The sequence below is a fragment of the Camellia sinensis genome, chromosome 11 (assembly GCF_055761805.1).
Source record: "Camellia sinensis isolate YWXY chromosome 11, ASM5576180v1, whole genome shotgun sequence".
NCBI lineage: Eukaryota > Viridiplantae > Streptophyta > Magnoliopsida > Ericales > Theaceae > Camellia > Camellia sinensis.
In genome coordinates this window covers 78,361,628-78,505,806 of record NC_138971.1, presented here as the reverse complement: position 1 = coordinate 78,505,806, position 144,179 = coordinate 78,361,628, and the positions used below count along the sequence as shown (strand labels likewise).

The window sequence follows — 144,179 nt, the reverse complement described above, 5'->3', positions numbered from 1 at the left end:
GGAAGCCCTTAGTGCCAGGGGACTATAATGCAACTGCACCCTTGTTTTGAAAGTTCTTAGTGTCAGGGGACTATAATGCGACTGCACTCTTGTTTTGACACTGACGGTTTTCCGCGTGGGTTTGTTTGTATGGAATGTCATCCCTTGTATTATATTGATGCTAGTAAGCATCCATTGAAGCTTTGAAATATTTGATAGATGAACTTGGTTCATCTATCAATTTTGTACAAGTTACGATATGTATTGTTTTGATAAAAATCTTGATTATCAGTCATGTAAACCTTTATTCCTAATATCATTCACTGATTATCCAAGTTCACCCTCTCCTTATATATATAGAGGTGACGAGCAAGAAGGCGGTGACGCCTAGATGTGTTTTACATGATGTTTTGGATTCATACTTTTGTAGCATCTTGAAGATTACGCTTCTTGGCTTGGTCATTGTAGTTCATTTTGTATATGTCAGCTTGAGAAGACTTTTGATCAAGATGTAATATGTACTTTATTTTAATTGTATCCAAGTTGTAAACCATGTTAAGATGTATGACATTTCATTTGATCTATGCACAGCTCTTATGGACTATTTAGATTTAAATTTGCTTCTGCATATGTAGGCCCTATATATTTATTCTCCGATTGGGTGTGAATCTTTGTAAGTTGGCCTTTGGTAATCTCGGATTACTGGCCATCACGGCACCATTCTACTAAGGACAGAATAGGGTCGTGACACACTCTCTCTCTCTCTCTCTCTGTATATATATATATATATATATATTACTCTTTTCTGGCAAATTGTATATCAAAATATGAGTAGCTCCCTTCTATTAACATATATATAGGTTATATTAGCTTAACTTAATTAAGTTAGCTTAAGGCTAAATAATCCCACTCAATTCTAATTGATTAATTCAAATTAATTTTAATCTGAATCAAATTTTCATTAAACTTCTCAAAAAGTTCTAAATATTCAAATTAGTCTATTCAACTTGTCAATTTCAGTTTTTGATTTCGTTTAAGCCTTCAATTTCTGATTCAAGTCATGTATTTTAACAGATATTTCATAATCAAATAGGTATAAACAAAATTAAGTACATAAACATTCAAATTCACATAATAATATAAATGCAATAATGATATGCATGTTGGAGTCATCACAGTAAAGTAGTTAAATGAATGAAGTTCAATCATAATCTTAGAAACACATATCTTATTTACAATGTATATCCTTTATCATAAACGAATTCCATTCTCAAAACATGATACATTAGATCGGCAAAACAAACGACCATTAGGTCGGCAAAACAAAACGAACAACCTCAAAGGTTGGCAAAGCAGAGATCTTTGATAATCAAATGGCCATGGCACATATACGTCCCCCAATGGCTGGGACTCACTAAAGGATGCCACGCATACATTTAACACAACGAATCCTTTACGAAAGTTTGACATACATACGCACATATACAAACATTGATACGAATTCTCACTTTTCTTTTCTAATTGATTAACTTATGTTGGTTCCTAACTTAATTACCTCTTAATTAGATTTGATTCAGGCCTAAAGATGTTTGGAAAAAAAGAAAAAGAAAAAAGGAAATAAAATTTAAACAAAAAGATATACTTCAAAACATGTTGAACAGGGCAATCTGCTCAAGTGGTCTTTTCACCACTTGAGTGCTGAACGTAAGTTCTCAAAAGTTCAAGTCTGCAAAATAAATTCTAGTTTTTTCGATTGTTCGCACGAGCAGTATGTGAAAATTTTGTTTTTGAAATTTGTCAAAAATGGCTTCCAAAATGCAAATTCAAAACTTGGGGTCTTACGTGGCTTGTCCAAAAACTTGTAAATACACTAGAAATCATAAAGACATGATGAATTTCAAATCATTTGCTCAAAACTTCTTCAATTTCCCAAAACTTAAATCAAAACTCCATGCATGCTATGTTTTTCAACTATTCTCCTCTTTGGTTTTGAAAACATGGAATTGAAAGTATGAACTCATGAAGTTTCTGAAAATTGCAAGTTATGAACTCTCATGCATGTGAAAATGAACTCAATTCGTGTAAGATAACAAAAATAAAACCCTAAATGATCAAATTTCCAAATTAACTCCATATTTCATGATCCTAGCTCAAATTCATCATCTTTTTCTTTCATTCATTCATAAATACATGCAATTGTTCATAATCTCTTCTTGAATTCAAGTGTGAAGTGAATTATTAACATGAATTGAACTAAAAATTTACCTCAACTTGTTGAATTCTTGACTCTCCTCTCTTCTCTTCACTTCTTCTTCTCCCTAGTCTTCTAAGTCATGAACTCTACCTCACAAGCTCTCAATTTCCAACACAAGAATTGAGCTCTCTCACCCTTGCACTACAACAAATAAGAGTTTTAAAGACCAAATATTTTGGTCTCTAAAAGTAAAAATTTTGTTGCAAAAGACATTTAGGGACCAATTTATATCATCATGAGGATAGTCGCTAAAAGGTTGTCATGATCCGAACCCGGCCCTATGGGTTAAGGACATAACCAGCCAGTAATCAAGGGATTACCTACGACCTCAAACCAAACAAGACATATCTCATCAGAGTAAAGGGGCCAAACAGAAGCAAATTTAAAACTTTTGTCCATAGAGCTGTGCTTATATGGCACACCATAACAATCCATATATATATATATATATGTTAATAACTCACATCAAAGGAATAATAACACAAGGTTCTGTACATACAGGATCATTTAAGTCTAATTCAGTCAAACCCAAAGTTTATATACAGTAGTAATCCGATGTTTTCGCCAATATAACGAAACTATATCAGAAGAACAAAAGAGGCGAAGACAAGTCTCATGCGTGAGACGTTGGGGCTGACTCTTCAAAACCTTGACTGTTTCTCACATATTTCACCGATGCTGGGTTTGGACATCCCTTGGCTCACCTACATACACACGAATGAGCGTGAGTGAAAGTCCAATGAATAATATCGAATAAGGAAGATACATGAACAATCTTTGAAACAGTTACATCAGACAACCTTGGGTCCAATTCATGTTTCTATTTAATGTATCAATCGACTAAAGTTCTAAACGTATCAAACGACCTCGGGCCCAATTAACTCATACCCGACGGCCTTTGGCCCATCCATCATGTCTAACGGCCTTTGGCCCAATCGTTCATATCCGACGGCCTTTGGCCTAATCATTCATATCCGACGGCCTTTGGCCCAATCGTTCATGTTCAACGACCTTCGGCCCAATAGTTCATGTCAAACAGCCTTCGGCCCAATCGTTCGTGTCAAACGGCCTTCAGCCCAATCATTCATGTCAAACGGCCTTCAGCCCAATCATTCATGTCAAACGGCCTTCGGCCCAATCATTCATGTGTGTCAAACGGCCTTCGGCCCAGTCAATTGTATCCAACTGCCTTTGGCCCAATCATATGGCATAACAAATATTTGTCCCCAATTGAATATAACAAACTTATAAGACTTATATGGAAGCAAGCAATTGGACAAATAACATACTTCAGATATCTTTATTAAAATATTACTCATAATGTTCTTCCGGTGGATTTTTCCTGGAGCTCGACCCTACACATTACACAACACATATGGGTCACAATTGATTCAATCCGTTCTTAATTCATGCATCCCTCTAAGGCTTCTTTATTATTCTTTTAATTCATTCATAATGCTCAATGCATGCCCAAGAGCACTTAGAAGTGAAAGAGAACGGAAAATGAAACACAGAACACCTTTACAAATTTTCTGAAACAGAGATCCCCGCTCGAGCGTGGGTTCCTCCGCTCAGGCGGACCCCGTGGGTCTGCAAAAATACTGGTTGCCTCATTTTTATGCTCGAGCGTGAATTCGGACGTTCAAGCTGAAAGTCACACAACATGGCTCCTCGCTCGAGCGTGAATATCCCCGCTCGAGCGGACATCCATGTCTGCAAAAGTGCTGGGAACTAGCATTTCACGCTCGAGCGGCGACTCCTCCGCTCAAGCGGACATGCCGGATTCTGGGCTTTCCAGAACTGTTCTTAAAGCTCTAACTCGACCTCCAAAGGTCCAAAACTCATGATTTTGGTTCAAAACATGCAAATACATTATACCACATGAGAATATAAGTGTATGGGACCGAATTGTTCAAAATCACAATCTAATTCTCAAATAAATCCTCATTTCTTTTGTATGATCAAACCCATGCATTCAAACTTCATCCAAAATTCATATCTCTACCAATTCAACATGCATGTTAGTCTTTGACCCCAATTCCATTTCAAATAGCACCAATGATGCTCATAACCATGAAACTCAACAAAACCATGCTTGCATGTATGATTAAATGCTCAACTTCTCATAATTAACATGCTAAATGTTAGATTATGCAAATTCATGGTAATTATACACATGCATGTACATACAAGCTCCAAATTCAACAAATTCAATTCAAGTTATGTTCTTGATCACAATTAAACCTTGAATTTACAAAATTACAAACTCAAACTTAAGAATCCACTCACCTAGGAGCTTCAAACACCCAAATTCTAGCTAATTCTTTGAGTTTAACCTCTAATTCTCAAGCCTTTAGTTTAATCTTCAATTTGAGCTCCCTCTCTCTCTCTCTCTCTAAGTTTGGTTCTCTCTCTCTCTAGAGAGCAAAATCTAATTTGAGCTCAAAAACAAATGAATGAGAGTGTAAATTAGCCCTTTCTAAAAGCTCTCTTAATCACATTTCATTAATACGAGCACTTTATCATCAATTTAATCTATTTAATCTGATCCGAATCATTTTTCAATTAAATTTCACCGTAAGCTCTAAAAATTACGCTAATCACAATGGCGTAGTCAATTTTGACTTCTGTGGCCGATAAGGCCTTCAATTTAAATTCTAGAGCAGCGAATCAAACATATTTTTCTATAATGAATAGATAGAAATTCAAAGCCACATATATTCATTTAAATGACACTCAAAATCATATCAAACACATAATCACATTCATAATAAAGATCAATTAGCATAATGCGGAACAGGGTTATTACAAAGGTTGTCCTGAAAAGTCGAAAATAAGGCTTTTAGCGACAAAATTTTAAAAATATCACCAATAAATAGACTTTCAGAGACAAAATAATTTGGTCTCAAAATGATTTTTTTCTTTAGATAAAAAATTTGGTCCCAAAAGGATAATAACTCATCACTAATATTTTATTTTTGTTGCTAAAAATATAATAACTACACTTTTCGCAACAACAATATTTAGTCCCTAAAAAATAATTTTGTCCCTAAATTTTGATATCTAAAACCTTAATTTTTTGTAGTGTTCTCTTAAGTTTTCTCCGGCAAAATGCATATAACGAACTCAACTTCTCACATCTTAACTTATATATTGAATAGAATTAGATTAGGATTAATTTAAGGCTCTAATCATGTATTAGCTTAATTAATCACTACTTAATCATGATTAACAATTAACTTGATTAACCTATTAATCACAATTTAATCATTCTTAATTAATACTAATCTCACTTAAATTTTTGATTGAGTTCCTATTAGTTTCTTCACACTAAACTGAATCAATTAAGCTTATCACGCAAAGGTTTCTGAGTCATATGGGTTATCAATTCCTGATTCAAATCAAAATCACCTATCAAATAAATCACATACGAATCACACCACATACAATGCAAAAAAAAAAAAAAAAAAAAATTAAAATTTTCTATAATTAAATTAATGCAAAATGATGTGCAAGGTGTGGTTATCACACTTGAAGGCTTAAATGTAACCATTCAAACACATACCAATATACATTCATATTAATACTTTATTATAGTACTATTCACCATGTTTTAACTCACCCATTTCCCTTATGTGTATGTAGGTGAAAAAGACTTGAAATGGAAGGTTTTGCCGCTTGAAGTTATATGTATATGTTAGTGAAGAAGAAGTAGTATTTACTATGCTCATGAAGTTGTACTTAGCTTTGGAAAAGATGCCCTCGTAGAAAATATATACTTCTTGTAAGAAAATTAATTAATGTAATAAAAAATGTTGCACGTTTTGTTTCATACAGGCATGCACTGCCCTTGATGGATGTTTTAGATAAGCAAACGGCTTCCACAATTTAAAACAAATCTTGCCCCAATTATTACAAGAGTCTAACTTGTTTTTTTTAGTTAGGCCTTCGGTAGTCTGTGACTACTGGCCGATTACCACAATATCCCATTTGGGAGTGGGATGGGGTCATGACATGGCTATGATATGTAACCTATTTATTCTTTAAAATGGGTTTCATTTGACAACTCAAGTAAGAAAACTTTATAAGATTTGTTAGTTTTTAAGGTGTTACATTGTTTAGTTAATTTTTTTGTTCAAAAAGTTGCCTTTCCAGGAGATGTCATGTTGTGAGCAAAGCTACGTAGTGCTATAACTGCTTGTTGCAACAATGTGATTGGTGCATATTAATGGAGCCTGGTACTTTACGTTAATGTTTATCCCAAGGAGTATGTTTTTATTAGTATAAAATATAGCTCCAAAACATCAAATATTTTTTCTCTTTCTACATGCATAATGAGTTGCATATGAGGGATTGTGCTACATAAATTAAAATACAATACTGTGTGTATTCTCTTTTTGCATAAACGTTTTATAGAATTGGTGATCTAACAAAGCTAGCAAATTCAAAGCTATACATAGAAAGTGTTATCCATTAAAAGCTTTACTATGTTGATCAATACTCCAAATATACCGCCAAAATCAAGCTTTACTATATTGATTGATAGTCAATATTCACCAAAAGCATTCAATCTTAACTTCTCATGTGACCTTTGTATGTGTTTAGAAGTGAGTGGAAAAATTGTTGCATTGTTTCTCCTTTTTTGTGACCAAGACGTACGTTTTTCTTGATTAACATTTAGGGGTGACTCAGCTAGTCAATAAGAACCAAAAGACTAATGTTAACTTCATTGGTATGATTTTATAAAGCTTGGAGGAGGATGAAGCAAAACTTTCAAGAGGTAAAAAAATAAAGACAAATCTATTGTCTCAAGTGTCCCAACCCATGCCTCAATACTGGTTTGTCCTATTTAGCATATTGTGTTCTCCTTTATGGTATAAAAATGTTATATATATATATATATATATTATTGAAAACACTAGACGTTTAAGAGAACAACCAAGCAATGGACAGATTAAAAGGATCGCTCCTTCCACAATATCAGATACTTTTTGTCCATTCTGAAATTTATTTCAACGGAAAGCATATTTTTTTTGATCAGCAAAACGAAAGACTTTATTGATGAAAAACCATACAAAGTATGAAAAGATACATCAATAAAGAGGAGGTTGGAGCTAAACAAAGCTCCAACCTCCTAGTTGGTGAGAGACCAACAAAGAAGATAAAACCAGCAAAACCAGAGGAAAAGGGACCAAAACAAAACTACAATTTAAATCAAAGAGGCAGCACAACCCCAGCAGTGCAAGGGCAGAGGAAAACCCCAACAGTGCATAGCAGAACCCCATCAGTTCAACAGCAGCAAGAGAGTGAACTTGTGGAAGGCAGCTCAACCCCATCAACATAAACAAAAAACATCCACATAACAGCAGCAGCCTGCAGAGAATTTTGCTTCATCAGATTATTTCCCACCAGCAGCAGATCGTCATTTCAGCAACAAAACCAAATCATCACTTGTTGATGATCTCTACTCTAAAAACCAGCAGAACCAATCACCCCAAAACTCCCACACAAAACTGCAAAGCATTCAGACTAATCTGGCACAGACCATGATCATAGCATTCGCCAAGAACACACCATTTACACAGACCAGCAGCACAGCATCAGCAAGACAGCAACACAGAGTAGAACACACAGATACAGAACAACACCCAGATACAGAACACACACAAATACAGAACATCTATTGTCAACAGTTTACGAGTTTGCTCACATTGATAAGAGAAAAGCTACAACTGAAATTTACAATGCATGGAATATGACTTCAATTCCATGCTTTGGGCGAATAGTAAGCATTTGCATTGGTGAGTGAACATAAGTTGGCGAGAGGGTGAATGTATAGCGTTGCAGAATCATTGAGAGTGCTATCTTGGTTTCAGCTGCTGCAAAGTTCAAACCCACACACATTCGAGGTCCTAAACCAAATGGAATGAATGCTGTTGTGTTGTTATTAGTTGCTTTAGCCACCCCTTCGGCAAATCTCTCTGGCTTGAAAAGGTGAGCATCTTTTCCCCATATATTAGGGTCATGGTGGAGTGCTAGAGATGGAATATAGACATCCATATTGGCTGGAAGAACAAGCTTTCCCAATCTGACTTCCCTCTCAACTTTTCTCCACATATTGGCTGCTGGACTATACAACCTTAGAGTTTCATTTAGGATCATGCTCATCTACAAGAAAAAAATAAATGATTAGAAACTTAATCTTATTTCGCATTGTCAGATTTACGACCCAACTGTACCTAAAAAAATGTTTTTCTATATCCCAACCCAACAACAGTCTCACGAATTTCTCCCTTTAGGATCCAGGCCCAAAAAGAGCCTATAAGATAGACTCATTTTGCGTCATCTTATAAGTCCATTATGGACATCATCTTTATCCAATATGGGACATCCCCATCTTGGCATAGGAATGACCTAACTATGATAACATGTAAAACGCATGACCAATTTCTACGTAGAAGACTAACCACTCTAGGCTAGTCCAGCAATTGACTTCACGAGTTTTGTCAGGTGCCTCTAAGATAGAAGTGTTTTGTGTTTTCTTAGAAGTTTAGTATTGATATCGTCTGCATTTGATATGAAATGATAATATGCATACATTAATGGATGATGATTAGAGAGTTGAAATTGCTTACACTCTTCAATCTTGCGATGCCTTCTGGACTTGGGTTTTGTTGGCCAAACAATTCAAGCACCTCCTTCCTTGCTTTCTCTTGCCAATCTGAATGGATTGCTAGGAGAAAAATGCTCCAAGCTAGTAAGCCATTAGTGGTTTCTTGTCCAGCAATGTAGAATATCTTGCATTCGTCTATCACAGTGTCAATTGAAATATTACTGTTATCATCAGCATCATGGTAAAACTTTATAAGTGATCCAAGAAAGTCACTCCCGTAGTTGTCCGATTTTCCTTGCACCACTTTCTCTTCTCTTTTTTGTATCATCGTTATGATTAAGTCTCGAATTACATGTTCTATTCTATCTGACTCAGTATCATCGTTTGATTTCACAAATTTCCTGCAAATTGGAAATTGATTAGTTGGCATGTCTGATGCCAAGTAGTTGTTAGCAAGGGTGCCCCAAAGATCCTAGACCATGTAAACTAGTTAGGACTTTTGATATCAACTCAATGTCATCATTTGACTTCACAAATTTTCAGCAAATTTGGAATTGATTAATTGACACGTAAAAGAGACATGTTTGATGCCATCCCTACAACAAATTAAGGTTTTAGAAACAGACTTTTTATGAATAAAATATTATAGTTGCTGGCAGTGTCGTTTTTATATTTTTAGTGATGAAATTAGACATTTAGTGATGAATTATTGTTCTTTTGTGACCGAAATTTTAGAAAGAAAGAAAGAAAAAAAAAAGTAATCATTTTCACACTAAAGTATTTTGTTCCTAAAAGTATACTTACTAGCGACATTTTCAAAATTTTGTTGCAAAAGGTTTTTTTTTAACTTTTTGGGATGATCTTTTAAGCTTCGTTTGTTTAGACAAAAATGTTTTCCAGAAAAATATTTTCCGCATTTTTTGTTGTATGGTACAATAGAAAACAAAAGTCAACGGAAAATATTTTCTATGATCAATGGAAAAATAATCATATTTGGATATAAAATATTTTTCACTTTTAAAAGACAAAAACGTTTTCCAAACTTAAATTTTATTATTGCCACCACATTACCACTATTACCATTACCTCCACCACCATCAGTATAGTCACCGCCACAACCCCCACTGTCCCATAGCCACCACCACTACCATCTCTACCACATTACTACCACCACACTACTACTGCCACTGCCGCCACCACCGCTGCATCACTACCACCACCACTATCTCCAACACCTCCACTTTTACCTCCACCTTACTGCCGCCACTACCACCACCACTAATGTAACAACTAGTACATTAATTTCAAGAACGCAACCAAACATTAAAAAAAGTTTTTATGTGGAAAGCATTTTCCGAAAGAGTTTTCTATAGAAAATGTTTTTTGAAATTTTTTTTGTAGAAAATCTTTTCTGCCAAAATAAATGAAGCGTTAGTGACGACTCTCATGATGACAATAATTTGTCTTCTAAAGTTTTTTTTTACCAAGATTTTCACTTTTCAAAACAAAAAAGTTCGGTACCTAAAACTCCTATATATTATAGTGCAAGTAAATGCTACTAGGGAAACCCCAAGGATGGTAGATCACGTAAACTAGTTAGGACTCTTGATACTCTCATGCTTTCTTATGCTTTGAGCCTTAACTTATTAATCCTACTAAATAGAGAGGATTGAAATTCAAGAAGAGGAGCGTACCCGATGCCAGGAAAGCGAATCTTGAATTCATTCCTTGATATGATTGTGCTCAACTTAATCAACATGTCAAATATATTCTTCCCTTCCAAGTAACTACTTCCAAAAGCTGTTCGTGAAATAATTTCTGATGTTAGCAACTTGAACTCTTCGTATACTTCAATTGCCTTTCCTTCACGATGTCTCCATCTTTGTAGCATGGTTTCCACACTTGCTGTCATTGCTGGGACCATTTCCTGCACACACACGAGCCCTTCTCTGAAATTGTTGGTACAATATCTACAGCATACCTCATAACTAATCATCCTTCACGAACAGAAAATTCGATGATGTAAAAAGAAGAATTACCTTCAAGTTCTCCGCATGGAAAGCATAGTTGGAGATTTTACGTAACTTGGACCATTTTTCACCTCGAGTTACTACAATCCCATCTCCAATTAGCTTCTTACCGTAACTACTAGGCTTCGTTTTAACAAAGGCTCCATCTTTGTTGTTCAATATCTCCTTAATCAGCTGAGTTTCAGTGACAACTAATTGAGGTTGAGGACCACGCCATTGAAGATAATTTTCACCTGCTCCAAATATAACCAAAATTAAAATAAAAGTAACGAACTTGATTATTGATAAGTATTACCAAAGATATTATAACTTGTCGAAGCTCTAAAGCTAGCAGGGACTCTTATGGTTAAGTCCAGTAGCGTTGGTCTCCCCCTCCTATACTTCTTTATCGAAGATAAAAAGAAAAAAGAAAGTTCTGCGACGGAAAATACTAACAGAAGTTTTACCATATAGCTGGATCCATGCATCAATGTGAGGCATAATTCTTGGGAATATATGATGTGATAAGTCCATTGCAGTGGCGAAGGATTCCTTTCTCATGTTCATGATCTGCTTGGTGCTTCCATGAAGGAAGCTATAAGCAGGGCCTTTGATTCCCTGCAAACCCATCATATATTGTACCCGGATCGGAGTCCACCATACCTTGTGCAGGAACTTTATTATGAATATAGATAAAGGGAAGAAAACGCACAGACTAGTTAAAAGGAAGGCTACCATGGCTACCTCCACAATCACAGCCTTATGTTCATTCCCCCCAACACTCAACTGACGATTTCAAGGTCGGTGTTTATATATATAAATGCATTGGTAATCATTAAGTTGATGTAGATACAAAAACTAAGTTGTTTTGTGAAACATATTGTATGTTTTTACTTTTCAAAAAATACTTTTTAAAGATGTTACTTTTTTATTTTTTGTATTTTTTTATTTTTATTAAATTTTTTTAATATTTTAAATAATTTTTTTACTTTTTAGACACACTTAACATAAATACATCTAAAAAGTAAAAATATTATAAAAAAATATTTTAAAAATTCACTAAATACCAAAAATATAAAAATACAAAAAAAATTGCAAGAATTCACTACATTTTTTGTATTTTTATGTACTTATTAATTTTTTTAAATATTTTTTCATAATTTTTTTACTTTTTAGATACATCTAAGTAAGATGTATCTAAAAAAGTAAAAAAAAAATGTTTAAAATTTTAAAAATATTCACTAAAAATAAAAAAACATAAAAACTAAAAAAATCAATTTTCAAAAAATTTAATCCAAAAATTCAAACCAAACACACTGCTTGGCTTCATTTTAGTTGGCCTGCAGGCATATTTGACATAAATGCATTGGGAATCATTAAGTTGACATAGATGAAAAACTAAGGTTGTGTTTGGTAAAGTTTTGTAAATATGATTTGAGCGTATAAGTTATATTTTAAGTTTGTGAGTTGTGAAATTATAATTTGAGTGTAGAAAATTTGTTTGGTTATGATTTTTAAGTAGATTGTTGAATTGAGTTTTGAATTGAGTGTGAAATTGAGTTTTGAAAGTTTGATTTGACATGTGAAGTAAGAAAATTTGTTTGGTTATGAGTTTTGGAAAGAGTTTTCAAAACTTAATTCAAATTGTTATAATTCATAACAAAACACACTACTTTCACGCTATTGAAAATTGTGATCAACACTCACATAACCAAACTCTTTTTAAAATTCGATTAAAAAAATTTATTATTAACAAAAAATAATATTAATCAATTTTTTAATTGAAAATACTACAAAGGAAATAATTTTTTTTCAAAATAAATATTCAAAAAATTTAAGTCATAAATATTTAAATAATTTAAATAATCTAGAAAATTTAATAAGTAAAAAATTTAAATAAATATTCAAAAAATTTAAATAATTTAAAATGTTAATATTTTAAATTTAAAAACAATTCTACACTCAAATCGTAACCAAACACATAAAACAAAACTCAATTAAGAAATTATTTTTAAAACTCATAACCAAACACATAATTCAAAACTTCATACTACTTTCACAACTCTACACTCAAATCGTAACCAAATACATAACAAAAAAATTAAAATATTTAAAAATATTTTTATAAAATAGAGTTTGAATTTATTTTTATAAAATATTTTAAAATTTAAAAAATTAAAATCGTAATATTTTGAATTAAAATATTTAAAAATATTCAAAAAATTAAAAAATTAAAAAAAATTGTAACATATTTAAATATTAAAATATTTAAAATCTTAACAAAATTAAAATATTTTAAAAATATTTAAATATTGAAAATATTAAAATATTAATTTGAATTGAGTTTTGAATTATTTGTTTGGTTATGAGTTTTGAAGATTAATGATTATATTTTGAATTTCAACTGCTTACCAAACGGTGCATAAGTTGTCTGTGAAACACATTGGCTTCATTTGTTTAGTTTACCTGCAGGCACTATTTGATTTGGTCAATCATACACGCCAGCGTAGTTTAAGGCTAAGTTTGGTATCTTTAAAAAAAGTTAAAAAATTAAAAAATTACTATTCTATTTAAGTCACATTACCTCTCTTTCACATCACTTTAAACCCAATTCATATTTTACAAAAAGTCAAAAAAATGTACTTATTTAGAACATTTTAAACAACCCCTAAGAAGCAAAAGATCACGCAAGGCTCTTTGGTTGACTTTTAAAATATATTTTCTCAAAATAAATCTAACAACTTGTCGGGTGAAAAATTTTAAATAAAAAAAAAAACAAATATTTTCTTACATGCTTGATATTATTTTTTAAAAATTTTAAAATATCTTCTTTTGTGTTTATTTTTATCAAATTAATTTCTATTTTAAAAAAAACTATGATTGGGATCCCCACTTGCCTCCCACCCCCACCATCCCCACACCACGTGGAGTTGGTTATTGGAAGGAAATAAAATAAAATAAAATAAAATAAATTATTGCTGGCCAATCAGACCCCATTAAGAGTCCTGGAGTGCCCCAGTGGGAGTCTAAAACAATTCCGTTAAAAAAATTCAAAAAGTAAATTATGAAAGCTCAATGAGCCCTAATATTAAAAAATAATGGTTACACCTATTATTTGATGTCTCCTACTCTATGGTGACACCTAAGTACGCAAAATAATAGAAAGATAATAAGGGCTGGTTTGGCTTATCCTAAATAAGTCAAAAAGTCAAAAAGTTACTCCAAAATCCAAAAAGATATCACTATTCATCAAAAAAAAAATTAAAAAATCAATTTTCTTCAAAAAAAAGTACACACCGAATTGATGTGTGTGCAGCTGCTGTGTGCGGCAGTGGAGAAAAAAGAAATGATTGGGTGTGGTTTTTACACACACCGTTGTTCGTCCTATGGGGGTCATCACGGGTCCCGTTTTGATAATCTGAACCGTTCAATGTGTAGAAATCGTTGAGTAATATATGTCTGCAAAAAATCACATTGATCGGATATCGATAACTATATGATCAAATCAGTTATGTACAACAAATGGATGGTGTTATAATTAATGATTGAAAAATAAATAGATCTGATCAGATAGCTATCGATATCCGATTAACGTGATTTTCTATAAGTACATAGTGTTCGACGAGTTATACACATTGAACGGTTCAGATTATTAAAATGGGACCCGTGATAACCCCCACGGGCCAAACAAAACCGTCCAATGCTTTATACAAAAATTAGCCAATAATTTCCAACTCCAATTGACTCTGCCGGTTGTACGGCTGGGACCCACCCCTCTCTAATCATCTCTTACACACTTTTTTTATACAATTTTTTAATACACATTTTTCCATAAAAAGTCAAAAAGTTAACCCAAACCTCCATATTTTTTTCTTAACTTTTTTAGTCTAAAAAGACAAAAAATACACTTTTTTAGGACACCCCAAACCAACCCTTGCCGACCTATGTGCCATTTAATATAGTTTAATATTTTTTAAATATCAAATTTGGCTGGCCCACTTCATTTACTTATTTTTCTACTTGATGGTTCCACCTACTTAATGGTTACACCTATCAGTAGGCAAGATAATAGAAAGATAATAAGTTTGCCTACCTATGTGTCATTCAATATAGTTTTATATTTTTTAAATACCAAATTTGGCCCACTTCATTTACTTAGTTTTATACTTGATGGTTACACATATCCCGTCACAAGGTATCCAAATTTGGCCCACTTCATTTGCTTATTTATTATCTAATTAAGTTTTTTATTCATATAAAATTTTCACAAATTAAACTAACAATTTCTTTCCTAATCCAACCATGTACCAATTTTAAAATATTTATTTAATTATTTCAACAAAAAAAAAATTAACATTGTGAATTTTTTTCTACTTAGAGGTTTCGACACTCACACCTACTCTTCTTATGTTTATCTTTGTTTAAACATTAATATATATTTAAAAATTTTATTTTAACCTCCTTATTATATGAGCTCAAAACACTTCACCTCCCCCAATGTCTAAAAAATACCTAGGCACATTTTGCGTTTTACATCTCTATTGTTACTAATTCTAACAAAATTGACAAAATTTATGCCACGCGCACTTAAGTTGAGAGTTGACATTAAAAGATAAATAAATAAGTCTAAATCAAAATACAATGCCAAATGATAAACATACCCCTAACTTCTTTTTCTTTCCCAAATCAATGTAAAAACCTAATCCGAAAATCCCTAACTCTGGCCCTTCCTCCACTAACCACCTCACACAACCTTTCCTTCTCCCCTGGTCCATCTCCCTCGCCACCCACCACTACTTCCCCATTTCTCCATCTCCCCCGCTACCTTCAGCCATTTGCCTGCTATCCGTTATCGTTTGTCATCACTCTCTCTCAACTCTTCCATCATGATGCACTAATGTTGGGTGGTGTTTGTTTGGAAGGATTGGAGATGTGGTGTTCGTTTGGAAGGATTGGAGAGAGGGGGGGGGGGGGGGATTGGACTCCATATCTAATCTACTATGGAGTTCATTATTTAGTTGAGAATTTTTAGGTCGGATTAGAAGTCCCACCAAACTATGAATTCCATATATGTTCGACTATTGTGTTTTAGGGAGATGTGGGATAAAAATGATGGGATTGGAATCTCATGGGATTAAGTTATAAAATGACAAATTTGCCCTCCAAGTATTTAATTTTATTATCTATTGTATTTAGTAAAATAAAATATAGAAATCTCAATTAAAAAATAAAATAAAATAAATTTATTTAATTTGTATTGATGCCTGTTTATTTAATTTTTTAAATAGATTTTGGTAGATGTTTTATTGGTGTTTTATTGTAAATTTTTCTTTGTATTTTATTTAATTGATATTTTATTCAATTTCATTATTTAATTTTTATAGATTTTTTATGTAATCTAGTAAAAAAAAATATGAAAGACAAATTTAGTATTACTATTATTTAGTAAACAATTGAAATTAGAGTATAAACAGGGCAAGAACAAGGTCGAACTCACAGGGATTTGATGGTTAAAAATAATCAATTAATCTTAAAATAAATGACTTAATCTAGATGAACAAATTCTTGATTTTTAATAGAATAAAAAAATATAAAAAATTGTAAATACTAAAAAGAATTTAATCAAATAAATAAAATACTAGGGCAGTGGAATCCATCACATACATCGTATTCATATTAATTAATTCTTCAAAAAAAATTTTCAAAATAAATTGGTAATCAAACTCTTTTATTGCGGATGATATAATTATGAAAATTATTTTTTTATTTATTTCATAAAGTATATTTTTCTTTCGCCAAACAAAAGTTAAAAATCAAAACATTCTTTGAATCCATCAAAACATAATTATATCCGCATTTAACAAATCATAAATTGAATCCAACAAAACATAATGAAAATCCAATCTTAATTATTTTCAGTTAAAAATAAACGAGTGAACAGGAAAAATATTTAGGGTAAATTATTTATAAGTCTTATTTGGAAGATTTATACAAGATATGGTCCTATAAAAAAACTTATCAAATCCTAACACATTTCACGCAAAAGGAGGAAATGTGGTGTAACTAATAGGCATACCTAACCGTATCTCGTAAGGAGAGGGAGAAGGTTTTAACCGAGTAAACTTGAAATCTTAACACGTTTCAAGAGAAATGAGAAAAGGTGATGTAACTAACAGGCGTACCTAATCGTATTTCATACGAAAATAGGGAATGTTTTAACCGGGTAAACTTCCTAACACGTTTCATGTGAAAGGAGATGAGGTGGTGTAACCAACATGCGTTCCTGACTATATCTCATACGGAGAGGAGAAAAGTTTTAACCGCGTAAACTTGAAATCCTAACACGTTTCACTTGAGAGGAGAAAATGTAGTGTAACCAACAAGCATACCTAGCTGTGTGTCAGACGGAGAAGGGGGAAGGTTTTAACTGAGTGAGCTTCAAAGCCTAACACATTTCACGTGAAAGGAGAAAAGGTAGTGTAATCAATAGACATACCTAACAGCATCTCATACGGAGAGGGGGAAGGTTTTAACCGTATTTAAGTGATGCACAAATACATTAGTATATATACAACATACAATAGTATACTACACATAGAAAATATATACAGACATATACATATACATACAAAATATACATGCATATGTATATACAGATACATATACATACCTATACATATACAAATACAAATACAAATACATAGAGATACCTATACATATTCAGACAGACATACAAATACACACATACATACAGACACATGCATATGTACATATACATAACATATAGATGCACATACATATATACAATATACGATATACATATATACACAATATATACATACGGTATACGTATACATAATATACATATTTCTCTCTCTCCTCTGTTATAGTTTCTCTCTCTCCCAATCATCTTCTTTGATTGTTGTGTCTGGCACACAATTTCAACAATCACGGCGCCTGACCGACAGAGCTAGACCTACCCTTATCTTTAACGATTGCCTCGATCTCTCCATTGTCTTGTTCTTCGCTTTTGTCTTCTTCTTAACCCCAGCTTGCAAGGGAGACAGAGCAGAAGGCTACTAAACAAAACTTTCTCTGCCATTACTCTGCCACTTCTCCCTTTGGCATTACTCTTCTCTGACATGGTCTCTTCTTACCATACTCTTTCCCTTGTTCCAAACCTTAATGAATCCCTGATAGAGATTACTGACGCCAACTCCTCTGAGCCTCGATAGAGTGCCCTTGCCCTTGTACCTATCCTAGCCCTTGTTTTTAGTTTTCCTGCCCTGTTAGTTGAGCAATTTATGGCAGCGTAATTTGACAATGATGCTAACTCTTATACATTAAAATCCTATGTGGAGACCGTAACTGTGGTCTCCAATTTTTCTCGCCGGCTGCATAGCAGGACAAATGAGGTGCAACAATTTAAAGCACAACTTTCTATTTTCCACAACATGTTTCAAGACGCCTGAAAGGAGATTAACCAATTGAAAAAGTGAAATACAGAGTTGAAACGACAAACAAGCTCTGCAGCTCGATTCAGAGCTCCTTGGTGCTCCTCATTTGATGGACGGCAAGGAGTCATCTCTTTTGGAAGCTCTGCAAATGTTGAAGCAAAGTCCTTAAGAGCTTCCAAGGAGTGAAGATGTGGTGAGGCAACTGACGGAGAGTCCAGTAATGAAGCCATCTTCAAATGACATCGGTTTGAAGCTGCCACCAGTGATCCAAGAACATTTCTCTATCTTTATTTTTTATTTTATTTTTTTTGGTTTTTTTTTTTTTTTGGCTTGGTAGTGGGCACTTATAGCTTCATCTCTCTTCTGTACCACTTTGATCGGGGTTTGATCCCTGACATTTAATAGAAAGAGTTTTGTTTTGCAAATCCGAATGGAATGAATGGCTGTTGAGCATGAAAACTATTTTGTTTTGAATTTTGAAATTGAAAATAGTTACATTTCAATGAGTTCTGAATTAAATATTGAGCCTATCTCTGACCAAATCAAAAAAATAATTCAAGGAAAGGAAAACAAAACAAAAACCATCCTAAACACACCCTTTTATGCTTGTCGGAATAATATGGAAACAAAACAAAACATCAACAACTGACCACTCAGTAGACCACCCGACTATAGGACCTTATCGGAGACAAATACTGTGCATTTTTCAGCGAGTGCTCGACTTAAAGAAAAAGTTCAAGTTAATGTGACCTTGGTAACGAGGACTCGAGAGTGTAGGGAAAAGATAGGAAACCTAACTTGAATGTGCCCCTAGTTAATCACTTTGCCCTTTTTTTTTCTTTTTTTTTTTCTACTAAAAAGATTTTAATTAACATGAAAGTTTGCTTAGCATGCTTGTTCCGCTTCTCCATTTTGAAATCATGTAAGTCAGGCTGCGAGTATTGAGAATTTTTCCTTTTTGGTTTAAAGAATGGTCCAAGCTTCGCAAAAATAGAATATTTATTGAGAAAATCAATCAACTTCATTAAAAATCCTCAAAATCTATTTTTGAAAATGACCACTACCCGACCAACATGAAATGAACCCTTGAGTTGCACAACTGAATCTGTCTTGCAACGGAACCCGTCATGAAGGAGAAATAGGACAAGTGAATTGAATGAGATGAGTCAATCAAACACAGATAGGATAGCTGAGTCAAATAAAGATACACCAATCAAACATGGACGAGGATGAGTGAGTTGATAAATGATTAGGGCCGATCTTCAATATGAAGTTGCCTATGTATCCCACAGATATGAATCAGGCCATACATAGTTCTGGCTAAGGTTTACTCAAGTATTAACTGTCACGACCCAAACCTGCCCCTTAAGGTTTAGGCCATGATCGGCCAGAAATCTTAGATTACCTCCGGGATCACAAACAAATATGATAATTAATATAAGTAAAGGGGCACTGCAGAACTAATATTAAAATACAAGCATGTCTATTGGATGGTGCATTCATGAAAATCATTCAAAATTAAGACTCTAATTCTTTCATAGATACGGATCCAAAAATACATCATAGCATCTTAACATAATACAACTTGTACATCCAATCAAGTTCCAAACAAAAGGAAGTAAACAAAGAAACAAAAGAACTAAAACACATTCCATGGTTCACAAAGAAGACACACATTTGGCTCCTCATGAGACCAAGTTCGCCCCATCACAGAGGCACTCCAAAACGGCTGACAAAAGGGTGGACTCCCAAGGTTGCCTTATGCTTGATACTCCATTTGCTCACCTACATATATATAGGGGAAAGGGGTGAGCTAAAGCCCAGTGAGTAGTACAAGTATCAAGAGGTTAAATGAATGATGTCTATCATTGTACAAAACCATATCACATGAGTTCGAATCATATCATAAATGATTGCTCATCATATCAAAGTTCACAAATCATATTCATATGTGGTACATCCAATAGTGTACAATGGGACCATATAGGTTAAACACACATAAGGACCCCTTGGGTCTTCTTCAGAGATCTTTGTCACAATGGGCCACGATATTGTATCCCCCAGGTAAGGGCTATATAATATAGGCCGCGATATTATTTCCCTCGGGGGAGGGCTATAGGCTGCGGTATTGTTTTACCCGGGCGAGTGCCATCGGCCAAGGTATTGTTTTCCTTAGACGAGGGTCGTGGGCCATGGTATTGGTACCCCTAGGTGAGGGCTATACTAAGGATGCCACAATTACATTTTGAAAGGGACAATCATTCAATGTAACAAAATAACATTTCAAAATAATGAACTTGCGGTACATCAAAGCATAATTTTACAACATATCTTTATATAAGTACTACTCACAATGGACGGGTACTGATGGTAGACCTCGGTTAACCATCTAAACAAACACATAACATGAGTACAAATTGAAGTACACATCCAAAACAAGTAATGTGTCTTAATTCATATCCTTTACGCGTCTTTCTAGGTTGGTTCTAGGTTGTTCCTCTATTATGGATGTTCAAATGAGGCCTAAGAATGCCTAAATGAGCATGAGAATGCAACAATGGACTTAAATGTGTTGGGCAAATTTTGTTGAAAATAGGTTATTCGCTCAAGCACACACTAGGTTGCTCAAGCTGTCCAACAGTAAGCAAAGGGTTCGCTCGAGCGTACACTTAGTTGCTCGAGCTGTCTGCAAAGACTGAAAAACTATTGTTTATTTTATTTTTATGCTCAATGATCGCTCGATAGTCGCTCGAGCCAAGTAGCAAAAGTGGGTTCACTCGAGTGCACACTTTGTTGCTTGAGCCAATAGCCAAATGTTTGAAAAATTACTAGATGCCTTTGAAGTTCGCTCGAGCCATGGTTCCTTCACTCAAGCGAATTGTGCGAATTCTGGGTTTTTCAAATTTGAGTTTGAAGTCCAAAAATAATGCTTTCATGATCAAAACTCTTATGGTTGGTCTCGAACACTTGGAAACACTTTATAAAACCTGTACCTTTGGAAAGTATGAAACCATAACTTCAAATTCTCTTTCAATTCTTCAAAAGAAATCTCAAAACATCATGTTCTTGACATACATGGAATTAACTCAACTCTTTTCTTTCAAAAACCATGAATATATGGAATGTTGAGTGCAAAACTTGAAGAATTCTAAGAAATAAGTTGAGTGAGTCCTATTCATGTGTGAATTTGACAAAATCAAGTTCAAAAGATGAAAGATTATGCATGCATGTACACATTTCATTGAAATTCACTAAACTCTTGATGATTCATGCTCATATCTTTCATGTACATGCAGTTGGCCCTACAAAGTGGTGATTTCATCTTCCTACATGGATTAACTTATTAACTTAAGGATAAGAATCTTACCTAGAGCTTGAATTGGCCTTGACTAAGCTTATTCTCTACAATCTCTCTTGGCTTGTCTTGAATTCTTCTCCTATCTCTCTACAATGTTGAATTCTCTCTCTAACTCTTAATTCTCAGCACAATTTCATGTCCAAATATGAAGCTTAAGTATGTTTAACATTTATATATAGGGTGATTAGGCTTAGCTAATTAATCTTGATTAAGTCTAATCAATTGAACTTACTTCTAAACAATTACAATTAATTTATTCCAATTATGCTGATCCGAATAAAATTTTAATTAAACTTACCATATGGTTTTAAAAATTCCAACTAGTCTATTCAAGTAATCAATTTCTGTTTCTGAACCTGTTCGGGCTTTCAATTTTTTATTACACACTGACATTTAAACAAATATTTCACCAAAAAACAGATAAACATCAAATAAACACATAATCAAGCATATGTGCTCAATAAAATATTATGGAAAAATAGTACGAAGGCCAGGGTTGTTATAGTCTTTCCCCTTAATAAGTTTGGTCCTCCAAACTTAAGTTACCTCCATTCGGAAATTGATACGGGTACCGTTTGTAGACACCCCATTTTTGACCGCCCTTAAGACTTGGGGGCCTCAGGTTGATTGCTTGAGGATGAAGACTATGTTATGCAAAGGTTCGATTTCTTCGGCAAGAAGAGCTCCAAATCCCAACCTTACACCCCATTTTTGGACCAAAGCTATTTTTTACCAAAATTATTTTAGACCTTAAAACCCTCTCTTTCAAAATATTTTTTCCAAATATCTCTACGATGTTTCGAGGCTCGTATTTCGTTAAAGGTTGCGCTTTTCGGTAAACCGAGCAAGGACAAAGTCAAAATAAATGAAAGAGAGGTGAACTCTTTGAAAAATCTTTCAAAACACCTTATTTATAGATTTGGAGTTGAAGAAAATAGGAGAGGAGGGAAGAAAACTAATTTCAGAGAAGTTAGGCATCAATCTGGTTAGGACCAAAACTGAGCAGTCTTCACTAAAATAGGCATATCTTTTTGCACACTTGGAATTTTGATGTGAGGCTTCCACCATTTGAAAGTAGACTTCCGGGACTTCAATTTAGACTAAGAATGACCTGCAAAGGAGTGCAGATGAAGGAGATATTCCCATTTGAAGTCGGGCCCAAAAAGTAGATTTTCTAGCCAGCCACTAAATGAGGTTTTCCGGCCATGTGCCCACCATGGGGAAGGTTTTCCGGCCATGTGACAGCCATTGATGAGGTTTTCCGGCCATGGATGAGTTTTTCCGGCCATTGGTGTTAAAAATCAAATTTCTTGCAGATATTTACCTCCAACTATCTCCAGTCTGCTCCAGCTGTCCATTTGTTGATGTTTTCTACCTGAAGCCATGTATTTCTATATATAGAGGACATTCTCTATAGTTTTCAATGTTAGAAAAATTTTGGGAGTCTCTCTCTCTACATTTCTCTCTCTCTCTCTCTCTCTCTCTCTCTCTCTCTCTCTCTCTTACAAGTTTGTGCAAATTAGCCTACATACACTTCAAGTTTGCCTGTCAACCCTTAACCAAAGTTGCTTATCTTTGGGCTGAGGTTATTGGGGACCCTCTTTGAGCTCTAGAAGGTGGTCTTGGCTTGATTTATTGCCTTAATTGTGTCTTGGCTTCAAGAGGTATAACACTCTCCTTTTAAGCTTGTGTTTGCACAATTGTTTTCCTATCTCTTTCCACTATTTTGGGGCTATTTTTGGCCTGTAAAAAATGCTGTTTTTGTGGCTTAAAAGTGGTGGTTTGAGGCCATTTTCAGTTAAGGATTGGTTCATCCTTCTTGCTTCTTTGCTTGTAAAGCTTTTGTGCCCGTGTTCACCACTTTCAAATCAACTTTTTTGGCTCTCTTAACTACCAAATTTCAGAAATTTTTTAGTGGCAAAAATCTCATTTTGAAGTCCAAATTAGATGGGTTAGCCTCCCCTCCTTGTGTCTTGTTTGGATGCGTAGTTAGCCTTACATGTTAGCATATTTTTCTAGCTTAACTTAGCTTAAGTCCAGCATGTTTTAGCCTCTGAAATAGCCTGCTTTAGCTCTGTTTTGGGCTGTTTGGTTCATTTGAACTTTGTTTTGTGTAGTTGTAGTGTAAATCCTTGCACTAGCTTGTTGTTTTAAGGCTTTAAACATCATTGGTATGATTTGGCTACATGTTTTTAGTGCTTTTATCACTCAATTTCAGCACCTAAATCTCTGCAACCTCCATTTTTGCTTCACTCTTTCATTTTGCTTTTGAGGGTTGTTTCAAACTTGGGATCCTTTAAGCCTGAGATTGAGGCCATGCTCAATGGTTTAATCCTCTTTGAGGGTTCATTATCAAAGGCATGATCTCTCTCTTGCCTTACACTATCCCTTGGTTGACACTTCCTTCACCTCAGAGGATACTCACCAATGGATAATTTGATTAAAGAATGATTTGGTAATTAAAATGTGTAAACAAAGTTGTTACCCAAAAGACAACCTAAGAGGGGGGTGAATTAGGTTTTTATAATTAAAATTAATAATACCCTAACAAAAATTATGACTAGCACAATAGATAAATATAATTAATGAAGTAAAAATAATTAAAACAAGTGTCTTAACAACTATGTTAGTTAATGATTTTAGCACAGTAAAAATGTGAAATATAGCTATGGCAATTTAAAATAAAATAAAGAGATAAGGGAGAGAGAGGCAAACAAATTTATAGTGGTTCGGCTTCAACTCGGCCTACGTGCACTCCTCAAGCTTTACTTGAGATTTTCCACTATACTCTAGCTTTCACAGGGTGCTAGCAACCTTTTCACAGATGGAACAATCCTCCATAGATTTTACACTGACTTTCTAAGTCAAGAACACTGAGTGTACTACACTCTTACAAGGTTGAAAAGAAAGTGTTTTTGCTTTCACAAAAAGCTACAAGAATTATCTCCCAAAGATAGATATAAAAATAAAGCTCTGGTTTTTCTATAAACCTCACACAGGAAAGATGGGCTTAAAGCTATAAGGCTCGGTGTATAATTTCTGAGAATAGATGTGAGTGATTATAGATCAAAGAATATTTTCAAGTTTTTTTTTTTGTAACTTGTTTATATTAGAGGCTTTGGTATATATAATCAAAATTATAGCCGTTTATAGCTGTTGTAGCCATTTGAATTTATAGCCGTTTATAGCAATTGTACTTCATCATTACTAATTTGAATTTCTTCCTCTCCATAATTACAAATTTGAATATCTTCCACTTGAACCTTTTGAACCTTTTGGCCTGCTGCTGTGCCTGTTTGAATCTTTGTTTTGGGTTGTTTGAACTCCTGATTTAATCAAATATTAAATACATTTTAATAACATTTAGGATAAAGGTTTAGGTGAGAAATAATGGGACAAAATAAAATTTGATTTTATTAAAACATAAAATCATCAAAATAAATGTTGATTCTATTTTTCTCTTTCAAATAAATTATCAAAATAAATTTTGATTCTATTTTTCTCTTCCAAATAAATTAAAACATAATTAAATAAATCATCAAAATAAATAATTCTAACAATCTCCCCCTTTTTAATGATGGCACACAATGATGTTTTGATTTGATTTGGGAGTAAGAAAGGCTCCCCCTCAAGTCATGCTCTCTGAATTCATTTCTAAATAATACATAACGTCATATAATTTCTCCCCCTATAACATTATCAAAAGGAAATCATGGGTCAGAATCTAGAGGATGAGGAAAATGATAGTGATAAATGACATCAAAAATAGATAATCAAAACATATATATACATATATATATATATATATGAATCGTCTGCGCCTCTCTTTTTTGTTGAAAATTGCGTCGAACACGCGGCCTTGCTTTTGTGTCAGCCAACCGACAAAAGCAGCTCTCCTCGATTGGCGCTCGCCTCGGCTATCTCTCCTTCCTTGTCTTCTTCTCTTCAGCCTTCTTCTTAATCACACTCATCTGCTTCTTCTTCTTCACCTCACTCTCTTCTATCTCTTCTTCACCACTCTCTTCTGTTCTTCTTCCTCATCGAGAGACAAAAAAAACTAAACGGAGGAGGCCAAACCTCAGTCTGTTCTCTTCTATTTCTCTGCAATTCATTTCTTTTACACCTCTCACCTCTAAACCATGGCTTCCTCATCCCGTCCCCTCACTCTATTTTTGGACCTGAACGATCCCATAAGCTCTGCTGGACCAAGTGCCCCTACTCCTACTCTTCCTGTCATTCCTCTTCCTAACCTTCATATAATGTCGATTGAGCAAATCATGGCAGCTCAATCTGACATAGAAGCCAATCATTTCACACTGACATCTTGTATGGAGACGGTGGCGACAGTCACAAAATTGGCTCACCAATTGCAGAACAGGACGAGTGAGCTCCATTAGGTCAACGCCCAACTCTCTCTGCTCCAGCGCATGCATAAGAATGCGCGAGCAGAAATAGGCACACTGAAGGCTGAAAATAAAGAGCTTAAACGGAAGACCACCTCCATGGCCCGATTTGGAGCAACGTCGTTCTTGGCCTTTGATAGTCAGTGGGGAGTCGTTGCTCTCGACGAAAGCACAAGGGCATGGGTGTCAAGGGTCGCCCAAGTTGATAAAAAGAAGAAGAAAACGATGGAAGAGGCGTGTAAGTAAGATCGACATATGCTAGAAAAAAATAAAGGGTTTTTTTTTTTTGTATGTTTATTTTGATCGGCGTGTGGCCGTAAAAAATATGAAGGGTGTTTTTTTTTTTAATGTAAATATTTGTATTTTGATTTGTTTTAGTTTTATGTTTAAGTACTGAAAAATGAAATTAAAAAGCAGAATGAGAAAAAAAATAAAAATAAAAGAAATTAAGCCTAATAGCAAAATAAAAAAAAATTAAAAAAATTAAAATAAAATAATGCCAGCAGAAATTAAACTTAATGGGATGTTAGTGTTACTAGAATGGTAATGAAAAAAAAATACCATGAGGGTTTAAAAAAAAATTAATGTATGCAAAGTTAACTTTACCTTAAGATATAGAACCAAAAAAAATTACAAAATTAAGAATAGTAAACTGTTAAGAAGAATAAATGTATGACGGACTTGAAAATATTCAACTGGTATAAATGTTTTCATGTCAATGTAGCAATACACATATATCATTTTAACAAAAATTCAAGTTTCACAGTCATAACAAAACTTTTTAAGTAGAAATCGACATTACAAGCTCGCCCCGAATAAAATTGAAGCGATCCTTGCTTAGGGGTTTTGTGAAAATATCCACCAATTGCTTGTCGTTGTTTACAAATTCAAGTACAATATCCCCTTTTTGAACTTGATCTCTTAAAAAATGATGTCAAATTTCAATATGTTTTGTTCGTGAGTGTTGAACCGGATTTTTGCTTAAATTGGTGGCACTAGTATTATCACATTTAATAGGGATATGATCATAATGAAAATCGAAGTCCTCCAATTGTTGTTTCACCCAAAGTATTTGGGCACAACAACTTCCGGAAGCTATATATTCAGCTTCGACCGTTGATAAAGCAACAAAATTTTGCTTTTTGCTAAACCAAGATACTAATGAGTTACCAAGAGAGTGACAAGTGCCACTGGTGCTTTTTCTATCAAGTTTGCAACCGGCAAAGTTGGCATCCGAGTAACTAATTTAATCAAATGCAACATCTCTAGGATAAAACAGTCCCAAATTTTGAGTACCAACAAGATATCTAAAAATTCTTTTAACAGCACTGAGATGTGATTCCTTAGGATTTGATTGATATCTAGCACACATATAAACACCAAACATAATATCGGGTCTACTTGAAGTTAAATAAAGAAGTGAGCCGATCATACCTCGATATTTTGTTTGATCAATGGACTTACCTTTTTTATCCTTGTCTAGCTTAATGGATGTGCTCATAGGTGTTCCAACTATTTTTGAGTCATACATACCAAACTTTTTGAGTAGTTCTTTTGTATGCTTAGCTTGGTTGATAAAAATTCATTCCTTGCATTGTTTGATTTGAAGTTCAAGGAAATAATTTAGCTCCCCCATCATGCTCATCTCAAACTCACCTTGCATACACTTAGCAAATTCCTTACATAAGGTTTCATTAGTAGCACCAAATATAATGTCATCCACATGTATTTGCACAATAAGTAAATCATCATTTTTAGTTTTAACAAAAAGTGTTGTGTCAATCGTTCCTCTAGAAAAATTATTTTCAATCAAAAATTTACTTAATCGTTCATACCATGCACGAGGTGCTTGTTTCAAACCAAATAAAGCTTTTGATAGTTTAACATAAACTTCCTCATTTATAAAACCATTAAGAAAGGCACTTTTTACTTCCATTTGATAAAGTTTGAAATCTCTAAAACATGCAAATGCAAGTAACATACGAATGGCTTCTAATCTAGCAACCGGGGCAAAGGTTTTATCGAAATCAATACCTTCTTCTTGATTGTATCCTTGTGCAACAATTCTAGCCTTGTTTCTTATAATTGTGCCCGATTCATCAAGCTTGTTTCGAAAGATCCATTTGCTACCGATAATGGTATGATCTTTAGGTTTTGGCACAAATTCCCATACTTTGTTTCTCTCAAATTGGTTAAGCTCTTCATGCATAGCTATCATCCAATGTTCATCGAATTCGGCTTCTTAAAAGTTTTTAGGCGCAATCTGTGAGAGAAAAGCCAAGTTACTACAAATGTTTCTAAGTGAAGAGTGAGTTTCAATACCTTTTGTAGAGTCACCTAGGATTAAATCCTTAGGGCGATCATGAACAAACTTCCATTCTCTTGGCAAATCAGAGGTCACCGATGTGAGTGATTATAGATCAAAGAATATTTTCAAGTTTTTTTTTGTAACTTGTTTACATTAAAGGCTTTGGTATATATAATGAAAATTATAGCCGTTTATAACCGTTGTAGCCATTTGAATTTATAGTCGTTTATAGCCGTTGTACTCCATCATTAGAAATTTGAATATCTTCTACTTGAACCTTTTGAACCTTTTGGCTTGTTGCTGTGCTGGACTATTTGAACCTTTGTTTTGGGCTGTTTGAACTCGTGATTTAATCAAATATTAAATACATTCTAACAACATTTAGGATAAATGTTTAGGTGAGAAATAATGGGACAAAATAAATTTTGATTTTATTAAAACATAAAATCATCAAAGTAAATGTTGATTCTATTTTTCTCTTTCAAATAAATCATCAAAATAAATTTTGATTCTATTTTTCTCTTCCAAACAAATTAAAACATAATTAAATAAATCATCAAAATAAATAAGTCTAACAAAAGTTGACAAGCAAAAGTGACAAGATAAGCATGTCTTTGTGTTGCATTGCATGTGTTCAAATCGAACGTTAATTTGAACACAAGGAAAATGCGACATTTCATACTCAATAGTGATGAAATGTGCCACTTTCCTAGGTCTCCATTGCCCTTGATCATGCATGATAGGGTGGTGGTCTTGTTGGTCATGTTTGTGCATTTATCAAAATTGTACAACTTGGATCTTTGGCCATCATGCAATTAAGTTGCTTGATTGGTGGTTTTGGATCCAAATGTGTTACTCCTTTGAGATTTTGAGATGATAAGGAGGGATACAGTACAAACAAATCGTTGGAAAAATCCCCTTTTTGCTCTGTTTGTGCATTGTTACAGCATAGTGAGCCAATGCATCAGTGGCTGGCAGTGTATCATTTCTGGCCGACAGTACACCTTTTTGGCCGGCAGATGGCCAGCAATATCCATCCATGGCCGACAAGCCACTGATGTAAATCTTAGCAAAGATTTGGTAAGATAGAGCAAAAAGGTTCTGGAAATGCTCAACCCTGCAAACAAAGGCTTTCGACAACAAGACAGAGGTCTTTTCGAGGTGAAAACCGAGCATGTGCATCTTCCACTTCCCGAGGCAGAGTAGTGGAAACATAGATTAATGTCTTACATGCTTAGTTCGTGCTTAGTTTGTGTTGTAAATTAATTAATTAGTTTGCTAGTTAGTTAAAGTGTTGTAATAATTAGTAATTAGCTTAACTAGTTATTCATTTGATTTGTAATAATTAGTTTACTTAGCATAATTAGACTAGCTTAGCTTAGATTAGCTTAGCTCTTATTCATTTGGACCCTCCTGCGCGAGGGAGTAATGTTGTAATAAGTGTGTGTGCGTGTGTGTATTTCTTCCAACCCCACGTCTTTCTCCCTTTTATTTAATCGCTTTTGATGGTTAGATTAGGGACATGTTTCAATTAGCATGCCTTATGCTTGCATCCATTCATCTTGTATTGCATGCACCGAGGCTCGGCACATCATTCAAACTGCATTGTTATTTCAATACTTCTTTAAATCCATGTTTAATCGCATGTTGTTCAAATCAATCATATGCCATATTAGTAGCCAAGCCTATTAATTGCATATTGCATGTGTTGCATTAAACACTTAACATAGTTAGGATCATGCATCTTTCTAACTAGTTTCTGTTTTGGCTTGGAGTACTAGGTGTGTTTTTAAGCTTTAGCATACTTGCATGGGTGTGATTGCTATGTTGCCATGTCTAGCATGCTTGCCATGAGGCTATGTGCTTATATGCTAAACTGCATGAATGCCTGTGGATGAAAGCTTGTTGTTTGAATTGGAATGATTCAATGAATGCGTGTTTTAAGCCCACTTTGTTGAGTGGCAAATCACGTTTTAAGCCCACTATGTTTGGTGGCAAATCATCAATCTTTTAAGCCCACTTGAGGTGGCAAATTCAAACCATTTTTGCAAACAAACATGAGTTCAATTGTTCCAACTTAAGCAAACTAGTCTATATTTGCTTGTGTGCATCACATAGTAAAGCTAGTTTAATAACCGGGACAAAAGCATATAATGTTTATAAAAGATCATATCACGATTAGTAGAAGCCAATCTTTGATCGGGCATGCGGGGGTGCTCAATTCAAGACCTTCCCCTCTCGTACCTAAGTTCCTGAGTTGAGGAAACTTTGGTGATGACAGACACGTGGCCTTTGGCATGAGTGAGGGTTTCCTAAATTTTCCCAAAACAAAAAATATTTAGGTGACGACTCTGTATCTGGAAAAGCAGTCCAATTTTGGCATTATTTGATTTAAAATTGATTTTTCAAAAAGATTTGCCGGATTTTGACTCTTTGGTGTTTATCAATTTCACATTGCACTTGTGAGACTAGATTCAAAACTGTGGGAGTCTGAACTGTGAGGCCTTCATTTCAAACCTTCTGAAAGGGGGCACGAAAAAAGGCGAGTCACAGTGTTTGCCATCTGTTATTCCTGAACGGTTTGCCGGAGGCTTGCTTGGAAAAGCTTGCCAAAAGGCTGACCGGTTGCGGGCTCTGCTACGATGGGAACACAACCCTTGGATCTGGACTACTGCTGTACCGTTTGATCCTCATTTCACTTCTCGGTGTTAGGTGTGAAGGTATATTAGGTAGTCTTGCTGAGGTACCCTTTTTTTGACCAATCGGCCTAATTGCATATCGAAAACCATAGAGACTGTTCCAAACTAGGACATGATGCTTACCCGAGTACAGGATTGTGCGAAACACCTTGTTTGCATAGTGAAAACCCTAGCTCTTGACGAAACTAGGACAGGGTAACTATAATGACCCGACCCTCTTATATGCTTTACATCCCTAGTTCTGTGAAAAATTACATGTTTAATGTGAAAATTTCATGCAAAGTTATGTTTACATGTGTGAATTGTTTAATCATGTTTTCTATCTGTTGATTATTAGAACACATCTGTTAAAATTAAAATGTTAACTTGAAAGCTAAAAGCCGTAGAGGCACGATAAACTGAAATTGAGCATGTGCATTTGCTAGTGGGAATTTTTAAAGATACTTGGCAGGTTTAATTGAAAATTTATTTTTTCTGATTCGCTAGGGCTTGTTTGGCAAGTCTAGAAATTAACGACTTACTTATGTGTTATATAAACCCCTCTTTGAACTCATCTCTTTATATACATATATATGTTAAGTAGAAAATCTTGAGAACCTTGAAGAAGAGAGAAAGGAAAAAGGAGAAGGGGAGAGTCAATAAGATTTGGAGGTTGAAGAACTTGCTAGGAACAATTGAAGAATCCAACTTAAGGTGAGTACAGATCATTAGTAAACTCTTAATTCCTCTTCAGTTGGTTGGAATTAAGTTTTGACTTGAAGTATTCTTCCTCCATGAAAGCTAGGGTTATGATTGAGAATAATTGAATCTCATAAATGACCATGTATCTCTTGAACATGTATGATGGGAAACTTAGTCACTTGATTTCTCTATGTTTTGCTTACTCTAGCTCTTTTGAGTGTTTGAATTCACATAAATGGAAAGGTAGACACTGTACATGTATATTTTCAAAGTGTGAGTGAGGGAATCATGAAACTTTTGAGGTGTAAAGGCCAAAGGGCTAGAATTCCGTGTTTATATGTTTATATGCTATGATTTTAGTGTAAATCTACCTTGCTATTGGCTATGAGACTACCCCTTGTGAACTTGGAATTGTTGAAGTTTCGGACTGAAAAATAGAGGAAATGACAGCATGTTCGGGGGCCCATGGCCGTGTGGGAGGCACGACCACACGTGCGGGGCGCATGGCCACACGTGCGGGGATCATAGCCACACGTGCAGAAAACAAGGGAGAATGGTCGAACTACACTGCTAAAAAGGCATATGCGGCCCAAGTTTGAAAATTCTGTAATTTTCTTTCGCTCTTCTCGACTCTCTGAACATGTTATTATGTCCGTTTGATGCTCCTATAATGCCTTTAATTACGAAACATAGCGAATCGAATAATGAGAAATAAAAGGCAATTATGAAAAGGTAATGTACTTACGATTAATGTGCTGTGTAGGGCATCCATAGGAGGGACCCAACGTTCACCCACATAACAATGAGTGGTAGTAGCGTAGTATGATGCTCTATTCATGCTTTGTGCATATATATGTTACCCGAAACATTCTTCACTTTTGTGAGCACTTTATGTTATATACGGTAGGTTTGATGTATGTTTGAACCTTGACATGTGAAATGTGGACCCGAGGTCATTCAATTTGCTACCTTATTGGGCCTAAGGCCATTCTGCATTATGATGGGCCTAAGGTCGTTCTGTATTCTATTGGGCCTAAGGCCGTTCTACATTATGATGGGCCTAAGGCCGTTCTATATTTTGTTGGGCCTAAGGCCGTTCTACATTCTGTTGGGCCTAAGGCTGTTTCGTAATATGATGGGCCTAAGGCTGTTTTGTCTTATGTGGGCTCGAGGTCGTTCAGGAAAGGAAAAATGAGAAAGATTATGATTTGTGAATATGCATTGTTAACCATGTTCGTACTTTTGATTTATTTGTATTACTACCATTCACTGAGCCTTGCTCACTCTACTTTCCTAAATGTTTTGCAGGTAACCAGCTTGCGGGTCAACCCTAGGTCAGCCCAGAAGCCTGTAGCTGAAACCGTTTTGATGAGCCACCTGAAGTGACTCTTTTGTTATAATTTTGAGGATCCCTATGATGGCATATGTAGACACCCCATTTTTGACCGACCTTAAGACTCAGACATCACCGATTGAGCGCTCGGTGACGTTGCATATCGTGCTCGTTCAGAAGTTTCAGAGTCACGGCCGTGAGCCCTGCCTCCGGACTTCCGAACCCTCTTATGTGCCTTGCCTCGGTTCGCGAACCAGACTCGATTTTCTTTGTTTCTTTTCCTGAGGGGAGGGAGAGGTCCTGTAGACCATCTCTCAGTGGCCGTGGGCTACATTTTGTGGTCGTAGGCCATTTTGCCCATTTCGGAGCCCGGTTTCCGGTTTTCGGAGCCGTCAGGCCGTGTGCCTCGGTTCGGGACCGCCTAACCATCTCCGTTTGCTCTAAATTTTGGCATACATCTTATTTGCTCCCTTTTGAGGGACACTAGGGTCTGAGAAACCCACTTCGAGGTCGAATACCATTTTCGGTGTTTAACGGGCAGTTTCCGGGGCCCCGAACTGCGTGTTTTGGCCCCGAACATTCGTTTTGCATCGGTTTTCGTTCATTTTTGGCAGGTACCTCTGTTTTATCACTGGAAAGGCTGTAGAAGGGTGGGAGGCCAGCAATTGTTTCAAAAACCAGTTTTTTTCTCCTCCGGCGCCCTCCGACGCCCGTTTTTCTCACTTCCGAGCTAATGTTGAACAACCTGGGCCCTTTTTCTTCAACTTTGAACCACATATTTGTGATGTACACACATGGGAGGACCCAAAAAGTTGGTGGTCGGCCACTAATGTTGCTTGACCCTTTTGAACTCCTCATTCCGAGCTAATGTTGAACAACCTGGGCCCTTTTTCTTGAACTTTGAACCACATATTTGTGATGTACACACATGGGAGAACCCTAAAAGTTGGTGGTCGGCCACTAATGTTGCTTGAACCTTTTGAACCCCTCCTTCCGAGCCAATGTTGAACAACCTCGGGCCGTTTTCTTGAACTTTTAACCACATATTTGTGATGTACACACATGGGAGGACCCTAATATCATATGGTCGGCTACTAATTCTCATTGACCCTTTTGACCCTTGGCCGGCCGGCAAGGGGGGGTGGCCGGCCGGCCACCTGAAGCTCCAAAAAGTGGCCGGCCTTGTTCCTCACTGTGTGCACTTTACAGCTATGCACTTTTTTCCCCCAAAATATCTGTATCCGGGGGAAATATCTTTTGGGAAAAGGAACTTGGTCCTTTTTCCCACTCTTTCCCTCCCTTTGCTCCCTTTTTTTGGTCCTTATAACCAGCTGCAAGCATTGGTATTAGAGGTTGGAAAAAATCATCTTCAAGCCTTGATACACAAATCCTCCTCCATCTCTCTCATTTCCTTGAAAACCTCCAAGTCCAACACCACAATTTCTTCTACACCACCACCCCCCACCCTTCCATCCTCCATTCCAGATGTGTGAAGGTGTTCTCCAAGGCCTAAGGAGCCACAAACTCAAGCCAAGAGGCAACCAAAGTCAAGCCTTCAAGGGTAAGTCCACTTTCCCCCTTTTTGAGCTTATTTTTGCACCAATTTCTTAGCCAACATGATTACTGATTTGAGCTCCGACCAAAACTGAAAAGGTCATTTTTTTGAGCTCATTTTCTTGTTTCATTAAGGGCTCAACCCTGTTTGAGGCACCCATATTGCACTTGCTTCAATATCCCCTTGTATGTCAATTTTCTTGCATGATTTATTAGCCTAGTGTGCTTCCATTTTTGGGCATTTTACAGAACTAAAAATAGGCTTATTTTGATCCCCTCTTAAATATTGAAGAAGGGCTTATCACTGTTTGAGGTATATTTTATACACTTCATGTTATATCCCTCTTTTGGTCCCCATTCTTGCATGCTTTGGCAGCCTATCATGCTTCTGTTTTTGGCCTTTTTACAGTTCTGAAAATAGTCTTATTTTGGCCCATTCTACATGTTTTATTAAGGGTCTTTGGCCGTTTGGTGAATGCTTTGCATACCTCATGTTATAGCCTCTTTTGAGCCTCATTTTGCATTGCATTTCTAGCATGTTTGTATACTGTTTTGGGGTTTTTATAGTTCTGTAAATATGCTTATTTTTGGTCCCTCTTCAATGTTGTAGAAGGGAATTTTTCAGTTTGGGCTGTGCATATACCACTTGCCTCTTTGGCCACCTTTTGGCCCATTTTATTGCATAAGAACTTAGCCTTGTCTATAATTGTTTTTGGGGTTTTTACAGTTCTGTAAATATGCTTATTTTTGGCCCCTCTTCAATGTTGTTGAAGGACCCTAACCTGTTTGAAGTTAGCAGCTGTGAGTTGCTTCATAATCCCATGTTTAGGGCCATTTTTGCATGCCATTGTTGCCCTATCTTTGCTTGCTGTTTGGCCATGATTTGTACTGGTAAAATGCTAATTTTGGGGCTGCCTTGCTTCTGTCTATTCATTGCATATCCATATTGTGCATGTTTGGTATAGCTATAGGCCATTTCGGGTCCCAAAATTCATATTTCGGGACTATTCCATGCATCGGGTGTGTTTTCGCCTCATTTCGGGGCTGTTTTCCCCCACTTTTCAGTGCTGAAATCCCATTAGCATGTTTTCATATCATTTCCATGCCATTGCATTGCGTATGCCATTGCCTCGGTTTGCGTGCCCGTGTGCACACGTTTCGAGGCACTTCATTTTCATCCATCGGCCTCTTATGTGAGTGCGGCTGAGGCACTCTCATGTTAGTATAAGTCCATGTTGCATTCTATATGCCATTTTAGCCATATTGCATTGCATATGCCATTGCCTCGGTTTGCGTGCCCGTGTGCACGCGTTTCGAGGCACTTCATTTTCATCCATCGGCCTCTTATGTGAGTGCGGCTGAGGCTCTCTCATGTTAGTGTAAGCCCATATCACATTCCCATGTCATTTGCATTGCATTCTGTCATTTTCTCGATTTGCGTGCCTGTGTGCACGCATTTCGAGGCATCTCATTTTCATAGCATTGTGCATACTAGGATGTATCTTAGTTGCATTCATGCATATCATGCATATTGCATCGTGTTCGGGATAGGAGTTAGCCTGGGCACGAGAAACGAGGTACGTTTCGTACTCCGAGTGACGGAACGTGTCTCAATTCCCAGTCACCGACACTCCGGATTACCCATGATGGAGTTAGGTTTTGTTGTGTTTACACGTGCATTCATTCTATATTGAGTTGCACAATTTGACTCCTCTGCCATCATGCATCGATATGCGTGATTGGTGGCACGAGGATCGAGGCATGCATATATCTGTGAAAATACATTGCCATGCCCCTTTCCTGCTCTCTGTTGCAGCAAAATCAAGAATCAGCGGTCTTCCGAGGCTTGGCACGCATTTCAAAAAAAGGTGAAACAGAGGCTAATCGGGGCATCCCAGTGGATTTCCGCGCAAGGCAGCCCAGACATGCATCATTCATCAGAAGCAAGGCAGTCCCTGGCTTGCATGCCAGTTTTACAGCTTTCTTAGTTAATTTGATTAATTAATTAGGAATTTGTACATTATTCGGACTATAATATTTGGACTGTAATATTCTTTTATTCGGGACTGTACATTTATTCGGACCCTCTGTGCGAGGGCATAACTGTAATAAGTGTGCGTGTGTGTGTTGTATGTCTTCCAACCCCACGTCTTTCTCCCTTTTATTTACCAGCTTTTGATGGTTAGATTAGGGCATGTTTCAATTAGCATACAGTATGACAGCATGTTTGCATCATTCATCTGTTTTGCATGCACCGGGCTCGGCGCATCATACTAATTGCATTGTACTTTCAATTCCAAGTTGAATACATGTTAGCTATAGCATTCCATATGCCATGTTTAGAATAGCTGAGCCTGCTATAGTTGCATATTGCATGTGTTGCATTAGGCATTTCTGTATACTTAGGATTCATGCATGGATTTCTAATGAATGTCTGTTTTGGCTTGGAGTACTCGGTAAGTTTTATGCTTTAGCATCCTTGCATGCGTGTGAGTGAATGCCATGAATAGCATGCTTACCATGAGGCTAATTGCTTATGTGATATAACTGCTTGAATGCCTGTGGGTGAAGGTTGGGTTAGTTGGATTGGGACAATTCATCAAATGTTTGTTTTAAGCCCACTAGATAGTGGCAAAACCATCTTTTCTTAAGCCCACCTGAGGGTGGCAAAATCTGCATTTTAAGCCTACTTGCGAGTAGCAAACCATCTTGCAAAAACAAACATGAAATGTTTTGTTCCAATACAGGCGATCCAGTCTATACTTGTATGCTGTGCGCATCACATAGTAATCTAGGCTAATAACCGGAATAAGAACACACAATGTTTTCAAAACTTGATATCATGGTTAGTAGAGGCCGGTCTTTGACCGGGCGAGCGGGGGTGCTCACGAAGTGACCTTCTCCAATCGTACCCAAGTTCCCGAGCCGAGGCAACTTTGGTAATGACGGACACGTGGCCTTTGGTACCGAGTCAGGGTTTCCTAAATTTCCCAAAATAAAATATTTAGGTGGCGACTCTGTATCTGGCAAAGCAGTCCATGTTTGGCACTTCTTTCAAAAATTTGTTTTCTCAAAACGATTTGCCGGATTTGGACTCTTTGGTTCAGACTTAGAACCGTGACAAATTTGAGAGTCCTGAGCTGTAGTGACCCCAAATGAACAGAACGGGAGCTCGTTCCTCCCGGGGCGTTCGGGGACGTCTACAGTTTCTGGCGACTCTGCTGGGGATTTAGAGAACTTGACTCGAACTCATGATATCTGTTTTTGACTACACTTGTGTGTTTCTTTGCATTGCATTTGCATTGGTGCGCCTAGGACACCGTGTTTGCCATCTGCTATTCCTGAACGGTTTGCCGGAGGCTTGTCTTGTCAAGGCATGACCATAAGGCAGACCGGTTGTGGGCTCTGCCAGTATGGGAACACAAACCCCGGTTTTACCGGGGCACCCTTTTTGACCATTCGACCTAGTGCATATTTGGATCCATAGTGACCATTCCAAAACGAGGACAGGTCGCTTACCCGTTTATAAGTTGTTTGAAACCGCTGTGTGCGTAGTGAAACCCTAGCTCCTGACAAAATAGGACAGGGAAACCTTACCCCAACATAGGGGTGTTTTGGCTCTCACTTGTCTGCTATGTGCTTTTAGAGTGCTTCTCTACAGGAATGCATGTATCAGTGTACGAGTTTGGGCATCAGGCCTGCGGGCATTACTATCAGTATTTAGGAGTCAGCTTTACCTGTGGGTATCAGACTCAGATTTTGAGGCCGAATTTTGGGGAAGAATTCAGTAGAGGGCACACTCATTCAACTATGCTCGTATCTGTTCAGATGGAATCAGGCTGAGATGCTGTCTGTTTTCTCTTTTGCCAGGGTAGTCTGGGAACCATAGCTTCAGAAGGCTCCGATATCCCCCGAGGTTCATTGAACTTGTACTGATAGACTTTGCTAGGTCAGAGATTCAGTTCAAGGGCAATCAGTGTTCCTCCGCCAGAGGCAAGGGATAGATACCAATCATTCAGATGGATCAGCAGAACACGTCAGGGATGGAGGCCATGATGCGCCAGATGCAAGAAAGTATGAAACTCATGCAGCAGGACGCTGCCCGTCAGGAAGAATTTGCCAAACAGCAGGCTGCGATCATGGCTCAGCAGGCCGAGCTCATCATCAAGCTGCAACAGCAAAGTGACGCATCCACCTCGCAACAAGTTCCTCCCCCAACAGGAGCTCCAACACCTGGGGAGACGCCAAATGTCCAGGAAGGTACAGACATTCAGGTAGGGTCGGCTCCGCCCCCAACTTTACCTCAACCATCCAAAACACCTACCAATCTACCGGACTCTCCCTCCGAGTTCGAAGTCGACCCCACAGCGTTGAAGTTGAGCAAGCTAGAAAGGTTGTTCAAGAAATCCCAGGGGGTCAAGGCCATCCCGGATATCGGAGATGGATATACCGACGTCGCCATAACATTGCCCGATAGGTTCAAAATGCCTCAAATTGACCGCTTTGACGGATCCGGGGACCCCATGGTCCATCTCCGACTGTTTTCAGACATCTTGCGGCCAATGGGCTTAACGTGACCACAGAAGCTTTCACTATTCGGCCGAACCCTGTCGGGTGTGGCCGCCAATTGGTACGCAAAGTTAGAGGATGAAGTGAAGAAGAATTGGGATGAAATGGCTGAGGCCTTTGTCGCGCAATACTCGTACAACACTCAGATCGAGATTACAACTCGTGATCTTGAAACGACAAGGCAAGAACCCAAGGAGAGCTTCTCAGAATTCGTGACCCGGTGGAGGGCGAAGGCCTCGATGATGACTCTAAGGCCTACTGATAAGAATCAAATTCGGATGATTGTGCGCAATCTCCAGCCCAAGCTGATGCAGAAAATGATTGTGATCCCCTTCCCTACCTTTTCAGATTTGCATGAGATGAGAGTACAGATCGAGGACGCTATGAAGCAGGGCCTTTTTGACCAGGAGAAGGAGCAGCCCAGGAGGGCGTTTAACCGCAGTTCGAATACGACCACCAGTGGTGATGCAGCTGCAAGATCTTCTGAAGTGGGCATGGTGGCTATCACCGTATCAAAAACAGCTACCCCATTCACCGGTGCGTCCGGAAGTAGCTCACAAGGAACCAAATACCCACCTCGAGTCAAGAGGGCTTTTACCCCACTTCACATGCCTTTGTCAAAGGCCCTAGAGGTCTTAATCTGGAAAGGGCATCTGAAACCGTTGGAACAATGGCCCCTACCCGATCCTATCCCTGCAAAACATGATCAGACTAAGTACTGCGCCTATCATCAACAAACCGGTCATGACACCGACAGTTGCTTTCGTCTGCGCCATGATGTACAAGATCTGTTTGACAACGGGGTCATCCCTGCACCAGGCCCTGCAAAGCCTATCGGCACTTGATCAGTGAATTTGGGGGATAATGTGATATGATTGGGGGGATGAACCACCTGCGGGTAGCGCTCAGTTTACTCCGGATATGGTGGATGGCATGCACTGTTTTGAGCATTTGCAAATGCTAGCTTTTGTGCTTTCTGACTTAGGTATTGGGTCAGTCTTGTTGTTTTGTTTTTAAGTCTGTCTTTTGTTTTGAGTCAGTCTCTTTTGTTTCGGGTCTGTCTTGTTGTATCGAGTCAGTCCTGTTGTATAGGAGTCGGGTGATTCCGGGGGGTGTTACCTCGGGCGTCACCATTTTGTTTTATGTCTGTCTTTTCATTTTGTTTTGAGTCTGTTTCTGTCAAGGAGCCAGTTGTGCCACCAGATTTTGAATGAAACAGCAATGATTTTCACGCTCTCGCATTTGCTTCTGCCTTGTGCTAGTTGTACCAGAAATTCCAAATGAGATGGCAGTATTTGATTAGAAACTGTGTCTTTTCTGTGCCTTGAATTCATTGCATCGACCTAAGTTTTTCAAAACTTTTCGAATACTGCGGTGAAAACAAAGAGGAAGGAATTCCTCGGGTTTTGCAAAACTTTGATCAATTGAGAGAAAGAGAGGCGTGCTAAGCCCTTAATGAATAAAATCATGCTTGTTAGCGTGAGTACTGAGAAGGACCCTGGCTTGATCCAGACTGGTTTCACACTATCTTCAGCGCGAGCGATTTGTCGCTTTCTTAAAAATTTTCAAAAACAAAATGTTTTGCGCGGTCCTGCGAAGACCTGTGTGGAATCGCTCTCGAGATTGTGCAGCCTAGGATCGCTCTCGGCCTCAAGACTCAACCCCTTCGCTTCCAAACCTTGAACTTGAATTCAGAAGGTTCAACGGTCAACTATGATGTGAGGCCTGTGTGGCCGGATTTGGAGCAGCCCTCAAACAAGAGGCCAGAAGAGTCAGGTCAAGAAGATCAGATCCCATCAGAAGAAGCTTACAAAGCAAAACAGCAGCCATTCTCCTGGATTCATATGACTTCAGGATCTCAAAACCATTTGACATGGACGAAGCTACACTTTTACCCTTGAGAGGCTCGCTGGGCCAAAAACCCAGAAGGGCGGCCCAGGCAAAAGTTAGAGCAAGGAAAAAGAAAGAATGCAAAAAAAGAAGAAGAAGAAAAGAAATGAAAAGAATTGAAAAGAAAAGAAGAACAAGGCTCGCAAGGTCGAAAACCCGCAACGGGTGCCTTGGCAAAAGTTAGAGCCTAAAAAGGAGAGGTTAATACCCGAGTGTACCTTAACCCCGAACTACGTGAGGCTTGATTCCCATCTTTGGGATACGTAGGCAACTTCATTCTGAAGTCCAGCCCTAAAACACTTCAAATTCGATCATGTCCATGTAATGGTTCTGATAATCTTTGCCTTCTCTGTATCCGAGAGTTCGGTTGCAATCATCGCTCTGAGGACTGACTACAATACACTACGGTGCCGTTCAGACAAGGGGCAACTTTCCGTTGCCATTCAATGCACCGCGGTGTCATTCAAACAAGGGGCAACTTTCCGTTGCCATTCAATGCGCTGCGGTGCTATTCAGACAAGGGGCAACTTTCCGTTGCCATTCAATGCGCCACGGTGCCGTTCAAACAAGGGGCAACTTTCCGTTGCCATGCGGTTCCCCTCAAGCAAGGGGCAATTTTCCATTGCTATGGATCCGAGGTTGTGCATCTCGAGAGTAGGTTCCGTGCTCGTTGAGCAGTGGTCGTTTGTAAAAATAGCTTTTGAGAATTTTTACTGAGGTTGACTAATATTCTCGAAAAGTATTCCATTTTTCAAAACTGGACCATTTCTTGGACCCAAAAACGGAAAATTTTCAGTGCTCATGGCCTGACTTGCATGATTTTAAATCAGAAAATTGAACAAGCATGTTAATCTAACTCTCATTTTGGTCAAAAATTTTTAGGAGAAAACTAAAACAAAAATGGTCAAAATGATGAACTAGGGGCGCAGTTGAGTCAGGCTTCTTGTCTTTCCCATTGTCAACCTACTTGCCAAGAAGGGCACTCCACCTGCCAGAATAGGGCACAACTTAATTTATCCATCAACCACCCAGGGGAGGGATGAGAAATGAGAGATTGAAGAACAAAGAGATGTGCGATGAGAGGAAAAGTGAGAAGAGGGCTTCTTCAGAAAAAACAGAGCTTGAGGGCCGAGTGATGTGAGGACCACAAATGAAAGAGGGTGGGAAACACTACCCGGTGAAACAGGCTCCCTGTGCACGTCTGAGTGTCGTGTCTTTTTGTTTTATCTCGATTCTTGTTTTGAGTCGTTTCGAGTGTTACTCGATGTGTCTAGGTTGTGTGCCTTTTATTTCCTTGTTGAGTTGTCTTGCTGTGTTGAGTCGTAGGCTCAATACCCGGTCAAAAGCTCATTTATCAATTCAAAAATAAAATCGTTTTGCGCTCCAAGTGCCGTGCCGTCCTCCACATCTGTGCAAAACAAGATTCGTTCTTTCATAAAACCGCAGGGTTCAACCCAGGTCATGTCAGAACAACAAAACTAGGACCTATTTGAAGCTATATGGGTTCTAGACTACAAAGCAAAAGCAAAAAAGGAAATGTCGAGCATCTGAGTTTGTTTCAACTGTAAGTTCCAAGACTACATTCCGTGTGTACCTCTTCAGGTCTTGCCAATGCTCCGAAGTATGAGTGTGCCTCTACCTTAAGCTCAAGATCAAGTCTGCTTCAAGCCAAAATGGTAATCAGAAGTGCTCTCCCTGAGTACCATTCCCCGCCAGAGGCATCTTGGCTGTGTTCACAATGAGTTCTTAGGAGACCAACTGCGACGGTGGAAACTAGAGTTCGAATGGCTGATGCCTAGAACGTAAAGGTTCGGGATTTCCGAGACTAAAGTCTGGTTTAAATACCCAGAGGCGTGTCCTCGGCTTGAAATCTGTATGGAAGCCCCATAGGTTGAGATAGCGTGTATGCACCTCAATTCTGGATACTGAACCAACCTAGTCTGTCACCCCGTTGGAGAATAGGGAAAGTTGTGAATATGATCAGGAAGAAAGGCAATGTCCAAAGAGTTCTACATGAAGAACCCTTGTCATCATTTCAGGGCCTTTGTACTGTAAGTTGAAGGTAAGTGTTCGAAGAGCACAAGGGGAGATCCCCATTAGAGAAGAGCGGTTCACCGCCACTCACCCCATGAGGTGCTTTCTAAAGCGCCGCTATGCTTGTTTATTGCATTCATTAAACATCATGCATTGTATTGCATTGTACCTATCAGGTTTCTTTCCCATTCATGCACGATATTGTATGTACGGTTCATTCGAAAAAGTTCTGTTTAAGATCATTCATTTAGTGTATCAATCGCACTTCATTCAGTTAGTGTATCAATCACACCTCATTCACCCTTAGTGTATCTATCACACTTTCTTCATTCGCTTGGTGTATCAATCACACTTCATTTATTTAGTGTATCAATCACACTTCATTTCTTCAGTGTATCAATCACACTCTTTTCACTCAGTGTATCAATCACACTTCATTCACTTTTGTGTATCTATTACGCACATTCTCATTTTGTGTATCTACCATGCACATATTCACTTTAGTGTATCTATCACGTACATTCTCGTTTAGTGTATCAATCACACTTCACTCGTTTAGTGTATCAATCACACTTCACTCATTTAGTGTATCAATCACACTTCATTCGTTTAGTATATCAATCATACTCTGTTCACTAAGTGCATCTATCACACTTTGTGTTCATTTTCAGTATATCAATCATACTCTGTTCACTAAGTGCATCTATCACACTTCGTGTTCACATTTAGTATATCAATCATACTCTGCTCACATTGTGCATCTATCACACTTTGTGTTCATTTTTAGTATATCAATCATACTCTGTTCACTAAGTGCATCTATCACACTTTGTGTTCACTTTCAGTATATCAATCATACTCTGTTCACTAAGTGCATCTATCACACTTCGTGTTCACATTTAGTATATCAATCATACTCTGCTCACATTGTGCATCTATCACACTTTGTGTTCATTTTTAGTATATCAATCATACTCTGTTCACATAGTGCATCTACCACACTTTGTGTTCATTTTTAGTATATCAATCATACTCTGTTCACTAAGTGCATCTATCACACTTTGTGTTCACTTTCAGTATATCAATCACACTCTGTTCACATAGTGCATCTATCACACTTTGTGTTCGCTTTTAGTGTATCCATCATACTTGTTCACTAAGTGCATCTATCACACTTTGTGTTCCCTTTTAGTATATCAATCATACTTTGTTCACTAAGTGCATCTGTCACACTTTGTGTTCACCTTTAGTGTATCCATCACACTTTGCTCACTTCATCCTCAGTATATCAATCATACTCTGTTCACATAGTGCATCTATCACACTTTGTGTTCACCTATTTTGTGTATCAATCACACGAGTTCGCATTGTATATCAATCATACTTTGTTCACTAAGTGCATCTGTCACACTTTGTGTTCACCTTTAGTGCATCTATCACACTTTGTGCTCACATTTTTGTGTATCAATCACATGTTCACTCTGTGTATCTATCACACATACACACTGTATTTGCAGTGAGAATTCCATAATTTTTTTACATCCTTTCTGCACGAGGTGTAGTTTGGCTCGAGTTTACTTGCTTGCCTAGCATTCGCTTAAAATGTTGCATTTATTTCGCATAATTGCTTCATTACAGCTCTTTTTGCATGATCATGAGTGATAACCGGCTTCGCGTAGCGTATAAGTCCAACTTTCAAAACCGGCTTCGCGTAGCATATAAGTCCAACTTTCAAAACCGGCTTCGCGTAGCGTATAAGTCCAACTTTCAAAACCGGCTTCGCGTAGCGTATAAGTCCAATCTTCAAAATCTTCTTGCATGTCATTTTGCATTTTGCCCCCTGCCTGCGGGCATGCCTGCAGGCACATCTCTGTTTATCTTGTACGTTTGTCTAAGTCTTCGGCCTTGTCAAAAATGGGTCGTCTCTAGGCTTTGACATTCACTCCCGTCACTTGTGACTTCCGAGTTCTGTCAAAGAGGGGCAACTGTAGACACCCCATTTTTGACCGACCTTAAGACTCAGACATCACCGATTGAGCGCTCGGTGACGTTGCATATCGTGCTCGTTCAGAAGTTTCAGAGTCACGGCCATGAGCCCTGCCTCCGGACTTCCGAACCCTCTTCTGTGCCTTGCCTCGGTTCGCGAACCAGACTCGGTTTTCTCTGTTTCTTTTCCTGAGGGGAGGGAGAGGTCCTGTAGACCATCTCTCAGTGGCCGTGGGTTACATTTTGTGGACGTAGGCCATTTTGCCCATTTCGGAGCCCGGTTTCCAGTTTTCGGAGCCGTCAGGCCGTGTGCCTCGGTTTGGGACCGCCTAACCATCTCCGTTTGCTCTAAATTTGGGCATACATCTTATTTGCTCCCTTTTGAGGGACACTGGGGTCTGAGAAACCCACTTCGAGGTCGAATACCATTTTCGGTGTTTAACGAGCAGTTTCCGGGGCCCCGAACTGCGTGTTTTGGCCCCCGAACATTCGTTTTGCATCGGTTTTCGTTCATTTTTGGCAGGTACCTCTGTTTTATCACTGGGAAGGCCGTAGAAGGGTGGGAGGCCAGCAATTGTTTCAACAACCAGTTTTTTACTCCTCCGGCGCCCTCCGACGCCCGTTTTTCTCACTTCCGAGCTAATGTTGAACAACCTGGGCCCTTTTTCTTCAACTTTGAACCACATATTTGTGATGTACACACATGGGAGGACCCTAAAAGTTGGTGGTCGGCCACTAATGTTGCTTGACCCTTTTGAACCCCTCCTTCCGAGCTAATGTTGAACAACCTGGGCCCTTTTTCTTGAACTTTGAACCACATATTTGTGATGTACACACATGGGAGGACCCTAAAAGTTGGTGGTCGGCCACTAATGTTGCTTGACCCTTTTGAACCCCTCCTTCCGAGCCAATGTTGAACAACCTCGGGCCATTTTCTTGAACTTTTAACCACATATTTGTGATGTACACACATGGGAGGACCCTAATATCATATGGTCGGCTACTAATTCTCATTGACCCTTTTGACCCTTGGCCGGCCGGCAAGGGGGGGTGGCCGGCCGGCCACCTGAAGCTCCAAAAAGTGGCCGGCCTTGTTCCTCACTGTGTGCACTTTACAGCTATGCACTTTTTTCCCTCAAAATATCTGTATCCGGGGGAAATATCTTTTGGGAAAAGGAACTTGGTCCTTTTTCCCACTCTTTCCCTCCCTTTGCTCCCTTTTTTTGGTCCTTATAACCAGCTGCAAGCATTGGTATTAGAGGTTGGAAAAAATCATCTTCAAGCCTTGATACACAAATCCTCCTCCATCTCTCTCATTTCCTTGAAAACCTCCAAGTCCAACACCACCATTTCTTCTACACCACCACCCCCCACCCTTCCATCCTCCATTCCAGAAGTGTGAAGGTGTTCTCCAAGGCCTAAGGAGCCACAAACTCAAGCCAAGAGGCAACCAAAGTCAAGCCTTCAAGGGTAAGTCCACTTTCCCCCTTTTTGAGCTTATTTTTGCACCAATTTCTTAGCCAACATGCTTACTGATTTGAGCTCCGACCAAAACTGAAAAGGTCATTTTTTTGAGCTCATTTTCTTGTTTCATTAAGGGCTCAACCCTGTTTGAGGCCCCCATATTGCACTTGCTTCAATATCCCCTTGTATGTCAATTTTCTTGCTTGATTTATTAGCCTAGTGTGCTTCCATTTTTGGGCGTTTTACAGAACTAAAAATAGGCTTATTTTGATCCCCTCTTCAATATTGAAGAAGGTCTTATCACTGTTTGAGGTATATTTTATACACTTCATGTTATATCCCTCTTTTGGTCCCCATTCTTGCATGCTTTGGCAGCCTATCATGCTTCTGTTTTTGGCCTTTTTACAGTTCTGAAAATAGTCTTATTTTGGCCCATTCTACATGTTTTATTCAGGGTCTTTGGCTGTTTGGTGAATGCTTTGCATACCTCATGTTATAGCCTCTTTTGAGCCTCATTTTGCATTGCATTTCTAGCATGTTTGTATACTGTTTTGGGGTTTTTATAGTTCTGTAAATATGCTTATTTTTGGTCCCTCTTCAATGTTGTAGAAAGGAATTTTTCAGTTTGGGCTGTGCATATACCACTTGCCTCTTTGGCCACCTTTTGGCCCATTTTCTTGCATAAGAACTTAGCCTTGTCTATAATTGTTTTTGGGGTTTTTACAGTTCTGTAAATATGCTTATTTTTGGCCCCTCTTCAATGTTGTTGAAGGGCCCTAACCTGTTTGAAGTTAGCAGCTGTGAGTTGCTTCATAATCCCATGTTTAGGGCCATTTTTGCATGCCATTGTTGCCCTATCTTTGCTTGCTGTTTGGCCATGATTTGTACTGGTAAAATGCTAATTTTGGGGCTGCCTTGCTTCTGTGTATTCATTGCATATCCATATTGTGCATGTTTGGTATAGCTATAGGCCATTTCGGGTCCCGAAATTCCATGCATCGGGTGTGTTTTCGCCTCATTTCGGGGCTGTTTTCCCCCACTTTTCAGTGCTGAAATCCCATTAGCATGTTTTCATATCATTTCCATGCCATTGCATTGCGTATGCCATTGCCTCAGTTTGCGTGGCCGTGTGCACGCGTTTCGAGGCACTTCATTTTCATCCATCGGCCTCTTATGTGAGTGCGGCTGAGGCTCTCTCATGTTAGTATAAGTCCATGTTGCATTCTATATGCCATTTTAGCCATATTGCATTGCATATGCCATTGCCTCGGTTTGTGTGCCCGTGTGCACGTGTTTCGAGGCACTTCATTTTCATCCATCGGCCTCTTATGTGAGTGCGGCTGAGGCTCTCTCATGTTAGTGTAAGCCCATATCACATTCCCATGTCATTTGCATTGCATTCTGTCATTTTCTCGGTTTGCGTGCCTGTGTGCACGCATTTCGAGGCATCTCATTTTCATAGCATTGTGCATACTAGGCTGTATCTTAGTTGCATTCATGCATATCATGCATATTGCATCGTGTTCGGGATAGGAGTTAGCCTGGGCACGAGAAACGAGGTACGTTTCGTACTCCGAGTGACGGAACGTGTCTCAATTCCCAGTCACCGACACTCCGGATTACCCATGATGGAGTTAGGTTTTGTTGTGTTTACACGTGCATTCATTCTATATTGAGTTGCACAATTCGACTCCTCTGCCATCATGCATCGATATGCGTGATTGGTGGCACGAGGATCGAGGCATGCATATATCTGTGAAAATACATTGCCATGCCCCTTTCCTGCTCTCTGTTGCAGCAAAATCAAGAATCAGCGGTCTTCCGAGGCTTGGCACGCATTTCAAAAAAAGGTGAAACAGAGGCTAATCGGGGCATCCTAGTGGATTTCCGCGCAAGGCAGCCCAGACATGCATCATTCATCAGAAGCAAGGCAGTCCCTGGCTTGCACGCCAGTTTTACAGCTTTCTTAGTTAATTTGATTAATTAATTAGGAATTTGTACATTATTCGGACTGTAATATTTGGACTGTAATATTCTTTTATTCGGGACTGTACATTTATTCGGACCCTCTGTGCGAGGGCATAACTGTAATAAGTGTGCATGTGTGTGTTGTATGTCTTCCAACCCCACGTCTTTCTCCCTTTTATTTACCAGCTTTTGATGGTTAGATTAGGGCATGTTTCAATTAGCATACAGTATGACAGCATGTTTGCATCATTCATCTGTTTTGCATGCACCGGGCTCGGCGCATCATACTAACTGCATTGTACTTTCAATTCCAAGTTGAATACATGTTAGCTATAGCATTCCATATGCCATGTTTAGAATAGCTGAGCCTGCTATAGTTGCATATTGCATGTGTTGCATTAGGCATTTCTGTATACTTAGGATTCATGCATGGATTTCTAATGAATGTCTGTTTTGGCTTGGAGTACTCGGTAAGTTTTATGCTTTAGCATCCTTGCATGCGTGTGAGTGAATGCCATGAATAGCATGCTTACCATGAGGCTAATTGCTTATGTGATATAACTGCTTGAATGCCTGTGGGTGAAGGTTGGGTTTGTTGGATTGGGACAATTCATCAAATGTTTGTTTTAAGCCCACTAGATAGTGGCAAAACCATCTTTTCTTAAGCCCACCTGAGGGTGGCAAAATCTGCATTTTAAGCCTACTTGCGAGTAGCAAACCATCTTTCAAAAACAAACATGAAATGTTTTGTTCCAATACAGGCGATCCAGTCTATACTTGTATGCTGTGCGCATCACATAGTAATCTAGGCTAATAACCGGAATAAGAACACACAATGTTTTCAAAACTTGATATCATGGTTAGTAGAGGCCGGTCTTTGACCGGGCGAGCGGGGGTGATCACGAAGTGACCTTCCCCAATCGTACCCAAGTTCCCGAGCCGAGGCAACTTTGGTAATGACGGACACGTGGCCTTTGGCACCGAGTCAGGGTTTCCTAAATTTCCCAAAATAAAATATTTAGGTGGCGACTTTGTATCTGGCAAAGCAGTCCATGTTTGGCACTTCTTTCAAAAATCTGTTTTCTCAAAACGATTTGCCGGATTTGGACTCTTTGGTTAAGACTTAGAACCGTGACAAATTTGAGAGTCCTGAGCTGTAGTGACCCCAAATGAACAGAACGGGAGCTCGTTCCTCCCGGGGCGTTCGGGGACGTCTACAGCATATTTTATTATAATGTTGGGACCAATGGATGTGTATCTCTAGATACTGTTAACACTTAACTTCCGAGTTGATCCCTTTTGTGTTCAGTAATATAAATGGTGCATGGAATGTTATGTATGTATAGTAATGCGACATGATCCTGGTATTTAGACACAGCTCTATGAATGTTATTCTTCCATTATTTTGCTTCCGTTCAGGCCCCGAGATTGAGTAACATTTAACGAACGAAGTTTAGGCCTCGAGTTAGGCCGGTCATGTCCAAACTTTTAAGGGCAGTTTTGGATTGTGACAGTTGGTATCAGAGCACGAGTTGCTACCTCACGCACGAGTTCATTGAGCTTTAAGGCGTCTAGTAAAGATTTAAGTCATACTTTCATGTGACTTTCGGTGCATATACAACAATCATGGATATATATACATATTGGTAATGATCATGATCCATGCCTACTTGTGCATTTTTGTGTGTATTATAACTAACCATTATGTAGATCATGGTGAGAATCAGAATCGATGATCCGGAAGATCCTACCTCTGTAAGCTTGGATAGAATGGAAAGGATGATTATGGAGATGGCAGAAACTTTGAGGCAGCAACAGCAACAACCACCACCACCCATACCTGTACCACCGCCAGGTATGCAAGATTATCAAGCTGAGGATCATACAATTACACTCACGAAGGAATTCAAAAAGATGAAGCCGCCTTCGTTCAAATGAGGAATTGGACCAATGAAAGCAGAAGCGTGGGTGTTGGGTATAGAAAAGTTATTTGAGGCTTTTCCTTGTACTGAAGCTCAAAAAGTGCAACTTGCTGCCTTCACTCTTGAAGATGAGGCACGAAGATGGTGGATGCTCACGAAAACTGTACATCAAGGATTAACATGGGGTAGATTTTTGGAACTGTTTTATGACAAGTATTTTCCTCAAAGTATGCGAGATAAGAAGGTGACTGAGTTTGAGACCTTGAGGCAGGGGAACAGGACTGTTGTAGAGTATGAGTCTCAATTTGCTGAATTGGCCGTTTCGCACCACATATGGTGTATACGGACTACAAGAAGGCAAGAAAGTTTGAAGGTGGGTTACGGACTGCTATTCTCGACCAAATTAATGTGTTGAAACTACCTACGTATGTCGATGTGTTGGAAAGGGCAGTGATTGCGGAAGGTAATGTTGTCGCTCAAAGTCGGGTCTCGAAATGGAGAGGGAAAAGACAAAATATCCAAACCTCAAGGGGCTCGGTGACACCGCCAAGTAAGAAGTTGAATTCAGGAACTTCTAGTCCATCTGCTTCTACCCGTGATTCTGCTACAATTTGTTCGGATTGTGGGAAGAGACACCGTGGAATTTGTTATCAGGTAACGGGAGCATGCTTTAAGTGTGGCAAGACAGGTCATTTGGCCAGAGAGTGTCCATAAAAGAGTCGAAAAAATGGAAATAGAACCACCGCAAGTTCAGTTGGATCAACTCCTACCCCAACTACAAAGGCAACCACGAAACCCTCCAACGCTACAGACACCACCAAACAAGGAAGGGTATTTCAGCTAGTTCCGGGCGACGTACAAAATACCGAGGTTATGGTATAAGGCACATTTTTCGTTAATGGTAATTTTGCACATTTGTTATTTGACTCGGGCTCTACCCATTCCTTTGTATCAAAAGCATTTGCTAGTTACTTGAGTAGGCCAATGGAACCATTACCTTATGTTTTGTGTGTATCTTCACCTTCAGGGGAGTCCATGGTATGTGCATTTATTTATTTTTCATGTGAAATCCTAATCAGGGATGTTTGGGTAGATGCCAACTTGTTGCCTCTTGATATGGCTTATTTTGACATAATTTTGGGGATGGATTGGTTAAGCAAGTATCACGCGACTGTAGATTGTGTCTCGAAGCAAGTTATGTTCCAACTCCCAGGACAATCTGAGTTTGTTTTTAAGGACCAGAGGGTAGTTTCCCCACCCTATCTGATTTCTGCAATAAAGGCATGTAAGTTACTCCAGAAGGGTAGTCAAGGGTATTTGTGTAGTATCGTGGGTGAACAACTAGTGAATAGAGGCATTAATGCAATTCCAATTGTGCGGGATTTTTCGGATGTTTTTACAGATGAATTACCGGGAGAGCTAATTGATTGTGAAATTAAGTTTACAATTGATATAATGCCAGGAACTCATCCTATTTCTAAAACCCCTTATAGAATGTCTCCCGCTGAAATGAAGGAGTTGAAAATTCAACTACAAGACCTGCTTGATAAAGGATTCATTCATTCGAGCACTTCCCCTTGGGGCGCACCAGTCCTTTTTGTGAAAAAGAAAGACGGGACCCTTCGGCTGTGCATGGATTATAGAGAGCTTAATAAAGTAACCATAAAGAATAAATATCCTTTGCCCAGGATCGATGATCTGTTTGATCAATTACAAGGTGCACAAGTCTTTTCTAAAATAGATTTGCGGTCTGGGTATCACCAATTGAAGGTTAAAGCTGAGGATGTCAAGAAAACTGCCTTCCGGACCCATTATGGACATTATGATTTTTTAGTTATGCCATTCAGGGTCACTAATGCACCAACGGCCTTCATGGATTTGATGAACCGAGTTTTTAAGCCCTACTTGGATGACTTTGTAGTTGTGTTTATTGATGATATCCTTATCTACTCAACAAGTGTAGCAGCTCATGAGAACCATCTATCGATAATTCTTCAAACTCTTCGGGATAAGAAACTGTATGTGAAATTAAAGAAATGTGAATTTTGGTTACATGAAGTAGGATTTTTGGGACATGTGGTGACAAAGGAGGGTGATGTCGTTGATCTACACAAGATTGAAGCTATTGTGAAGTGGCCGACGCCTACAAATGTGTCAGAAGTGTGTAGTTTCCTGGGTTTAGCTGGATACTACCGACGGTTTGTTCAAGACTTTTCCAAAATTGTGGTGCCGCTTACTCAGTTAACCCAGAAAGGTGTATTATTTGAGTGGTCGGAGCAACGGGAATTTGCCTTTCAGGAATTGAAGACAAGATTAACTACAACACCTGTTCTGGCCTTGCCATCTGGTAATGACGGATTTGAGATTTATAGTGACGCTTCTCACAAAGGTTTGGGCTGTGTACTTATGCAAAATGGGAGGGTTATTGCATACGCCTCTCATCAACTTAAATCCCATGAAAAGAACTACCCCACACACAACCTTGAGCTAGCTATAGTGGTCTTTGCTTTGAAAATATGGCGTCACTATCTATATGGGGCTAGATGTGAGGTTTACACTGATCATAAGAGTCTTAAGTACTTTTTCACTCAAAAAGAGTTGAACATACGACAAAGATGGTGGTTAGAGCTTATTAAAGACTATGACCTACAAATTCATTACCACCCCGGTAAAGGTAATACGGCTGCAAATGCCCTTAGTTGAAAAGGTACAGGGAATTTAGCGAGTTTACTTACAAGCCAGAAAGAGCTATTACATGATTTGGAAAGAATGAATATGTAAATTGTGTTTCATGGCCATGATGCGGTACTGGCAATGGTGTCAGTTCAACCAATACTTTTGGAGGAAATTAAGCAACGGCAACTGGAAGATGAATTTCTACAGAAAATTAATGGCGAAATGGAAACGAAACCAAGGCCTGGGTTCATAATTGAAAATTCGATGGTAAAATTCCAGGGTAGGTGGTGTGTCCCCAATGTACCAGAAATCAAGAAGAGAATCATAGAGAAAGCGCATAGCTCCAAATTTGCAATGCATCCGGGTAACACAAAAATGTACCATGATCTGAAGTAGAATTTTTGGTGGCCGGGAATGAAGAAGGAAATTGCAGAATTTGTCTCAAAATGTTTGCACTGTCAACAGGTGAAAGCAGAGCACCAACGACCGGCGGGCCTACTACAACCCCTCCTAATTCCAGAATGGAAATGGGAACACTTAACTATGGATTTTATTGTGGGTTTATCGCGAACTCCCCGGGGTATGAACTCTATATGGGTTATTGTTGACAGACTAACCAAGTCAGCTCATTTTCTCCCTGTAAAGACTCAATACAATGCAGATAAGCTGGCCACCTTATATGTGGATGAAATTGTGCAGCTACATGGTATTCTAGTTTCAATCGTTTTGATAGAGATCCGAAGTTCGTATCAAGATTTTGGCGAAGTGTGCAGGAGGCCTTGGGAATAGAATTGAAATTCAGTACAACCTTCCACCCTCAAACCGATGGACAATCTGAGAGAACTATACAAACATTGGAAGACATGTTTCGGATGTGTGCCTTGGACTTCAAAGGAAGTTGGGAAACAAACCTACCGTTGGTGGAATTTGCATGCAACAACAGTTACCACTGAAGTACTGGAATTTACTGAGTAATTTACTGCGAATTTACTAAGTAATGTACTGACTAATTTACTGGCAATTTAGTGAGAATTTACTAAGTAATTTTCTTAGAATTTACTGGGAATTTACTGAGTGATGTAGTAAATAATTTACTGAGAATTTTTTGAAATTTATTCGGAATTTTCTAAGTAACTTGTTGAGAATTTACTGGGTAATTTATTGAGCAATTTATTGAGAATTCACTAGGAATTTACTGAGTAATGTATTGAATAATTTACTGAGAATTTTTTGAAAATTTATTGGGAATTTTCTGAGTAATGTACAGAGAATTTCCTGAGTAATTTACTGGGAATTTACTGAGTAATCTACTAACAATTTACTGAGTAGTTCACTTGAAATTTACCAAGAATTTACCAGGAATTTATTGAGAATTTATTGAAAGTTTATTGAGTAATTTATTGTTTAATTTACTGGAAATTTACTGAGTTATTTACTGAGAATTTACTGCAAATTTACTAAGTAATTTACTGAAAATTTACGGAAAATTTATCGGGAATTTATAAGGAATTTACTGGGAATTTACTTAGTACTATACAGAGAATTTAGCGCAAATTTACTGAGTAAGTTACTGAGAATTTACCAAGTAATTTACTAGTAATTTACTGAGTAATTTACTTAGTAATTTTTTGTTAATTTACTGGAATTTAACGTGGAATTTACTGAGAATTTACTGGAAATTTACTGAATAATTTACTAAGAATTTACTAAGAATTTACAGAGTAATTTACTAAGAATGTACTGAGTAATTTACTTAGAATTTACTCGTAATTTTCTGAGAAATTTACTGTGTAATTTACTTAGAATTTACTGGGATTTACTTAGTAATTTACTTGTAATTTTATGGGAATTTACTGAGTAATTTACTTTGTAATTTATTGAGAATTTACTGGGAATTTACTAAGTAATTTAGAGAAAATTTATTGAGAACTTACTGAGTAATTTACTAAGAATTTACTGAGAATTTTCTGAGCAATGTACTTAGAATTTACTGAGAATTTATGAGGAATTTATAAAGAATTTACTGAGAATTTACTTCGTAACATACTGCGAAATGTACTTATTAATTCACTAAGAATATAATGAAAATTTACTTAGTAATATACTAAGTAATTTACAGAAAATTTAGTGAGTAATTTACTCAAAATTTAGTGTGAATTTACTAAGAACTTTATTGGGAATTTTCTGAGAATTTACAAGGAATTTACTAAGTAATTTATTAAGTAATTTACTGAGAATTTGTCGGGTAATTTACTTCTAATTTAGTGGGAATTTACTGAGTAATTTCCTGAAAATTTACTGAGAATTTACTACGAATATACTGAGAATTTACTAAGTTATTTACTAAGTAATTTAATGAATAATTTACTGAGAATTGACTGAGTAATTTATTGAGAATTTACTAAGTAATTTACCGTGAAATTTATTGGGAATTTACAAAGAATTTACTGAGTAATTTATTGAGAATTTATTGAGATTTTACCAGGAATTTATTGTGTAATTTACTGAGAATTTACTAAGTAATTTCCTTAGAGCTTACTTAGTAATTAACTAAAAATTTACATGGAATTTACTGAGAATTTACTCAGAATTTAGTGAGTACTTTACTAAGAATTTATTGAGAATTTACTAGGAATTTCCTTAGTAATTTATTGAAAATTTACTGGGAATTTACTGAGTAATTTACTGGGAAATTTCTGAGTAATTTACTGGGAATGTACTGAGAATTGACGGGAAATTTCCAATGAATTTACTAAGTAATTTATTGAGAATTTACTGAGTAATTTGTTGAGAATTTACTGGGAATGTACTGACTAATTTTCTGCGAATTTACTAAGTAATTTTCTGAGGGATTTACAGAAATTTACTTAGTAATTTAATAAGGATTTACTGGATAATTTACTGAGTAATGTATTGTGTAATTCACTGAGAATTTACTGCGTAATTTGCTGAGTAATTTACAGAGTAGTTTACTGTGAATTTATTAGGAATTTACTGAGTAATTTACTGAGAATTTAATTGGTAATTTACTGAGAATTTAATTGGTAATTTACTGAGAATTTGCAGGGAATTTATTGAATAATTTACTGAGAATTTACTGAATAATTTACTGAGTAATTTACTTAATAACTTACTTGGAATTTCCGGAGAATTTACTAGGAATTTACTTAGTAATTTACTGAGAATTTACTGGTAATTTGCTGATTAATTTATTGGGAATTTACTGAGAATTTATTAAGAATTTACTGGGAATTTATTTAGTAATTAACTGATAATTTACTGAAAATTTACAGAGTAATTTACTTAGAATTTACTAAATAATTTCCTAAGAATTTACTTGGAATTTACTCAGTAATTTTCTGGGAATTTACGGAGAATTTACTTGCAATTTACTATGAATTTGCACAGAATTTACTAAGTAAATTACTGAGAATTTACTTGAAGTTTACTAAGAATTTACATAGTATTTTACTGAGAATTTACTGGGAATTTCCTGAGAATTTACTGATAATTTACTGAGTAATTTACAGAGAATTTACTGGGAATTTACTGAGTAATTTACTGAGAATGTACTGATAATTTACTGAGTAATTTACTGATAATTTATTGAGTAAGTTACTGAGTACTTTAATTAGAATTTACTGAATAATTTATTGAGAATTTACTAGGAATTTACTAAGTAATTTACTAAAGAATTTATTTAGAATTTATTTGGAATTTACTGATAATTTTCTGAGTAAATTACTGAGAATTTATTGGGTATTTACTAATTGATTTACAAAGTAATTAATTGAAAATTTACTAAGTAATTTACTAAAAATTTACTGAGAATATATTAAGTAATTTGTTGAGAATTTGCTAAGTAATTTACTGATAATTTTCTGTGAATTTACTTAATAATTTATTAAAAATTTACTAAGAATTTAATGAGAATTTATAGGGAATTTTTTGAGTGATTTATTTAGTAATATATTGAGAATTTATAGAGAAATTTACTAAGAATTTATAAGGAATGTACTGATTAATTTACTCTGAATTTACAAAGTATTTTACTGAGTAATTTTCTGGGAATTCACTGAGAATTTACTACGAATTTACTGAGAATTTACTGGGTAATTTAATGTGAATTTACTAGAATTTACTGAGTAATTTACTAAGTAATTTACTAGGATTTGTTTAGTAATTTATTGAGCAGTTTACTGAGTAATGTACTGAGAAATTTACTATGAATTTAATTGAAATTTAATGAGTAATTTACTAAGAATTTACTGGGAATTTATTGAGGAATTTACTGAGAATTTACCGAGAATTTACTGAGTAATTTTCTGAGAATTTACAGGGAATTTTCTAAGAATTTACTGGGAATCTAATAATTAATTTACCGAGAATTTTCTAAGTAATTTCCTAAGTACTTTACAGGGAATATACTGAGAATTTCCTAGGAATTTACTGAGTAATTTACTGAGAATTGACAAAGTAATTTTCTGAGAATTTACAGGGAATTTACTTAGTAATTTATCGAGAATTTAATGAAAATTTGCTGGGAATTAACTGAGTAATTTGCGGACAATTTACTAAGTAATTTACTGAGAATTTATTGGAAATTTACTCTAAATTTATTGAGTAATTTACAAAGAATTTATTGAGTAATTTACGGTAAATTTACTGGGAATTGATTAGGAATTTACTGAGTAATTTACTGAGAATTTATTTGGAATTTACTGAGTAATTTGTAGAGAATTTACTGAGTAATTTACTACATAATGTACTGAGTAATTTACAGAGAATTTACTAAAAATTTACTTAGTAAAATACTGAGTAATTTACTCAGAATTTACTGGGAATTTACTGATAATTTACTAAGTAATTTACTAGGAATTTACTTAGTAATTTACAGAGTAATGTACAGAGTAATTTATTGAGAATATATTGAGTAATTTCTTGAGTAATTTACTAGGAATTAATCCAAAATTTACCGAGTAATTTGCTGAGAATTTACGGGAAATTTACTACGTAATTTACTACGTAATGTACTGAGTAATTTATTGAGTAATTTGCCAAGAATTTATTGAGAATTTTCAAGAAATTTAATGAGTAATTTACTAAGATTTTATTGAATAATTTCTTGAGAATATACTTTGTATTTTACTGAGTAATTTACAAAGTAATGTACTGAGTAATTTATTGAGAATTTGGTGAGTAATTTACAGAGTAATTTACTACGAATTTACTGAGTAATTTTCTGAGAATTTATTGGGAATTTACTGAGTAATTTACTACGTAATGTACAGAGTAATTTACTGAGAATTTAATGAAAATATACTTAGTAATTTACAGAGAATTTAGTTAGTAATTTACTGAGAATTTATTGGAAATTTACTGAGTAATTTACTGCGTAATGTACTGAGAATTAAATGAAAATTTACTTAGTAATATTATTAGTAATTTGCAAAGAATTTAGTGAGTAATTTACTGGAAATTTACTCAGTAATTTAATGAGAATTTACTGAGTAATTTGCTGAGAATTTACTGAGTAATGTACTAAGAATTTATCGAGTAATTTATTGTGAATTTGGTGGGAATTTACTGAGTAATTTATTGAGAATATACTGAGTTATTTACAGACAATTTACTGAGCAATTTGCTGAGAATTTTTTGGGAATTTACTGGGAATATAATGGGAATTTACTGAGAATTTACTAGGAATTTATTGAATAATTTACCGAGAATTTTTTGAGTAATTTACTAGGAATTAACTGAAAATTTATAGGAAATTTTTTGAGAATTTACTGACTAATTTACAGAGTAATTTACTGGTAATTTATAGAGAAGTTACTGAGTAATTTATTGAGAATTTACTAGAAAATTACTGGGATTTTACTGACTAATTTATTGAGAGTTTACTTAGTAATTTACTGAGAATTTTGTAGGTAAATTACTAAGAAGTTACTGAGAATTTACTGAATAATTTACTGAGTAATTTACTGAGAATTTATAGGGAATTTACTGAGTAATTTATGAAGAATTTACTGAGTAATATACGGAGAATTTACAAAACAACTTACTGAGTAATTTTCTGAGAATTACTTGAAATTTACAGAGTAATTTGCTGAGTAATGTACTATAAATTTACTAGGTAATTTACTGAGTAATTACTGAATTATTTGCTGAGAATTTATTAAGTAATTTACTAGTACTTTACTGAGTAATTTGCTGAGAATTTACCGAGTAATTTACTGAGAATTTACTTGGAATTTACTGAGTAATGTATTGACAATTTACTTAGTAATATACTGTGTAATTTTTAGACAATTTACTGGGAATTAACAGGGAGTTTACTGAGAATTTACTGAGTAATTTACTTAGAATTTTCAGAGTGATTTACTTATAATTTACTTGAAATTTACTGAGTAATTTATTGAGTAACGTACTGACAATTTACTTAGTAATATACTGTGTAATTTTTAGAGAATTGACTGGGAATTGACTGGGAATTAATAGGGAGTTTATTGAAAATTTATTGAGAATTTACAGGGTAATTTACTTTGAATTTTTTGAGTAATTTACTGAGAATTTATTTGAAATTTACTGAGTAATTTACCGAGTAATGTGCTGACAATTTACTTAGTAATATACTGTGTAATTTTCAAACAATTTACTGAGTAATTGACTAAGAATTTATAGGGAGTTTATTGAGAATTTACTGGGAATTTAATGAGTAATTTACTTAGAACTTTCAGAGTAATTTACTGATAATTTACGGGGAATTTATTGGGTAATTTACTGTGTAGTTTAATGAGAATTTACCGGGAATTAACTAACTAATTTACTGAGAACTTACTGGGTAATATACTAAGAATTTACTTGAATTTGCTGAATAATTTATGAAGAACTTACTAAATAATTTACGAAAACTTTATTGAGAATTGACTGGGAATTTACTGAGTAATTTACTAAGAATTTATTGGGAATTTGCAGAGTAATTTATTGAGCAATGTACTGACAATTTACTTAGTAATATACTGTGTAATTTTTACACAGTTTGTTAGGAATTCACTGGGAATTAACATGGAGTTTACTGAAAACTTACTGAGTAATTTACGTAGAATTTTCCGAGTAATTTACTGAGAATTTTCTTGGAATTTACTGAGTAATTTACTGAGTAATGTACCGACAATTTACATAGTAATATGCTGTGCAATTTTCAGACAATTTACGGGGAATTAACTGGGAATTTGCTAAGTAATTTACTGAGAATTTACTGGGAATTTACGGAGAAATTTGCGGAGAATTTACTGAGTAATTTACTTAGAATTTAGGAGGAATTTACTGAGTAATTTGTTGAGAATTTATTGAGTAATTTACTCGAAATTTACTAAGTAATGTACTGAGAATTTACTGAGCAACTTAGTGAGAATTTACTGAGTAATTTTCTAAGAATTTACTAAGAATTTACTGAGAATTTATTGAAAATTTAGTGGGAATTTATTGAGTAACTTGCTGAGAATTTACTAAGAATTTCCTTCAAATTTACAAAGTAATTTACTGAGAAATGTACTAAGAATTTACAGGGAATTTATTGAGTAATTTAGTGAAAATTTGCTGAGTAAATCACTCAGAATTTACGGAGAATTTACTGAGTAATTTTTTAAGAATTTACTAGTAATTTACTGAGTAATTTACAAGGAATTTACTGAGTTATTTACTGAGAACTTACTGGTAATTTACTGAGTAATTTACTTAGAATTTACAGAGAATTTACTTGGAACTTACCGAGAATTTACTGAGTAAATTACTGAGAATTTACTGAGTAAATTACCGAGTTACTGAGAATTTACTTCGTAATTTATTGAGAATTTATAGTGTAATTTACTTCACAATTTACTGAGTAATTTAATTAGAATTTGTTGGGAATTTACTTAGTAATTTATTGAGAATTTACTCAGAATTTACTGGGAACAACAATGCTACGGACCCCCAGTACGGACGACCCCCAGTGCCACCCCTAGTGACGTGGCAGCGTGTGATTGACCGAAATCCAAAAAAAAAAAACAATTTTTACACCAATCAAGGACGACCCCTAGCACCCCCAGCTGGGGGTCTAAGTCATTTTTCTACTGAGAATTTATTGAGTAATTTACTCGGAATTTAGTGAATAATTTACTCAGTAATTTGCTGAGTAATTTTTAAAAATTTAATGGGAATTTGATGAGTAATTTTCCGAGAAATTACTGAGTAATTTACTAAGAATTTACTGAGAATTTATAGGAAATTTACAAAGAATTTACTGAGTAATTTAATGAGTAATTTATGAAGAATTTACTGAGTAATTTACTAAGAATTTATTGGGAATTTACTGAGGATTTACTGAGGAATTTACTAAGATTGACGTGTCATGCTTAATGGTTTAATCCCTTAGGGGGTTCATTACCAATGGTATGATGTCTTTTTCATGCCCAAGACAACTCTTGGTTTGAGCCCTCTTTCCATTAGAGGACTTAAACTCACCATTTGGACTTAATTCATTAAAGAATGGTTGGTAATCTAAAATGATGTAATAAAATTGAGGCTAAAAAGGTGCAAGATAATAAAAAGTATTGTGTTCAATCAGATGTTAATTGAACACATGGAACTTGGGCCATTTCATACTTACTAGTGATGAAATGATTCAAGTTTCCAAGGTCACCATTTCCCTTGATCTTCCATGATAGGGAGGTGGCTTTGAGAGTCTCATTTCATTGCATTTATTGAACTTGCACGCCTTCGTTCACAAGCCATCATGCAATGAAATTGCTTGAGTTGGCGGTTTATGGCTTAAGCTCACCACTCCTTTGATTTGTTTATGAAAATGAGGGGTGAGTTGTGCAGACAACCCTTGAGAAAACCCTGTGCATGCTTTATTTGTCCTCTATTGCAGCAAGGTGAACTGGGTAGCAGTGGCCGACAGGGCACTTTCCACGGCTGGCAGGTGGCCGGTAGACCACTTTTGATGGTCAGCCAACTATCACTGGTGGCCTGCAACCCTCATCACTGGTCGGTCTGCCACTGATGCAAAATTCAACAGTGTGTTTGTGAGGCAAAACAGAGTTATTCTGGAAGTGGGCAACAGTGTTAGTGTTCTATTATACAACAGAGGCTCTCCGGAAGCAAAACAGTGGCTTTTTCGGGTGGAAAGCAAGCACGTGCATGAGCATGCCTCGCATTCCAAGCTTGTTTAAAGTTTAAATATTTAGGTTAAATATTTGTTGTAATTAATTAGTTATAGCTAGTTAATTTTGTAAAGTGTTGTAATTTGATTATCTAGAATGGTGAGTTAATTGATTCAGTTTGTAATAATTAGTTAAGTAGTTTAGCTAATTTCATTTGGTTTTGTAATAATTAGCTTAGCTTAGTTAGTTAGCTAGTTAGTTCATTCGGATTCTCCTTTGTGAGAGCGCAATGTAATAATGTGTATGTCTTCCAACCCTACGTCTTTCTCCATTTTATTTACTAGCTTATAATGGTTAGTTTAGCAGCATCACGTTTTGTTTAGCATACTTCATGTTTGCATCAATTTGTATTGCATGCACCGAGGCTCGGTTCATCATTCTAACTTGCATTGTTAGTTTAAAATACTACTTTGAATACGTGCTTAGACCGCATGTTATTTAATTGATTCATATGTCGTATTAGTAGCCGAGCCTATTAGTTGCATTTTTGTATACGTTGCATTAGTTATATTGCATAGTTAAGAATCAAGCATTTTTTTTTCTAACTCATTTCTTTTTTGGCTTGAAGTACTAAGTGAGCCTTTACTCGCTTTAGCATAATTGCATGAGTGTGATTGTTGCCATGTTTAGCATGCTTGCCATGAGGCTAATTGCTTGAGTGCTATAATTGTTTGAATGCTTGTGGATGAAGGTTTGTTGTTTGAATTGGAATAATCTGAGTAGTGTTCATATGCGATCACTTTTTCAAGTGGTACATATTTCGAAACAATTTTTCAAAACAAACATGGCTCGAAATGTTCCAACTCTTGCAATTTATTCTATACTTGTGTGTGTGCGCATCACATAGTAATGCTAGCATAATAAATCGGAATAAGAGCATATAATGTACATAAGATTCATATCATGATTAGTATAGGCCGATCATTGATTGGGCAAGCGAGGGTGCTCAAATTCATTCATGACCTTCCCCTCTCGTACACAAGTTCCTGAGCCGAAACAATCTTGGTGATGACAGACACGTGGATTTTGGCACTAGTCATAGGTTTCCTAAATTTCTCAAAAAATATTTAGGTGGTGACTCTGTAGCTGGCAAAGTAGTCCATTTTTGACATTTTGATTCAAAATCGATTTTCCAAAAGATTTGCCGAATTTGGAACAATTTCATATTGCACTTGTGAGATTAGATTCAAAACCGTGGGAGTCTGAATTGTAGGGCTTATTTCAACTTCCAAAAGGGGGCGCAAAAAAGTCCAGCTACGCCTATATGTATGTAGGTGGTCAATGTGGAGATCAACCGTAGAGTCAGCTTGAGGATTTACCTTTTGTGAACCTGTGATGTCACGCCTCTAAGATGGGGCTTTTGTATTTTCTTTGTTAAGTTTTTGTTTTTGTAAAGTTGAGTTTTGGATGTTTGAACCTAATGTATGAAAGTTTATCTTTGTACTTATTATATATGTTCTCTGTATGGGCTCAATGATATGAATGAGAGTTTGTCTTTATCATTTATGCACTGCTCAATGGACTTTAATTATTGTATTTCTGCTTCCGCTTTCGGCCCCATTATATGTAATATTTTGTATTCTATTTGAAGCTGCAGGTAATCTTATGATTACTGGCAGGTTAGGATCCAAACCTCTAGGGATGGGTTTAGGTCATGACACTATTGCTCAAAACTTTATCAATTTAACAAATTTGAAATTAAAAACTCCATGCATGTAAGATTTTCAAATTATTTTCTTCTTTTTCAAATTATGAACTTGACTCATAATTTCATAAAGTAAAACCTTGAAAACTTTAGAAATCAATGATGCATGTTCAATTTATTTCCCAAATTCAATAAAGATGATAGAATTCATGCTCAAAATGATGGGAACACTACATATTTATGCATGCATGTATGTCTAACTTAATTTTTATCATCTTTAACCTAATTTCTTGTGTTTAATCTCAAATTCTCCATGAATTCATTAGCTAACTAAATTAATTACAAGAATTTAGGGATTAAACTCTTACCTAGAGTCTTGAATTTAGTTTGTTCTAGAAAAATCTTGATCTTCTCTTCTTAATTCTTCAATTCTCTAGCTTCTCTCTCTCTCTAGAAAGAAAGCTCACTTTCTCTCTAAACTCCTCCAGCACAAATATGATTAGAAACTCTCCTAATCTCCTCTCTTGTGTTATATGTATATATATATATATATATTAGATTATCTTAAACACTTAATTTAACATTAAGCTAATTAATCAAGACATAAAGCTAATTAAATAAATCTTAATTTTACTAAACTGAATCAAATTTTAATTAAATTTTCCAAAAGGCTTTAAATATTTTATCAAACTAATTAAACTAGCCAATTTTGGTTTATGAACTCGTCTAGACTTTCAATTTCTGATTTAGAACATAAATCCTAATAGATACTTCACAAATCAGACAGATACCTACAAATTAAACACAAAACCCATAATTCAAATTCAAATTCCACATAGTTAAATTAATGTAATTAAGATATGCATGGTATGGTTATCACAATGGAGACCTAAAACAAACATCTTTTCCACATTTGCTGGCTCACAATATCACAGGTCTAGTGGATATCCAAAAACATTTCCCACATTTGCCTTGCATCAAGCACAAGACAAGGCAATTGTGCACCTTGACTCCCCGCATAGGTACAACTCATTTCCCAAATCCTGACTCTATTAACCAGATTAATAAGCTATTTACCCCTTTCCAACGTTTCCACACTTTCCAAATCATAACCATTTTTCATTTCAAAAAACCATGTCAGTGATAATGTAATGCATGAGTTTGTAAATGTTCCGATTTAACTAGAGTTGAATTCATTTCTACAAGAAATAGCGATAAAACTCTTAATTAAGAAGAACTCAATTTCATTAACCTCAACACATTCTGTGTTCAACATCAATTCAAACAAGGTTTTGAACATCACACCAATTCAACATGTTTACATACATAAACATCATAACAAACTCAATTTTTATGTTACAACACTCAATTGTACCAAAACCCTCTTTCAAAACAATTTACAAAACTAGGGTTTTAAAGAAAATTTAGGGTTTTCATTCTCTTTTCTCATAAACTTTCAAATCACCAAATATGATCTCGTTTTTATGTAAATAAACACAAAACTTTGTAAAATCTTGAGTAAAAACACCATCATCAAGCTATAACATCTTTTACATCAAGAACTTCTACTCATACATCATTATAATTAAAAAAAAAAACCACATATTTGCATCAACCATATATGTACTAAGTTAAAAGTATTCCTACCTCAAGAAAAAAGGAGAATGAGAAAAAACCAAAGAGGTGATTTCGACAATAATGCGATCCAATCAGTACAAAATGTCAATCTTTTCATGCTTTATGCTTTTGCTTGAGGAACCAGGGGTAGATTTTGGGAAAAAGAAGATGAAATCTAGGCTTGAAAGCTTAGTGTTTTTGGAAATAGAGGAAAGTAAGAGAGAGAAGGGGGACAAAAAGTGAAAAGTTTGGATGAAAAAGTGACTTTTAAGTGACTGATCTTCAATAAACTGCTAGAGTGGTTACTCTTGTGCTCGAGCAGAGAATGAAGGCTCCCAGTATCTCAAGTCGTGTGAGGGGCAGATCACTCAAGCAGTAATTCCCACACTCGGATGAAATGCACAAGCTCTCAAAATCTCAATCTACAGAGCAAAGTACTGGATGACATAAAAGACCACTCGAACGAACCTGATTTTTCAGCATTGTTACAAGCCCTTTGTGGGGACTACTTGAATTTGCACGTGCAACCTAGCCTGTTCCATCGTCTTTTCAACACTTTGACACGTCGGGCCTCATTTCGTACAATCGGGACCTGAAATCAAGTTGAATAAGATTGAAATTTGACTTAAAAGTGCATAATTAAAGGAAAGAAATTGAATATAGACTAGCACACTTGAAGTAGACCTAAATAGCGTAGCATTGCATCGCCTTGAACCATATTTCATTTAATGGTTTGCATTTTGTACTAGTATGGGTTATGGTTTGTTATACATTGAAATATTTCATTATGAGTGGATATTATATGTTTTCATATCAAATGTATACAGATGGAACCCTGGGATTAGTCCTAAGTACTAGGAGACCCTAATATGCTAATAGCCTAGTGTTTTAGATCTGCTTCACCACCTGCGGGTGGATAGTCCAATCGGTGTATGGACCGGTTATAACTTTGTTTTGTTTCATATGCCTCTATTAGATGTGTATTATCATGCGTTAGAATGTTCAAAACTTTTGCTAAAAACAGGACATGCTTTGATTAAAGCTTTTGATAAGATACGATCCATTTTGATTGAAGATCTTGAAAAAACATGTTTTGAACTGTATAAAATCTTTATTTCCATAAGCTACTATTTTGTAAAATTGTTGATATTTGATGGGCCATTTTACAAATAAAAAATAAATATTAAAAACCAACTAGAAACTACTACTCCAAAGAATCGTTTGTAAGACCAAGCATTACTCCAACGAGCATAAAGAAATTTAGTGTACACTAATTTTAGATTAATTCCTAGACTAATTAAACAAAAATTATTCAGATGATGATAACTAAATAAATTAAAAACTAAAAATAAACAAAGCAATATAAAATTAAGGTTAGGTATGGAAGTGTGTCATAAGGTTATTAACTCTACCACAAATCTCCTAATTAGGGTTTATTAATTTACATTATAAAAAATCACTATTATAATGATATTGATGTATTATGGCTACAGGCTCCAATAGTATCTTCAAGAAAATTCATGCATTTGAATCACGGGCCTGAATCATCATCGATTGACACAAAGCGTCTATGCGATACTATGGTCATAGGCACACCTTATCTTCCGTAGATATGACTCATCAAACGATTTCAATATATGTAAAATAAAAAAAAATACCATTGTATAAGTATGTATTTAAAATCAAAAAACTTATATTCATATGAATTTGAATAAACTAAAAAATTATAAATGTTATACTATCATTATCATAATAAATCAAATCCATGAAGAAAATACACAACCCTAGCTACTTGATGGGGTTTTCATCAAACCTTAAGATGGAGAGTCTATCACTCATGGCAGAGGAACCCAAAGCTTGGGTTGAATCTCTATGAAGTTTGGATCTCCTTCTCTTTCTTTTCTATTGTGCCTTCTCAATACTTGAGCCCCCTCCCCCCCCTCCCTTCCCCCCTTTTCCAAAAATCCTCCTCTCAAAAGAAACGACAATAGTTTTTTATGTGCTAAAAACAATCCTCAAAATAATAAAATTCATAACAAGTTATACTTGAGCACGTTACGTCTATGCTCCAGCACACAGAGGCATAATCTTTTTCTCTTCAGTAACTCAAGTGTTCGAGCACTCAGACTTTGTGCTTGTGCACAAGAACTCACAATTGTTCACTCTTTCAAACTTCCAAAACTTCATCTCCTTGACTTGATTTAGGCTTCAATGTATGTTCTATTGAGCCTCCAAAAACTGTAAAGTAATAAACATTTTAGTATCATAAGCTCAAATGCCTACAAAGAGCAAAAATACATTACAATATGTCAAGTAACTAAAATTGAATGCTTAACAAATGCACTCTTGTGTCACGACCCTAACTCGCCCTTGGAGGTTAGAGCGGTGATTGGCCGGTAATCATAGATCACATACGACCTAACCTAACAAATCACAAATATTTAATATAATGGGGCCTAAAAACAAACAACAATCTAGTCCATTGAGCAACGCATAAATGATATGGATAAAACATACAACCATTGCATTAGAAGAACTTGGATAATTATACTAAGTACAAGGTGCAAACATCGATACATTAGTTCATAGTACGAAAAGTTGACTTTTACAAAAGCAAAAGCAAAGCCTCGATTCGAAGGTGCATCATCGATGGCTTCTGAAAGGGGGTGAACTCCAAAGAAAAACTCTATGGCTAATCCTCACGTTGCACACCTACATATATATAGGGAAAAGGGGTGAGCTAAGGCCCAATGAGTAACACCAAGGTAAATGTCATGACACAAACCCGCCCCCTAAAGGTCTAGGTCATGACCGACCAGTAATCATAGATTACCTATGACCTCAAAGACAAAATCAAATTACATAGTTATAAGTGGGGCTTAGAGAAAGCAATAACAATAAATAAACAAGTCCATTAAGTAGTGCTTATATTATAATCTTCATAAGAAACTTTAAACCCATTCCATAGTAATATTCACGACAAACTTAAACTTTGACTTTAACATCATACATATAACATGTTCTTCAAAAAACAAAAACGAAACGACTAAACAAAAAGGGTTGACAAAAGCTTGTCTTTGCTAGAGACCAAGTAACGCCCCATCACGGAGGCACTTCTTGATTAGCTTCTCAAAACAGATGGACTCTTGAAAGCAACTCTAAGCTTGACAATCGACATGCTTACCTACATATACATATATATATATATATATATATAAGGGAGAGGGGTGCACTAGAGCCTAGTGAGTAATACCAAAATAAAGAGGTTAACGAATGAAGTCCACAATATAAAACATGGCTTACATTTCCAAATGAATCATCTACCTAATTTAAACAGAGCATTTGCCATATCGACATCCATTATCAAAACATCATATGTGGTACATTCAATTGAATAATGAAGGGGCCAAAAGACCTAAATCAAAGGGACCATCAAGGTCTAGTAAAGGGACCATCAAGGTCTAAATGAAGGCACCATAAAGGTCTAACGAAGGGACCACTCGAATCTAACATTAGAGATCTTTGTAAATTCAATAATTGAAAGGTCATGGTATTGTGTCCCCCAAGCAAGGGCCTCACTAAAGGATGCCACAAATACATTTAAAAAAGACATTCATTCATTCATATAAAAATATGATTTCAAAATGTCATTCATATAATAATTTTCAAACACATTTCGAACATATTTTTATCTAGACATTACTCACAGTGGGCTTGAACAAATGTTTGGCTTCTGTAGACACCCCATTATTGACCGCCCTTAAGACTTGGGCGTTACTGATGGTTTACTTGGTGGAGAAAGGTGTGCAGGGCAAAGGTTCAAATTCGTCAGCAATGAGAGAGTCAAATCCCAACTTCATACCCCTTTTGGACCAAAACAATCTTGATTAAAAAATTTTTGATCTTAAAATCCTCTCTTTCAAAATGTTTTGAAAATAAAATTCCTACGATGTTCCGACGCTCACATTTCGGTAAATATTGCGCTTTTCGGTAAACCGAGCAAGGACAAGTTGGAGATGAATGAAAGAGAGATGAAATATTTGAAAAATCTTTCAAAACACTTTGTTTAGGGGTTTGGAGTTGAAGAAAAGAGGAAAGGAGAGGAGAAAACTAGTTTGGGAGAAATTCGGCATGAATCCGGGGAAGAGAGACTTGAGCAGCCCTCGTTGAATTGGGCTTAATCATTTGAATACTTGAATTTTAGCTATGAGGCCACCACCATTGGAAAGCTTACTTCCGGGGCTTCATTTTTCACTAAAGAATCTCCTAGAGCCAAGTCCGGGCGTGGGAGATATGATTGGTTGAAGTTGGGTATCATCCCGGTTGGATCGAATCTGCGCGGCTTCACCAAAATGGGCATAACTTTTTCCACAGGAGGAATTTTAATGCAAGATTTGCGCCATTGGAAGCTAACTTCTAGGGCTTTAATTTGGACACCAACCGGCCAATTTTTGACCTTGGCAGCCACATATCGGCCATCCATTTAGCCGACCGGCCAGAACAAATAGCAGGCCGGCCATTTTTTGTGCCGACCGGCCATTTGTTTGGCCGATGACCTCCTTTCATGGCCGATATGACCCTTTTGCATCCCTCAAGCATGGTGCATGCCAGCTGGGATGCACAAACCCATCCCCCCATACGCATAGGTGGTTGTTTTGAGCCATTGACCCCTTTTTTTTGCACCCTTTGCTCAAGGCTTCTTGAGGAAGCCTTGACCTCTTATCTTGGCTTCCTCAAGAAGCTTACCAGCTGTCCTAGCTTCCTCAAGAAGCCTTGACTCCTTTGCCCCTTTCACTTAGCTTCCTTGAGAAGCTTAGAGCCATTTCCATTGCCTATTTAAGGGCCTCTCCTCCTCCATTGTTAAAGGTTGATGGGTTGAACAAAAAAACCAGACCTATACATATATATCTGATATATATCCCCCTCTCTCTCTATATCTCCCTCTCTCTCTCTCCTCATTTGGGTGTGTTAGAGGGCTCTAAAGTGTGAGGTTCTTGGCCCTTTACACTACACCTCCAAGCCTACTACCTCCACCATCCATTCAAACACCTTGAGGCTGATTTTCAGAGGCTAGGAGCTCATTTTCTGGACCAAAGAGCTGCTGTCACCTTTTGGCTACAAGGGTAACACACTTTTCCCTCTTTGTTCCCCATTTTTGCACACACTTTTAGCCTGTCTTGCTTTCTGTTTTGAGCTTAGTGTATAACTGAAAAAAGTCTTATTTTTAGCTCCTTTTCAAGTTTGTTTAAGAACACCTTTGTGTTTGGGGTTGTCTACCCCCTCTTAGGCCTTCTTTGGCCTCATTTTTATCCATTTTTTGTGAGCTCTGAGACCACCTTGTTTAGGTCTCCTCACCATTGAAATTTTAAGGGATTTCAGTGGTGAGGAGGGTGTCTTAAGGTCCTAAGAAGGAGAGGGCCATCCCCTCTCCTTATTGTCTTCATTACTTGCATTTTTGGCCTTACAAAGGGGCCTATGTTTGCACACATCTTGAGCTCGGTTCAGGCATTTTTCAGTGGGTTTTAGGACCCTCAGAACTCATTTTCAGAGTTGGTTTGGTCTTGCTAAATGTCTATCTTGCATGTGCTTAATAACTCCTTGCATGGCCCTCTAAAGTAACTCATCATTTTTGCATGCCATGGTTGCATATCAGTGGTTATTTAGGCCTATTTTCACATGTTTTATTCACTGATTTTTGATGGTTTGGTGAGATTCCATGTGCGTCATATACTTGCCATACAACCCATGTTTGCTAGTCAAAGTTGCATGCTATTTTAGTCCATCTTGCTAACATCTTTTGGCCATGCTTTGAACTGGAAATATGCATGTTTTGGGACTGTCTTGACTCTGTCTTCATGCTTCATGATCAAATAATGCACGCTTTGTATAGCTGTAAGCCATCATATGTGCCTAGTTTTGAGTTTCGGGGCTCATCTCATGCATCGGGTGCCATATTTCCATGATTCGGGACTATTTTGTATCATATTTCAGTGCTGAAATTTGCATGTTTACATACCATATTCCATGCCTTGCCATGCTTTGGTAGAGTGGCATTTGATGCCTTAGGTTCGATCCTCGATTTGCGTGCATGCATGCATCCATTTCGAGTGTCTCATTTTCATCTAATGGCCACTGATTTCGGCATTCTTGCGAGCTATCCATGTTAGTTTAAGTCCATCATCGCATGTTGTTGCATGCCATGTTTGCTTACATGTTTAGGTTGCGCGCCTAGTATACATTGCTCATTTGCATGTTCATGTTGCATACTTAGCCTCCATGCCTAGGTTGCATTTCATTGAGCATGCATCCCTTGCCTCTTGATCAATCATGATAGGGGTTGGGGCCCTTTGATGTGTTTTGTGCTTGCATTTCATTTGATATCGAAGTTGCAAAACTTGGCCTCTTAGGCCATCATGCATAATTGATGGCCCGAGGGTCGAGGGTCATGCTCCCTTGAGTCCCTTGCATGATAGGGAGTGTGCCCGCACACACATTTGCTTGAAATTCCATGCCATACACTGTCTGTCCTTGTTTCTATCAAAAACCAATTTCTGCAGGGAGTTTTTGCCGATCGGCACTGTAGAGTGCCGACCGGCCATGGATTGGTGGCCGATAATATGAAACCCCAGCCGATGGATAAGTCCCGTGGCCGGTGGGTATTCCCTTCAGCCGATGGTGTCCTACAGGGTTCAGGGAACTTGTCCCAGGATTTTGGCAGTTTTCAGAGAAGCAGGGCAGTGTAAACAGAGACAGCAGTGGTATGGTACGGGCTTTCGGGGGAAGATAAATCCGAGCATGCATCATTCACGCATCCCGAGACGGGGGCTGCGGCCATCTTCTCTTTGCATTTAATTTGTTAATTAGATTAGAAATTTTGTAATAAGTAATTTAGTATTATTTATTCGGACTGTAATATTTATTCGGACCCTCCGAGCGAGGGCAATTGTGTAATAAGTGTGCGTGAGTGTGTGTATGTCTTCCAACCCCACATCTTTCTTCCCTTTTATTTACCCGCTTATGATGGTAGACTAGGGCATATTTAAATTAGCATACCCGATGCTTAGCATGCGCGCATTCATACATTTGCCTTGCATGCACCGGGCTTGGCACATCATTTTAACTGCATTTGTATTTCAATTCCAAATTGAATACGTGTTAGTTGTAGCATTTCACATGTCATTGTAGATTAGCCAAGCCTATCTTAGTTGCATCTTGCATGTGTTGCATTAGCCATCTTAACATGAACTAGGATCATGCATATGATTATTAACTAGTTTTTTTGTTTTGGCTCGGAGTACTCGGTAAGCATTTATGCTTTAGCATACCGCATGCGTGTGAGTGTTGCCATAACAACATGATTACCATGAGGCTAGTTGCTTATGTGATATAACTGTTTGAATGCCTGTGGATGGAGGTCGAATCGCTTAAATTGGGAAAACGCATTAAAAACTGTGAATTTTAAGCCCACTAGATAGTGGCAAAACCATCTTTTCTAAAAGTCCACTTGAAGGTGGCAAAACCTGCATTTTAGCCTGCTTGCGAGTAGCAAACCATTTTCAAAACAAACATGCAATGTTTTGTTCCGATTTGGGCGATTTGGTCTATACTTGTTTGCTGTGCGCATAACATAGTAATTCTAGGCTAATAACTGGAATAAGAACACATAATGCTTTCAAAACAAGATATCACGGTTAGTAGAGGCCGATCTTTGATCGGGCGAGAGAGGGTGCTCATAGCTGACCTTCCCCAATTGTACCTAAGTTCCCGAGCCGAGGCAACTTTGGTGATGACGGACACGTGGCCTTTGGCACCGAGTCAGGGTTTCCTAAATTCCCCAAAATAAAATATTTAGGTGGCGACTCTGTATCTGGCAAAGCAGTCCATGTTTGGCACTTCTTTTTCTAAAAATCTATTTTCTCAAAACGATTTGCCATATTTGGACTTTTTGGTTCAAATTAAGAACCGTGACGCAAATCGAGTCCGAACTGTAGCGGGGTCCCTCGCGGACGTGTTACAGTATCTGGCGACTCCGCTGTGGATTTTAGAGAGCTTGACTCGAACTCGTGATATCCTGTTTTGATTACACTTATGTGTTTCTTTGCATTGCATGTGCATTGGTGCGCCTAGGACACCATGTTTGCCATCTGCCATTCCTGAACGGTTTGTCGGAGGCTTGTCTTGTCAAGGCATGACCATAAGGCTGACCGGTTGTGGGCTCTGACAGTATGGGAACACAAACTCCGGTTTTACCGGGGCACCCTTTTTGACCGTTCGACCTAGTGCATATTGAAATCCATAGTGACCATTCCAAACTAGGACAGGTTGCTCACCCGATGTTAGGTTGTTTGAAACCGCTGTGTATGTAGTGAAACCCTAGTTCCTGACAAAATAGGACAAGAAAACCCTACCCCAACATAGGGGTGTTTTGGCTCTCTCTTACTTGCTATGTGCTTTTAGAGTGTATCTCTACAGGAACGCATATACCAATTTGCAAGTCTGGGCATCAGGCCTGTGGGCATCAGCATCAGTATTTGGGGAATCAGTTTTACCCGAGGGTATCAGTTTACAGGCAGATATTTGGAAAACAGTGATCAGTATTGAGTGCAGTCATCCTAGTATGCTCAAATCCGTTCCAGTGAAATTGTGCTGAGATGCTGTCTGTTTTCTCTTTTGCTAGGTAGTCCTGGAACTATAGCTTCAGAAGGCTCCGATATCCCCGAGGTACATTGGACTAGTGTTGATAGACTTTGTTTGGTCAGAAATTCAATTCAAGGGCAACCAGTGTTCTTTCGCTGAGGCAAGGCAAAGAAAGGCCAGTCAAGGCTCCCCGGTTCATCTGATCCGTCAGTCGCCAGTCACATCACCTTTGTTCAGACTCAGCAGACCATGATGGCCTAGGGTTTGGAAGAATTTGTGGCCGTGATAGCAACATTAAATCAGGGAACTGCCATACAGGCTGAGACCAGTATTGAAATGTAGCGTCCATCTGGGGCATCTGCCTCACATCCAGCTTTGGGACCCCAGCCGAACTTTGACCCACTTCCGCCAGTTGAAGATTTGCAGTGTCCGAATCCTCGAGAAAGGTTGACTCAAGCTCAGATGCTCAGACCCCTGGTGCAGCCTAATGAGAGACTTTATTCCCTTGATGTTAATGAGCTCAATCCGACTGCAGTGAAAATTGCGAACCTTGAGAGGCAATTCAGAAAGGCACAGGGCCTTAACTCCATTCCCGACATTGAGGATGGGCACACCGAGGCTGCTGTTCGGCTCCCAGACAGATTCAAAATGCCATATATTGACCGTTTCGACGGGTCTGGAGATCCAATGGTACATATCCGACTTTTCTTGGATGTCCTGAAGCCGATGCGTCTGACCAAGCCACAGAAACTCTCCCTGTATGGAAGAACCCTGTCGGGTGTAGCAGCCACTTGGTACGCTAAGTTGGAAGACAAAGTGAAGCAAAACTGGGAAGAATTGGCTGAGGCCTTTGTTGATCAGTATTCTTACAATACCCAAGTTGAAATGACCATCCAAGAGCTTGAAGCAACCCGCCAGAACCCAATAGAGCCTTTTGTGGAATTTGTTGCGAGGTGGAGAGCAAAGGCAGCACAGATGATAGATCGCCGCCTTTCTGAGAGGGATCAAGTACAGATGATGGTGCGAAACCTCGAGCATGATATGTTGCAAAAGTTGATAGTCGCTCCGCTATTTACTTTCAAAGGTTTGCATGATCTGGGGGTTCAGATCGAGAATGCGTTCAACAGTGGGATCATTCCCAGAACAAGTGAACCGACGAGGAAGGTTTTTGCAGGGAGTACCAATGCTGGTAGTAGCGTCATTCCCAAACCCACCGAGATCAATGTAGTCACCACAGCCAACCCTTTTGCCAAACCAAGCCTACAAACAGCCGGCCCAGCCCGAGCTCAGGGCAGAACTTTCACTCCCCTCTATATGAACCTGACTAGCACACTAAAAGTCTTGATGGAAAGAGGGCATCTCAAACCCCTCGATCCTCAACCTCTGCCTGATCCACTTCCAGCCAGACATAATCCCTCCAAGTACTGTATGTACCATCAACAGCGCGGTCATGGCACCGACCGTTGCTACCGCTTTCGTCATGAGGTCCAAAATTTCATCGACAACCGGACGGTAGCTCCACCTTTAGCCCCCAATGACCAAGTACCTCATCCACATCTCAATCTGATCCACACGCTGGCCATCCCTTACGACCCTAACGTATACATCACCCCGGCCCATCTACCTAAGCCTGAGGTGTTTATCCCGGAAAGCATGGACTTATGCATGATGGGTGCATCTGAACCCCAATTATCTCAAACCCATGAACCCACTACTTCTGAGCTGATGAGGATGATCAAAGATATTCAGAGAACTGTGGCAGATCTGGCCTTTGGAGTTTTGGCTCCGTCATCAACCGCATCACATACCAGGGAGTTCATGTCAAAAGGCTCCTCAGGACGGGCTGCATTGGGAGAAGGCCAATCTTTTAGCAAAGTGCAGGCCAATGATAAGAACAAGGCAGGGGCAAGCGTTAGTCCCCATGAACACCTTCAGTGGCATATTATGGCTTTGAAAGCCGAAGGGCTGAACAAACAGCAAGTACTCGCAGTTGTTGCAAAAACTGTGGACGACATTTTCGCTACTCAGAATGAGAGCAGTCTGAATCAAGGGGCAAGCCGGGAGAAGGGCCGTTGCACCAGGAATGTTCCTTTCAGCTCTAAACCCTCGTTCGGAAGAGATCAGCAAACCCAGTCAGCGCCTACCAATCCCTTTGCTGGTGCATCCAGCAAAACTCCACAAACTTCAAAACACCCACCTCAGAGCCAGAGGGTGTTCGCACCACTGTACATGTCTCTATCGGTGGCCTTGAAGGTTCTGATTAAAGAGGGGGATCTGAAACCCCTGGAGCCGCGACCACTGCCAGATAGACTTCCTTCCTCCCATGATCCGGCCAAGTACTGTGCCTTTCATCAGCAAGTCGGCCATGTCACTGATAGTTGCTTCCGTGTTCGCCACAAGATACAAGATCTGATTGACAATAAGGTCATCGTTGCACCAACTCAGCAAAGTCTATTGTCATTGGATCAGTGAACTTGGGGGATAATGTGAATATGTGATCGGGGGATGAACTAGCTGCGGGTGGCGCTCGATTTACTCCAGATGTGGCGTATGGCACGCACTGTTTTGAGCATTCGAGAATGCTAGCTTCTGACTCGGGTATTTAGGTCAGTTTTGTTGTGTTGTTTTGAGTCTGTCTCTTTGTTTTGAGTCAGTCTTTGTGTTTCGGGTCAGTCTTGTTGTATCGAGTCAGTCTTGTTTTGTTAAGAGTCGGGTGATTCCGGGGGTGTTACCTCGGACATCACTATTTTGTTTTGTGTTTGTCTTTTCGCTTTCTTTTGAGTCTGTTTCTGCCATGGAGCCAGTTACACCAACAGTTGTGAATGAAATAGCAGTGGTTTTTCATGCTTTTATGCTTACTTCTACCTTGTGCCAGCTGTGCTAGAAAGTCGAATGGAACGACAGTGCATTTCACCTGCTTTTCTGTGCTTTTAAGTCATTGCGTTGACCTAAGTTTTTCAAAGATGTTTTTAAACATTGTGATGAAAATGAAGAGGAAGGAATTCCTCGGGTTTTTGCAAAATTTGATCATTTGAGAGAAAGAGAGACATGCTAAGCCTTTAATCATTGAAAACATGCTTGTCGGCGTGAGTACTGAGAAGGACCCTGGCTTGATCCAGACTGGTTCCACACTATCTTCAGCGCGAGCGATTTGTCGCTTCTTTAAAAACTTTCAGAAACAAAATGTTTTGCGCGATCTTGTGAAGACCTGTGTGGAATCGCTCTTGAGATTGTGCAGCTTAGGATTGCTCTCAGCCTCAAGACTTAAGCCCTTGCTTCAAAACCTTGAACCATAATTCGAAGTGTTCAACGATCGACCATCAAGGGAGACCTGTGTGGCCAGATTGGAAGCAGCCCTCAGGCAAGAGGCACCAAAGTCAGATCAAAAAGATCAGATCTCATCAGAAGAAGCTTGTAAAGCTAGAACAAAAGCACCCCTCTAACTAGGGGCAAAAATGTCTGATGTGCTCGAAGAGCCAAAGATGGGTCCTTCAGCGAATCAATACAGCAGTCATTTTCCTAGACTCAGATGACTTCAGGATCTCAAAACCATTTGGCATGGACTTGTTACATTTTCACCCTTTGAGAGGCTCGCTGGGCTGAAAACCCGGAAGGGCGACCTAGGCAAAAGTTAGAGCAAGAGAAAATACAAAAAAATGCAAAAGAAATGAAGAGAGAAAAATAAGAAAAAAGAGAAAAAAAAGAAAAGAAAAGGATTGAAAAAGGAAAGAAGAACAAAGCTCGCAAGGTCGAAAACCCGCAACGGGCGCCTTGGCAAAAGTTAGAGCGCAAAAGGAGAGGTTAATACCCGAATGTACCTTAACCCCAAACTACGTGAGGCTTGATTCCCATCTTTGGGATACGTAGGCAACTTCATTCTGAAGTCCAGCCGTAAAACACTTTGTCCATGTAATGGTTTTGATCATCTTTGCTTTCTCTAAATCCGAAAATTTGGTTGTGTTCGTCACTCTCAGGACTGACTACAATGCGTCACGGTGCTATCCAAACAAGTGGCAACTTTCCGTTGCCATTCAATACGCTGCGGTGCCGTTCAAACAAGGGGCAACTTTCCATTGCCAGGAAGCTCTCTTCAAGCACAGGGCAATTTTCCTTCGGATCTGAAGTTGTGCCTCTCAAGAGCGGGTTCCGTGCTCGTTGAGCAGTGGCCATTTGCAAAAATAGTTTTTGAGAAATTTTTAATGAGGTTGACTAATTTTCTCTCAAAAATTATTCCATTTTTCCAAAACTGGACCATTTCTTGGACCCAAAAAAGGAAAATTTTCAGCGCTCAAAACCTGACTTGCATGATTTTAAATCAGAAAATTGAACAAGCATGTTAATCGAACTCTCATTTTGGTCAAAATTGTCTTAGTAGAAAGCCAAAAACAAAAAATGGTCGAAATGATGAACTAGGGGCACAGTTCAGTCAGGTGTTCTGTCTTTTCCCCATTGCCACAATACTTGCCAAGAAGGGCACTCTACCTGCCAGAAAAGGGCACAACTGAAGTTAACAGCAAAAGGGCTGAAAGCTCTCTTACCCTCCGAGCAACGAGGTTTCAAGCCAAGTGCGAAGCACGAACTGGAATGGATCACGATATTTCACTCCCTCATCTGGACAGATCTGATCACGTCCAAACTCTCTAGCAGAGCATCGTCGACCGATGTCAGTTGCAGATTTGCTACACACCCAGTTGTAGCACAGCCCCTCTGTGGGAGAAACTCACTAGCCGCGTGCAGAAGAAGAAGAATCTAACGGAATGCTAGGGGCAAGAGCCCATAATTTCCAGCTTATCCATCAACCACCCAGGGGAGGGATGAAAAAAAATGAGAGATTGAAGAATAGAGAGATGTGAGCTGAGAGAAAAAGTGAGAAAATGGCTTTTTTTAAGAAAAACAGAGATTGAGTGGCAGAGTGATGTGAGAATCACAAATGAGAAAAGGGTGGGAAACACTACCCGGAGAAACTGGCTCCTCGCGAACTGAGAAGGTCTCTTGTCTTTGTAACACGTCTGTGTGTCGTGTCTTTTGTTTTTTTTTACCTCAACTTTTGTTTTGAGTCTTTTTTTTGAGCGTTACTCGATGTGTTTAGGTCGTGTACCTTTTGTTGAGTCATAGTATGCTGTGTTCAGTTGTAGGCTCAATACTCGGTTGAGAACCCTTTTCTCATTTTCAAAAAAAATCGTTTTGTGCTCAGAGTGTTGTGCCATTCTGCACATTTATGCAAAACAAGATTCTTTCTTTCATAAACCGCAAGGTTCCACCCACGTCATGTGAGAACAGTAGAACAAGGACCTATTTGAAGCTATATAGGTTCCGGACTGCAAAGCAAAAGAAAAGAGGGAAAATTCGGAGCATCTTAGTCTATTTCAACTTCGGCAAATTTCGAGACTGCACTCCAGGTGCACCTTCTCAGGCCTCACCATTTCTCTGGAGTATGAGTGTATCTCGACCCCAAGTGTAAGCCTGCTTCAAGTCAGAATGGCAGTCCAAGCAGCACCCGAGGGTTTCACATGCAGATGTTATCTCTCGCCAATATAAACAGGGTGTCCCCGTTTGAGCTGAGCATATTGCCAAGTCCTCCGAAAGGTAAATCGGAGGCACCAGAGTACATGTTTGACGCCCTTCCAAGGCATAGAATGTGCACTTTTATATACACTTCTGTTACATGCGTGCCGCGCATTGCTTTTGATTCATGCATAGAATATGCTTGCTTTCGATTCTGTATAGAATATGCTTTCAATATTGCATAGAATATGCTCCTATTTCTTACATAGAAAATGCACGTCATTTGCATAGAACATGTATTCACTCGCACTATCTTGTGCACTTACACTTTGTATCTCACTAGCACTGTCTTGTGCATCTTGTGGTTGTATCTCACTCGCACTATTTTGTGCATTGCATATCAATCGCGCAGTTTAGCGTATCGCACTGTTTAGTGCATTTCAAAATCAATCGCGCTGTTTAGCATATCACACTATTTTGTGCATTGCATATCAATCGCGTTGCTTAGCGTATCGCACTGTTTAGTGCATTTCAAAATCAATCGCACTGTTTAGCGTATCGCACTATTTTGTGCATTGCATATCAATCGCGCTGTTTAGCGTATCACACTGTTTAGTGCATTTCAAAATCAATCGCGCTGTTTAGTGTATCGCACTGTTTAGTGCATTTCAAATCACTCGCGCTACTTAGCGTATCGCACTATCTTGTGCATTTCAAATCACTCGCGCTTTTTTGCGCATCGCACTATTTTTTATAGTTTAATCACTCGCGCTGTTTAGCGTATCGCACTGTCTTGTGCATTTCAAATCACTCGCGCTTTTTTTTGCGCATCGCACTATTTTGTGCAGTTTAATCACTCGTGCTTTCTTGCGCATCGCACTATTTTGTGCAGTTTAATCACTCGCTCTGTTTAGCGTATCGCACTGTCTTGTGCATTTCAAATCACTCTCGCTTTCTTGCGCATCGCACTGTTTTGTGTAGTTTATCACTCGCGCTTCCTTGCGCGTCGCACTGTTTTGTGCAATTTATCACTCGCGCTCTCTTGCGCATCGCACTATTTTGCGCAGTTTACACTCACGCTTTCTTGCACATCGGGCTATCTTGTGCATTTCATTACATGTTCTCTCTCATCTTGCATAGAAAATGCTTGTAGCATTTGTCAGTGCATTGCGTCGCACTGTTTTGTGCACCTTACTTGCATTTTGCATGTATTCTATCGCGCTATCTTGCGCACCTCACCTGTACTTGTTAGTACATTGCATTGTTTTGAATACAAACCGGCTTCGCGTAGCGTATAAGTCCAATTGTCAAAGTCTTCTTTCATATCATTAGCATCCTGCCCCTGAACTACGCTGGTTTGATTCCTTGCAAAGGGATACGTAGGCAGCCTGCGGGCACAACCATTTATTTATCGGTATTTTGTTTGTTTGTCCAAGTCTTCGGCGTTGTCAAAAATGGGTCATCTCTGGGCTTTGACATTCACTCACGTCACTTCTTGACTTCCGAGTTCTGTCAAAGAGGGGCAACTGTAGACACCCCATTTTTGACCGTCCTTAAGACTTGGGCGTTACTGATGGTTTACTTGGTGGAGAAAGGTGTGCAGGGCAAAGGTTCAAATTCGTCAGCAATAAGAGAGTCAAATCCCAACTTCATACCCCTTTTGGACCAAAACAATCTTGATCAAAAGATTTTAGATCTTAAAATCCTCTCTTTCAAAATGTTTTGAAAATAAAATTCCTACGATGTTCCGACGCTCACATTTCGGTAAATGTTGCGCTTTTCGGTAAACCGAGCAAGGACAAGTTGGAGATGAATGAAAGAGAGATGAAATATTTGAAAAATCTTTCCAAACACTTTGTTTAGGGGTTTGGAGTTGCAGAAAAGAGGAAAGGAGAGGAGAAAACTAGTTTGGGAGAAATTCGGCATGAATCCGGGGAAGAGAGACTTGAGCAGCCCTCGCTGAATCGGGCTTATTCATTCGAATACTTGGATTTTATCTATGAGGCCACCACCATTGGAAGCTTACTTCCGGGGCTTCATTTTGCACTCAAGAATCTCCTAGAGCCAAGTCCGGGCGCGGGAGATATGATTGGTTGAAGTTCGGTATCATCCCGGTTGGATCGAATCTACGCGGCTTCACCAAAATGGGCATAACTTTTTCCACAGGAGGAATTTTAATGCAAGGTTTGCGCCATTGGAAAGATAACTTCCAGGGCTTTAATATAGACACCAACCGGCCACTTTTTGACCTTGGTAGCCACCTATCGGCCATCCATTTAGCCGACTATCCAGAACAAATAGTAGGCCGGCCATTTTTTGTGCCGACCGGCCTTTTATTTGGCCGATTACCTCCTTTCATGGCCAATATGACCCTTTTGCATCCCTCAAGCATGGTGCATGCCAGCTGGGATGCACAAACCCGTCCCCCCATACACATAGGTGGTTGTTTTGAGCCCTTGACCCCTTTTTTTTGCACCATTTGCTCAAGGCTTCTTGAGGAAGCCTTGACCCCTTATCTTGGCTTCCTCAAGAATCTTACTAGCTATCCTAGCTTCCTCAAGAAGCCTTGACTCCTTTGCCCCTTTCACTTAGCTTCCTTGAGAAGCTTAGAGCCATTTCCATTGCCTATTTAAGGGCCTCTCCTCCTCCATTGTTAAAGGTTGATGGGTTGAACAAAAAAACCAGACCTATACATATATATCTGATATATATCCCCCTCTCTCTCTATATCTCCCTCTCTCTCTCCTCATTTGGGTGTGTTAGAGGGCTCTAAAGTGTAAGGTTCTTGGCCTTTTACACTACACCTCCAAGCCTACTACCTCCACCATCCATTCAAACACCTTGAGGCTGATTTTCAGAGGCTAGGAGCTCATTTTCTGGACCAAAGAGCTGCTGTCACCTTTTGGCTACAAGGGTAACACACTTTTCCCTCTTTGTCCACCATTTTTGCACACACTTTTAGCCTGTCTTGCTTTCTGTTTTGAGCTTAGTGTATAACTGAAAAAAGTCTTGTTTTTAGCTCCTTTTCAAGTTTGTTTAAGAACACTTTTGTGTTTGGGGTTGTCTACCCCCTCTTTAGGCCTTGTTTGGCCTCATTTTTATGCATGTTTTGTGAGCTCCGGGACCACCTTGTTTAGGCCTCCTCACCACTGAAATTTTAAGATATTTCGGTGGTGAGGAGGGTGTCTTAAAGTCCTAAGAAGGAGAGGGCCATCCCCTCTCCTTATTGTCTTCATTACTTCAATTTTTGGCCTTACAAAGGGGCCTATGTTTGCACACATCTTGAGCTCGGTTCAGGCATTTTTTAGTGGGTTTTAGGACCCTCAGAACTCATTTTCAGAGTTGGTTTGGTCTTGCTAAATGTCTATCTTACATGTGCTTAATAACTCCTTGCATGGCCCTCTAAAGTAACTCATCATTTTTGCATGCCTTGGTTGCATATCAGTGGTTATTTAGGCCTATTTCACATGTTTTATTCACTGATTTTTGATGGTTTGGTGAGATTCCATGTGCGTCATATACTTGCCATACAACCCATGTTTGCTAGTCAAAGTTGCATGCTATTTTAGTCCATCTTGCTAACATCTTTTGGCCATGCTTTGAACTGGAAATATGCATGTTTTGGGACTTCCTTGACTCTGTCTTCATGCTTCATGATCAAATAATGCACGCTTTGTATAGCTGTAAGCCATCATATGTGCCTAGTTTTGAGTTTCGGGGCTCATCTCATGCATCGGGTGCCATATTTCCATGATTCGGGACTATTTTGTATCATATTTCAGTGCTGAAATTTGCATGTTTACATACCATATTCCATGCCTTGCCATGCTTTGGTAGAGTGGCATTTGATGCCTTAGGTTCGGTCCTCGATTTGCGTGCATGCGTGCACGCATTTCGAGTGTCTCATTTTCATCTAATGGCCACTGATTTTGGCATGCTTGCGAGCTATCCATGTTAGTTTAAGTCCATCATCGCATGTTGTTGCATGTCATGTTTGCTTACATGTTTAGGTTGCGCGCCTAGTATACATTGCTCATTTGCATGTTCATGTTGCATACTTAGCCTCCATGCCTAGGTTGCATTTCATTGAGCATGCATCCCTTGCCTCTTGATCAATCATGATAGGGGTTGGGGCCCTTTGATGTGTTTTGTGCTTGCATTTCATTTGATATCGAAGTTGCAAAACTTGGCCTCTTAGGCCATCATGCATAATTGATGGCCCGAGGGTCGAGGGTCATGCTCCCTTGAGTCCCTTGCATGATAGGGAGTGTGCCCGCACATACATTTGCTTGAAATTCCATGCCATACACTGTCTGTCCTTGTTGCTGTCAAAAACCAGTTTCTGCAGGGAGTTTTTGCCGACCGGCACTGTAGAGTGCCGACCGGCCATGGATTGGTGGCCGATAATATGAAACCCCAGCCGATGGATAAGTCCCGTGGCCGGTGGGTATTCCCTTCAGCCGATGGTGTCCTACAGGGTTCAGGGAACCTGTCCCAGGATTTTGGCAGTTTTCAGAGAAGCAGGGCAGTGTAAACAGAGGCAGCAGTGGTATGGTACGGGCTTTCGGGGGAAGATAAATCCGAACATGCATCATTCACGCATCCCGAGGCGGGGGTTGCGGCCATCTTCTTTTTGCATTTAATTTGTTAATTAGATTAGAAATTTTGTAATGAAGTAATTTAGTATTATTTATTCGAACTGTAATATTTATTCGGACCCTCCGAGCGAGGGCAATTGTGTAATAAGTGTGCGTGAGTGTGTGTATGTCTTCCATCCCCACGTCTTTCTTCCCTTTTATTTACCCGCTTATGATGGTAGACTAGGACATATTTAAATTAGCATACCCTATGCTTAGCATGCGTGCATTCATACATTTGCCTTGCATGCATCGGGCTCGGCGCATCATTCTAACTGCATTTGTATTTCAATTCCAAATTGAATACGTGTTAGTTGTAGCATTTCACATGTCATTATAGATTAGCCGAGCCTATCTTAGTTGCATCTTGCATGTGTTGCATTAGCCATCTTAACATGAACTAGGATCATGCATATGATTATTAACTAGTTTTTTTTGTTTTGGCTCGGAGTACTCGGTAAGCATTTATGCTTTAGCATACCGCATGCGTGTGAGTGTTGCCATAACAGCTTGATTACCATGAGGCTAGTTGCTTATGTGATATAACTGCTTGAATGCCTGTGGATGGAGGTCGAATCGCTTAAATTGGGAAAACGCATTAAAAACTGTGAATTTTAAGCCCACTAGATAGTGGCAAAACCATCTTTTCTAAAAGCCCACTTGAAGGTGGCAAAACCTGCATTTTAGCCTACTTGCGAGTAGCAAACCATTTTCAAAACAAACATGCAATGTTTTGTTCCGATTTGGGCGATTTGGTCTATACTTGTTTGCTGTGCGCATAACATAGTAATTCTAGGCTAATAACTGGAATAAGAACACATTATGCTTTCAAAACAAGATATCACGGTTAGTAGAGGCTGATCTTTCATCGGGCGAGAGAGGGTGCTCATAGTTGACCTTCCCCAATCGTACCTAAGTTCCCGAGCCGAGGCAACTTTGGTGATGACGGACACGTGGCCTTTGGCACCGAGTCAGGGTTTCCTAAATTCCCCAAAATAAAATATTTAGGTGGCGACTCTGAATCTGGCAAAGCAGTCCATGTTTGGCACTTCTTTTTCTAAAAATCTATTTTCTCAAAACGATTTGCCATATTTGGACTCTTTGGTTCAGATTAAGAACCGTGACGCAAATCGAGTGTAGCGGGGTCCCTCGCGGACGTGTTACAGTTTCTGGCGACTCCGCTGGGGATTTTAGAGAGCTTGACTCGAACTCGTGATATCCTGTTTTGATTACACTTATGTGTTTCTTTGCATTGCATGTGCATTGGTGCGCCTAGGACACCGTGTTTGCCATCTGCCATTCCTGAACAGTTTGTCGGAGGATTGTCTTATCAAGGCATGACCATAAGGCTGACCGGTTGTGGGCTCTGACAGTATGGGAACACAAACTCCGGTTTTACCGGGGCACCCTTTTTGACCGTTCGACCTAGTGCATATTGAAATCCATAGTGACCATTCCAAACTAGGACAGGTTGCTCACCCGATGTTAGGTTGTTTGAAACCGCTGTGTGCGTAGTGAAACCCTAGTTCCTAACAAAATAGGACAAGAAAACCCTACCCCAACATAGGGGTGTTTTGGCTCTCTCTTACTTGCTATGTGCTTTTAGAGTGTATCTCTACAGGAACGCATATACCAGTTTGCAAGTCTGGGCATCAGGCCTGTGGACATCAGCATCAGTATTTGGGGAATCAGTTTTACCCGAGGGTATCAGTTTACAGGCAGATATTTGGAAAACAGTGATCAGTATTGAGTACAGTCATCCTAGTATGCTCAAATCCGTTCTAGTGAAATTGTACTGAGATGCTGTCTATTTTCTCTTTTGCTAGGTAGTCCTGGAACTATAGCTTCAGAAGGCTCCGATATCCTCGGGGTACATTGGACTAGTGTTGATAGACTTTGTTAGGTCAGAAATTCAATTCAAGGGCAACCAGTGTTCTTTCGCTGAGGCAAGGCAAAGAAAGGCCAGTCAGGGCTCACCGATTCATCTGATCCGTCAGTCGCCAGTCACATCACCTTTGTTCAGACTCAGCAGACCCAGATGGCCTAGGGTTCGGAAGAATTTGTGGCCGTGATAGCAGCGTTAAATCAGGGAACTGCCATGCAGGCTGAGACCAGTATTGAAATGTAGCGTCCATCTGGGGCATCTGCCTCACATCCAGCTTTGGGACCCCAGCCGAACTTTGACCCACTTCCGCCAGTTGAAGATTTGCAGTGTCCGAATCCTCGAGAAAGGTTGACTCAAGCTCAGGTGCTCAGACCCCTGGTGCAGCCTAATGAGAGACTTTATTCCCTTGATGTTAATGAGCTCAATCCGACTGCAGTGAAAATTACGAACCTTGAGAGGCAATTCAAAAAGGCACAGGGCCTTATCTCCATTCTTGACATTGAGGATGCGCACACCGAGGCTGCTGTTCGGCTCCCAGACAGATTCAAAATGCCATATATTGACCGTTTCGACGGGTCTGGAGATCCAATGGTACATATCCGACTTTTCTTGGATGTCCTGAAGCCGATGGGTCTGACCAAGCCACAAAAACTCTCCCTGTGTGGAAGAACCCTGTCGGGTGTAGCAGCCACTTGGTACGCTAACTTGGAAGATAAAGTGAAGCAAAACTGGGAAGAACTGGCTGAGGCCTTTGTTGATCAGTATTCTTACAATACCCAAGTTGAAATGACCATCCAAGAGCTTGAAGCAACCCGCCAGAACCCAACAGAGCCTTTTGTGGAATTTGTTGCGAGGTGGAGAGCAAAGGCAGCACAGATGATAGATCGCCGCCTTTCTGAGAGGGATCAAGTACAGATGATGGTGCGAAACCGCGAGCATGATATGTTGCAAAAGTTGATAGTCGCTCCGCTATTTACTTTCAAAGGTTTGCATGATCTGGGGGTTCAGATCGAGAATGCGTTCAACAGTGGGATCATTCCCAGAACAAGTGAACCGACGAGGAAGGTTTTTGCAGGGAGTACCAATGCTGGTAGTAGCGTCATTCCCAAACCCACCGAGATCAATGTAGTCACCACAGCCAACCCTTTTGCCAAACCAAGCCTACAAACAGCCGGCCCAGCCCGAGCTCAGGGCAGAACTTTCACTCCCCTCTATATGAGCCTGACTAGCGCACTAAAATTCTTGATGGAAAGAGGGCATCTCAAACCCCTCGATCCTCAACCTCTGCCTGACCCACTTCCAGCCAGACATAATCCCTCCAAGTACTGTATGTACCATCAGCAGCACGGTCATGGCACCGACCGTTGCTACCGCCTTCGTCATGAGGTCCAAAATCTCATCGACAACCGGACGATAGCTCCACCTTCAGCCCCCAATGACCAAGTACCTCATCCATATCTCAATCTGATCCACACGCTGGCCATCCCTTACGACCCCAACGTATACATCACCCCGGCCCATCTACCCAAGCCTGAGGTGTTTATCCCAGAAAGCATGGACTTATGCATGATGGGTGCTTCTGAACCCCAATTATCTCAAACCCATGAACCCACTACTTCGGAGCTGATGAGGATGATCGAAGATCTTCACAGAACAATGGCAGATCTGGCCTTTGGAGTTTTGGCTCCGTCATCAACCGCATCACATACCAGGGAGTTCATGTCAAAAGGCTCCTCAGGACGGGCTGCATTGGGAGAAGGCCAATCTTTTAGCAAAGTGGAGGCCAGTGATAAGAACAAGGCAGGGGCAAGCGTTAGTCCCCATGAACACCTTCAGTGGCATATTGTGGCTTTGAAAGCCGAAGGGCTGAACAAACAGCAAGTACTCGCAGTTGTTGCAAAAACTGTGGACGACATTTTCGCTACTCAGAATGAGAGCAGTCTGAATCAAGGGGCAAGCCGGGAGAAGGGCCGTTGCACCAGGAATGTTCCTTTCAGCTCTAAACCCTCGTTCGGAAGAGATCAGCAAACCCAGTCAGCGCCTACCAATCCCTTTGCTGGTGCATCCAGCAAAACTCCACAAACTTCAAAACACCCACCTCAGAGCCAGAGGGTGTTCACACCACTGTACATGTCTCTATCGGCGGCCTTGAAGGTTCTGATTAAAAAGCGGGATCTGAAACCCCTAGAGTGTATCTCTACAGGAACGCATATACCAGTTTGCAAGTCTGGGCATCAGGCCTGTGGACATCAGCATCAGTATTTGGGGAATCAGTTTTACCCGAGGGTATCAGTTTACAGGTAGATATTTGGGAAACAGTGATCAGTATTGAGTACAGTCATCCTAGTATGCTCAAATCCGTTCCAGTGAAATTGTGCTGAGATGCTGTCTGTTTTCTCTTTTGCTAGGTAGTCCTGGAACTATAGCTTCAGAAGGCTCCAATATCCCCGGGGTACATTGGACTAGTGTTGATAGACTTTGTTAGGTCAGAAAATCAATTCAAGGGCAACTAGTGTTCTTTCGCTGAGGCAAGGCAAAGAAAGGCCAGTCAGGGCTCACCGGTTCATCTGATCCGTCAGTCGCCAGTCACATCACCTTTATTCAGACTCAGCAGACCATGATGGCCCAGGGTTCAGAAGAATTTGTGGCCGTGATAGTAGCGTTAAATCAGGGAACTGCCATGCAGGCTGAGACCAGTATTGAAATGTAGCGTCCATCTGGGGCATCTGCCTCACATCCAGCTTTGGGACCCCAGCCGAACTTTGACCCACTTCCGCCAGTTGAAGATTTGCAGTGTCTGAATCCTCGAGAAAGATTGACTCAAGCTCAGGTGCTCAGACCCCTGGTGTGACACCCCTATTCTGTATTATGCTAATTGGTCCTTAATGTGTATACGATTATGTGTTTGTTATGGTTTTGTATGCCATTATGTGAAAATATGTGGTTTTGAATTTCTATCTGTTCACCGTAGGAATATCTGTTTGACTTTACCGCTTCGGAAATTAAATTGGAGGCCTTATCGGCCACGGAACCCGAAATTGATTACGCCATTGTGATAGGCATAATTTTTAGAGCCTATGGTGAAATTTAATTGAAAATTGATTTGGGTTAGATTAAACCGATTAAATTGATGAATTAGAGCCCAACTATTCTATTATTATAATCTTGGCCTTAGTGGATTTTGTTGTCAAGCTTTAAACACTCAATCTCTCCCTCCCTAGTCTCATTTTGACTGATATTAAACTCAAAGAAGAGAAGAGAGGGCCGGTTGTAGAGAGAGAAAGGGAGAGACTTGTGTAATTTGGGCTCAAGACTTAGGAATTTGAAGATCTAGCTCAAGATTTGGCAAGAGCTTGAGTGTTGAAGCTCTTAGGTGAGTGAATTCATGGACTCTTGTTTGTAATTTGTAAGTTTAAAGTTGAAAGAATGTTAAAGAACATGGAAGGAGTTGGTTTTGACGAATTTGAAGACTATATATGCATGCATGTATGAATTATTTTGAATTTGCATATTTGAGCTTGAATCACATGACTCATGTTGTAATTTTGGTTGAAATCCATGTATTTGACCATCTTTTCATCATATGAGATGAGGATGAAGGTTATATGTCACATGCATGTACAATCCATGGAAGTAGAAGCTTTGAATGCATGAAATGGTTACATTGGTAATGAATTGGTGGAAAATGAGCCATGCATGTAAATAAATTATGAAATTGAGCTTCAATATGTTGTATTTCTATGTTTGTACCATGTTAATACATGATTATGCGAAGTTTGGACCGAAATCATGCATTTAGAGCCTTTGAATGTCAAGATGGAGCTCAAGAACTCAATCTGGAAAACCCAGATTTTCGATGTCCGCTCGAGCGGGTGAAGTGACGCTCGAGCGAAGAAATCGAGCTCCCAGCATTTTCTGCAGGCATGGTTACCGCTCGAGCGGGGAAGTTGACGCTCGAGCGTGGGAGCTATTTTGACAGGCCTTCCGCTCGAGCGCCCTATTTAACGCTCGAGCGTATTTTTCATGCAACCAGTACTTTTGCAGGCCTTAAGGGTCCGCTCGAGCGGGTAAGTCCACGCTCGAGCGGGGACCCTGTTTTCTGAAATTTCGTTCATGCATTCTGTGTTTCGTTTTCCATTCTGTTTCACTTGTAATCACTCTTAGGCATGTGTTAAATGGCGTAAATGAGTTATGAGATAAGAATAAAGCCTAAAGAGAAATGCGTGAATTAAAGAATGGATTGAACTGTTAGTGACCCTCTTGTGTTCATGAAATGTGTAGGGTCAAGCTCCAGGGCAAATCCACAAGCCGATCACTGTGAGTAATATCGATATTTGAATGCTTGCGAATGTCCAATTGTTTACCCCATTTTTAAGCTTTATGAACTGCTAATTGGGATTGTGGACGTAACTCCGATATGAATGCATAAATGGGCCAAAGGCCGTTTTGATATAAATGAATGGGCCAAAGGCCGTTTTGATGTAAATGAACGGGCCAAAGGCTGTTTTGATGTAAATGAATGGGCCAAAGGCCGTTTTGATGTAAATGAATGGGCCAGAGGCCGTTTTGATGTAAATGAATGGGCCAGAGGCCGTTTTGATGTAAATGAATGGGCCAAAGGCCGTTTTGATGTAAATGAATGGGCCAAAGGCCGTTTTGACATAAATGGATGGGCCAAAGTCCATTTTGACATGAATGAGTGGGCCAAAGGCCGTTTTGACGTAGATACAAATCAGAATGGGCCAAAGGCCAACATGTTAGAACTATAGTCACTTGATCTAGACTCCGTATAATGTACAAATTGTTTATATGACTTCTGTGTTTGATATTATTCACTGGGCTATCGCTCACGCTCATTCATGTGTTTGTAGGTGAGCTAAGGGAAGTCCAAACCCAGCCCCAATGAAGTCTGCTAGGAAAAATCCGAGTTTTGAGGAAGTCAGCCTTGCGTCTCACTTTTGAGACTTGCCTTGCCCTTTTGTTATGTAATTATATTTTGCCTTGCCGGCAAGGACTTTCTGTATATCTGTCTGTAATTAGTCTGCCATAGGTTGACTCGTTTTGGATGATCCTGTCTGTAATGGACTTTGTGAAACTATACTTTTGACGTGGGTTATTAACGTGACTGAATATGGTCTGTTGATGTGCATATAAGCACGGCTCTATGGACAAAGTTTTCAAATTCTGCTTCCCTTTTGGCCCCCTTTACTCTGACGTCTTAGTCTGTTTTGATTGAGGCCGTAGGTAATCTTAGGGTTACTGGCCGGTCACGTCCTTAACCCATGGGGGCGGGTTCGGGTCGTGACATCTGGTGCAGCCTAATGAGAGACTTTATTCCCTTGATGTTAATGAGCTCAATCCGACTGCAGTGAAAATTGCAAACCTTGAGAGGAAATCAAAAAGGCACAGGGCCTTAACTCCATTCCTGACATTGAGGATGGGCACACCGAGGCTGCTGTTCGGCTCCCAGACAGATTCAAAATGCCATATATTGACCGTTTCGACGGGTATGGAGATCCAATGGTACATATCCGACTTTTCTTGGATGTCCTGAAGCCGATGGGTCTGACCAAGCCACAGAAACTCTCCCTGTATGGAAGAACCCTGTCGGGTGTAGCAGCCACTTGGTACGCTAAGTTGGAAGATAAAGTGAAGCAAAACTGGGAAGAATTGGCTGAGGCCTTTGTTGATTAGTATTCTTACAATACCCAAATTGAAATGACCATCCAAGAGCTTGAAGAAACCCGCTAGAATCCAACAGAGCCTTTTGTGAAATTTGTTGCGAGGTGGAGAGCAAAGGCAGCACAGATGATAGATCGCCGCCTTTCTGAGAGGGATCAAGTACAGATGATGGTGCGAAACCTCGAGCATGATATGTTGCAAAAGTTGATAGTCGCTCCGCTATTTACTTTCAAAGGTTTGCATGATCTGGGGGTTCAGATCGAGAATGCGTTCAACAGTGGGATCATTCCCAGAACAAGTGAACCGACGAGGAAGGTTTTTGCAGGGAGTACCAATGCTGGTAGTAGCGTCATTCCCAAACCCACCGAGATCAATGTAGTCACCACATCCAACCCTTTTGCCAAACCAAGCCTACAAACAGCCGGCCCAGCCCGAGCTCAGGGCAGAACTTTCACTCCCCTCTATATGAGCCTGACTAGCGCACTAAAAGTCTTGATGGAAAGAGGGCATCTCAAACCCCTCGATCCTCAACCTTTGCCTGACCCACTTCCAGCCAGACATAATCCCTCCAAGTACTGTATGTACCATCAGCAGCGCGGTCATGGTACCGACCGTTGCTACCGCCTTTGTCATGAGGTCCAAAATCTCATCGACAACCGGACGATAGCTCTACCTTCAGCCCCCAATGACCAAGTACCTCATCCACATCTCAATCTGATCCACACACTGGCCATCCCTTACGACCCCAACGTATACATCACCGCGGCCCATCTACCCAAGCCTGAGGTGTTTATCGCGGAAAGCATGGACTTATGCATGATGGGTGCATCTGAACCCCAATTATCTCAAACCCATGAACCCACTACTTCTGAGCTAATGAGGATGATCGAAGATCTTCAGAGAACTGTGGCAGATCTGGCCTTTAGAGTTTTGGCTCCGTCATCAACCGCATCACATACCAGGGAGTTCATGTCAAAAGGCTCCTCAGGACGGGCTGCATTGGGAGAGGGCCAATCTTTTAGCAAAGTGCAGGCCAATGATAAGAACAAGGCAGGGGCAAGCGTTAGTCCCCATGAACACCTTCAGTGGGATATTGTGGCTTTGAAAGCCGAAGGGCTAAACAAACAGCAAGTACTCGCAGTTGTTGCAAAAACTGTGGACGACATTTTCGCCACTCAGAATGAGAGCAGTCTGAATCAAGGGGCAAGCCGGGAGAAGGGCTGTTGCACCAGGAATGTTCCTTTCAGCTCTAAACCCTCGTTCGGAAGAGATCAGCAAACCCAGTCAGCGCCTACCAATCCCTTTGCTGGTGCATCCAGCAAAACTCCATAAACTTCAAAACACCCACCTCAGAGCCAGAGGGTGTTCGCACCACTGTACATGTCTCTATCGGCGGCCTTGAAGGTTCTGATTAAAGAGGGGGATCTGAAACCCCTGGAGCAGCGACCACTGCCAGATAGACTTCCTTCCTCCCATGATCCGGCCAAGTACTGTTCCTTTCATCAGCAAGTCGGCCATGTCACTGATAGTTGCTTCCGTCTTCGCCATGAGATACAAGATCTGATTGACAATAAGGTCATCGTCGCACCAACTCAGCAAAGTCTATCGTCATTGGATTAGTGAACTTGGGGGATAATGTGAATATGTGATCGGCGGATGAACCAGCTGCGGGTGGTGCTCGATTTACTCTAGATGTGGCATATGGCATGCACTGTTTTGAGCATTTGAGAATGCTAGTTTCTGACTCGGGTATTTAGGTTAGTTTTGTTGTGTTGTTTTGAGTCTGTCTCTTTGTTTTGAGTCAGTCTTTGTGTTTCGGGTCTGTCTTGTTGTATCGAGTCAGTCCTGTTTTGTTAAGAGTCGAGTGATTCCGGGGGTGTTACCTCAGACATCACTATTTTGTTTTGTGTTTGTCTTTTCGCTTTCTTTTGAGTCTGTTTCTGCCATGGAGCCAGTTACACCAACAGTTATGAATGAATAGCAGTGGTTTTTCATGCTTTTATGCTTACTTCTGCCTTGTGCCAGCTGTGCCAGAAAGCCGAATGGAACGACAGTGCATTTCACCTGCTTTTCTGTGCTTTTAAATCATTGCGTTGACCTAAGTTTTTCAAAGCTGTTTTTGAAAATTGTGATGAAAACGAAGAAGAAGGAATTCCTCGGGTTTTTGCAAAATTTGATCATTTGAGAGAAAGAGAGGCATGCTAAGCCTTTAATCATTGAAAACATGCTTGTCGGCGTGAGTACTGAGTAGGACCTTGGCTTGATCCAGACTGGTTCCACACTATCTTCAGCGCGAGCGATTTGTCGCTTCTTTAAAAACTTTCAAAAACAAAATGTTTTGCGCGATCTTGTGAAGGCCTGTGTGCAATCGCTCTTGAGATTGTGCAGCTTAGGATCGCTCTCAGCCTCAAGACTTAAGCCCTTGCTTTAAATCCTTGAACCATAATTCGAAGTGTTCGACGATCGACCATCAAGGGAGACCTGTGTGGCCAGATTGGAAGCAGCCCTCGGGCAAGAGGCACCAAAGTCAGATAAAAAAGATCAGATCTCATCAGAAGAAGCTTGTAAAGCTAGAACAGAAGCACCTCTCTAACTAGGGGCAAAAATGTCTGATGTACTCGAAGAGCCGAAGATGGGTCCTTCAGCGAATCAATACAGCAGTCATTTTCCTAGACTCAGATGACTTCAGGATCTCAAAACCATTTGGCATGGACTTGTTACATTTTTACCCTTTGAGAGGCTCGCTGGGCCGAAAACCTGGAAGGGCGACCCAGGCAAAAGTTAGAGCAAGAGAAAATACAAAAAAATGCAAAAGAAATGAAGAGAGAAAAATAAGAAAAAAGAGAAAAAAAGAAAAGAAAAGGATTGAAAAAGGAAAGAAGAACAAAGCTCGCAAGGTCGAAAACCCGTAACGGGCGCCTTGGCAAAAGTTAGAGCGCAAAAGGAGAGGTTAATACCTGAGTGTACCTTAACCCCGAACTACGTGAGGCTTGATTCCCATCTTTGGGATACGTAGGCAACTTCATCCTGAAGTCCAGCCATAAAACACTGTGTCCATGTAATGGTTTTGATCATCTTTGCTTTCTCTAAATCCGAAAATTTGGTTGTGTTCGTCACTTTGAGGACTGACTACAATGCGCCACGGTGCTATCCAAACAAGGGGCAACTTTCCGTTGCCATTCAATACGCTGCGGTGCCGTTCAAACAAGGGGCAACTTTCTGTTGCCAGGAAGTTCTCTTCAAGCACGGGGCAATTTTCCTTCGGATCTGAAGTTGTGCATCTCAAGAGCGGGTTCTGTGCTCGTTGAGCAGTGGCTGTTTGCAAAAATAGTTTTTGAGAAATTCTTAATGAGGTTGACTAATTTTCTCTCAAAAATTATTCCATTTTTCCAAAACTGGACCATTTCTTGGACCCAAAAAAGGAAAATTTTCAGTACTCATAACCTGACTTGCATGATTTTAAATCAGAAAATTGAACAAGCATGTTAATCGAACTCTCATTTTGGTCAAAATTGTCTTAGTAGAAAGCCAAAAACAAAAAATGGTCAAAATGATGAACTAGGGGCACAGTTGAGTCAGGTGTTCTGTCTTTTCCCCCATTGCCACAATACTTGCCAAGAAGGGCACTCTACCTGTCAGAAAAGGGTACAACTGAAGTTAACAGCAAAAGGGCTGAAAGCTCTCTCACCCTCCGAGCAACGAGGTATCAAGCCAAGTGCGAAGCACGAACTGGAATGGATCAAGATATTCCACTCCCTCATCTGGACAGATCTGATCACGTCCAAACTCCCCAGCAGAGCATCGTCAACCGATGTCAGCGGCAGATTTGCTACACACCCAGTTGTAGCACAGCCCCTCTGTGGGAGAAACTCACTAGCCGCGTGCAGAAGAAGAAGAATCTAGCGGAATGCTAGGGGCAAGAGCCCACAATTTCCAGCTTATCCATCAACCACCCAGGGGAGGGATGAAAAAAATGAGAGATTGAAGAATAGAGAGATGTGAGCTGAGAGAAAAAGTGAGAAAATGGCCTTTTTTTAGAAAAACAGAGATTGAGTGGCAGAGTGATGTGAGAATCACAAATGAGAAAAGGGTGGGAAACACTACCCGGAGAAACTGGCTCCTCGCGAACTGAGAAGGTCTCTTGTCTTTGTAACACGTCTGTGTGTCGTGTCTTTTGTTTTGTTTACCTCAACTTTTGTTTTGAGTCTTTTTTTTGAGCGTTACTCGATGTGTTTAGGTCGTGTACCTTTTGTTGAGTCATAGTATGCTGTGTTCAGTTGTAGGCTCAATACCCGGTTGAGAACCCTTTTCTCATTTTCAAAGAAAATCGTTTTGTGCTTAGAGTGCTGTGCCATTCTGCACATTTATGCAAAACAAGATTCTTTCTTTCATAAACCACAAGGTTCAACCCAGGTCATGTGAGAACAGTAGAACAAGGACCTATCTGAAGCTATATAGGTTCCGGACTGCAAAGCAAAAGAAAAGAGGGAAAATTTGGAGCATCTTAGTCTATTTCAACTTCGGCAAATTTCGAGACTGCACTCCAGGTGCACCTTCTCAGGCCTCGCCATTTCTCTGGAGTATGAGTGTATCTCGACCCCAAGTGTAAGCCTGCTTCAAGTTAGAATGGCAGTCCAAGTAGCACCCAAGGGTTTCACATGCAGATGTTATCTCTCGCCAATATAAACAGGGTGTCCCCTTTTGAGTTGAGCGTATTGCCAAGTCCTCTGAAAGGTAAATCGGAGGTACCAGAGTATATGTTTGATGCCCTTCCATTGCATAGAATGTGCACTTTTATATACACTTCTGTTACATGCGTGCCACGCATTGCTTTTGATTCATGCATAGAATATGCTTGCTTTCGATTCTGCATAGAATATGCTTGCTTTCGATTCTGCATAGAATATGCTTTCAATATTGCATAGAATATGCTCCTGTTTCTTACATAGAAAATGCACATCATTTTCATAGAACATGCATTCACTCGCACTATCTTGTGCACTTACACTTTATATCTCACTAGCACTGTCTTATGCATCTTGTGGTTGTATCTCACTCGCACTATTTTGTGCATTGCATATCAATCGCGCTGTTTAGCATATCGCACTGTTTAGTGCATTTCAAAATCAATCGCGCTGTTTAGCGTATCGCACTATTTTCTGCATTGCATATTAATCGCGCTGTTTAGCGTATCGCACTGTTTAGTGCATTTCAAAATCAATCGCGCTGTTTAGCGTATCGCACTATTTTGTGCATTGCATATCAATCGCGCTGTTTAGTGTATCGCACTGTTTAGTGCATTTCAAAATCAATCGCGCTGTTTAGTGTATCGCACTGTTTAGTGCATTTCAAATCACTCGCGCTATTTAGCGTATCGCACTGTCTTGTGCATTTCAAATCACTCGCACTTTCTTGCGCATCGCACTATTTTGTGCAGTTTAATCACTCGCGCTGTTTAGCGTATCGCACTGTCTTGTGCATTTCAAATCACTTGCGCTTTTTTTTGCGCATCGCACTATTTTGTACAGTTTAATCACTCGCGCTTTCTTGCGCATCGCACTATTTTGTGCAGTTTAATCACTCGCGCTGTTTAGCGTATCGCACTGTCTTGTGCATTTCAAATCACTCTCGCTTCCTTGCGCATCGCACTGTTTTGTGCAGTTTATCACTCGCGCTTCCTCGCGCGTCGCACTGTTTTGTGCAGTTTATCACTGGCACTCTCTTGCGCATCGCACTATTTTGTGCGGTTTACACTCGCGCTCTCTTGCGCATCGCACTATCTTGTGCATTTCATTACATGCTCTCTCTTATCTTGCATAGAAAATGCTTGTAGCATTTGTCAGTGCATTGCGTCGCACTGTTTTGTGCACCTTAGTTGCATTTTGCATGCATTCTATCGCGCTATCTTGCGCACCTCACCTGTACTTGTTAGTACATTGCATTGTTTTGAATACAAACTGGCTTCGCGTAGCGTATAAGTCCAATTGTCAAAGTCTTCTTTCATATCATTTGCATCCTGCCCCTGAACTACGCTGGTTTGATTCCTTGCAAAGGGATGCGTAGGCAGCCTGCGGGCACAACCATTTATTTATCGGTATTTTGTTTGTTTGTCCAAGTCTTCGGCCTTGTCAAAAATGGGTCGTCTCTGGGCTTTCACATTCACTCACGTCACTTCTTGACTTCTGAGTTCTGTCAAAGAGGGGCAACTGTAGACACCCCATTTTTGACCGCCCTTAAGACTTGGGCGTTACTGATGGTTTACTTGGTGGAGAAAGGTGTGCAGGGCAAAGGTTCAAATTTGTCAGCAATGAGAGAGTCAAATCCCAACTTCATACCCCTTTTGGACCACAACAATCTTGATCAAAAGATTTTAGATCTTAAAATCCTCTTTTTCAAAATGTTTTGAAAATAAAATTCCTACGATGTTCCGACGCTCACATTTCGGTAAATGTTGCGCTTTTCGGTAAACCGAGCAAGGACAAGTTGAAGATGAATGAAAGAGAGATGAAATCTTTGAAAAATCTTTCAAAACACTTTGTTTAGGGGTTTGGAGTTGCAGAAAAGAGGAAAGGAGAGGAGAAAACTAGTTTGGGAGAAATTCGGCATGAATCCGGGGAAGAGAGAGTTGAGCAGCCCTCGCTGAATCGGGCTTATTCATTTGAATACTAGGATTTTAGCTATGAGGCCACCACCGTTGGAAATCTTACTTCCGGGGCTTCATTTTGCACTCAAGAATCTCCTAGAGCCAAGTCCGGGCGCGGGAGATATGATTGGTTGAAGTTGGGTATCATCCCGGTTGGATCGAATCTGCGCGGCTTCACCAAAATGGGCATAACTTTTTCCATAGGAGGAATTGCGCCATTGGAACGCTAACTTCCGGGGCTTCAATCTGGACACCAACGGCCACTTTTTGACCTTGGCAGCCACCTATCGGCCATCCATTTAGCCGACCGGCCAGAACAAATAGCAGGCCGGCCATTTTTTGTGCCGACCGGCCATTTATTTGGCCGATGACCTCCTTTCATGGCCGATATGACCCTTTTGCATCCCTCAAGCATGGTGCATGCCAGTTGTGCCAGCTGGGATGCACAAACCCGTCCCCCCATACACATAGGTGGTTGTTTTGAGCCCTTGACCCCTTTTTTTTGCACCCTTTGCTCAAGGCTTCTTGAGGAAGCCTTGACCCCTTATCTTGGCTTCCTAAAGAAGCTTACCAGCTGTCCTAGCTTCCTCAAGAAGCCTTGACTCCTTTGCCCCTTTCACTTAGCTTCCTTGAGAAGCTTAGAGCCATTTCCATTGCCTATTTAAGGGCCTCTCCTCCTCCATTGTTAAAGGTTGATGGGTTGAACAAAAAAACCAGACCTATACATATATATTTGATATATATCCCCCTCTCTCTCTATATCTCCCTCTCTCTCTCTCTCTCCTCATTTGGGTGTGTTAGAGGGCTCTAAAGTGTGAGGTTCTTGGCCCTTTACACTACACCTCCAAGCCTACTACCTCCACCATCAATTCAAACACCTTGAGGCTGATTTTCAGAGGCTAAGAGCTCATTTTCTGGACCAAAGAGCTGCTGTCACCTTTTGGCTACAACGGTAACACACTTTTCCCTCTTTGTTCCCCATTTTTGCACACACTTTTAGCCTATCTTTCTTTCTGTTTTGAGCTTAGTGTATAACTGAATAAAGTCTTGTTTTTAGCTCCTTTTCAAGTTTGTTTAAGAACACTTTTGTGTTTGGGATTGTCTACCCCCTCTTAGGCCTTGTTTGGCCTCATTATTATGCATTTTTTGTGAGCTCCGGGACCACCTTGTTTAGGCCTCCTCACCACTGAAATTTTAATGGATTTTAGTGGTGAGGAGGGTGTCTTAAGGTCCTAAGAAAGAGAGGGCCATCCCCTCTCCTTATTGTCTTCATTACTTGCATTTTTGGCCTTACAAAGGGGCCTATGTTTGCACACATCTTGAGCTCGGTTCAGGCATTTTTCAGTGGGTTTTTGGACCCTCAGAACTCATTTTCAGAGTTGGTTTGGTCTTGCTAAATGTCTATCTTGCATGTGCTTAATAACTCCTTGCATGGCCCTCTAAAGTAACTCATCATTTTTGCATGCCATGGTTGCATATCAGTGGTTATTTAGGCCTATTTTAACATGTTTTATTCACTGATTTTTGATGGTTTGGTGAGATTTCATGTGCATCATATACTTGCCATACAACCCATGTTTGCTTGTCAAAGTTGCATGCTATTTTAGTCCATCTTGCTAACATCTTTTGGCCATGCTTTGAACTGGAAATATGCATGTTTTGGGACTTCCTTGACTCTGTCTTCATGCTTCATGATCAAATAATGCACGCTTTGTATAGCTGTAAGCCATCATATGTGCCTAGTTTTGAGTTTCGGGGCTCATCTCATGCATCGGGTGCCATATTTCCATGATTCGGGACTATTTTGTATCATATTTCAGTGCTGAAATTTGCATGTTTACATACCATATTCCATGCCTTGCCATGCTTTGGTAGAGTGGCATTTGATGCCTTAGGTTCGGTCCTCGATTTGCGTGCATGCGTGCACGCATTTCGAGTGTCTCATTTTCATCTAATGGCCACTGATTTTGGCATGCTTGCAAGCTATCCATGTTAGTTTAAGTCCATCATCGCATGTTGTTGCATGCCATGTTTGCTTACATGTTTAGGTTGCGCGCCTAGTATACATTGCTCATTTGCATGTTCATGTTGCATACTTAGCCTCCATGCCTAGGTTACATTTCATTGAGCATGCATCCCTTGCCTCTTGATAAATCATGATAGGGGTTGGGGCCCTTTGATGTGTTTTGTACTTGCATTTCATTTGATATCGAAGTTGCAAAACTTGGCCTCGTAGGCCATCACGCATAATTGATGGCCCGAGGGTCGAGGGTCATGCTCCCTTGAGTCCCTTGCATGATAGGGAGTGTGCCCGCGCATACATTTGCTTGAAATTCCATGCCATACACTGTCTGTCCTTGTTGCTGTTAAAAAGTAGTTTCTGCAGGGAGTTTTTGCCGACTGGCACTGTAGAGTGCCGACCGGCCATGGATTGGTGGCCGATAATATGAAACCCCAGCCGATGGATAAGTCCCGTGGCCGGTGGGTATTCCCTTCAGCCGATGGTGTCCTACAGGGTTCAGGGAACCTGTCCTAGGATTTTGGCAGTTTTTAGAGAAGCAGGGCAGTGTAAACAGAGGCAACAGTGGTATGGTACGAGCTTTCGGAGGAAGATAAATCCGAGCATGCATCATTCACGCATCCCGAGGCGGGGGCTGCGGCCATCTTCTCTTTGCATTTAATTTGTTAATTAGATTAGAAATTTTGTAATAAGTAATTTAGTATTATTTATTCGGACTGTAATATTTATTCGGACCCTCCGAGCGAGGGCAATTGTGTAATAAGTGTGCGCGAGTGTGCGTATGTCTTCCAACCCCACGTCTTTCTTCCCTTTTATTTACCCGCTTATGATGGTAGACTAGGGCATATTTAAATTAGCATACCCTATGCTTAGCATGCGTGCATTCATACATTTGCCTTGCATGCACCGGGCTCGGCACATCATTCTAACTGCATTTGTATTTCAATTCCAAATTGAATACGTGTTAGTTGTAGCATTTCACATGTCATTGTAGATTAGCCGAGCCTATCTTAGTTGCATTTTGCATGTGTTGCATTAGCCATCTTAACATGAACTAGGATCATGCATATGATTATTAACTAGTTTTGTTTTGTTTTGGCTCGGAGTACTCGGTAAGCAATTATGCTTTAGCATACCGCATGCGTGTGAGTGTTTCCATAACAGCATGATTACCATGAGGCTAGTTGCTTATGTGATATAACTGCTTGAATGCCTGTGGATGGAGGTCGAATCGCTTAAATTGGGAAAACGCATTAAAAACTGTGAATTTTAAGCCCACTAGATAGTGGCAAAACCATCTTTTCTAAAAGCCCACTTGAAGGTGGCAAAACCTGCATTTTAGCCTACTTGCGAGTAGCAAACCATTTTCAAAACAAACATGCAATGTTTTGTTCCGATTTGGGCGATTTGGTCTTTACTTGTTTGCTGTGCGCATAACATAGTAATTCTAGGCTAATGGGAATGGATTGGTTAGTAGAAAATCATGCATCCATTAATTGTGTTTCCAAAAGTGTCATATTGAGACCCCCAAACCAAGCTGAGGTTACATTTCGGGGTAAGGGAGTAGTACCCCCGCCTTACTTGATCTCATCCATGAAAGCTTATAAGTTAATCCAAAATGGTTGTCGAGGTTATCTGTGTAGTGTACTAAGTAATCCGAATGGAAACGTCGAAATGGCCGATATCCCAATTGTTAATGAATTCCCCGACGTCTTTCCAAATGATTTGCCTGGCCACTTAGTTGATAGAGAAGTAGACTTTACTGTTGGCGTTATGTCGAGAACCCAGCCTGTCTCCAAAACACCCTATAGAATGGCCCCAGCCGAGCTTAAAGAGTAGAAGCTGCAATTACAAGAGCTATTAGATAAGGGCTTCATCAGGCTGAGCACTTCACCTTGGGGAGCACCAGTTCTATTTGTTAAGAAAAAGGATGGTACACTTCGTCTTTGCATTGATTACAGAGAACTGAATAAAATAACCATTAAGAATAAGTACCCGTTGCCGAGGATCGACGATTTGCTTGATCAACTACAAGGAGCACAGGTCTTTTCTAAAATTGATCTCAGGTCAGGCTACCATCAGCTCAAGGTTAAAGCCAAAGATGTTGAGAAGACTGCTTTTCGAATGAGGTATGGCCATTACAAATTTTTGGTAATGCCTTTTGGAGTGACTAATGCTCCTGCAACATTCATGGACTTGATGAATAGAGCCTTTAAGCCTTACCTAGACGAATTTGTGGTTGTCTTCATTGACGATATATTGATCTATTCCAAGAGTGAAGTTGACCACGAGAAGCATCTGAGACTTGCCTTACAGATTTTGAGGGACAGAAAGTTGTATGCCAAGTTTAGCAAGTGTGAGTTTTGGCTTTCTAGCATTTCATTTTTGGGCATGTGATCAATAAAGAAGGTATTTCGGTTGATCCTAGCAAAGTTGAAGCCGTTGTGAATTGGCTGAGGCCGACTAATGTATCCGAGGTTCGTAGTTTTCTAGGTTTAGCAGGTTATTACAAAAAGTTTGTGAAGGACTTCTCAAGGATTGCAGTGCCATTAACACAACTAACTCCGAATGGGAGTAGCATATGAATGGACCGAGGATAGGGAATCAGCTTTCCGGGAGCTAAAGACGAGGTTAGTCACAACACCAGTTCTTGTACTACCATCAGGAAATGAAGAATTTCAGATCTATAGTGATGCTTCACATAAGGGTTTAGGTTGTGTATTAATGCAAGGGGGTAAGGTTATAGCATATGCATCTCGCCAGTTGAAACCTCATGAAAAGAATTATCCTACCCATGATTTGGAACTAGCAGCCGTAGTATTCGCCTTGAAAATTTGGCGCCATTACTTGTATGGAGTTTCTTGCCATGTTTTCACAGATCACAAGAGTTTGAAGTACTTGTTCACCCAGAAGGAATTAAATATGAGGCAGAGAAGATGGCTTGAGTTATTGAAAGACTACGACATGTAGATCCAGTATCATCCTGGTAAAGCAAATTCGGTAGCTGACGCTTTGAGCAGGAAGTTAGTTGGGAGTTCGGCATGTTTGGCAATGATTTCAGTGGAGCCGACTATTATTGAGGAAGTGAAGACCAGTCAGATGGAGGATGAATTCTTCAAGAAAGTGATTGATGAGTTTGTCACTAAGCCAAGGTCAGGGTACACCATTGAGAAGCCGATACTTAAGTTTGAAGGAAGGTTGTGTGTGGACGACGTCCCAGAGTTAAAAAGGAGAATTTTGCAGGAATCCCATGGTTCCAGATTTACAGTACATCCAGGAAACACCAAGATGTATCAAGATGTGAAGCAGACTTTTTGGTGGCCAAATATGAAGAGAGAAATAGCCGAGTTCGTATCCCAGTGCCTATATTGTCAACAAGAGAAAGCAGAGCATCAGAGGCCAGCAGGACTTCTTCAACCTTTGTCAATTCCCGAGTGGAAATGGGAACACATCTCCATGGATTTTGTGGTTGGTTTGCCGAGGACATAGAGGAGTATGGATTCAATTTGGGTTGTAGTTGATAGGTTAACTAAGTCAGCACACTTCTTGCCTGTTAAGACTACCTTTAATGCCGATCAACTCACTTTGTTGTATATGAATGAGATCGTAAGACTTCATGGAGTGCCGATGTCTATTGTATCAGACCAAGATCTGAAGTTTGTTTCTAGATTTTGGCAGAGTCTACAAGGAGCCTTGGGAACCGAGTTGAGGTTTAGCACAGCTTTTCATCCCCAGACCGATGGGCAAACAGAGAGAACAATTCAGACGCTTGAAGATATGCTCAGACTATGTGTATTGGACTTCAAGGGAAGTTGGGAAGTGCATTTTCCATTGGTGGAATTCGCCTACAACAACAGTTATCAAGCTAGCATTGGCATGGCGCCATATGAAGCTTTGTATGGAAGGAAGTGCAGATCGCCGATATGTTGGACCGAAGTAGGAGACAAAGCTTTAATCGGTCCCGAACTGATTCAAGTGACAACTGAGAAGATTAAACTTATCCGACAAAGAATTAGGACTGCTTAGAGTCGACATAATAGTTACGCCGACCAGAGGAGAAGAGAGTTAGAATTTGAAGTTGGGGGTCATGTATTCCTGAAGATTTCGCCGATGAAGAGAGTTTCAAGATTTGGGAAGAAAGGTAAACTAGCACCTCGTTATATTGGACCGTTTGAAATCCTTGAAAGAGTTAACCCAGTTGCTTACAGACTTGCTTTGCCGCAAGAAGTAAGTCAAGTCCACAACGTGTTTCACATTTCGATGTTGAGGAAGTATATTCGGGATCCATTGCATATGATTGATTACTTCGGGATTGTGATTAATGAAGATTTGGGTTACGAGGAAAAGTCGATACGGATTCTTGATAGGCAAGTGAAGCAATTGAGGAACAAGTCAATACTGATGATGAAAGTTGAATGAAAAGAGCATTATGGCAAGGATGCTACATGGGAAATGGAGGAAGAAATGAAAATCCAACATCCGGAGTTGTTTTCGAGGCAAGGTAACTTAAGTTTGGGGACCAAACTTCTTTAAGGAGGGTAGACTGTAGTGACCCTCATCCTCGTCTTAGTCATGTTCATGTGCATCTGCATGTTTTGTTTTGTTAAGCTTGCACTTGTGGTTTTGACTTGTTTTGCCTAAAGTAAGGGTTCCATCTTGTTTTGTACCTATGTGTTTTGACTTGAGTATTGTTTGTACGTCTTGTCCCTTGCTTGGCGCGTGTAGCCGAGGTCATCTTAAGCCTAGGTCACGCCTTTGGACCTTTTACACCTAGGACCATCTTGGAACTACCTTGGCTGACCTCCACCTTCACCCTGGCATATTAGCTGAGATGTCGTCATCTAGGCCAAGGTGTGCATCACCTAGGCCGAGATGTGTATCATCTAGGCCGAGATGTTATCATCTAGACATCCTAAATCTTTGATCCCTGCACCTGGTGATCTTGTTCCTGGATTGGTATGACCTTGACCGAGGTGTGGCACATCTAGGCCGAGGTCTGGCACAGCTAGGCCAAGTGTTAACCTTCCTAGCCAAGATCATTGAGACCTTACTTGCCAAATCTTATCCTAATCCAAGGTCCTTACCTGCCGGAGTGCTCATGTCACCTTACTTGTTGAACACCCTTTGTCATACTCATGTCTTCTCTTTCAATCACCTTTTTGAGAAAACCTAATCCGGTGGTGCCACGTGTCCCAGCAGAGGGTTAAGTCAGCTGGCAGTAGAGAGAACATATTATTTTGTCATATCTTTCGCATGGTAGAGAGAGAAGCTCTAGGAAAAGAATAAGAATAGTTCTTAGAGTGAGAATAGATTTCCAAGCTTGATCCTTAGAGTTTGAACTGTTGGATTCGTGTTTTGAGGTTAGATTCTTGTTTTGCTCTTGTTGTTCCTTATGTTCATCTAACTACATTGCATGATCTAGCATGATTCATGAGCCATGCATTGCTTTGAAATTTAGTTTTAGAAAGAGAACATGGTGTTCTTGTGTTCTTGAAAGAAAACCATGTTTTGATCCGAAAGTTTGTATCAAGATCCATGTTTTTGTGTTTGTTTTCGTAAGATCTTCAAGTATGGGTACCTAGGTCCATGTTTTCGAACTCATCTCATGAAATCTCATATTTTGAATAAAGAAGTTATGATTTTAGCATTTCATGTTCTTCATGTTCTTGTCCTTTATGTTCTTCAAAGGGAAACCCATGTTTTCCCGACTTCATTTCCTCGAATGTGGCCGTTGGGACTATGCCTTGGCCAAGGGGTGTGGGACCTCGGCCAAGACCTGGTTGGTATCCAGCATGTTTTCCCCGAGATGAAAAACAGTGTTTTAACTTCTAACATGTTTTGCTTTGACTTGACCTAGTTTTGAAAGAAATGCCGAGATCCTTTCTTGTCATGTAAAGCTTGTTTTAAGAATGCATTTCATACCCATCTTTGAGCATTTCTCCTTGTCTTCTTGAAATGCATTCAATGGAATTTATTATGTGCTTGTAAGCCTTGGATCCTTGCTTGTGATCCCCTCACTCGAAAGAACTATGTGAGTGGTATTTTTAATAAAGTTATGTTATAAAGTTTTGATAAAGCCGTGATTCGTTTTGGAAAAGTATTTGATCAAGCATGAATGATTGTCCCTAGTTTTGTATCTAGTATTATATTGTTTTGATGACATTCTGGGAAGCCCTTAGTGCCAGGGGACTATAATGCAACTGCACCCTTGTTTTGAAAGTTCTTAGTGTCAGGGGACTATAATGCGACTGCACTCTTGTTTTGACACTGACGGTTTTCCGCGTGGGTTTGTTTGTATGGAATGTCATCCCTTGTATTATATTGATGCTAGTAAGCATCCATTGAAGCTTTGAAAGATTTGATAGATGAACTTGGTTCATCTATCAATTTTGTACAAGTTACGATATGTATTGTTTTGATAAAAATCTTGATTATCAGTCATGTAAACCTTTATTCCTAATATCATTCACTGATTATCCAAGTTCACCCTCTCCTTATATATATAGAGGTGACGAGCAAGAAGGCGGTGACGCCTAGATGTGTTTTACATGATGTTTTGGATTCATACTTTTGTAGCATCTTGAAGATTACGCTTCTTGGCTTGGTCATTGTAGTTCATTTTGTATATGTCAGCTTGAGAAGACTTTTGATCAAGATGTAATATGTACTTTATTTTAATTGTATCCAAGTTGTAAACCATGTTAAGATGTATGACATTTCATTTGATCTATGCACAGCTCTTATGGACTATTTAGATTTAAATTTGCTTCTGCATATGTAGGCCCTATATATTTATTCTCCGATTGGGTGTGAATCTTTGTAAGTTGGCCTTTGGTAATCTCGGATTACTGGCCATCACGGCACCATTCTACTAAGGACAGAATAGGGTCGTGACACACTCTCTCTCTCTCTCTCTCTCTCTATATATATATATATATATATATTACTCTTTTCTGGCAAATTGTATATCAAAATATGAGTAGCTCCCTTCTATTAACATATATATAGGTTATATTAGCTTAACTTAATTAAGTTAGCTTAAGGCTAAATAATCCCACTCAATTCTAATTGATTAATTCAAATTAATTTTAATCTGAATCAAATTTTCATTAAACTTCTCAAAAAGTTCTAAATATTCAAATTAGTCTATTCAACTTGTCAATTTTAGTTTTTGATTTCGTTTAAGCCTTCAATTTCTGATTCAAGTCATGTATTTTAACAGATATTTCATAATCAAATAGGTATAAACAAAATTAAGTACATAAACATTCAAATTCACATAATAATATAAATGCAATAATGATATGCATGTTGGAGTCATCACAGTAAAGTAGTTAAATGAATGAAGTTCAATCATAATCTTAGAAACACATATCTTATTTACAATGTATATCCTTTATCATAAACGAATTCCATTCTCAAAACATGATACATTAGATCGGCAAAACAAACGACCATTAGGTCGGCAAAACAAACGAACAACCTCAAAGGTTGGCAAAGCAGAGATCTTTGATAATCAAATGGCCATGGCACATATACGTCCCCCAATGGCTGGGACTCACTAAAGGATGCCACGCATACATTTAACACAACGAATCCTTTACGAAAGTTTGACATACATACGCACATATACAAACATTGATACGAATTCTCACTTTTCTTTTCTAATTGATTAACTTATGTTGGTTCCTAACTTAATTACCTCTTAATTAGATTTGATTCAGGCCTAAAGATGTTTGGAAAAAAAGAAAAAGAAAAAAGGAAATAAAATTTAAACAAAAAGATATACTTCAAAACATGTTGAACAGGGCAATCTGCTCAAGTGGTCTTTTCACCACTTGAGTGCTGAACGTAAGTTCTCAAAAGTTCAAGTCTGCAAAATAAATTCTAGTTTTTTCGATTGTTCGCACGAGCAGTATGTGAAAATTTTGTTTTTGAAATTTGTCAAAAATGGCTTCCAAAATGCAAATTCAAAACTTGGGGTCTTACGTGGCTTGTCCAAAAACTTGTAAATACACTAGAAATCATAAAGACATGATGAATTTCAAATCATTTGCTCAAAACTTCTTCAATTTCCCAAAACTTAAATCAAAACTCCATGCATGCTATGTTTTTCAACTATTCTCCTCTTTGGTTTTGAAAACATGGAATTGAAAGTATGAACTCATGAAGTTTCTGAAAATTGCAAGTTATGAACTCTCATGCATGTGAAAATGAACTCAATTCGTGTAAGATAACAAAAATAAAACCCTAAATGATCAAATTTCCAAATTAACTCCATATTTCATGATCCTATCTCAAATTCATCATCTTTTTCTTTCATTCATTCATAAATACATGCAATTGTTCATAATCTCTTCTTGAATTCAAGTGTGAAGTGAATTATTAACATGAATTGAACTAAAAATTTACCTCAACTTGTTGAATTCTTGACTCTCCTCTCTTCTCTTCACTTCTTCTTCTCCCTAGTCTTCTAAGTCTTGAACTCTACCTCACAAGCTCTCAATTTCCAACACAAGAATTGAGCTCTCTCACTCTTGCACTACAACAAATAAGAGTTTTAAAGACCAAATATTTTGGTCTCTAAAAGTAAAAATTTTGTTGCAAAAGACATTTAGGGACCAATTTATATCATCATGAGGATAGTCGCTAAAAGGTTGTCATGATCCGAACCCGGCCCTATGGGTTAAGGACATAACCGGCCAGTAATCAAGGGATTACCTACGACCTCAAACCAAACAAGACATATCTCATCAGAGTAAAGGGGCCAAACAGAAGCAAATTTAAAACTTTTGTCCATAGAGCTGTGCTTATATGGCACACCATAACAATCCATATATATATATATATATATATATATATGTTAATAACTCACATCAAAGGAATAATAACACAAGGTTCTGTACATACAGGATCATTTAAGTCTAATTCAGTCAAACCCAAAGTTTATATACAATAGTAATCCGATGTTTTCGCCAATATAACGAAACTATATCAGAAGAACAAAAGAGGCGAAGACAAGTCTCATGCGTGAGACGTTGCGGCTGACTCTTCAAAACCTTGACTGTTTCTCACATATTTCACCGATGCTGGGTTTGGACATCCCTTGGCTCACCTACATACACACGAATGAGCGTGAGTGAAAGTCCAATGAATAATATCGAATAAGGAAGATACATGAACAATCTTTGAAACAGTTACATCAGACAACCTTGGGTCCAATTCATGTTTCTATTTAATGTATCAATCGACTAAAGTTCTAAACGTATCAAACGACCTCGGGCCCAATTAACTCATACCCGACGGCCTTTGGCCCATCCATCATGTCTAACGGCCTTTGGCCCAATCGTTCATATCCGACGGCCTTTGGCCTAATCGTTCATATCCGACGGCCTTTGGCCCAATCGTTCATGTTCAACGACCTTCGGCCCAATAGTTCATGTCAAACAGCCTTCGGCCCAATCGTTCGTGTCAAACGGCCTTCAGCCCAATCATTCATGTCAAACGGCCTTCAGCCCAATCATTCATGTCAAACGGCCTTCGGCCCAATCATTCATGTGTGTCAAACGGCCTTCGGCCCAGTCAATTGTATCCAACTGCCTTTGGCCCAATCATATGGCATAACAAATATTTGTCCCCAATTGAATATAACAAACTTATAAGACTTATATGGAAGCAAGCAATTGGACAAATAACATACTTCATATATCTTTATTAAAATATTACTCATAATGTTCTTCCGGTGGATTTTTCCTGGAGCTCGACCCTACACATTACACAACACATATGGGTCACAATTGATTCAATCCGTTCTTAATTCATGCATCCCTCTAAGGCTTCTTTCTTATTCTTTTAATTCATTCATAATGCTCAATGCATGCCCAAGAGCACTTAGAAGTGAAAGAGAACGGAAAATGAAACACAGAACACCTTTACAAATTTTCTGAAACAGAGATCCCCGCTCGAGCGTGGGTTCCTCCGCTCAGGCGGACCCCGTGGGTCTGCAAAAATACTGGTTGCCTCATTTTTATGCTCGAGCGTGAATTCGGACGTTCAAGCTGAAAGTCACACAACATGGCTCCTCGCTCGAGCGTGAATATCCCCGCTCGAGCGGACATCCATGTCTGCAAAAGTGCTGGGAACTAGCATTTCACGCTCGAGCGGCGACTCCTCCGCTCAAGCGGACATGCCGGATTCTGGGCTTTCCAGAACTGTTCTTAAAGCTCAAACTCGACCTCCAAAGGTCCAAAACTCATGATTTTGGTTCAAAACATGCAAATACATTATACCACATGAGAATATAAGTGTATGGGACCGAATTGTTCAAAATCACAATCTAATTCTCAAATAAATCCTCATTTCTTTTGTATGATCAAACCCATGCATTCAAACTTCATCCAAAATTCATATCTCTACCAATTCAACATGCATGTTAGTCTTTGACCCCAATTCCATTTCAAATAGCACCAATGATGCTCATAACCATGAAACTCAACAAAACCATGCTTGCATGTATGATTAAATGCTCAACTTCTCATAATTAACATGCTAAATGTTAGATTATGCAAATTCATGGTAATTATACACATGCATGTACATACAAGCTCCAAATTCAACAAATTCAATTCAAGTTATGTTCTTGATCACAATTAAACCTTGAATTTACAAAATTACAAACTCAAGCTTAAGAATCCACTCACCTAGGAGCTTCAAACACCCAAATTCTAGCTAATTCTTTGAGTTTAACCTCTAATTCTCAAGCCTTTAGTTCAATCTTCAATTTGAGCTCCCTCTCTCTCTCTCTCTCTAAGTTTGGTTCTCTCTCTCTCTAGAGAGCAAAATCTAATTTGAGCTCAAAAACAAATGAATGAGAGTGTAAATTAGCCCTTTCTAAAAGCTCTCTTAATCACATTTCATTAATACGAGCACTTTATCATCAATTTAATCTATTTAATCTGATCCGAATCATTTTTCAATTAAATTTCACCGTAAGCTCTAAAAATTACGCTAATCACAATGGCGTAGTCAATTTTGACTTCTGTGGCCGATAAGGCCTTCAATTTAAATTCTAGAGCAGCGAATCAAACATATTTTTCTATAATGAATAGATAGAAATTCAAAGCCACATATATTCATTTAAATGACACTCAAAATCATATCAAACACATAATCACATTCATAATAAAGATCAATTAGCATAATGCGGAACAGGGTTATTACAAAGGTTGTCCTGAAAAGTCGAAAATAAGGCTTTTAGCGACAAAATTTTAAAAATGTCACCAATAAATAGACTTTCAGAGACAAAATAATTTGGTCTCAAAATGATTTTTTTCTTTAGATAAAAAATTTGGTCCCAAAAGGATAATAACTCATCACTAATATTTTATTTTTGTTGCTAAAAATATAATAACTACACTTTTCGCAACAACAATATTTAGTCCCTAAAAAATAATTTTGTCCCTAAATTTTGATATCTAAAACCTTAATTTTTTGTAGTGTTCTCTTAAGTTTTCTCCGGCAAAATGCATATAACGAACTCAACTTCTCACATCTTAACTTATATATTGAATAGAATTAGATTAGGATTAATTTAAGGCTCTAATCATGTATTAGCTTAATTAATCACTACTTAATCATGATTAACAATTAACTTGATTAACCTATTAATCACAATTTAATCATTCTTAATTAATACTAATCTCACTTAAATTTTTGATTGAGTTCCTATTAGTTTCTTCACACTAAACTGAATCAATTAAGCTTATCACTCAAAGGTTTCTGAGTCATATGGGTTATCAATTCCTGATTCAAATCAAAATCACCTATCAAATAAATCACATACGAATCACACCACATACAATGCAAAAAAAAAAAAAAAAATTAAAATTTTCTATAATTAAATTAATGCAAAATGATGTGCAAGGTGTGGTTATCACACTTGAAGGCTTAAATGTAACCATTCAAACACATACCAATATACATTCATATTACTACTTTATTATAGTACTATTCACCATGTTTTAACTCACCCATTTCCCTTATGTGTATGTAGGTGAAAAAGACTTGAAATAGAAGGTTTTGCCGCTTGAAGTTATATGTATATGTTAGTGAAGAAGAAGTAGTATTTACTATGCTCATGAAGTTGTACTTAGCTTTGGAAAAGATGCCCTCGTAGAAAATATATACTTCTTGTAAGAAAATTAATTAATGTAATAAAAAATGTTGCACGTTTTGTTTCATACAGGCATGCACTGCCCTTGATGGATGTTTTAGATAAGCAAACGGCTTCCACAATTTAAAACAAATCTTGCCCCAATTATTACAAGAGTCTAACTTGTTTTTTTTAGTTAGGCCTTCGGTAGTCTGTGACTACTGGCCGATTACCACAATATCCCATTTGGGAGTGGGATGGGGTCATGACATGGCTATGATATGTAACCTATTTATTCTTTAAAATGGGTTTCATTTGACAACTCAAGTAAGAAAACTTTATAAGATTTGTTAGTTTTTAAGGTGTTACATTGTTTAGTTAATTTTTTTGTTCAAAAAGTTGCCTTTCCAGGAGATGTCATGTTGTGAGCAAAGCTACGTAGTGCTATAACTGCTTGTTGCAACAATGTGATTGGTGCATATTAATGGAGCCTGGTACTTTACGTTAATGTTTATCCCAAGGAGTATGTTTTTATTAGTATAAAATATAGCTCCAAAACATCAAATATTTTTTCTCTTTCTACATGCATAATGAGTTGCATATGAGGGATTGTGCTACATAAATTAAAATACAATACTGTGTGTATTCTCTTTTTGCATAAACTTTTTATAGAATCGGTGATCTAACAAAGCTAGCAAATTCAAAGCTATACATAGAAAGTGTTATCCATTAAAAGCTTTACTATGTTGATCAATACTCCAAATATACCGCCAAAATCAAGCTTTACTATATTGATTGATAGTCAATATTCACCAAAAGCATTCAATCTTAACTTCTCATGTGACCTTTGTATGTGTTTAGAAGTGAGTGGAAAAATTGTTGCATTGTTTCTCCTTTTTTGTGACCAAGACGTACGTTTTTCTTGATTAACATTTAGGGGTGACTCAGCTAGTCAATAAGAACCAAAAGACTAATGTTAACTTCATTGGTATGATTTTATAAAGCTTGGAGGAGGATGAAGCAAAACTTTCAAGAGGTAAAAAAATAAAGACAAATCTATTGTCTCAAGTGTCCCAACCCATGCCTCAATACTGGTTTGTCCTATTTAGCATATTGTGTTCTCCTTTATGGTATAAAAATGTTATATATATATATATATATATTATTGAAAACACTAGACGTTTAAGAGAACAACCAAGCAATGGACAGATTAAAAGGATCGCTCCTTCCACAATATCAGATACTTTTTGTCCATTCTGAAATTTATTTCAACGGAAAGCATATTTTTTTTGATCAGCAAAACGAAAGACTTTATTGATGAAAAACCATACAAAGTATGAAAAGATACATCAATAAAGAGGAGGTTGGAGCTAAACAAAGCTCCAACCTCCTAGTTGGTGAGAGACCAACAAAGAAGATAAAACCAGCAAAACCAGAGGAAAAGGGACCAAAACAAAACTACAATTTAAATCAAAGAGGCAGCACAACCCCAGCAGTGCAAGGGCAGAGGAAAACCCCAACAGTGCATAGCAGAACCCCATCAGTTCAACAGCAGCAAGAGAGTGAACTTGTGGAAGGCAGCTCAACCCCATCAACATAAACAAAAAACATCCACATAACAGCAGCAGCCTGCAGAGAATTTTGCTTCATCAGATTATTTCCCACCAGCAGCAGATCATCATTTCAGCAACAAAACTAGATCATCACTTGTTGATGATCTCTACTCTAAAAACCAGCAGAACCAATCACCCCAAAACTCCCACACAAAACTGCAAAGCATTCAGACTAATCTGGCACAGACCATGATCATAGCATTCGCCAAGAACACACCATTTACACAGACCAGCAGCACAGCATCAGCAAGACAGCAACACAGAGTAGAACACACAGATACAGAACAACACCCAGATACAGAACACACACAAATACAGAACATCTATTGTCAACAGTTTACGAGTTTGCTCACATTGATAAGAGAAAAGCTACAACTGAAATTTACAATGCATGGAATATGACTTCAATTCCATGCTTTGGGCGAATAGTAAGCATTTGCATTGGTGAGTGAACATAAGTTGGCGAGAGGGTGAATGTATAGCGTTGCAGAATCATTGAGAGCGCTATCTTGGTTTCAGCTGCTGCAAAGTTCAAACCCACACACATTCGAGGTCCTAAACCAAATGGAATGAATGCTGTTGTGTTGTTATTAGTTGCTTTAGCCACCCCTTCGGCAAATCTCTCTGGCTTGAAAAGGTGAGCATCTTTTCCCCATATATTAGGGTCATGGTGGAGTGCTAGAGATGGAATATAGACATCCATATTGGCTGGAAGAACAAGCTTTCCCAATCTGACTTCCCTCTCAACTTTTCTCCACATATTGGCTGCTAGACTATACAACCTTAGAGTTTCATTTAGGATCATGCTCATCTACAAGAAAAAAATAAATGATTAGAAACTTAATCTTATTTCGCATTGTCAGATTTACGACCCAACTGTACCTAAAAAAATGTTTTTCTATATCCCAACCCAACAACAATCTCACGAATTTCTCCCTTTAGGATCCAGGCCCAAAAAGAGCCTATAAGATAGACTCATTTTGCGTCATCTTATAAGTCCATTATGGACATCATCTTTATCCAATATGGGACATCCCCATCTTGGCATAGGAATGACCTAACTATGATAACATGTAAAACGCATGACCAATTTCTACGTAGAAGACTAACCACTCTAGGCTAGTCCAGCAATTGACTTCACGAGTTTTGTCAGGTGCCTCTAAGATAGAAGTGTTTTGTGTTTTCTTAGAAGTTTAGTATTGATATCGTCTGCATTTGATATGAAATGGTAATATGCATACATTAATGGATGATGATTAGAGAGTTGAAATTGCTTACACTCTTCAATCTTGCGATGCCTTCTGGACTTGGGTTTTGTTGGCCAAACAATTCAAGCACCTCCTTCCTTGCTTTCTCTTGCCAATCTGAATGGATTGCTAGGAGAAAAATGCTCCAAGCTAGTAAGCCATTAGTGGTTTCTTGTCCAGCAATGTAGAATATCTTGCATTCGTCTATCACAGTGTCAATTGAAATATTACTGTTATCATCAGCATCATGGTAAAACTTTATAAGTGATCCAAGAAAGTCACTCCCGTAGTTGTCCGATTTTCCTTGCACCACTTTCTCTTCTCTTTTTTGTATCATCGTTATGATTAAGTCTCGAATTACATGTTCTATTCTATCTGACTCAGTATCATCGTTTGATTTCACAAATTTCCTGCAAATTGGAAATTGATTAGTTGGCATGTCTGATGCCAAGTAGTTGTTAGCAAGGGTGCCCCAAAGATCCTAGACCATGTAAACTAGTTAGGACTTTTGATATCAACTCAATGTCATCATTTGACTTCACAAATTTTCAGCAAATTTGGAATTGATTAATTGACACGTAAAAGAGACATGTTTGATGCCATCCCTACAACAAATTAAGGTTTTAGAAACAGACTTTTTATGAATAAAATATTATAGTTGCTGGCAGTGTCATTTTTATATTTTTAGTGATGAAATTAGACATTTAGTGATGAATTATTGTTCTTTTGTGACCGAAATTTTAGAAAGAAAGAAAGAAAAAAAAAAAAGTAATCATTTTCACACTAAAGTATTTTGTTCCTAAAAGTATACTTACTAGCGACATTTTCAAAATTTTGTTGCAAAAGGTTTTTTTTTAACTTTTTGGGATGATCTTTTAAGCTTCGTTTGTTTAGACAAAAATGTTTTCCAGAAAAATATTTTCCGCATTTTTTGTTGTATGGTACAATAGAAAACAAAAGTCAACGGAAAATATTTTCTATGATCAATGGAAAAATAATCATATTTGGATATAAAATATTTTTCACTTTTAAAAGACAAAAACGTTTTCCAAACTTAAATTTTATTATTGCCACCACATTACCACTATTACCATTACCTCCACCACCATCAGTATAGTCACCGCCACAACCCCCACTGTCCCATAGCCACCACCACTACCATCTCTACCACATTACTACCACCACACTACTACTGCCACTGCCGCCACCACCGCTGCATCACTACCACCACCACTATCTCCAACACCTCCACTTTTACCTCCACCTTACTGCCGCCACTACCACCACCACTAATGTAACAACTAGTACATTAATTTCAAGAACGCAACCAAACATTAAAAAAAGTTTTTATGTGGAAAGCATTTTCCGAAAGAGTTTTCTATAGAAAATGTTTTTTGAAATTTTTTTTGTAGAAAATCTTTTCTGCCAAAATAAATGAAGCGTTAGTGACGACTCTCATGATGACAATAATTTGTCTTCTAAAGTTTTTTTTTACCAAGATTTTCACTTTTCAAAACAAAAAAGTTCGGTACCTAAAACTCCTATATATTATAGTGCAAGTAAATGCTACTAGGGAAACCCCAAGGATGGTAGATCACGTAAACTAGTTAGGACTCTTGATACTCTCATGCTTTCTTATGCTTTGAGCCTTAACTTATTAATCCTACTAAATAGAGAGGATTGAAATTCAAGAAGAGGAGCGTACCCGATGCCAGGAAAGCGAATCTTGAATTCATTCCTTGATATGATTGTGCTCAACTTAATCAACATGTCAAATATATTCTTCCCTTCCAAGTAACTACTTCCAAAAGCTGTTCGTGAAATAATTTCTGATGTTAGCAACTTGAACTCTTCGTATACTTCAATTGCCTTTCCTTCACGATGTCTCCATCTTTGTAGCATGGTTTCCACACTTGCTGTCATTGCTGGGACCATTTCCTGCACACACACGAGCCCTTCTCTGAAATTGTTGGTACAATATCTACAGCATACCTCATAACTAATCATCCTTCACGAACAGAAAATTCGATGATGTAAAAAGAAGAATTACCTTCAAGTTCTCCGCATGGAAAGCATAGTTGGAGATTTTACGTAACTTGGACCATTTTTCACCTCGAGTTACTACAATCCCATCTCCAATTAGCTTCTTACCGTAACTACTAGGCTTCGTTTTAACAAAGGCTCCATCTTTGTTGTTCAATATCTCCTTAATCAGCTGAGTTTCAGTGACAACTAATTGAGGTTGAGGACCACGCCATTGAAGATAATTTTCACCTGCTCCAAATATAACCAAAATTAAAATAAAAGTAACGAACTTGATTATTGATAAGTATTACCAAAGATATTATAACTTGTCGAAGCTCTAAAGCTAGCAGGGACTCTTATGGTTAAGTCCAGTAGCGTTGGTCTCCTCCTCCTATACTTCTTTATCGAAGATAAAAAGAAAAAAGAAAGTTCTGCGACGAAAAATACTAACAGAAGTTTTACCATATAGCTGGATCCATGCATCAATGTGAGGCATAATTCTTGGGAATATATGATGTGATAAGTCCATTGCAGTGGCGAAGGATTCCTTTCTCATGTTCATGATCTGCTTGGTGCTTCCATGAAGGAAGCTATAAGAAGGGCCTTTGATTCCCTGCAAACCCATCATATATTGTACCCGGATCGGAGTCCACCATACCTTGTGCAGGAACTTTATTATGAATATGTAGGAGAGGGTTCAAGAAAGGAGTTGGAAAATTCGAAGATCTTCGAAGATCCTTGAAGAACAACTTCGAATTCTCTAGAATATGATGAGAGGCTTAGATTCTTCAATAATCTCAACTTAGGAACACAACAACAAATGAGATGATGGAGATAAGAGATTGGGTGAAGAAGAAGGCAAAATGGCTAGAGAATAAAATAATGGCAAGGCTCTCCCATGGATCTCCCACTTTCACTCTCAAGGTCGATAATGGAGAAGGGAAATTAGTTCTTTCCCAAGAGTTAAAAATCTCCAAAATCCATCCCTTGTAAAGCTATGGGTGGGTGCTATTTATAGGCACCTCATGATGTAGGATGGAGCCCATGTGCAAGGCACATGGGGGATATTCTCTCTAACCACCTTGTCCGAGGGGGTGACCTCTCCGAGGAGGTGACCTCTCCGAGGAGGTGACTTCCCCGAGGATGAGAAAACCCCGAAGAGGAGATCACTCCCTCGGCGAACCCTTCTTCTTAGCCACACCTAACCAATGATCCCCAATCATCCCAAAGGGTCAGGGGTAGTCCCAGAGGACGTCCTGCCGCAAAATATTGCCGAGTCTCATGGACCCCCCGAGGTCGTGCCACCTCGACCCGGGTATAGGCTAGTTTAACCGAAGAGTGAATTTATCTCCACTCACCGTCCTCGGGATCGGGTCCTTTGTTCGAACTCCATTACGCCCATGGTTCTGGTGCGTAGATCCCGGAAAGCTCCGAGCCCGCAAGTGTTCTGGGACTCATTAACGGAGCGACTTCTAGATTGCGTCTGAATCCGTTCGAAGCCAAGTACTTCGGATCTCTAGATTCGTGGGTCCGAATCCTTTCGAGTCCGAGTGCCTCGGATCTCTAGGCTTGCTTAATACCCTTTCGAGTCCGGGCCCGAGTAAGTCTCTAGGTTCGTGGACCCGAACCCTTTCGAGGCTTACAGCGATTCAATCCGTTTGATGGCGATAAATCTGGGCCCACCGATTCTTGGACTTGCGATAAATTCGGGCCCACTAATCTTGGGCTATTGGGCCTAAATAATTTAGTGGGCTCAAATTAGCCCCTCTTACAGAATATAGCCAAAGGGAAGAAAACGCACAGACTAGTTAAAAGGAAGGCTACCATGGCTACCTCCACAATCACAGCCTTATGTTCCTTCCCCCCAACACTCAACTGACGATTTCAAGGTCGGTGTTTATATATATATATATATATAAATGCATTGGTAACCATTAAGTTGACATAGATACAAAAAAGGGCAAATTACATATACACCCCTCGAGATTTGGCTAAATTACAGATACCCCTTGAGGTTTGAGAAATTACGAATTCCCCCCTGAATGCTATATTTGCATAAGAAATTAGAGGGTAATTTGTTATGAAATATAAACTTCAGGGGGCAAATTGTTATAAAAATACAAACCTCAGGGAGCGGGATGTAATTTCTGAAACCTCAGGGGTATCTGTAATTTAGCCAAACCTCAAGGGGTGTATATGTAATTTGCCCGTACAAAAAACTAAGTTGTTTTGTGAAACATATTGCTTGTTTCAACTTTTTAAAAAACATTTTTCATAAAATTTTACTTTTTTATTTATCATATATTTTTATTTTTACTAAATTTTTTTAATATTTTAAATAATATTTTTACTTTTTAGACACATCTAACATAAATATACGTAAAAAGTAAAAAAAATTGTAAATTTTTTTTTAAAAAATTTACTAAATATCAAAAATACAAAAAAAAAAATACAAGAATTCAGTAAATTTTTTTTTGTATTTTTATGTATTTCTTAATTTTTTAAAATATTTTTCACAAATTTTTTATTTTTTAGATATATCTAAGTAAGGTGCATATAAAAAAGTAAAAAAAATGTTTAAAATTTAAAAAATATTTACTAAAAATAAAAAAATACGAATATCAAAAAAATTAATTTTTAAAAAATTTAATCCAAAACCTCAAACCAAGCTGATTGACTTCATTTTAGTTGGCCTGCAGGCATATTTGACATGGATGCATTGGGAATCATTAAGTTGACATAGATACAAAAACTAAGTTGTTTGTGAAACACATTTAATGTGTTTGGTTTGAATTTTTTGGATTAAATTTTTTGAAAATTGAATTTTTTAGTTTCGTATTTTTTTATTTTTAGTAAATATTTTTAAAATTTTAAATATTTTTTTTACTTTTTTAGATGTACATTACTTAGATGTATCTAAAAAGTAAAAAAAATATGAAAAAATCTTTTAAAAAATTAAGAAATACATAAAAATACAAAAAAATGTACTGAATTCTTGTATTTTTTTTATATTTTTGGTATTTAGTGAATTTTTAAAAGATTTTTTTTATAATTTTTTTACTTTTTAGATGTATTTATGTTAAGTATATCTAAAAAATAAAAAATTTACATAAAATATTAAAAAAAATTAATAAAAACAAAAAAAATACGAAAAATAAAAAAATAAAATTTTTTAAAAATTATTTTTAAAAAAATGTAACCAAACATAGCCATTCGCTTCATTTGTTTAGTTGGCCTGCAGGCATATTTGACATAGATGCATTGGGAATCATTAAGTTGACATAGAAGTTGTTTGTGAAACACATTGGCTTCATTTGTTTAGTTGACCCGCAGGCACTATTTGATTTGGTCAATCATACACGCTAGCCTAGTTTAAGAAGCAAAAGATCACGCAAGGCTCTTTGGTTGACTTTTAAAATATACTTTCTCAAAACAAATCTAACAACTTGTTGGGTGAAATATTTGAAAGAAAAAAACACAATTATTTTCTAACATGCTTGATATTATTTTTTAAAAATTTTAAAATATCTTCTTTTATGTTTATTTTTATCAAATTAATTTCTATTTAAAAAAAGAACCGTGATTGGGACCCCCACTTGCCCCCCACCCCACCCATCCCAAGCACCTCCACACCAAGTGAGGGTTGGTTATTAAAAGGAAAAATAAAATAAAATAAAATATTACTGGCCAATCAGACCTCATTAGGGTCTTGGGAGTCAACCCAACGGGGTCTGAAACAATTCCATTAAAAAAATTCAAAAAGTAAATTATGAAAGCTCAATGAGCCCCAATATTAAAAAATAATGGTTACACCTATTATTTGTTGTCTCCTACTTAATGGTTACACCTGTAAGTACGCAAGATAATAGAAAGATAATAAGTTTGCCTACTTATGTGCCATTCAATATAGTTTTATATTTTTTAAATACCAAATTTAGCCCACTTCATTTACTTATTTTTCTACTTGATGGTTACACCTACTTAATGATTACACCTTTAAGTAGGCAAGATAATAGAAAGATAATCAGTTTGCCAACCTATGTGCCATTCAATATAGTTTTATATTTTTTAAATACCAAATTTGGCCCACTTCATTTACTTTAGTTTTCTACTTGATGGTTACGCATATCTCGTCACAAGGGTATCCAAATTTGGCCCACTTCATTTGCTTATTTATTATCTAATTAAATTTTTTATTCATATAAATTTTTCACAAATTAAACTAACAATTTCTTTCCTAATCCAACCATGTACCAATTTTAAAATATTTATTTAATTATTTCAAAAAAAAAAAATTAACATTGTGAATTTTTTTCTACTTAGAGGTTTCGACACTCACACCTACTCTTCGTATGTTTATCTTTGTTTAAACATTAATATATATTTGAAAATTTTATTTTAACCTCCTTAATATATAAGCTCAAAACACTTCACCTCCCCCAATGTTTAAAAAATACCTAGTCACATTTTGCGTTTTACATCGCTATTGTTACTAATTTTGTCAAAAGTGACAAAATTTGTGCCACGCGCACTTAAGTTGAGAGTTGACATTAAAAGATAAATAAATAAGTCTAAATCAAAATACAATGCCAAATGATAAACACACCCCTAACTTCTTTTTCTTTCCCAAATCAATGTAAAAACCTAATCCAAAAATCCCTAACTCTAGCCCTCCCTTCACCAACCACCTCCCACAACCTTTCCTTCTCCCCTGGTCCATCTCCCTCGCCACTCACCACTACTTCCCCATTTCTCCATCTCCCTTGCTACCTTCCGCCATTTGCCTACTATCCGTTATCGTTTGTCTTCACTCTCTCTCAACTCTTCCATCATGATGCACTAATGTTGGGTGGTGTTTGTTTGGAAGGATTGGATTTTTTTTAGGGGGGGGGGGCATTGGACTCCATATCCAATCTACTATGGAGTTCATTATTTAGTTGAGAATTTTTAGGTCAGATTAGGAGTGCCACTAAATTATGAATCTCATATATGTTCGACTATTGTGTTTTAGGGAGATGTGGGATAAAAATGGTGGGATTGGAATCCCATGGGATTAAGTTATAAAATGACAAATTGGCCCTCCAAGTATTTAATTTTATTATCTATTGTATTTAGTAAAATAAAATAAAATAAAATATATAGAAATCTCAATTAAAAAATAAAATAAAATAAAATAAATTTATTTAATTTGTATTGATGCCTATTTATTTAATTCTTTAAATAGATTTTTGTAGATGTTTTATTGGTGTTTTATTGTAATTTTTTCTTTGTATTTTATTTAATTGATGTTTTATTTAATTTCATTATTTAATTTTTATAGATTTTTTATGTAATCGAGTAAAAAAAAATTAAAATATTAAAGACAAATTTAGTATTGCTATTACTTAGTAAACAATTGAAATTAGAGTATAAACAGGGCAAGAACAAGATCGAACTCACAGGGATTTGATGGTTAAAAATAATCAATTAATCTTAAAATAAATGACTTAATCTAGTTGAACAAATTCTTGATTTTTAATAGAATAAAAAAATATAAAAAATTGTAAATACTAAAAAGAATTTAATCAAATAAATAAAATACTAGGGCAATGGAATCCATCACATACATCGTATTCATATTAATTAATTCTTCAAATTTTTTTTTCAAAATAAATTGGTAATCAAACTCTTTTATTGCGGATGATATAATTATGAAAATTATTTTTTTACTTATTTCATAAAGTATATTTTTCTTTCGCCAAACAAAAGTTTAAAATCAAAACATTCTTTGAACCCATCAAAACATAATTATATCCGCTTTTAACAAATCATAAATTGAATCCAACAAAACATAATGAAAATCCAATCTTAATTATTTTCAGTTAAAAATAGATGAGTGAACAGGAAAAATATTTAGGGTAAATTATTTGTAAGTCTTATTTGGAAGACTTATACAAGATATGGTCCTATGAAAAAAGTTATCAAATCCTAACACATTTCACGCAAAAGAAGGAAATGTGGTGCAACTAATAGGCATACCTAACGGTATCTCGTAAGGAGAGGGAGAAGGTTTTAACCGAGTAAACTTGAAATCTTAACATGTTTCAAGAGAAATGAGGAAAGGTGATGTAACCAACAGGCGTACCTAATCGTATTTCATACGAAAATAGAGAATGTTTTAACTGAGTAAACTTCCTAACACGTTTCATGTGAAAGGAGATGAGGTGGTGTAACCAACATGCGTTCTTGACTATATCTCATACGGAGAGGAGGAAAGTTTTAACCGAGTAAACTTGAAATCCTAACACGTTTCACATGAAAGGAGAAAATGTAGTGTAACCAACAAGCATACCTAACTGTATGTCATACGGAGAAGGGGGAAGGTTTTAACTGAGTAAGCTTCAAAGCCTAACACATTTCACGTGAAAGGAGAAAAGGTGGTGTAACCAACAGACATACCTAACAGTATCTTATACGGAGAGGGGGAAGGTTTTAATCGTATTTAAGTGATGCACAAATACATCAGTATATATACAACATACATTAGTATACTACACAGAAAATATATACAGACATATACATATACATACAAAATATACATGCATATGTATATACAGATACATATACATACATATACATATACAAATACAAATACATAGAGATACCTATACATATTCAGACAAACATACAAATACACACATACATACAGACATATGCATATGTACATATACATATACATAACATATAGATGTACATATATATATATACAATATACGACATACATATATACACAATATATACATACGGTATACATATACATAATATACATATTTCTCTCTCTCATCTGTTATAGTTTCTCTCTCTCCCAATTGTCTTCTTTGATTGTTATGTCTGGCACACAATTTCAACAATCACGGCGCCTGACCGATAGAGCTAGACCTACCCTTATCTTTAACGATTGTCTCGATCTCTCCATTGTCTTGTTCTTCGCTTTTGTCTTCTTCTTAACCCCAGCTTGCAAGGGAGACAGAGCAGAAGGCTGCTAAACAAAACTTTCTCTGCCATTAGTCTGTCACTTCTCCCTTTGGTATTACTCTTCTCTGACATGGTCTCTTCCTGTCGTACTCTTTCCCTTATTCCAAACCTTAATGAATCCCCGATAGAGATTACTGACGCCAACTCCTCTGAGCTTCGATAGAGTGCCCTTGCCCTTGTCCCTATCCTCGCCCTTGTTTTTAGTTTTCCTGCACTGTCAGTTGAGCAATTTATGGCAGCGTAATTTGAAAATGATGCTAACTCTTATACATTAAAATCCTGTGTGGAGACCGTAACTGTGGTCTCCAATTTTTCTCGCCGGCTGCATAGCAGGGCAAATGAAGTGCAACAATTTAAAACACAACTATCTCTTTTCCACAGCATGTTTCAAGATGCCTGAAAGGAGATTAACCAACTGAAAAAATGAAATACAGAGTTGACATGACAAACAAGCTTTGCAGCTCGATTCAGAGCTCCTTGGTGCTCCTCATTTAATGGACGACAATGAGTCATCTCTTTTGGAAGCTCTGCAAATGCTGAAGCAAAGTCTTTAACAGCTTCCAAGGAGTGAAGATGTGGTGAGGCAACCGACGGAGAGTCCAGTAATGAAGCCATCTACAAATGACATCGGTTTGAAGCTGCCACCAGTGATCCAAGAACATTTCTCTATCTTTATTTTTTATGTTTTTTATTTTGGTTTTTTTTTTTTTTGGCTTGGTAGTGGGCACTGATAGCTTCAACTCTCTTATGTACCACTTTGATCGGGGTTTGATCCCTGACATTTAATAGAAAGAGTTTTGTTTTGCAAATCCGAATGGAATGAATGGCAGTTGAGCATGAAAACCATTTTGTTTTGAATTTTGAAATTGAAAATAGTTGCATTTCAATGAGTTCTAAATTAAATATTGAGCCTATCACTGACCAAATCAAAAAAATAATTCAAGAAAAGGAAAACAAAACAAAAACCATCCTAAACACACCCCTTTACGCTTGTCAGAATAATATGGACACAAAACAAAACATCAACGGATGACCACTCGGTAGACCACCCGACTATAGGACATTATCGGAGACAACAACTGTGCATTTTTCAGCGAGTCCTCGACTTAAAGAAAAAGTTCAAGTTAATGTGACCTTGGTAACGAGGACTCGAGAGTGCAGGGAAAAGATAGAAAACCTAACTTCAATGTGTCCCTAGTTAATCACTTTGCCCTTTTTTTTTTCTACTAAAAAGATTTTAATTAACATGAAAGTTTGCTTAGCATGCTTGTTCCACTTCTCCATCTTGAAATCATGTAAGTCAGGCTGCAAGTACTGAAAATTTTACCTTTTTGGTTTAAAAAATGGTTCAGGCTTCGCAAAAATGGAATATTTATCGAGAAAATCAATCAACTTCATTAAAAATCCTCAAAATCTATTTTTGAAAATGACTACTACCCGACCAACATGAAATGAACCCTTGAGTTGCACAACTGAATCTGTCTTGCAACTGAACTCGTCAAGAAGGGGAAATAGGACAAGTGAATTGAACGAGATAAGTCAATCAAACACAGATAGGATAGCCGAGTCAAATAAAGATACACCAATCAAACATGGACGGGGATAAGTGAGTTGATAAATGATTAGGGCTGAGCTTCAATATGAAGTTGCCTATGTATCCCACAGATATGAATTAGGCCATACATAGTTCCGGCTAAGGTTCACTCAGGTATTAACCGTCACGACCCAAACCAGCCCCTTAAGGTTTAGGCCATGATCGGCTAGAAATCCTAGATTACCTCCAGGATCACAAACAAATATGATAATTAATATAAGGAAAGGGGCACTGCAGAACCAATATTAAAATACAAGCATGTCTATTGGATGGTGCATACATGAAAATCATTCAAAATTAAGACTCTAACTCTTTCATAGATACGGATCCAAAAATACGTCATAGCATCTTAACATAATACAGCTTGTCCATCCAATCAAGTTCCAAAAAAAAGGAAGTAAACAAAGAAACAAAAGAACCAAAACACATTCCACGGTTCACAAAGAAGACACACATTCGGCTCCGCATGAGACCAAGTTCGCCCCATCACGGAGGCACTCCAAAACGGCTGACAAAAGGGTGGACTCCCAAGGTTGCCTTATGCTTGATTCTCCATTTGCTCACCTACATATATATAGGGGAAAGAGGTTAGCTAAAGCCCAGTGAGTAGTACAAGTATAAAGAGGTTAAATGAATGATGTCTATCATTGTACAAAACCATATCACATGAGTTCGAATCATATCATAAACGATTGCTCATCATATCAAAGTTCACAAATCATATTCATATGTGGTACATCCAATAGTGTACGATAGGACCATATAGGTTAAACACACATAAGGACCCCTTGGGTCTTCTTCAGAGATCTTTGTCACAATGGGCCACGATATTGTATCCCCTAGGTAAGGGCTATATAACATAGGCCGCGATATTGTTTCCCTCGAGGGAAGGCTATAGGTTGCGGTATTGTTTTACCCGGGCGAGTACCGTCGGCCAAGGTATTGTTTTCCTTAGGCGAGGGCCATGGGCCATGGTATTGGTACCCCCAGGTGAGGGCTACACTAAGGATGCCACAATTATATTTTGAAAGGGACAATCATTCATTGTAACAAAATAACATTTCAAAATAATGAACTTGCGGTACATCAAAGCATGATTTTACAACATATCTTTATATAAGTACTACTCACAGTGGATGGGTACTGATGGTAGACCTCGGTTAACCACCTAAACAAACACATAACATGAGTTCAAATTGAAGTACACATCCAAAACAAGTAACGTGTCTTAATTCATATCCTTTACGCGCCTTCCTAGGTTGGTTCTAGGTTGTTCTTCTATTATGGATGTTCAAATGAGGCCTAAGAATTCCTAAATGAGAATGAGAATGCAACAATGGACTTAAATGTGTTGGGCAAATTTTGTTGAAAACAGGTTATTCGCTCAAGCGCATACTTGGTTGCTCAAGCTGTCCAACAGTAAGCAAAGGGTTCGCTCAAGCGTACACTTGGTGGCTCGAGCTGTCTGTAAAGACTGAAAAAGTACTAGATATTTTATTTTTATGCTCAATGATCGCTCGATAGTTGCTCGAGCCAAGTACTGAACAAAAGTGGGTTCGGCTTCAACTCGGCCTACGTCCACTCCTCAAACTTTACTTGGGATTTTCCACTATACTCTAGCTTTCACAGGGTGCTAGCAACCTTTTCACAGATGGAGCAATCCACCACAGATTTTACACTGACTTTCTAAGTCAAGAACACTGAGTGTACTACACTCTTACAAGGTTGAAAAGAAAGTGTTTTTGCTTTCACAGAAAGGTACAAGAATTATTTCTCAAAGATAGATATAAAAATGAAGCTCTGATTTTTCTGTAAACCACACACAAGGAAGATAGACTTAAAGCTATAAGGCTCTGTGTATAATTTCTGAGAATAGATGTGAGTGATTATAGATCAAAGAATATTTTTAAGTTTTTTTTTTTTTTTTTTTTTTTTGTAACTTGTTTACATTAGAGGCTTTGGTATATATAATGAAAATTATAGCCGTTGTAGCCATTTGAATTTATAACCGTTCATAGCCGTTGTACTTCATCATTACTAATTTGAATTTCTTCCTCTCCATAATTACAAATTTGAATACCTTCCACTTGAACCTTTTGAACCTTTTGGCCTGCTGTTGTGCCTGTTTGAACCTTTGTTTTGGACTGTTTGAACTCCTGATTTAATCAAATACTAAATACATTCTAATAACATTTAGGATAAAGGTTTAGGTGAGAAATAATGGGACAAAATAAATTTTGATTTTATTAAAACATAAAATCATCAAAATAAATGTTGATTCTATTTTTTTCTTTCAAATAAATCATCAAAAAAAATTTTGATTCTATTTTTCTCTTCCAAATAAATTAAAACATAATTAAATAAATCATCAAAATAAATAATTCTAACAATCTCCCCCTTTTTGATGATGGCACACAATGATGTTTTAATTTGATTTGGGAGTAAGAAAGGCTCCTCATCAAGTCATGCTCCCTGAATTCATTTCTAAATAATACATACCATCATATAATTTCTCCCCCTATGACATTATCAAAAGAAAATCATGGGTCAGAATCTAGAGGAGGAGGAAGAGGAGGAGGAAAATGATAGTGATAAATGGCATCAAAAAATAGATAATCAAAACATATATATATATATATAAATCGTCTGCGCCTCTCTTTTTCGTTGAAAATTGCGTCGAACACGCGGCCTCGCTTTTGCGTCAGCCGACCAACAAAAGCAGCTCTCCTCGATTGGCACTCGCCTCGGCTATCTCTCCCTCCTTATCTTCTTCTCTTCAGCCTTCTTCTTAATCACACTCGTCTGCTTCTTCTTATTCACCTCACTCTTTTCTATCTCTTCTTCACCACTCTCTTCTGTTCTTCTTCATCATTGAGAGACAAAAAAAAACTGAACGGAGGAGGCCAAACCTCAGTTTGTTCTCTTCTATTTCTCTGCAACTCATTTCTTTTACACCTCTCACCTCCAAACCATGGCTTCCTCATCCCGTCCCCTCACTCTATTTCCGGACCTGAACGTTCCCATAAGCTCTGCTGGACCGAGTGCCTCTACTCTTACTCTTCCTGTCATTCCTCTTCCTAACCTTCCTATGATGTCGATTGAGCAAATCATGGCAGCTCAATCTGACATAGAAGCCAATCATTTCACACTGACGTCTTGTATGGAGACGGTGACAACAGTCACAAAATTGGCTCACTAATTGCAGAACAGGACGAGTGAGCTCCATCAGGTTAACACCCAACTCTCTCTACTCCAGCGCATGTACAAGGATGCGCGAGCAGAAATAGGCGCGCTAAAGGCTGAAAATAAAGAGCTTAAATGGAATACCACCACCATGGCCCGATTTGGAGCAACGTCGTTCTTGGCCTTTGATTGTCAGTGGGGAGTCGTTGCTCTCGACAAAAGCGCAGGGGCAGGGGTGTCAAGGGTTGCCCAAGGTGATAAAAAGAAGAAGAAAACGATGGAAGAGGCGTGTAAGTAAGATCGGCGTATGGCTGGAAAAAAATGAAGGGTTTTTTTTTTTTGGTATGTTTATTTTGATCGGCGTGTGGGCGTAAAAAAAAATGAAGGGTGTTTTTTTTTTTAATGTAAATATTTGTATTTTGATTTTCTTTTGTTTTATGTTTAAGTACTGAAAAATGAAATTAAAAAGCAAAATGAGAAAAAAAATAAAAATAAAAGAAATTTAGCCTAATAGCAAAATAAAAAAATAAATTAAAATAAAATAAAATAACACCAGGAGAAATTAAACTTAATGGGATGTTAGTGTTGCTAGAATGGTAATGAAAAAAAAAATACCTTGAGGGTTTAAAAAATTCAATGTATGCAAAGTTAACTTTATCTTAAGATGCAGAACCAAAAAAAAATTACATAGTTAAGAATAGCAAACTATTAAGGAGAATAAATGTATGAAGGACTTGAGAATATTCAATTGATATAAATGTTTTCATATCAATGTAGCAATACACGTATATCATTTTAACAAAAATTCAAGTTTTACAGTCATAACAAAACTTTTTAAGTAGAAATCGACATTCTAAGCTCGCCACGAATAAAATTGAAGCGATCCTCGCTTAGGGGTTTTGTGAAAATATCCGCCAATTGCTTGTCATTGTTTACAAATTCAAGTACAATATCCCCTTTTTGAACATGTTCTCTTAAAAAATGATGTCAAATTTCAATATGTTTTGTTCGTGAGTGTTAAACCGAATTTTTGCTTAAATTGATGGCACTAGTATTATCAAATTTAATAGGGATATGATCATAATGAAAATCAAAGTCTTCCAATTGTTGTTTCATCCAAAGTATTTGGGCACAACAACTTCCGGAAGCTATAGATTCAGCTTCAGCCATTGATAAAGTAACAAAATTTTGCTTTTTACTAAACCAAGATACTAATGAGCTACTAAGAAAGTGACAAGTGCCACTGGTACTTTTTCTATCAAGTTTGCATCCGGCAAAGTCGGCATTCGAGTAACTAATTAAATCAAATGCAACATCTCTAGGATAAAACAGTCCCAAATTTTGAGTGCCAACAAGATATCTAAAAATTCTTTTGACAGCACTAAGATGTGATTTCTTAGGATTTGATTGATATCTAGCACACATATAAACACTAAACATAATATCGGGTCTACTTGCAGTTAAATAAAGAAGTGAGCCGATCATACCTCGATATTTTGTTTGATCAATGGACTTACCTTTTTTTATCCTTGTCTAGCTTAATGGATGTGCTCATAGGTGTTCCAACTACTTTTAAGTCATACATACCAAACTTTTTGAGTAGTTCTTTTGTATGCTTAGCTTGGTTGATAAAAATTCTTTCCTTACATAGTTTGATTTGAAGTTCAAGAAAATAATTTAGCTCCCCCATCATGCTCATCTCAAACTCACCTTGCATACACTTAGTAAATTCCTTATACAAGGTTTCATTAGTAGCACCAAATATAATGTCATCCACATATAGTTGCACAATAAGTAAATCATCATTTTTAGTTTTAACAAAAAGTGTTGTGTCAATCGTTTCTCTAGAAAAAATTATTTTCAATCAAAAATTTACTTAATCGTTAATACCATGCACGAGGTGCTTGTTTCAAACCATGTAAAGCTTTTGATAGTTTAAAAACATGATTTGGAAAAGCATGATCTTCAAAACCTGGGGGTTGTTTAACATAAACTTCCTCATTTATAAAACCATTAAGAAAGGCACTTTTTACTTCCATTTGATAAAGTTTGAAATCTCTAAAGCATGCAAATGCAAGTAACATGCGAATGGCTTCTAATCTAGCAACCGGAGCAAAGGTTTCATCGAAATCAATACCTTCTTCTTGATTGTATCCTTGTGCAACAATTCTAGCCTTGTTTCTTATAATTGTGCCGGATTCATCAAGCTTGTTTTGAAAGATCCATTTGCTATCGATAATGGTATGATCTTTAGGTTTTGGCACAAATTCCCACACTTTGTTTCTCTCAAATTGGTTAAGCTCTTCATGCATAGCTATCATCCAATGTTCATCGAATTCAGCTTCTTAAAAGTTTTTAGGCTTAATCTGTGAGAGAAAAGCCAAGTTACTACAAATGTTTCTAAGTGAAGAGCGAGTTTCAATACCTTTTGTAGGGTCACCTAGGATTAAATCCTTAGGGCGATTATGAACAAACTTCCATTCTCTTGGCAAATCAGAGGTCACCGATGTGAGTGATTATAGATCAAAGAATATTTTCAGTTTTTTTTGCAACTTGTTTACATTAAAGGCTTTGGTATATATAATGAAAATTATAGCCGTTTATAGCCGTTGTAGCCATTTGAATTTATAGACGTTTCTAGCCGGTGTACTCCATCATTAGAAATTTGAATATCTTCCACTTGAACCTTTTGAACCTTTTGGCCTGCTGCTATGCTGGGCTGTTTGAACCTTTGTTTTGGGCTGCTTGAACTCCTGATTTAATCAAATATTAAATACATTTTAACAACATTTAAGATAAAGGTTTAAGTGAGAAATAATGGGACAAAATAAATTTTGATTTTATTAAAACATAAAATCATCAAAATAAATGTTGATTCTATTTTTCTCTTTCAAATAAATCATCAAAATAAATTTTGATTTTATTTTTCTCTTCTAAACAAATTAAAACATAAATAAATAAATCATCAAAATAAATAAGTCTAACAAAAGTTGACAAGCAAAAGTGACAAGATAAGCATGTCTTTGTGTTGCATTGCATGTGTTCAAATCGGACGTTAATTTCAACACAAGGAAAATGGGACATTTCATACTCAATAGTGATGAAATGTGCCACTTTCCTCGGTCTTCATTGCCCCTAATTATGCATGATAGGGTGGTGGTCTTGTTGGTCATGTTTGTGCTTTTATCAAAGTTGTACAACTTGGATCTTTGGCCATCATGCAATGAAGTTGCTTGATTTGTGGTTTTGGATCCAAATGTGTTACTCCTTTGAGATTTTGAGATGATAAGGAGGGACCCTGTACAAACAAATCCTTGGAAAAATCCCCTTTTCGCTCTGTTTGTGCTTTGTTGCAGCATGGTGGGCCAATGCATCAGTGGCCAGCAGTGCATCATTTCTGGCCGGCAGTACACCTTTTTCACCGGCAGATGGCTGACAGTATCCATCCATGGCCGACAGGCCACTGGTGTAAATCTTAGCAAAGATTTGGTAAGATGGAGCAAAAAGGTTCTGGAAATGCTCAACCCTGCAAACAAAGGCTTTCGACAGCAAGACAGAGGTTTTTTTGAGGTGAAAATCGAGCATGTGCATCTTCCATTTCCTGAGGCAGAGTAATGGCAACATAGATTAATGTCTTACATGCTTAGTTCGTGCTTAGTTTGTGTTGTAAATTAATTAATTAGTTTGCTAGTTAGTTAAAGTGTTGTAATAATTAGTAATTAGCTTAACTAGTTATTCATTTGATTTGTAATAATTAGTTTAATTAGCATAATTAGACTAGCTTAGCTTAGATTAGCTTAGCTCTTATTCATTCGGACCCTCCTTCGCAAGGGAGTAATGTTGTAATAAGTGTGCGTGCGTGTGTGTATGTCTTCCAACCCCACGTCTTTCTCCCTTTTATTTAATCACTTTTGATCATCAGATTAGGGACATGTTTCAATTAGCATGCCTTATGCTTGCATCCATTCATCTTGTATTGCATGCACTGAGGCTCAGCGCATCATTCAAACTGCATTGTTACTTTAATACTTCTTTGAATCCGTGTTTGATTGCATGTTGTTCAAATCAATCATATGCAATATTAGTAGCCGAGTCTATTAATTGCATGTTGCATGTGTTGCATTAGACACTTAACATAGTTAGGATCATGCATCTTTCTAACTAGTTTCTGTTTTGGCTTGGAGTACTAGGTGGGTTTTTAAGCTTTAGCATACTTGCATGAGTGTGATTGCTATGTTGCCATGTTTAGCACACTTGCCATGAGGCTGCGTGCTTATATGCTAAACTGCATGAATACCTGTGGATGAAGGCTTGTTGTTTGAATTGGAACGATTCAACGAATGCGTGTTTGAAGCCCACTTTGTTGAGTGGCAAATCATGTTTTAAGCCCACTATGTTTGGTGGCAAATCCGCAATTTTTAAAGCCCACTTGAGGTGGCAAATTCAAACCATTTTTGCAAACAAACATGAGTTGAATTGTTCCAACTTAAGCAAACTAGTCTATATTTGCTTGTGTGCATCACATAGTAAAGCTAGCTTAATAACCGGGACAAAAGCACATAATGTTTATAAAATATGATATCATGATTAGTAGAAGCCAATCTTTGATCGGGCGAGCGGGGGTGCTCAATTCAGGACCTTCCCCTCTCGTACCTAAGTTCCCGAGCCGAGGCAAATTTGGTGATGATAGACACGTGACCTTTGGCACGAGTCAGGATTTTCTAAATTTTTCCAAAACAAAAAATATTTAGGTGACGACTCTGTATATGGCAAAGTAGTCCAATTTTGGCATTATTTGATTTAAAATTGATTTTCCAAAAAGATTTGTCGAATTTGGACTCCTTGGTGTTTATCAATTTCACATTGCACTTGTGAGACTAGATTCAGAACCGCGAGAGTCCGAACTGTGAGGCCTTCATTTCAAACCTTCCGAAAGGGGGCGCGAAAAAAGGCGAGTCACAGTGTTTGCCATTTGTTATTCCTGAACGGTTTGCTGGAGGCTTGCTTAGAAAAGCTTGCTAAAAGGCTGACCGGTTGCGGGCTCTGCTATGATGAGAACACAACCCTTGGATCTGGACTACCGCTGTACCGTTTGATCCTCATTTCACTTCTCGGTATTAGGTGTGATAGGTATATTAGGTAGTCTTGCTGAGGTACCCTTTTTTTGACCAATCGGCCTAGTTGCATATCGAAAACCATAGAAACTGTTCCAAACTAGGACATGATGCTTACCCGAATGCAGGATTGTACGAAACACTTTGTTTGCATAGTGAAAACCCTAGCTCCTGACGAAACTAGGATAGGGTAACTGTAATGACCCGACCCTTTTATATGCTTTAGATCCCTAGTTCTATGAAAAATTACATGTTTAATGTGAAAGTTTCATGCAAAGTTATGTTTACATGTGTGAATTGTTTAATCATGTTTTCTATCTGTTGATTATTGGAACACATCTGTTAAAATTAAAATGTTAACTTGAAAGCTAAAAGCCGTACAGGCACGATAAACTGAAATTGAGCATGTGCATATGCTAGTGGGAATTTTTAAAGATACTTGGCAGGTTTAATTGAAAATTTATTTTTTCTGATTCGCTAGGGCTTGTTTGGCAAGTCTAGAAATTAATGACTTACTTATGTATTATATAAACCCCTCTTTGAACTCATCTCTTTATATATATATATATATGTTAAGTGGAAAATCTTGAGAACCTTGAAGAAGAGAGAAAGGAAAAAGGAGAAGGGGAGAGTCAATAAGATTTGGAGGTTGAAGAACTTGCTAGGAACAATTGAAGAATCCAACTTAAGGTGTGTACAGATCATTAGTAAACTCTTAATTCCTCTTCTATTGGTTGGAATTAAGTTTTGACTTGAAGTATTCTTCCTCCATGAAAGCTAGGGTTATGATTGAGAATAATTGAATCTCATAAATGACCATGTATCTCTTGAACATGTATGATGGGAAACTTAGTCACTTGATTTCTCTATGTTTTGCTTACTCTAGCTCTTTTGAGTGTTTGAATTCACATAAATGGAAAGGTAGACATTGTACATGTATATTTTCAAAGTGTGAGTGAGGGAATCATGAAACTTTTGAGGTGTAAAGGCCAAAGGGCTAGAATTCCGTGTTTATATGTTTATATGCTATGATTTTAGTGTAAATCAACCTTGCTTTTGGCTATGAGACTACCTCTTGTGAACTTGGAATTGTTGAAGTTTCGGACCAAAAACAGAGGAAACGACTACACGTGTGGGGGCCCATGGCCGCACGTGCAGGAGGCACGGCCACAAGTGCAGGGATCATAGCCGCACGTGCGGAAAAACAGGGGAGAAGGGTCGAACTACACTACTAAAAAGGCACGTGCAGTTCCGCACGTGCGACCCAAGTTTGAAAATTCTGTAATTTTCTTTCGCTCTTCTCGACTCTCTGAACATGTTATTATGTTCGTTTGATGCTCCTATAATGCCTTTAATTACGAAACATAGTGAATCAAATAATGAGAAATAAAAGGCAATTATGAAAAGGTAATGTACTTACGATTTATGTGCTGTGTAGGGCATCCGTAGGAGGGAACCGGCGTTCACCCACATAACAGTGAGTGGTAGTAGCGTAGTATGATGCTCTATTCACGTTTTGTGAATATATATGTTACCCGAAACATTCTTCACTTTTGCGAGCACTTTATGTTATATAGGATAGGTTTGACGTATGTTTAAACCTTGACATGTGAAATGTAGACCCGAGGTCGTTCGATTTGCTATCTTATTGGGCCTAAGGCCGTTCTGCATTATGATGGGCCTAAGGTCGTTCTGTATTTTGTTGGGCCTAAGGTCGTTCTACATTATGATGGGCCTAAGGCCGTTCTATATTTTATTGGGCCTAAGGTCGTTCTGCATTCTGTTGGGCCTAAGGCCGTTCCGTATTATGATGGGCCTAAGGCCGTTCTGTCTTATGTGGGCTCAAGGCCGTTCAGGAAAGGAAAAATGAGAAAGATTATGATTTGTGAATATGCACTGTTAACCATGTTCGTACTTTTGATTTATTTGTACTACTATCATTCACTGGGCCTTGCTCACTCTACTTTCCTAAATGTTTTGTAGGTAACCAGCTTGCGGGTCAAACCTAGGTCAGCCTAGAAGCCTGTAGCTGAAACCGTTTTGATGAGCCACCTGAAGTGACTCTTTTGTTATAATTTTGAGGATCCCTATGATGGCATATTTTATCATAATGTTGGGACCAATGGATGTGTATCTCTAGATACTGTTAACACTTAACTTCCGAGTTGATCCCTTTTGTGTTCAGTAATATAAATGGTGCATGGAATGTTATGTATGTATAGTAATGCGACATGATCTTAACATTTAGACACAGCTCAATGAATATTATTCTTCTATTATTTTGCTTCCGTTCAGGCCCCAAGATGGAGTAACATTTAACGAACGAAGTTTAGGCCTCGAGTTAGGCCGGTCACGTCCAAACTTTTAGGGACAGGTTTGGATTGTGACAGTTGGTATCAGAGCACGAGTTGCTACCTCACGCACGAGTTCATTGAGCTTTAAGGCGTCTAGTAAAGATTTAAGTCATACTTGCATGTGACTTTCGGTGCATATGCAGTAATCATGGATATATATACATATTGGTAATGATCATGATCCATGCCTACTTGTGCATTTCTGTATGTATTATAACTAACTGTTATGTAGATCATGGTGAGAATCAGAATGGATGATTCGAAAGATCCTACCTCCGTAAGCTTGGATAGAATGGAAATGATGATTATGGAGATGGTAGAAACTTTGAGGCAGCAACAGCAATAACCACCACCACCCATACTTGTACCACCGCCAGGGATGCAAGATTATCAAGCTGAGGATCAGACAATTACACTCACGAAGGAATTCAAAAAGATGAAGTCGTCTTCGTTCAAAGGAGGAATTGAACCAATGAGAGCAGAAGTGTGGGTGTTGGGTATACTGTTAACACTTCACTCTTGAAGACGAGGCACGAAGATGGTGTATGCTCATCAAAACTGTACATCAAGGATTAACATGGGATAGATTTTTGGAACTATTTTATGACAAGTATTTTCCTCAAAGTATGCGAGATAAAAAAGTGACTGAGTTTGAGACCTTGAGGCAGGGGACAGCACTGTTGCAGAGTATGAGGCTCAATTTGCTGAATTGGCCCGTTTCGCACCACATATGGTGGATACGGACTACAAGAAGGCAAGAAAGTTTGAAGGTGGGTTACAGACTGCTATTCTCGACCAAATTAATGTGTTGAAACTACCTACGTATGTCGATGTGTTGGAAAGGGCAGTGATTGCGGAAGGCAATGTTGCCGCTCAATGCCGGGTCTCGGAATGGAGAGGGAAAAGACAAAATATCCAAACCTCAAGGGGCTCGGTGACACCGCCAAGTAAGAAGTTGAATTCAGGAACTTCTAGTGCATCTGCTTCTACCTGTGATTCTGCACCAATTTGTTCGGATTGTGGGAAGAAACACCGTGGAATTTGTTATCGGGTAACGGGAGCATGCTTTAAGTGTGGCAAGACAAGTCATTTGGCCAGAGAGTGTCCGCAAAAGAATCGGCAGAATGGAAATAGAACCACCGCAAGTTCAGTTGGATCAACCCCTACCCCAGCTACAAAGGTAGCCACGAAACCCTCCAATGCTACAGACACCACCAAACAAGGAAGGGTATTTGCACTAGTTCCGGGCAACGTACAAAATACCGAGGTTGTGGTATCAGGAACATTTTTCGTTAATGGTCATTCTGCACATGTGTTATTTGACTCGGGCTCTACCCATTACTTTGTATCAAAAGCATTTGCTAGTTACTTGAGTAGGCCAATGGAACCATTACCTTATGTTTTGTGTGTATCTTCACATTCGGGGGAGTCCATGGTATGTGCATCTATTTATTTTGCATGTGAAATCCTAATCAGGGATGTTTGGGTAGATGCCAACTTGTTGCCTCTTGATATGGCTTATTTTGACATAATTTTGGGGATGGATTGGTTAAGCAAGTATTACGCGACTATAGATTGTGTCTCGAAGCAAGTTATGTTCCAACTCCCAAGACAATCTGAGTTTGTTTTTAAGGGCCAGAGGGTAGTTTCCCCACCCTATCTGATTTCTGCAATAAAGGCATGTAAGTTACTCCAAAAGGGTAGTCAAGGGTATTTGTGTAGTATCGTGGGTGAACAACCAGTGAATGGAGGCATTAATGCAATTCCAATTGTGCGGGATTTTTCGGATGTTTTTCCAGATGAATTACCAGGAGAGCTAATTGATCGTGAAATTGAGTTTACAATTGATATAATGCCAAGAACTCAGCCCATTTCTAAAACCCCGTATAGAATGTCTCCCGCTGAAATGAAGGAGTTGAAAATTCAACTACAAGACCTCCTTGATAAAGGATTCATTCGTTCGAGCATTTCCCCTTGGGGCGCACCAGTCCTTTTTGTAAAAAAGAAAGACGGGACCCTTCGGCTGTGCATGGATTATAGAGAGCTTAATAAAGTAACCATAAAGAATAAATATCCTTTGCCCAGGATCGCTGATCTGTTTGATCAATTACAGGGTGCATAAGTCTTTTCTAAAATAGATTTGCGGTCTGGGTATCACCAATTGAAGGTTAAAGCTGAGGATGTCAACAAAACTGCCTTCCGGACCTGTTATGGGCATTATGAATTTTTGGTTATGCCATTCGGGGTCACTAATGCACCAGCGGCCTTCATGGATTTGATGAACTGGGTTTTTAAGCCCTACCTGGATGACTTTGTAGTTGTGTTTATTGATGATATGCTTATCTACTCAACAAGTGTAGCAGCTCATGAGAACCATCTACCGGTAATTCTTCAAACTCTTCGGGATAAGAAACTGTATGCGAAATTAAAGAAATTTGAATTTTGGTTACATGAAGTAGGATTTTTGGGACATGTGGTGACAAAGGAGGGTGTTGTCATTGATCCACACAAGATTGAAGCTATTGTGAAGTGGCCGACGCCTACAAATGTGTCAGAAGTGCATAGTTTCTTGTGTTTAGCTGGATACTACCGACGGTTTGTTCAAGGATTTTCCAAAATTGTGGTGCTGCTTACTCAGTTAACCCAGAAAGGTGTATTATTTGAGTGGTCGGAGCAACGGGAATCTGCCTTTCAAGAATTGAAGACAAGATTAATTACAACACCTGTTCTGGCCTTGCCATCCGGTAATGAAGGATTTGAGATTTATAGTGACGCTTCTCACAAAGGTTTGGGCTGTGTACTTATGCAAAATGGGAGGGTTATTGCATACGCCTCTCGTCAACTTAAACCCCATGAAAAGAACTAACCCACACACAACCTTGAGCTAGCTACAGTGGTCTTTACTTTGAAAATATGGCGTCACTATCTATATGGGGCTAGATGTGAGGTTTATACTGATCATAAGAGTCTTAAGTACTTTTTCACTCAAAAAGAGCTGAACATACGACAAAGACAGTGGTTAGAGCTTATTAAAGACTATGACCTACAAATTCATTACCACCCCGGTAAAGGTAATACGATTGCAAATGCCCTTAGTTGAAAAGGTACAGGGAATTTAGTGAGTTTAGTTACAGGGCAGAAAGAGCTATTACATGATTTGGAAAGAATGAATATGGAAATTGTGTTTCATGGCCATGATACGGTACTGTCAATGGTGTCAGTTCAACCAATACTTCTGGAGGAAATTAAGCAACGGCAACTGGAAGATGAATTTCTACAGAAAATTTGTGGCGAAATGGAAACGAAACCAAGGCCTGGGTTCATAATTGAAAATTCGATGGTAAAATTCCAGGGTAGATGGTGTGTCTCCAATGTACCAGAAGTGAAAAAGAGAATCATGGAGAAAGTGCATAGCTCTAAATTTGCAATGCATCCGAGTAACACAAAAATGTACCACGATCTGAAGCTGAATTTTTGGTGGTCGGGAATGAAGAAGGAAATTACAGAATTTGTCTCAAAATGTTTGCACTGTCAGTAGGTGAAAGCAGAGCACCAACGACCGGTAGGCCTACTACAACCCCTCCCAATTCCAGAATGGAAATAGGAACAATTAACTATGGATTTTATTGTGGGTTTACCGCGAACTCCCCGGGGTATGAACTCCATACGGGTTATTGTTGACAGACTAACCAAGTCAGCTCATTTTCTCCCTGTAAAGACTCAATACAATGCAGATAAGCTGGCCACCTTATATGTGGATGAAATTGTGCGGCTACATGGTATTCCAGTTTCAATCGTTTCTGATAGAGATCTGAAGTTCGTATCAAGATTTTGGCGAAGTCTGCAGGAGGCCTTGGGAATAGAATTGAAATTCAGTACAACCTTCCACCCTCAAACCGATGGACAATCTGAGAGAACTATACAAACATTGGAAGACATGCTTCGAATGTGTGCTTTGGACTTCAAAGGAAGTTTGGAAACTCACCTACCGTTGGTGGAATTTGCATACAACAACAGTTACCACTCAAGTATAGGAATTTACTGAGTAATTTACTGCGAATTTACCAAGTAATGTACTGACTAATTTACTGACTATTTAGTGAGAATTTACTGAGTAATTTTCTTAGAATTTATTGGGAATTTACTGAGTAATTTACTGAGTGATGTACTGAATAATTTACTGAGAATTTTTTGAAATTTATTAGGAATTTTCTGAGTAACTTGCTGAGAATTTACCGCGTAATTTATTGAGCAATTTATTGGGAATTTGCTGGAAATTTACTGAGTAATGTATTGAATAATTTACTGAGAATTTTTTGAAAATTTACTGGGAATTTTCTGAGTAATTTCTGAGTTATGTACAGAAAATTTCCTGAGTAATTTACTGGGAATTTACTGACTAATCTACTGACAATTTACTGAGTAGTTCACTCGAAATTCACCAAGAATTTACCAGGAATTTACTGAAAGTTTATTGAGTAATTTACATAGAATTTACTGAGTAATTTACTGTTTAATTTACTGGGAATTTATTGAGTTATTTACTGAGAATTTACGGCAAATTTACTGAGTAATTTATTGAATAATTTACGAAAAATTTATTGGGAATTTACAAGGAATTTACTGGGAATTTACTGAGGACTATACAGAGAATTTAGCGTGAATTTACTGAGTAAATTGCTGAGAATTTACCGAGTAATTTACTAGTAATTTACTGAGTAATTTACTTAGTAATTTTTTGTTAATTTACTGGAATTTAATGTGGAATTTACTCAGTAATTTACTGGAAATTTACTGAATAATTTACTGAGAATTTACTGGAAATTTACAGAGTAATTTACTAAGAATGTACTGAGAATTTACTGAGTAATTTTCTTAGAATTTACTCGTAATTTTCTGAGAAATTTACTGTGTAATTTACTCAGACTTTACTAGGATTTACTTAGTAATTTACTTGTAATTTTATGGGAATTTACTGAGTAATTTACTCAGTAATTTATTGAGAATTTATTGGAATTTACTAAATAATTTACTAAGTAATTTAGAGAAAATTTACTAGGAACTTACTGAGTAATTTACAAAGAATGTACTAAAAAATTTTTGAGCAATGTACTTAGAATTTACTGAGAATTTATGAGAAATTTATAAAGAATTTCCTGAGTAATTTTATTAATATTTACTGAGTAATTTACTGAGTAACATACTGCGAAATGTACTTATTAATTCACTGAGAATATAATGAAAATTTACTTAGTAATATACTAAGTAATTTACAGAGAATTTAGTGAGTAATTTACTCAAAATTTAGTGTGAATTTATTGAGTACTTTATTGGGAATTTTCTGAGAATTTACAAGAAATTTACTGAGTAATTTATTGAGTAATTTACTGAAAATTTGTTGAGTAATTTACTTCGAATTTAGTGGGAATTTACTGAGTAATTTACTGAGAATTTACTGCGAATATACTAGGAATTTACTAAGTTATTTACTAAGCAATTTAGTGAATAATTTACTGAGAGTTTACTAAGTAATTTACTGGGAATTTACTAAGTAATTTACTGTGAAATTTATTGGGAATTTACAGAGAATTTATTAAGTAATTTATTGAGATTTTACCAAGAATTTACTATGTAGTTTACTGAGAATTTACTCAGAATTTAGTGAGTACTTTACTAAGAATTTACTAGGAATTTCCTTAGTAATTTATTGAAAATTTACTAAGAATTTATTGAGTAATTTACTGAGAATTTTCTGAGTAATTTACTAAGAATGTACTGAGAATTGACGGGAAATTTCCAATGAATTTACTAAGTAATTTATTGAGAATTTACTGGGAATGTACTGAGTAATTTTCTGCGAATTTACTAAATAATATTCTGAGGGATTTATAGAAATTTACTGAGTAATTTAATAAGGATTTACTGGATAATTTACTGAGTAATGTATTGTGTAATTCTGTAACGCCCCAACCCTTTGCACAGCATCGATATTGTCCGCTTTGGGCCACGCCCGCACGAATTTGTTCTTCCCAGTGGGTCACCCATCCTAGAACTACTCCAGCCTAAACACACTTAACTGGGGAGTTCTAATAGGGATTTCACCACTCGGGAAAAGGCCTCGATGCTATATAAGGGTCCAGGTTTTTACTTTTATAGCCCAGAAACTCCCCCTCCACTCCCGATGTAGGACACCGGGGCCTTACAATCCACCCCCTATAAGGCCGCACATCCCCGTGCAGTAGCCTGCCAGTTCGCAAGCCCGCCCACAAACACCAAGAGACGCCAGGGGCCCACACTCAGTACTCTGGAGAGTCGGCTCTGATACCATTTGTAACGCCCCAACCCTTTGCACGGCATCGATATTGTTCGCTTTGGGCCACGCCTGCACGAATTTGTTCTTCCCAGTGGGTCACTCATCCTAGAACTACTCCAGCCTAAGCACGCTTAACTGGGGAGTTCTAATAGGGATTTCACCACTTGGGAAAAAGGCCTTGATGCTATATAAGGGTACAGGTTTTTACTTTTATAGCCCAGGAACTCCCCCTCTATTCCCGATGTGGGACACCAGGCCTTACAAATTCACTGAGAATTTACTGGGTAATTTGCTGAGTAATTTACAGAGTAGTTTACTATGAATTTACTAAGTAATTTTCTAGGAATTTACTGAGAAATTTACTAAGTAATTTACTGAGAATTTAATTGGTAATTTACTGAGAATTTACAAGGAATATACTGGCAATTCACTAAGTTATTTACTAAGTAATTTACTGAGAATTTGCAGGAAATTTATTGAATAATTCACTGAGAATTTACTGAATAATTTGCTGAGAATTTACTGAGTAATTTACTTAATAACTTACTTGGAATTTCCTGAGAATTTACTAGGAATTTACTGAGTAATTTACTGAGAATTTACTGGTAATTTACTGATTAATTTACTGAAAATTTACTGAGAATTTATTAAGAATTTACTGGAAATTTACTTAGTAATTAACTGAGAATTTACTGGAAATTTGCAGAGTAATTTACTTAGAATTAACTTAGTAATTTATTAAGTAATTTACTGAGAATTTACTTAGAATTTACTCAGTAATTTTCTGGGAATTTACGGAGAATTTACTTGCAATTTACTATGAATTTACTCAGAATTTACTAAGTAAATTATTGAGAATTTACTTGAAGTTTACTAAGAATTTACATAGTACTTTACTGAGAATTTACTGAGTACTTTACTGGGAATTTACTGA

General features: G+C 38.2%; 2 protein-coding genes across 3 annotated transcripts; both read right to left on the bottom strand.

The window, feature by feature from the left end:
* Positions 1 to 7,886: 7,886 nt before the first annotated feature.
* LOC114322502 (cytochrome P450 CYP749A22) lies at positions 7,887 to 11,679 on the bottom strand. The gene is made up of 5 exons (XM_082894178.1): positions 11,323 to 11,679; positions 10,886 to 11,109; positions 10,541 to 10,773; positions 8,869 to 9,247; positions 7,887 to 8,401 (listed from the first exon to the last, which is right to left on the bottom strand). Exons 1-5 carry the CDS (start codon positions 11,591 to 11,593, stop codon positions 7,973 to 7,975), a joined length of 1,536 nt encoding a protein of 511 aa, XP_082750304.1. The 5' UTR covers positions 11,594 to 11,679; the 3' UTR covers positions 7,887 to 7,972.
* A 54,096-nt stretch (positions 11,680 to 65,775) lies between these two features.
* Positions 65,776 to 118,353, bottom strand: LOC114265849 (cytochrome P450 CYP749A22). 2 transcript variants are annotated; one of them, XM_082894176.1, is made up of 5 exons: positions 118,136 to 118,353; positions 117,699 to 117,922; positions 117,354 to 117,586; positions 115,680 to 116,058; positions 65,776 to 66,220 (listed from the first exon to the last, which is right to left on the bottom strand). In XM_082894176.1, the coding sequence occupies exons 1-5, from the start codon at positions 118,299 to 118,301 to the stop codon at positions 66,134 to 66,136; spliced, it is 1,089 nt and encodes a 362-aa protein (XP_082750302.1). In that variant the 5' UTR covers positions 118,302 to 118,353; the 3' UTR covers positions 65,776 to 66,133. The 2 variants fall into 2 exon arrangements, with proteins under 2 accessions (XP_082750302.1, XP_082750301.1); XM_082894175.1 differs by lacking the exon at positions 65,776 to 66,220 and adding an exon at positions 114,726 to 115,212.
* Between the last annotated feature and the right edge of the window lie 25,826 nt (positions 118,354 to 144,179).

What these genes read in the sequence shown, in the direction of transcription:
- LOC114322502 (XM_082894178.1), bottom strand. Translation starts at nt 11,593, where the DNA reads ATGGTAGCCTTCCTTTTAACTAGTCTGTGCGTTTTCTTCCCTTTATCT. An exon ending in TCCATGCGGAGAACTTGAAG is followed by an intron (nt 10,774 to 10,885) that starts GTAATTCTTCTT and finishes GTGTGTGTGCAG; the next exon opens with GAAATGGTCCCAGCAATGAC. An exon ending in ATTCGCTTTCCTGGCATCGG is followed by an intron (nt 9,248 to 10,540) that starts GTACGCTCCTCT and finishes TCCAATTTGCAG; the next exon opens with GAAATTTGTGAAATCAAACG.
- LOC114265849 (XM_082894175.1), bottom strand. Translation starts at nt 118,301, where the DNA reads ATGATGGGTTTGCAGGGAATCAAAGGCCCTTCTTATAGCTTCCTTCAT. An exon ending in TCCATGCGGAGAACTTGAAG is followed by an intron (nt 117,587 to 117,698) that starts GTAATTCTTCTT and finishes GTGTGTGTGCAG; the next exon opens with GAAATGGTCCCAGCAATGAC. An exon ending in GCATCGCAAGATTGAAGAGT is followed by an intron (nt 115,213 to 115,679) that starts GTAAGCAATTTC and finishes TTTTTCTTGTAG; the next exon opens with ATGAGCATGATCCTAAATGA.